General features: G+C 44.3%; 6 protein-coding genes across 10 annotated transcripts; 3 read left to right on the top strand and 3 right to left on the bottom strand.

The window, feature by feature from the left end:
* Positions 1-19,188: 19,188 nt before the first annotated feature.
* LOC116357771 (LWamide neuropeptides-like) lies at positions 19,189-21,471 on the top strand. The gene is made up of 2 exons (XM_031806393.1): positions 19,189-20,649; positions 21,451-21,471. The coding sequence occupies exons 1-2, from the start codon at positions 19,189-19,191 to the stop codon at positions 21,469-21,471; spliced, it is 1,482 nt and encodes a 493-aa protein (XP_031662253.1).
* A 32,189-nt stretch (positions 21,472-53,660) lies between these two features.
* On the bottom strand, positions 53,661-91,114 carry LOC109872011 (ephrin type-A receptor 4). Its single transcript, XM_020463079.2, has 18 exons — positions 90,711-91,114; positions 89,451-89,518; positions 88,348-88,656; positions 87,835-88,189; positions 69,438-69,593; positions 68,537-68,959; positions 64,954-65,078; positions 64,001-64,160; positions 63,769-63,880; positions 63,173-63,231; positions 62,956-63,069; positions 60,634-60,819; positions 60,421-60,482; positions 59,837-60,046; positions 59,477-59,653; positions 55,535-55,725; positions 55,264-55,422; positions 53,661-54,985 (listed from the first exon to the last, which is right to left on the bottom strand). Exons 1-18 carry the CDS (start codon positions 90,835-90,837, stop codon positions 54,856-54,858), a joined length of 3,123 nt encoding a protein of 1,040 aa, XP_020318668.1. The 5' UTR covers positions 90,838-91,114; the 3' UTR covers positions 53,661-54,855.
* A 14,770-nt stretch (positions 91,115-105,884) lies between these two features.
* LOC109872016 (C-C motif chemokine 20) lies at positions 105,885-107,708 on the top strand. The gene is given in 5 exon segments (XM_020463089.2): positions 105,885-106,051; positions 106,280-106,397; positions 106,745-106,822; positions 107,357-107,399; positions 107,401-107,708. Coding segments are annotated over 5 exon segments (339 nt in total). The 5' UTR covers positions 105,885-105,975; the 3' UTR covers positions 107,425-107,708.
* Positions 107,709-107,860: 152 nt separating this feature from the next.
* On the bottom strand, positions 107,861-112,750 carry si:ch211-122l24.6 (calcium-binding protein J). Of its 5 annotated transcripts, none has more exons than XM_020463085.2 (6): positions 112,682-112,750; positions 112,000-112,102; positions 111,796-111,906; positions 108,634-108,775; positions 108,289-108,403; positions 107,861-108,128 (listed from the first exon to the last, which is right to left on the bottom strand). In XM_020463085.2, exons 2-6 carry the CDS (start codon positions 112,067-112,069, stop codon positions 107,988-107,990), a joined length of 579 nt encoding a protein of 192 aa, XP_020318674.1. In that variant the 5' UTR covers positions 112,070-112,102; positions 112,682-112,750; the 3' UTR covers positions 107,861-107,987. The 5 variants fall into 5 exon arrangements, with proteins under 5 accessions (XP_020318674.1, XP_020318673.1, XP_020318672.1 ...); XM_020463084.2 differs by lacking the exon at positions 112,682-112,750 and adding an exon at positions 112,557-112,668; XM_020463083.2 differs by lacking the exon at positions 112,682-112,750 and adding an exon at positions 112,322-112,662.
* A 135-nt stretch (positions 112,751-112,885) lies between these two features.
* LOC109872017 (uncharacterized) lies at positions 112,886-116,618 on the bottom strand. Its single transcript, XM_031806392.1, has 4 exons — positions 116,607-116,618; positions 113,801-113,985; positions 113,575-113,652; positions 112,886-113,331 (listed from the first exon to the last, which is right to left on the bottom strand). Exons 1-4 carry the CDS (start codon positions 116,616-116,618, stop codon positions 113,268-113,270), a joined length of 339 nt encoding a protein of 112 aa, XP_031662252.1. The 3' UTR covers positions 112,886-113,267.
* Positions 116,619-122,893: 6,275 nt separating this feature from the next.
* Positions 122,894-124,684, top strand: LOC109872015 (eotaxin). Its single transcript, XM_020463088.2, has 3 exons — positions 122,894-123,367; positions 123,565-123,679; positions 124,184-124,684. The coding sequence occupies exons 1-3, from the start codon at positions 123,298-123,300 to the stop codon at positions 124,431-124,433; spliced, it is 435 nt and encodes a 144-aa protein (XP_020318677.1). The 5' UTR covers positions 122,894-123,297; the 3' UTR covers positions 124,434-124,684.
* The last annotated feature ends 10,629 nt before the right edge of the window (positions 124,685-135,313 follow it).

The raw sequence follows: 135,313 nt of genomic DNA, 5'->3' as shown, positions 1-135,313 counted from the left end.
GTTTGATTTGGGTATGTCATTTTAGGTCCTGAGCTACAGGCAGTTTGATTTGGGTATGTCATTTTAGGTCCTGAGCTACAGGCAGTTTGATTTGGGTATGTCATTTTAGGTCCTGAGCTACAGGCAGTTTGATTTGGGTATGTCATTTTAGGTCCTGAGCTACAGGCAGTTTGATTTGGGTATGTCATTTTAGGTCCTGAGCTACAGGCAGTTTGATTTGGGTATGTCATTTTAGGTGAAAATGTTTAAAAAGGGGCAGATCCTTATCCTTTGAACTTGTTATGTAAAATAATGGCTGATATTTATTTATTTGCGCAGGGCTGCAAATACTTGAAGAATCTGACCCATAGAGGTACTATATTCAGGGACTCCAGGCATAAGAAACATAAGGGGTGACTTAGTGGTCGCATGGGCCCCCCCCCCCAAAAAAAATCATTATTGTGTTTTGGGGGGAATTCAGGGTCTCGACTTACTGTTGAGAGTTAGAATAGTAGACAAGGAGCAATTTCCACATGTGGTTGTGCATCCACAGTTTTTCTTTCATGTCAGTCACTGACTGTCACTCAATTAGCCATGTTGGCTAACAATTCTTAAGAGCCTATCCAGTTATCTAAACTTAGTAATCATGTCCGAATACCAACCAGGACACGGTTTCCCAAAAGCATCTAAAGGCTAAATTAATCGTTAGACCCTTCGTAGGGAGCATCATTAAAACTCTGAGCTGGTTCCCAAAACCATCATGATTAATGTTTCTCTTGAAAACGCTTGTAATCTAACGCCTGCCTCAGACCACTCGTAGAACAGGCAAGTGTGTCGTTAGTCTGCATAAAAACTAAACAGTAATCGGCCTATTTTAACCATATTGACATACATTTCATGTTCAATCAATTGAGTTCTATTTTGCTGCTTGTAGGCTACTGTCTATAATTTGTCTCAATATATTTCTTGATGTGTGGCCTAACATGTACACTGTGATGTGCCAAATCGGTGATTTAGTGCATTTTAATTGGTTAAGCATTAGAATAAGCCGTCTCAATATTTGCATCCGTATGTGGTAATATCTCTGGAGGTGATCCGTCATCAGTATTGTGAAATCACTCTGATGTTAAGGTAAGATCTGAATGGAGAAAGCTGATCTGAGAGCAGCGCTGCCTTTCGATCCTATCAGTATCAATACATGCTCCAACAACGCACGTAACAAACATTCCTTCTGCATGGTGTTTTGGGAAACATGACATTTTCGGCCATTGTAGGAAAGATGCATCTTTATAACACTTGTAAGGCTAAATTCCAGGGCTATCAGAAAACTGGGCCCGGGTCTGCAGGGCACGTGCCCAGGGGCCCTGACCTCCACGGGTTCCCTGTTGATTTGATTTTGTTCGTCACTCTTATTTAAAAGGCTGTTGCGGTGACCACATTACCGCCACACCTGCAGTTGAGTCATGACCGCATTGAGTCACTGTAATCTCCTTTTATGCGCTCTGGACATGTGTGAATAAAATCCAACCAAACTTTATTTGTCACATGCGCCGAATACAACAAGTGTAGACCTTACCAGGAAATGCTAACTTACAAGCAGCAGTGCAGTAACACAATAAAAGAACAATAAAGAGGTTATATACAGGGGTACCGATTAGTTGAGGTCATTTGTAATGTAGGTAGGTGTGAAGTGACTATGCATAGATAATAAACAGCAAGTAGCAGCAGTGTACAAAAAATAGAAGGGGGGGGGTGTCAATGTAAATAGTCTGGTGGCCATTTGATTAATTGGGTAGAAGCTGTAAAGGAGCCTTTTGGTCCTAGACTTGCCGCACCGGTACCGCCTGCCATGCGGGAGCAGAGAAAGCAGTCTATGACTTGGGTAATGATATCTAACTCGCTATTGATCATCAGGTCGCTAATGGTCTGGTATTCAGGGCTCTATTGTCCCGCTAACCACTCTGACATCAATGCAAATGCAACAGAAAATCACATCAAACACTTACCATCAAAAAGTATGTGCTTTTAAACATCTCACTGTGATTGATCGATATGAAGAAAGAATTTGAACAACAGGTTGAAACTGAGTGGGAAACATGGTCATTGTGGATGTTGTTTCAAAGCCTAACTCAACAAAATGGACAGTGCTTTCTAAGGTGATGACAAAATCAAAACACAAGATATGTATATTAGAGCTTACAGTTACTTCCGCTGGAATCTTTTATAAATAAATAACTTGAACTTACGGCTCTCTTCTGATGTCGGTATCAATTCTATGACGTCCATTGCTCAAGCGGGTAGCTGGCTAGCATCAATCCGGCTGGTAGCTAGCTCCATTAATTGAACTCACGGTAATCCCGAAGGACACATCGGTGGTATGGAACAATCGTCTTCCAGAACTAGCACGTCACCTGCCTCATAGTAGTCTTGGAAAGTCCCTGAACAGAACGGCAAAAGCCATATCTCTAGACTCCGCCACATTCCCCCCTGCAAAACCCTGCCAAGCCCAAGTACCTCTGAACACAGAAAACAACAATTCACATGCTTGACCTTGCAGTGCACATCAACTTAACTTCTACAGGATTCATGTTTCGGTAACACAGGATAAGGATAAGACATGCCCTTCCTAAACCTCACAGGCAATGTACTCCTAGAGCCACCTCTCTGACCATCGGGGACCCCCCGACCCCTCATTTGCTGTGTGCATGCTTTCTTCCTCCTCAGGGGGTGCCTCCTCTTCCCCTGACATCAACTCAGGCTCTTCTATGCCTACTTCCGTTTGCAGCACCCCTGCTGGCACATCCCCATGACCGTCCTGGGGCAGTGCTCTCAACATGTCATGCATCGTACGATTGAACCTTCCACACTGACCATTTCCCTGAGGGTGGTAGGGGCTACTGCGACTTTTACCGATACCATAGAGATTTCAGAGTTCCTTGATCATGTTGGCCTCGAAACACCTCCATTGGTCAGAATGCAATCTTGCTGGACAACCATAGTATTTGATCCAACACTGCAACACAGCATTAGCCGTAGTGTGAGCTGTCTGGTTCTTTGTCAGCACTGCTATGTTGAACTTGTTAAACATGTCTGTTAAGATCAAGACATTCTCAAATCCATCTGTTGTCCTCTCCAACAGCGTGAAGCCCATGGCCACAACCTCTCTTGGTACCTTCATCTTGCTGCAAGTCATGCGTTCCCTTTGCATGGGGAACACATCCCTATCCAAGGCACAGCGTTTACATTGTTTCACCCATATCCAGACAGTCTTCAGCATACCAGGCCAGAAGTAGCTCTTATGCATTGCATCATGCTTCGCTTCATACGCCTGGAACTGCAGTGGTTCTGGCACTACCAACTGCCACATTTCCTCTCCATCTCTAGGATCTAGGAGCCTTCTGAAGAGAACCCCTTGGTGCAAACAAAGCCTTTCTCATTCACCTAGAAGAACCCTGGCAGACTCCTGAACAGCTAATTAAAGGGCTACCCAGACCCCTCTTTTTACGCTGCTGCTACTCTCTGTTTACTATCTATGCATAGTCAATTTAACTCTACCTAAATGTACATATTGACTTTGTACCGGTAGCCCCTGTATATAGCCTCGCTACTGTTATTTTACTGCTGCTCTTTAATTATTTGTTACTTGTTATTTAAATGTTTCACTCTTCTAGGTTTTACTTAACACTTATTTTTTCCCCGTAAAACTGCATTGTTGGTTAAGGGCTTGTAAGTAAGCATTTCACTGTAAGGCTGTTGTATTCTGGGCATGTGACAAATAACATTTGATTTGATTTGATTGGAGTAGCTGACCAAACATGAGTAAAAAATGAACCAGCAGGAAAGTGGCCTCCATTTGCTATTGGATTGTTTTCTCTTGTGTTTTCTCTTGCCTCTGTTCCAGCCCATTTGATAATGGACCATTCTAAATCAAAACACATTTGACATATTAGTAAAGACACGATTAAATTGAGAATAGTCTGATGGGTGGAAATATGATAAATTGATGAGAGAACATCGTATGCAGCCTGAGGCAAGGAACAGAGCGCAGGCTTTTTTTCCCCCTTCAACTTTCTCACATGATCACTAGCCTATAGTCCATCAAGCCCGTATATCGTAAGATTTCTAAGGCGTTCGAAGGTTTGTATCATCCACAGCTAAAGTCGCCAAATAACTTTAAATCTAGCATATAAGACCTGTTTCAAACAATCCGTCTGAATCTGAACATAGTCACTTCAAATGTGCACTCTTGCTCTAGAATGGGAAACATATCCGTTGTATTTTATTCAGGTAAGTTCAATTATATTCTTCTTACTATAAAATCATATCATGTAAAAAAAAGAATGGCACGGGATGGGGAATGGCGTATATCCAGATAACATACAGTAGGCCAACTCATACTCTGTTCTTCTGAAATACCTGTTCATATCGTAATGTTTCTTTAGACCTGCCTAACACAAATCATGGATTTATTGTGATGGTGTATATTCAATTGATTTATTATACTTTTCTAAATGTAGATGTACCAAAGGTCTGCATCAGTAGCTGCTATGCATGGAGGCCTGTAGACGCTAAATGACAGTAACCATCTGACTAACACGACTGGCACAGCCCTACTCTCACTCAGACATAATTAACAGGGCAAAAATGTTCTCTCTGCCCCATGGCAAAATATGTTCCATTGCAGAAAACATGCTTTAAAATGGCAACATTTTCTTTTTTTCACTGACCTGCAGTAGAGCATTTCACGGGGCATACAGGATCTGTGCTAGGGTGGTTTTGCCACTAGGTGGCAAAGTTGTAACGTTTAGGAGAGTTGAATTTATTGACATTACTGTAACTCTATTGCAAAATTCAATTGAACAATTGTTTTTCATTTCCCATACAGTATGATGATTTTTTGCTTGTGTTCTTGAGTGTTTGTGTGTGTTTTCTGATTTGCCCTTTTTCTTGTTCCCTGGAGAGACTTTCCTTTTCCATTCTGAAACCTTGATCTCTCTCACACACACACACACACACACACACACACACACACACACACACACACACACACACACACACACACACACACACACACACACACACACACACACACACACACACACACACACACACACACACACACACACACACACACACAGGAGAGAACACACACCCAGACACACAAAGCACAGTTTGATGGTGTATTTCTTTAGTGCTAAAATAAAATGTCTGCCTTGGGTCGATATGACTCAACCTCACTCAATCTAGAGGCTTGTTTATAATCTCAGGCAGCACACACACATTTCTATTTCTGTTTTATGTTTGCCTACAGTATTCTCCACCTCTACCACAGAAGGGGAAAACAAGAGCAAAAGAGGAAATCCATGAGATATGTGTGTTTGTGTGTGTGTGTGTGTGTGTGTGTTTGTGTGTGTGTGTGTGTGTGTGTGTGTGTGTGTGTGTGTGTGTTTGTGTGTACGTGTGTGTGTGTGTGTGTGTGTGTGTGTGTGTGTGTGTGTGTGTGTGTGTGTGTGTGTGTGTGTGTGTGTGTGTGTGTGTGTTTGCATACATGTACTTGTTTTCCTACATTATCAGGTCCCCAATGTCCTAACATTTCACCCCAATGTCCTGAAAAGGAAAACCAGAACTCTTTTGAAAACTCTGGACTTTTTTCAGGTCCTGAATGCTATTATAAGGGTTAAGTTTAGATTTTTAGGGGGTTAGGGTTAGGTTAAGGTTAGGTTAGGTGTTAGGTTTAAAGTTAGGTTTAGGTTGAAGGTTAGGTCTATGGTTCGGGGTTAGGGAAAATAGGATAGGGCCAGAGAAACATGGCTGATGTTTTTCCATACTCCTTACCAAATGTGTTGTTTTGTAAAAAAATAAATGTTTAACTTATTCTGTACATAATGTTGCTGCTAACGTCTCTTATGACCGAAAACAACTTCTGGACATCAGAACAGCGTTTACTCACTGGCAGAAGTTGTTTTTTCTCCTTTAACGAGTCCGACGAGCCCGTTGTGAAGGACATACTGCTTTCCCGGGAACAGGACCCAGATCACTAGCCATGTAGCATTACTCATCTCATGTGTACAAACTGGACTCCACACTTATTCTACGGTATCTTAGTCACTTTTAAATTGTGTTTTTATATTGCATCACCCATTTCATATGGTGTAGTATTCTATACTACACCATTGACTGCCATCTCCATCACATCAGATGCTGCTGCCTATAGACATAGATTAGGAAATCAGTGGCCACTTAAGAGGAAATGAAACACTAGCCACTTTAATAATGTCTCTGTATCTTGCATTACTCATCTCAGATGTGTAAATTGTACTTTATACTAGTCTACGGTATCTTAGTCACTTTAATTGTTTGTAAATATTGCATCATGTACACTACCGCTCAAAAGTTTGGGGTCACTTAGAAATATCCTTGTTTTTGAAAGAAAAGCAATTTTTTTGCCCATTACAATAACATCAAATTTATCAGAAATACAGTGTAGACATTGTTAATGTTGTAAATGACTATTGGACTTGGAAATGGCAGATTTTTTATGGAATATCTACATAGGCGTACATAGGCTGATAATGATCAGCAACCATCACTCCTGTGTAATCCAAGTTGATCATTTTAAAAGGATAATTGATCATTAGAAAACCCTTTTGCAATTATGTTAGCATAGCTGAAAACTGTTGTTCTGATTAAAGAAGCAATAAAACTGGCCTTCTTTAGACTAGTTGAGTATCATTAAATAGCTTCATTAAATAGTACCTGCAAAACACCAGTTTCAATGTCAACAGTGAAGTGGCAACTCCGGGAGGCTGGCCTCCCATACATACCCCCAACCAGAAGCCACGGATTACAGGCAACATCCGCACAGAGCTAAAGGCTACCGCTTTCAAGGAGCAGGACTCTAACACGGAAGCTTGTAAGAATCCCACAATGCTCTCCGACGAACCATTAAACAGGCAAAGCATCATTACGGGACTAAGATCGAATTGTACTACACCGGCTCTGACAGTTGTCGGATGTGCCAGGGCTTGCAAACCATTACAGACTACAAAGGGAAGCACAGCCGAGAGCTGCCCAGTGACACGAGCCTATCAGACGAGCTGAACTACTTCTATGCTCGCTTCCAGGAAAATAACACTGAAACATGCATGAGAGCACCAGCTGTTCCGGACTCTCCATAGCCGATGTGAGTAAGACCTTTAAACAGGTCAACATTCACAAGGCCGCAGGGGCCATACAGATTACCAGGACGTGTACTGCAAGCATGCGCTGACCAACTGGCAAGTGTGTTCACTGACATTTTCCTCCTCTCCCTGTCCGAGTCTGTAATATCATCATGTTTTAAGCAGACCACCAAAGTCCCTGTACCCAAGAACACTAAGGTAACCTACCTAAATGACTACCGACCCGTAGCACTGAAGTGCTTTGAAGGGCTGGTCGTTGCTCACATCAACACCATTATCCCAGAAACCCTAGACCCACTCCAATTTGCATACGGCCCTAACAGATCCACAGATGATGCCATCTCTATTGCACTCCACACTGCCCTTTCCCACCTGGACAAAAGGAACACATATGTGAGAATGCTATTCATTGACTGAAGCTCAGTGTTCAACACCATAGTGCCCTCAAAGCTCATCAATAAGCTAAGGACTTAACAGTTCCCACTGCAACTGGATCCTGGACTTCCTGACCGGCCGCCCCAGGTGGTAAGGGTAGGTAACAACACATCCGCCACGCTGATCCTCAACACAGGGGCCCCTCAGGGGTACATGCTCAGTCCCCTCCTGTACTCCCTGTTCACTCATGACTACACAGCCAGGTACGACTCCAACACCATCATTAAGTTTGCCGATGACACAACAGTGGTAGTCCTAATCACTACCACTGTGTGTGTGTGTGTGTGTGTGTGTGTGTGTGTGTGTGTGTGTGTGTGTGTGTGTGTGTGGTTTTATTGCAAGCTTGAGTTACCTGGGGTGGCAGAGAGTTCCATTTAGTCGCATAAGTCTATTTAATACTGTTTCCCAGCTTGTGTTCTGGACCTGGTGACTGGGAAAAGACCTCTGGTTGCATGTCTTGTGTGGATTCAACGAGTGTCCAAACTGTGTACCAACTGCTTGAACAGACAGACTCAACACCTCGCACAACGACCAATATTGATGCAGTCAATCTCTGATAAACTTTGAGCAAGGAGAGATTGACATGCATGTCATTGACATTTGCCCTCTGTGTACATCTAAAAGGAATAAGTGCTGCTCTGTTCTGGACCAACTGCAACTTGCCTATGTCCTTCTTTGCCGCACATGATCACACAACTGGACAGTAGTCCAGGTGAAACTACACATGATCACACAACTGGACAGTAGTCCAGGTGAAACTACACATGATCACACAACTGGACAGTAAGTCCAGGTGAAACTACACATGATCACACAACTGGACAGTAGTCCAGGTGAAACTACACATGATCACACAACTGGACAGTAGTCCAGGTGAAACTACACATGATCACACAACTGGACAGTAGTCCAGGTGAAACTACACATGATCACACAACTGGACAGTAGTCCAGGTGAAACTACACATGATCACACAACTGGACAGTAGTCCAGGTGCGACAATACTAGGGCCTGTAGGACCTGTCTGGTTGACTGAGATATCAAGAAAGCAGAGCAATGCCTATCATGGACATACCTCTTCCCATTTCAGTAACCATTTAGTCTATAGGTTAAAGGGTTTACAGTACCTGTTTGACTGGGAGGGTTAATGCCCGGAGGAGAGGTGCTGGGTTCCCTCTAGAGACTTCCACCGGCTTCCACCGCCGACACCCCGGTCAACCAGGTATGCACCCAGGTAGGACACCAGGTGGCGCCCCTAGAGGAGGTGTACTGTCGCACCGTGATCTGGTTCACCTGTCCTTGTGATTGTCTCCACCCCCTCCAGGTGTAGTATATTATCCCCGGTGTATTTATCCCTGTGTTTCCTTTCTCTCTGTGCCAGTCCGTCTTGTTTGCCAAGTCAACCAGCGGTTTTCCAAGCTCCTATTTCTCCGCAGTCTCTGTTTGTTTCTAGTCCTCCTGGTTTTGACCCTTGCCTGTCCTGACTCCAAACCCGCCTGCCTGACCACTCTGCCTGTTCTGACTACCAGCCTGCCTATCCCCTTGTACTGTTTTGGGCTCAGATCTGGTTTCTGACCCCTGCCTGGCCTGACCTCGAGACTGCCTATCGTCTGGTACTGTTTGGACTCTGACCTGGTTTATGAACTCTCGCCTGTCCTGGATCTGCCTTTGCCTACTCCCTTTGTTATAAGAAATATTGGTGCTCTACCGCATGCTTCCTGTGTCTGCATTTGGGTCTCGCCTTGTGCCCTTATACCGTTATGCATGAATAAGAAGGCTCAGCATTTGTTTTTTGCATACATGCCTAAATTCACTAATCTTGTCAACAAAAACCGGGGTTGGCAATATCAAAGGGTTTTGTTATGAATGAGCCGTCAGCCTCAATGAAGGATGGAGCTGAGTTAGCTTTTGTGCCCGGAATTTCATTTCAGGTTCCAGAGCTTTCCTCTACCATTGTTTCTATAATTGATCTTTGTTCCATAGTATAGTGTTTTCTTATTTTTTGTCTAGTTTAGTTACTTGATTTCTCAATTTACTGTATGTTTGCCAGTCTGCTGTGTTGCCTGACGACTTTGCCATTCCCTTTGCCTTCTCCCCTCTCAGCCATACAGTTTTTTTCAGTTCATCATCTATCCATGGGGATTTGGCAGTTTTAACAGTCAGTTTCTTTATGTGCCTGTCAGTAAGCGCAAGAAGCAGTTTCATAAATGCTTCAAGTACGGTGTCAGGATGTTTCTCATTACACATTTCAGACCAACAAATATTTTTCACATTTTCAACAAAGGAATCAATGCAAAACCTCTTGTATGATTGTTTAAACACAATTTTATGTCCAGTCTTTTTCTTCTTCTAGATTTTGCAATTATATTATGATCACTACATCCAATGGGTGTGGATACAGATTTAGAGCAGATTTCTGCAGCATTAGTAAAGATGTGGTCAATACGCGTGGAGGATTTAGCTCCTGTTCTGTTTTTAAATACCCTAGTAGGTCGGTTGACTGATAACCTGAACAAGGTTGCAGGCACTGGTTACAGTTTGAAGTGGACAGCTTGATGAAAGCCCGTCAATATTCAGTCACCCAGAAAATATACATCTCTGTTGATATCGCATACATTATCAAGCATTTCACACATATTACCAAGATACTGACGGTTAGCACTTGGTGGTCTATCGTAGCTTCCCACCAGAATAGGCTTTAGGTGAGGCAGCACTTGACATCAGATCCTCTCTAAACTTTACACGAATATGACTCTGTGTGTGTGTGTGTGTGTCTGTGTGTGTGTGTGTGTGTGTGTGTGTGTGTGTGTGTGTGTGTGTGTGTGTGTGTCTGTGTGTGTGTGTGTGTGAATGTCATTGCGGGTGTTAACTCAGCCCTGTCTGGCCATAATGGAATCTCTGATGGACAGGGATCACAGGCTGCTGGTCCAATCTTCTCCTTTAATGAAAACAAGATTCCTATTTCTCTTCTCTCTTTCTCTCGCTCCCCCTTTCTCTCTTTTCATCTCTTCTCTATCATAGATTCTAACTCATGTTTTGTTGAGAAAGAGACATAAAACATATTGTTGGAAAGCACGGAAGGAATATAATGGATGCCTTCTAAGAAAGACAATAAACCCTGCATGTCGAAATTGCTAATTTTATGGTGCAGTAAGTCAATGAGACTGGGAAGAAAATACACTGAATGCCCACAAGGTTTTGTAGAGGCATGAAAAGTATAAGAGAGACAGAGGAAATACTATGGGCAGAATGCTGGATAGACTACTGGGTTAAAGAAAGGATGGTGTAAAGTGGTTCAGAGAGAGAGGGAAGGTGAAGAATGATTGCAGTGTTTTTGTGGCAGTTATCGGAAGCTGATCAGAGTGCCGTGGGGTTGGTTCGGGAATTTGGGATGAGGTCTGGATAGCATCACATTGGCCCAGGAAACATACGCCGTTTGCCACCATCGAGGTCTCTTCCTGTCCTGTGACGTTGTAACTTCCTTCTGGTGGCGCTCTCCTGACATCCATGGCTGTCCTCACGGCCTGGTTGTCATCACGGCCTGGTTGTCATCACGGCCTGGTTGTCATCACGGCGATTGGTGTTTATTTTCATTTTCAAGGCATGGAGTGTGTGTGCGCGTATGTGTGTATGTCTGTCTGTGCAGCACCACTAGGCTTCCAAACAGTCTATCTTGTCCTAGTATCAGTGACCTTTTTAACCTGTTCTTTATCCTTGCCATGTTGTGCAGTATGCTTCATTCTCTCTGAACTGAAGGTACTTCTCCCCCTATTTCACACACCACCAGTCCTATGAGTATTTCTCCCTTTTCTCATCTCTCTCTATCCCCTTAGATTCCCTTTGTGTGTGTGTGTGTGTGTGTGTGTGTCTCCCCCTCTTCTTCTCTTCCTGTCCCCACAACTACTTTCTCCTGCCAGACGTCCAGACACAAGCACTCTGTCATCACCTAGTCAAAACAGTTTTAAACTCAGACAGACACCATCCAATGGTGATGACTCCATTCTCTTTCTCTTTTCCTCTTTCTCTTCATCAGTTGTGAAGGTTTTAAAGTGTATTGGTTAGGTCAGTGTGTTTTTGCCAGGTTTCGGGTGTTAATGGTGCGTAATAATTACTCACTTCCTGCCAATCATCCCTCATGAGCCTTGGCTCTTTACAGTTTCCATGGGGGCCATAGCAGTTGCAGTGGCCCACAGGAAACCGTGACTTACTGGACTCCAGGGACCTGTTACTGAGAGCGAATAAAAGACCAATGATGTTGTTAGCAGATTCTGGCACAGGGTGATGATACGTGATGCCCCAATGAGACAGGAGCAGGTGGGTGGGCAGGTACTTGTGCATGCTGATGACAAGGCTCAGTGGCAATGAAATGAGGGCTTACTGGCAATGCAGAAATGTGGGTGTATGTGTGCATGCATGCGTGTGTGTCAGTGTGGTCAGGGTCTCCTCCTCTCATAGGGCTTGATTCAGACTTAGGAAACATATCCCTTTCTAATGCATGCCTTTCCTATGCACTTCACAGTAGTTGGTATTTAGACTTACCTTACGAAGGGGCGTAACAGGCTTTGCAGGTTTGATTCCCTTGCACACGCTGAATTTAATGTAATTTAAATGCTGAAAACCCTCCTACTTGCTGTCCAACAGATTTTCTCATGGAGTTGTCATTCAATAGGGTACCATGTCTGCAGCATTGAAGATCCCCAAGAACACAGTGGCCTCCATCATTTCTTAAATGGAAGAAGTTTGGAACCACCAAGACTCTTCCTAGAGCTGGCCGCCTGGCCAAACTGAGCAATCGGGGAGAAGGGTCTTGGTCAGTGAGGTGACCAAGTACACAATGGTCACTCTGAAAGAGTTCCAGAGTTTCTCTGTGGCTATGGGAGAACCTTCCAGAAGGACAACCATCTCTGCAGCACTCCACCAATCAGACCTTTATGGTAGAGTGGCCAGACGGAAGCCACTCCTCAGTAAAAGGCACATGACAGCCTGCTTGGAGTTTGCCAAAAGGCACCTAAAGGACACTCAGACCATGAGAAACAAGATTCTCTGGTCTGATGAAAACAAGATTGAACTCTTTGGCCTGAATGCCAAGCGTCATCTCTGGAGGAAACCTGGCACCATCCCTACAGTGAAGTATGGTGGTGGCATCATCATGCTGTGGGGATGTTTTTCAGTGGCAGGGACTGGAAGACTAGTCAGGATCGAGGGAAAGATTAACAGAGAAAAGTAGAGAGAGATCCTTGATGAAAGCCTGCTCCAGAGCGCTCAGGACCTCAGACTGGGCCGCAGACTGGTTCACCTTCCAACAGGACAATGACCCTAAGCACACAGCCAAGAAAACACAGGAGTCTCTGAATGTCATTGAGTGGCCCAGCCAGAGCCCGGACTTGAACCCAATCTAACATCTCTGGAGAGACCTGGAAGTATCTGTGCAGCGCCGCTCCCCATCCAACCTGACAGAGTTTGAGAGGATCTGCAGAGAAGAATGGGAGAAATTCCCCAAATACAGGTGTTCCCAGCTTGTAGCGTCATACCCAAGAAAACTTGAGGCTGTAATCTCTGCCAAAGGTGCTTCTGAGTAAAGGGTCTGAATACTTATGTAAAATGTCATATTTCAGGTTTTTTGTTTTTAATAAAATTGCAAAAATGTCTAAAAACCTGTTTCTGCTTTGTCATTATGGAGTATTGTGTGTAGATTGATGAGGGAAACACATTATTTCATCCATTTAGTATAAGGCTGTAATGTAACAAAATGTGTAAACAGTCAATGAATACTTTCCGAATGCACTATAAGTGTGTCTTTCTCCGTTTTCTTCCTACCTCGACTGCACCACAGCAGCTGATCTGTCCTTTATCAGACACAGACACAGCACTCAGACCAGCAGAACCAGAACTTTTAGCCAATAAGTTGGCACATTGGCACCACCTTTAAATTTTTCTGTTCTGACTGAGTGACTGACAGACAGTCAGAGCGTGTCTCACTAGCTTTGATGATGTGCACTTGACTTTGGATGTGAATTTGCGCCAACTGAGCCAATCTTAAAATCGGGGCTGGCCATCTTTGTAAAGGGGCCGGCTGTTGACAACTGGTCAGCCAAATGCTCAATATAGATAATTATGACAACAGAGAAATTGCGCAAAAGTCAATTAAAAAAACAATCCCATATTTTTGGAGTCAATTTCAACCAGCCCACCCCAATAAAATCTGGTCCGGCCCTTCTGGCATTTGCCAGAATTCAGAATTGCAAGATGGCCAATCCGCCCATGCGATCCCCTTATCCAATTGGCTTACTTATTTACCTAGCTTTTATCAATAGCTCTCATCAATTTGTAAATTACAGTACATAGAAAATGGTGTTAATCCTATCGGAAAAAATAAAGTAGATGCCGCTCCATTTGGAACTGAGAAGTTGCCCGTTTCATTGCACATGAAGGTGGTGGAGTCAGATTACTCGTAGAGAGAAAAGTGCATACAAAGGGAACTACGTTTCCATTTACGCCAGCCTAACTCGGGTCCGAATTACCCCCCATAGAGATTAGCAGTCCAGTCTCTAACTGAGGCCTGAAATCTCCCTCTCAGCGCTCACCCACTAGGCTACAGCACACACCTACACACAAAAAAACACACAGAAGTACATTGATTTATGATTATGAGAAACAGATGATAACATTTTCAATATATACTGCTCTTTCCATGACATGGACTGACCAGGCGTAATCCAGGTGAAAGCTATGGTCCCTTATTGGTGTTACTTGTTAAATCCACTTCAATCAGTGTAGATTAAAGGGAGGAGACGGGTTAAAAGAAGGATTTTTAAGCATTGAAACAATTGACACATGGATTGTGTATGTGTGCCATTCAGAGAGTGAATGGGCAAGACAAAAGATTGAAGTGCCTTTGAACGGGGTATGGTAGTAGGTGCCAGGAGCAGCAGTTTGTGTCAAACTGCAAAGATGCTCGATTTTTCACGCTCAACAGTTTCATGTGTGTATCGAGAATGGTCCACCACCCAAAAGACATCCAGCCAACTTGACACAACTGTGGGAAAAATTGGAGACATCATGGGCCAGCATCCCTGTGGAATGCTTTCGACACCTTCTGAAGTCCATGTTCCATATTTTTGCTATCCTCTAGTGTATTTTATGTATGGTCGTATGCACACTGCAAAAAGTGAAATTTAAGCAAACTTAAATATTTTATATTGAGTGATAATTCGCTTGTCTTATTTTCTTGTGTTTTCTTACCAAGCTAAATTATCTAACAATATTGTTATCTAACATCATTTGCTTATTTTAACATGAAAAAATTCTATTTTAGGTTAATAACTCAATTAAAGATAAATTACTTGTTTTAAGCCTTTTTTAGGTTAAAATAAGCTAAAATATCTGCAATCGACGTGGTAAGCTTGGTAAGAAAAAACACGAAACAAAAACACATTTGAAGTGAATTATCACTCAACACAAGATATTTAAAATAGGCTTTCTTAGATGTACTTTTTGCGGTGTATGTGAACGTGGATGCATGCGTGTGTGAGGACATGTTTTCTTAATGTGTATTTTTATTCTATACTCTGATAAAGCAAACAGTGGCTTGTGGTGGCACAGGTCCTCCTCATATTCCACTGTGCAGGAGGACTATGTGAAACAGCCCATTCATGGTGATGACATGAGCTGTTCTGTACTTCCCCACCACATCCTATTGGTGTTTCATTCACGCATGACTATACCTGCTTCACATGTTTTCTGCAGATATTTAGCACATGACTATGTGGACATGTAAACAGAGCTCCCACCCCTCCCACCCCTCCCACCCCTCCCTCTCCCTTGCAATCTCTCTCTCTCTCTCTCTCGCTCTCGTTCTCTCTCTCTCTCTCTCTCTCTCTCTCTCTCTCTCTCTCTCTCCCCTCTCTCCCCTCTCTCTCTCGCTCTCTCTCTCTCTCTCCCATCTCTACCGCTCCCCTCTTCATTTCTGTGTAGTCTGCATGTTCTGTATCAGGGGGTAAATGGGGCGTAACAAAGCAAACGTTTCATCTGCAGGGAAAACTCTGTTATTCTTTGAGCCGGAGAACAAAGGAGAGGAGGAAGAAAGCAGCAGAGAAACAACAAACAGAGGGGGGGGGGGGTGAAAGAGAATGACAGAATCAGTTAGAGAGAGAGAGAGAGAGAGAGAGAGAGAGAGAGAGAGAGAGAGAGAGAGAGAGAGAGATGGATGGATGGATGGATGGAGAGAGCAGATCAAAGCAGATGGGAAGTGTTTGAACTCCAGAGGGAGAGAACGAGACGGAGACGAAGAGTTGGTCCTGTGTGGGAGGTGACTCTGTACGTACCTACCCATCATGCATTGCGTCACCCCTATCAGCCCACTCATGGTTTTTGGGCCATCACTGTTCTTATCACGTTACCATGGATATGATAAACCCCCATAAGAAACCAACAAAAGTTTACAGAGTTTTTTGGGATGTGGGAACCAGTGTTAAAGTCATTTTAATCAAAATCTGATATGATGGCATAGCTTGCCCAAAATTGAGATGGTATATTGAGGTAGATACGATTTATTTACACAGCACAGCTAAAGGCCCTACAACCATGGTCTGTTGAAGGTTTTATAGTTTGCACACTTTGCTCCCATGACAGCATGCCAGAATACTGCCAGGATAGGAGTCATTTTAGGAATCACATTGAAATGAAGTTCTATTATAATCAAACTTTATTTGTCACGTGCGCCGAATACAAGTGTAGACATTACTGTGAAATGCGTACAAGCCCTTAACCAACAGTGCAGTTCAAGTAGAGTTAAGAAAATATTTACCAAATTAACAAAGTAAAAAATTATAAAAAAGTAACACAATAAAATAACAGTAACGAGGCTATATACAGGGGGTACCTGTACCGAGTCAATGAGCGGGGTTCAGGTTAGTCGAGGTCATTTGTACATGTAGGTAGGGGTGAAGTGACTATGCATAGATAATAAACAGCGAATAGCAGCAGTGTACAAAACAAATGGAGGAGGGGGGGGGGTCAATGTAAATAGTCCGGTGGCCATTTGATTAATTGTTCAGCAGTCTTATGGCTTGGAGGTAGAAGCTGTTAAGGAGCCTTTTGGTCCTAGACTTGGCACAGGTCTCTGACTTCCTCCTTATAGGCTGTCTCATTGTTGTCGGTGATCAGGCCTACCACTGTTGTGTCGTCAGCAAACGTAATGATGGCGTTGGAGTTGTGTTTGGCCATGTGTTGAATGGTGAGCTGTAGTCAATGAAAAGCATTCTCACATAGGTGTTCCTTTTGTCCAGGTGGGAAAGGGCAGTGTGGAGTGCGATTGAGATCGAGATTGCATCATCTGTGGATCTGTTGGGTCGGTAAGCAAATTGGAGTGGAGGGTATCCAGGAGGATGCTGTTGATGTGAGCCATGACCAGCCTTTCAAAGCACTTCATGGCTACCGACGTGAGTGCTACGGGGCGGTAATCATTTAGGCCGGTTACCTTTGCTTTCTTGGGCACAGGGACTATGGTGGTCTGCTTGAAACATGTAGGTATTACAGACTCAGTCTGGGAGAGGTTGAAAATGTCAGTGAAGTCACTTTTTTTCTGCGCATGCTTTTAGTACATGTCCTGGTAATCCGTCTGGCCCCTTGGCTTTGTGAATGTTGAACTGTTTAAAGGTCTTGCTCACATCGGCTACCAAGAGCATTATCACACAGTCATCCAGAACAGCTGGTGCTCTCGTGCATGCTTCAGTGTTGCTTGCCTCGAAGTGAGCATAAAAGGCATTTAGTTCGTCTGGTAGGTTCACGTCACTGGGCAGCTCACGTCTGGGTTTCCCTTTGTAGTCCGTAATAGTTTTCAAGCCCTGCCAGATCCGACGAGCGTCAGAGTCGGTGTGATGGGATTCATTCTTAATCCTGCATTGCTTGTTTGTTTGTTTGCTTTGCTTGTTTTAATGGTTCATCTGAGGCCATAGCGGGATTACTTATAAGTGTCCTTGAAAGTGGCAGCTCCAGCCTTTAGCTCGATGCGGATGTTGCCTGTAATCCGAGATGTAGCTTTCGGAATAGACACTGGCTGTAATATAATGGGTGGGTGTAATCCTGACTGCAGGTTGGTTAAAACTACATTCCAGCTGGTGTCTATTCCAAAAGTTACTACCGGCTATTTCTTGGATGTAAAATGCCTATTTAGTCTGTTCCATCTGACTGCGCAATCAACTGTCTCATCAGCCCAGCCCGGCAATTTATAAACTTCATCTCCACTATAAAAAGCATCTAGACATTATCTCACATTTCTTTTAGACTAACATTTCGTTTTCACCAGCATAGATTTATATTAACCTTGTTCTCTGTCTCCCCGGCATTTGCAACATTGTTTCAATATTCAAATTCGATCTCAGGATGTCAGGATGTCAGGATGAGACAGACAGGCAGGCAGGCAGCATTTCTCAGCCAGTCAAAATCATGAATCAGCGAGCATCATTATGGATAATATACAAAGAAATGTCAATTGAGAAAGGGTCAAATGAAACAGTGCAGCCAGTTTGCAGTCTTTCCAGCTTCAGTTTGAAGTGATTGTGTTGTTGGCTAGCTCCTCTGAACAACAGTGTCCTGACGAGTGAGCAAATGTTCTATGCCAGGCGAAATCCTGCCTCATTAGCTCATTGTTATGGATGTATTCAAATTAATGTCACCAGCTTAAACAAATGCAAATGCAGCTACTTTGCTGTTATTCTGGCTGCACGTTTTGACGCGACTGTACAGTATGTTAGCCATAGATGGCTAGCAACCAAGGGATAAGGACGTTGCCAGCCAGTATGGCAATGGAACATTTAGAATGAACAACTGGGTCTTGCCCATAGATAAGGAACAAGAAGACTGAACCACTGGGTTGCGACACTAGCAACCAAACTGATCGAATGAACAACCAGCCGGCTTGGGTAGCAACCCTTGATTTGTGTCGGGACTATATCTTTGGGAATTATGAAAGAGTATGAGTAAATTAATCAAAATAACGTTTTTTTTAATGAAAATATGTTATTCAGTATTTGAATATGTTGGTAACCCGTTGTATAAAAGTGTTAATGCCCTCGAAGCCGGTGTTTGGAGAATATATTGGCACGCTTTGCCGGCCATCGACTTCGTCTCGGGCCTAACAATACGTTGTGTCAATATATCCTCCAGACACCGGCTTCTCGGTATTATCACTTAATTATACCATGGCATTGTTGAATACTCCTTTCTGATTGGCTTGAAGGACATTCTAGAGCCTGCATTAGTTCCCTATAAGGCACGCTATAGTTGCACGGTAGAATTCAATGGCTACAGTACATTTTTACATGTTTCTTTTGAGCTGCTTTTGAAAGCACAAGTCAAATTGAAAACAATATGGGTATTGTTGAATTCGATTTTCATAATAGCAAGCTACTGTAGGACTGATGGTTTGGTCAGCTAAACTAACAGGTCTGTTTGTTTGGTTACCAAGGCAACTACTGTTGCTGTCTAGTAAACTTGCAAGCTACTTCAGTGGATGTTGAACACGTCTACTGGAAAATGAACACATTTCCAGGCTTTACTGTATATGTATTTATATTCCTAATGTGATTTGGTGATGGAGTGTGGTTTTGGAGCCTGGAGTGTGGTTTTGGAGCCTGGAGTGTGGTTTTGGAGCCTGGAGTGTGGTTTTGGAGCCTGGAGTGTGGTTTTGGAGCCTGGAGTGTGGTTTTGGAGCCTGGAGTGTGGTTTTGGAGCCTGGAGCCTGGAGTGTGGTTTTGGAGCCTGGAGCCTGGAGTGTGGTTTTGGAGCCTGGAGTGTGGTTTTGGAGCCTGGAGTGTGGTTTTGGAGCCTGGAGTGTGGTTTTGGAGCCTGGAGTGTGGTTTTGGAGCATGGAGTGTGGTTTTGGAGCCTGGAGTGTGGTTTTGGAGCCTGGAGTGTGGTTTTGGAGCCTGGAGTGTGGTTTTGGAGCCTGGAGCCTGGAGTGTGGTTTTGGAGCCTGGAGTGTGGTTTTGGAGCCTGGAGTGTGGTTTTGGAGCCTGGAGTGTGGTTTTGGAGCCTGGAGCCTGGAGTGTGGTTTTGGAGCCTGGAGCCTGGAGTGTGGTTTTGGAGCCTGGAGTGTGGTTTTGGAGCCTGGAGCCTGGAGTGTGGTTTTGGAGCCTGGAGTGTGGTTTTGGAGCCTGGAGTGTGGTTTTGGAGCCTGGAGTGTGGTTTTGGAGCCTGGAGCCTGGAGTGTGGTTTTGGAGCCTGGAGTGTGGTTTTGGAGCCTGGAGTGTGGTTTTGGAGCCTGGAGTGTGGTTTTGGAGCCTGGAGCCTGGAGTGTGGTTTTGGAGCCTGGAGTGTGGTTTTGGAGCCTGGAGCCTGGAGTGTGGTTTTGGAGCCTGGAGTGTGGTTTTGGAACCTGGAGTGTGGTTTTGGAGCCTGGAGTGTGGTTTTGGAGCCTGGAGTGTGGTTTTGGAGCCTGGAGCCTGGAGTGTGGTTTTGGAGCCTGGAGTGTGGTTTTGGAGCCTGGAGTGTGGTTTTGGAGCCTGGAGCCTGGAGTGTGGTTTTGGAGCCTGGAGTGTGGTTTTGGAGCCTGGAGTGTGGTTTTGGAGCCTGGAGCCAGGAGTGTGGTTTTGGAGCCTGGAGTGTGGTTTTGGAGCCTGGAGTGTGGTTTTGGAGCCTGGATTTGGAGCCTGGAGCCTGGAGTGTGGTTTTGGAGCCTGGAGCCTGGAGTATGGTTTTGGAGCCTGGAGTGTGGTTTTGGAGCCTGGAGTGTGGTTTTAGAGCCTGGAGTATGGTTTTGGAACCTGGAGTGTGGTTTTGGAGCCTGGAGTGTGGTTTTGGAGCCTGGAGCCTGGAGTGTGGTTTTGGGGCCTGGAGTATGGTTTTGGAGCCTGGAGTGTGGTTTTGGAGCCTGGAGTGTGGTTTTGGAGCCTGGAGTGTGGTTTTGGAGCCTGGAGTGTGGTTTTGGAGCCTGGAGTATGGTTTTGGAGCCTGGAGTGTGGTTTTGGAGCCTGGAGTGTGGTTTTGGAGCCTGGAGCCTGGAGTGTGGTTTTGGAGCCTGGAGTGTGGTTTTGGAGCCTGGAGTGTGGTTTTGGTATGTTGCAGTGGTATCAACTGCTGTGGTTGGTTTTTGGCACTCCATCGTGATTGGCATTCTGTCCTGGAATTAACATACTGTGGTGATTCTGTTTTTCTTCTATAGAGGGGGAAAGATGGGTTGGGTTAGGGGGTTGAGAGGTTTAGGGAGAAGCTGGTGGTGCGAGAGGTGAGGTAGAGGTAGAGTTCTTTCTCTCTCTCAGTAATGAAGCAGGGGAGATGTGACAGGCAGACTGTCTGTTCTGCTCTGCTCTGACCTCTGTAGATCACTACACTATGATGGGGGGGGGGGGGGGGGGGCAGGAGTATGTAATGGGCTATGTAATGGTTGACCTTGCATGCAGGTTCTGGCATGTGAAGAGTTCATTTATGGACACATACGGTGTTATCCTCAATACTGCAGGACACATGTGGACATGGACATGTTATCAGTAAGAGGGGGTGGGTGGGGGGGATGGGGGTGTTGTGGTGTTCCTTACAGCTGCTAAGGAAGAAAGTTTTATTGCCAGGCTGACTGATCAACCAGCAGCTCTCTTAGAAAATATTTGACATTGTTGAAATGTGTTTTAGCTCCTAAGTATCTCTGAGCAGAGTCTGTGTTTGTCTTTGCCTTGGGCGGAGACAACAAAGTAATTGATTTCAAATAGAAATCCCCTCCTCTATAGTCTGTCCTATCAATATTCAACTCATCCCAACTGAGACAGAGGGGTAGGGAGCCCATAAAGGACGAAACTCTCTCCATCTCGACTCACTTTTCATTTCTTACTCTCAGGCACTCTTCTCTTCTTCTGTTCTGCAGTCAAGCGCCCCAGTACTATAACAAGTTAAATGTGCTCATGTAGTGGAGTGGGTTTGGTGAACATTTAACGAGAAGCCTTACCTTGATCCTGAGGCCTCATGTTATCTACCAGAGCAATTACCTGTAGGCTTTAGCTCAATGGGCTAACACGGTCTTGAGGCCCACAGGTGACCTAGGATTGATACCCAGTCTGTGACATTTCCATGAAGTTTCTCTGCTTTTGGGGTCTTTTCCCATGACCTCACAGCCAATTCTTACTCTGCCGTCATGGCTGCCTGAGCAAGTTCACTGAATCGACTTGACTGCAAATGACTCAATTCTTCTCTTTCTCCATTGATTGGACTCCTGGCTGTGAAAGTGTACCCCTTCCCCTCTCTCATCTCTCCATTCACCGTTGCCCTTTCTCCATCTCTCTCATTCTTTTTCTTCTCCTCTCTTTCTCTTCCTCTCTCTCCAGGGTGTATCATGTTTCAGTCCAAACATCAGTAATTGTCCGGTCTGTGTTTGACTAGCGGGTGGCATGTCCTCAGCTCCGAGTGCCCGATATTCAATGACAATGGCTCTTTTTCTCCAGCCGTAGTGGAATGCTTGAAACGCTGTCTTTGATACACTTGATCTTATGTAAATATTGTTGAAGCTGCAGGATCTTTCCTTGTGTGTCATAGTCAGACTAGCTATTAGAACCGACTCTGATATACCCCAGCATGTATTTGGTCAGCCTTGCTTTATGTAGACATAGTGGTTATTGCTATCAATAAGGGTCTCTGTGGTTATAAATGTTGAGTTGAACTACAGAATCTATGGGAGTCCATTCACCCAATCGCCTGCTATTACCTGAAAATGTTGGTTGTATTTTTCAAACACAGTAATGTCCTCCTTTACTATTTTCTCCTTCACATTTCTTTCTTTACATCTATTCCGTAGCTAAGGAAACCCAATTTGGGGCAATTTCCAAACTCATGTACATACAGTATGTTTCATTCTGTATATTGTTGCGATAGAAATGTTTGACACGGTAGGAGAATATGGTACCGCAACGGGAGAGTCCCAGTCAAACCAAGAGGGTTGTGTTGCGTTCCTCACCTTTGTTTCCAGTATATGGGACGTTACTAGAAGCAACACTGATCACAGGTCTGACACCACGAGCACACTCCCTTCTGTCAACACACTAGCTACTTCCTCTTTCTTCAGACAACTGTGGGTGCACATGCGCACGTGTATCTGCGTGCGTGTGCATTGCATTCCAGGCACTGCATTCATTCTCTAGAGAGCAAACACACATCGGGGAGCAGCATCAGATTGTAACGGAGGCGGAGATAGATAATGATCTATAATAGGAGACATGATGTAATGTAGATTGCTAGTGTAAAAGACGATGTGATACAGATTTGTAGTTGACTTTGTAAGACACACACAAGCATGTGCGCGCATGCACACACACCCATGCACGCACGCACCCAAGCACACACACACACAAACACACGAATGATGCACTATTGATTTCAGTCCCCTCTGGGGATGGACAGACACTCTTTCTCATGACGGCACACAGTACATTGGGCATTGTTGGGTATTAGAGTGTTATGCGTTATATTGCACATTTCTGAGCACCCCTCACAATGAGGAGATGAACAGATGGAGAGATGAGTGTAGAGGCGCTTAACGGAGAGAAGATCCATGACAGATGCTTTCATCAGCAAGAGACAGTATGTGTACCTTCTTCTCTCTCTCTATCACTCTCTCACGCCCTCAAAAACACTCTCCTCTCCATTCTCTCCTTCCCACTCACTCTTTATTTTCTCCCATCCTCCAACAGCAGTGGGGAGTGTACCCCCTGCCAAGGGAAAGCAGACTTGGTGTTTTCAGATGTTCCTATGAAACCATAACAAAAAAAGCCAGGAACGGACGATCTGACTGATGCAACTGAAACATGCTGTTGAATAGCCTCCAGAGCCTGGGGGATTCATGTTACAGACATACACCTATGGTACACACACACACACACACACACACACACACACACACACACACACACACACACACACACACACACACACACACACACACACACAAAGAGGATTCGAGATTTGAGTTAGAATGTGAATTTTAAAAAAGTTCATACAATGGAATTCTCTGAGTTGGGTAGCAGGAACGTTAATGGTATACTCTTGGATAAAAGGGGTTCCAAAAAGGGTTCTTTGGCTGTTCCCATAGGACAACCCTTTTTGGTTACGGATAAAAACCCTTTTTGGTTCCAGGTAGAACCATTTTGAGGTCCACGTAGAACCCTCTGTGGAAAGGGTTCAACTTGTACTAGATAGCACCTTTCTTCTAAGAGTAGTCCTCCTGAAAGGCACAATGTGTAAGTTGATTTGGTTGGCTAGGGAGCTAAGTGATCTGGCTCTGAAGTTGGGGTCATAGTTCATTTGGATGTCTCTCTCTCTCTCTCTCTCTTTCTCTCTCTCTCTTTCTGTCACTCACTCACTCACACACACAAATGAACAGACAGAGAGAGAGATATAGAGACTGTTTCTCATTAGGACAGTAACCCTAGTCTATGTTTGTCTCATGTGATCCAAAACAGGAAGTAAAGGGCCACCTTTCATACATCCCCTAGCAGACTGGACTGCACTTTCATGTCCCTCTGTGCCACAAACACACACACACACCCACACCCACACCCACACACACACGTCTGTTTTAAGCTCTCCTCCCCATACATGTGCCCCATATCATGACCTTCTTGGATTTCACGGCCCACAGTACCCTGCTAATTAATGTCAGAACGTTTTTCTTCTGTCTTTACCCTCTCCTCTCCATATTTCTCTACCCCTCACTCTGTCAAATGTTCTACCTTTCTCTCACTCTTATTCTCTCTCTTAAGGACAAGACAGACCAACACAAACGTTGGCTGTGCACAGCAGGTGGCCGTCCTATCGCCGCTGACCAAAGAAAGTTGGCCGTCAATTTCTGTTAATTCTCCAATGATTCGACATGTTGAATCACCACCGTTCGTCGACACACAGCAGATGATCTACTGCGCATGGCCGATGTTCATGTTGGCCTGTCTTGTTCTTTATCCTATCCATCCCCCTTTGCCATTTCTCTCTCTGTCTAACACACACACACACACACACACGCACACAGGAGAGAAAGGCATGCTGCTGAGGACAGTAATTGCATTAACCCTGCACCCCAATAACCACAACACTTCATTTGTTCACTCAGCGAGATGCCAGATTGATTGACATGCCTTTCGTCTCTGCCTCCTCCTCCCTTCTATCTACCTCTCTCTGACCTCTAACAGAACCCACAGACACAGACCTATTTTAGAGTGACACATACCTACAGTGGAGCGAGGGGAACAGTAGGACAATCAGTCAGTCAATCAACCAATAAATCTACCGATCAAGGACAACCAATCAATCACATAGAGAGATAGGCAGAAGAGGGAATTGGATATTTAGCCGATTTCGATATGTACAATGTAACTGACTGGATGTTAAACCCTGGTTGTCTGTGTGACTCAAACTTGATATACATTTCTACGACTGAATCCCGGCCTACACTGCAACATCAACAAGATGTTGGTTCAACGCACAATTGTAAGGCAACCTGCTACAATAGGATTGTGAGTTTGCAAAAAATTTGGGCCTGGATCTTAAATAACATACATTTTCAAGTTGAATTGAATGTTCACTCAACTTGTTATTTTTGGGTTGAGTGAACTTACAATTTAACTTCTGAATTTATTCTACCTTATTTGCATATTTCGCAGTGTGCCTTGTCTTTCGAGTGAATTGTAAGTTACCACCCATATGTTATTCATCACATGAGTTAAAGATAAATATATATATAGTAACACTAGGCATGAATACAAGGTGAATAACAAATACTAAGTAAAAAATAACATGGCTGAGGTAGAACCACAGGGAGTACCAGTTGATGTGCCGGTGTACGAGGTAATTGAGGTGGCTATGTACATAGTCAGGGGTAAAGTGACTAGGCAACAGGATGATAACAGACAGTTAGTAGCAGCATATGTGGTGAGTGTGAGAGTGTGTGTTTGCATGTGAACATATATTTTGTGTGTGTGTTTATGTATGTATGTATGTATGTATGTATGTATGTGTGTGTGTGTTTGGTGTCAGTGTAAGTATGTGTGAGAATGTGGGTAGAGTCCAGTGTGTGTGTGCGTACAGTCGGAGCAGGAGAGTTAGCGCAAAAAAAGTGAATGTGTGTGTTGTGGTGTGTAAGTGTGTGTTGGGGGTTAGTATAAGTATGTGTGAGTGTGTGGGTAGAGTCCACTGTGTGTGCATAGAGTCAGTGCAAGATAGTTAGCACAAAAAGGGTAAATGCAGGTAGTCGGGGAAGTCATTTGATTAGATATTTAGCAGTCTAGTTTAGCGGTCTTATGGTTTGGAGGAAGAAGCTGTTCAGGGTCCTGTTGGTTCCAGACTTGGTTCACTGGTACTGCTTGCCATCAAGATGCTCTCAATGATGCAGCTCTAGAACTTTTTGAGGATCTGGGGGCCCAGGCCAAATCTTTTCAGCCTCCTGAAGGGTGAAGAGGTCAGGTCGTGCCCTCTTCACAACTATGTGGACCATGTTAATTCCTTAGTGATGTTGACACAGAGAAACTTGAGGCTCTCAACCCGGTCCACTACAGCCCCATCGATATGGATGGGGGTATACTCGCCCCTCCATTTCCTGTAGTCCATGATCAGCTCCTTTGTCTTGCTGACATTGGGGGATGGAGAGATTGTTTTCCTGGCACCACACTGCCAGGTCTCTGACCTCCTCCCTATAGGCTACCTCATCGTTGTCAGTGATCAGTTTACCACCATCCTGTCGTCACCAAACTTGATGAGTTCAGGAGGGGACTAAGCACACACCCCTGAGGGCCCCCCGTGTTAATGGAAGTCCAGAATCCAGTTGCAGAGGGAGGTGTTCAGTCCCAGGGTCCTGAGTTTGGTGATGAGTTTGGAGGGGATGAGTTTTGAATGCTGAGCTGTAGTCCATGAACAGCATAGGTATTCCTTTAGTCCAGTTGTGTGAGGGCAGTGTGGAGTACAATAGTGATGGGGTCATCTGTGGATCTGTTGGGGCGGTGAATGAATTGGAGTGGGTCCAGGATGTCTGGGATGATGGTGTTGATGTGAGCAGTGACCTGCCTTTCAAAGATTTTCATGGCTAATAGATCTGCCTTATACGGGGAGAGAGTCATTTAGGAAGTTTACCTTGGTGTTCTTGGGCATGGGGACTATAGTGGTCTGTTTGAAACAAGTTGGTATCACAGACCTGGTCAGGGATAGGTTAAGCATTTCAGTAAAGACACTTGCCAGATGGTCAGTGCATGCTCTGAGCATGCATCCTGGTGTTCCGTCTGGCCCCTCTGCCTTGCGAATGTTTACCTATTTAAAGGTCTTACTGACATCAGTAGCCGTAGCGGAGAAAGAGATCACACAGTCGTCAGAAACAGCTGTGTTCTCATGCATGGTTCAGTGTTTCTTGCCTCGAAGTGAGCATAGAAGGCATTTTGCTCGTCCAGTAGGCTTGCGTCACTGGGCAGCTCGTGGCTGGGTTTCCTATTGTAATCCGTGATAGTTTGCAAACCCTGCCACATCCATCGAGCAGAGTAGGATTCGATCTCAGTCCTCTATTGACGCTTTGACTGTTTCATGGCTCATCTAAGGTCGTAGCGAAATGTCTTATTACCGTCTGGATTAGTTTCCTACTCCATCAAAGTGGCAATTCTAGCCTTTAGCAGAGTGCAGATGTTGCCTGTTATTCATGGCTTCTGGTTGTGGTATGTACAGTGCATTCAGAAAGTATTCAGACCCCTTGACTTTTTCCACGTTTTGTTACGTTAAAGCTTTATTCCAACATTTTAAATATCCTCACCAATCTACACACAATACCTCATAATGACAAAGCAAAAACACTGCAAATGTATTCCAAATACATCTCTCGATTGCTCAGTGTGACCGGGTGGCCAGCTCTAGGATGAGCCTAGGTGGTTCTTCTTCCATTTAAGAATGGAGGAGGCCACTGTGTTCTTGGGGACCTTTAATGCTGCAGAAATGTTTTGGTACCCTTCCCCAGATCTGTGCCTCAACACAATCCTTTCTCGGAGCTCTACGGACAATTCCTTCGACCTCATTTAATAAATTTTTTTTAACCTTTATTTAACTAGGCAAGTCAGTTAAGAACAAATTCTTATTTTCAATGATGGCCTAGGAACAATGGGTTATCTGCCTGTTCAGGGGCAGAAGGACAGATTTGTACCTTGTCAGCTCGGGGGTTTGAACTTGCAACCTTCCATTTACTAGTCCAACGATCGAACCACTAGGCTACCCTGCCGCCTCATGGCTTGGTGTTTGCTCTGACGTGCACTGTCAACTGTGGAACCTCATGTAGACAGGTGTGCTCCAAATCATGTCCAATCAATCCAATTTACCACAGGTGGACTCCAATCAATTTGTAGAAACATCTCAAGGACGATCAATGGAAACAGGATGCACCTGAGCTCAATTTCGAGTCTCATAGCAAAGGGTCTGAATACTTATGCAAATAAGGAATTTCTTAAAACCTGTTTTCGCTTCGTCATTCTGGGTTATTATTGTGTGTAGATTGCCGAGGGAAAATGTATAATTTAGTAAATTTTATTATAATTCTGTAACGATTCAATTTGTGGGAAAAAGTCAAGTATGGTCACATATTCCAGTCTGTGCTAGTGAAACCGTCCTTTAGCCTAGCGTCCGCTTCAGTGGAACACATCCGTATTGAGCGCATCACAGGTACTTCTTGAGTTTTTGCTTGTAAAGCAGGAAGTAGGAGGATGGCGTTATGGACTGATTTGCCAAGGGGAGGGCGAGGGAGGGCCATGTGTGCATTTCTGTGTGTGGAATTAAAGTGATCTCGAGTTTTGTCACCTTCAGTTGCACAGGTGACCTGCTGGATAAAAAAATGTGGTAAAACGGATTTCAATCCGTTTAAATCACCAGCCACAAAAAAACGGTGCCTCTGGGTGTGTGTTTGTTAACGACAGAGACATGGTTGTTGTTTATGACACAGGTGCTGTTCGTAAATTCCATCTGGAGGAAACTCAGAGCATTGTCAGATTGTCCGTTCATATACTCAGAGCTTTTCGCTCTCAGAGCGTTCAGAAAGCACACTGGACGCTCTGACCGAGGAGTAGGGCTGATTTGAGCATTCTGACCTAACAACAGCATGCAAGCACCCAAGCTAACTGGCTAATGTTGGCTAGCTTGCTAGCTACTTCCAGACACAAATGAGAGGACTGCTCACTCTGACCATTTTACTCACCCTAGCAGAGCTGGTTAGGCTGTTTTTATGTTAACCAGACCATTAGTGACTATAACTGTGCTGCTGGCAATAATTGAATTACGCTATTTTGCCAACGTTTACTGACACCGGCCACGGGTGTTGAGCGTTCATAAATGTGTCAGTTATTCTGCTCTTTGGCACAGAGCTCTGGCACGGATAGATAGCCAGTGCGAATTTAACAGCTACGTCTATTGACAGTTGTTGTATTGACATCATGAACATTCTATTGAAATGGCTACTTAAATAGTGGAGTCTTTTGTTTAGTTGTTTAGCTAGCTAGCTAAACAATGAACCATAATCCCAACTCATAACGCTACTACCCTGCATGAATATGCAGGTAGCTAACCAACCAGGTCCAATGTTAGTCTGCTAACTAACACTGGGCAATAACTAACAATGCAAATGGCTCTGAGATACGTATACTTTTTCTACACAGATCATACAAGTAACATTAGCTAGTGAGCCAGCCAGCTAACATTAGCTAGATAAATAACAGTACGCTTTAACTTGAAATGACGACCACTTTCTGACAAATGTATAAACCTGTAATATCTGAAAGTGTAGCTAGCTAGACTATCTTACGTATACATGGATGGATGCTTCTCCCTCTCTGTCATGGATGCCATGGTTGCCCTTAGTTTGAAGATGTAATTCAGAGACAGGTATTTTATAGAACAGCCTTTTGTGTGTTCTCTTTTCGACATCTCTCTGCGTATTTGCAATCAATTGCCAGAATTTTCTACATCTCCTTAGCTATCATACTCTAATTCCCCTGTTCATTCCACTGATTTCAAAACTCTGTCCTCCAGAAAGTGGAGAACACTTTTTCAGTTCTACTACAATGACATCTTTCAAAAAGGTGTGTTAAAAAGGATTACCTACACATACTGACCAGCTCATATTACAGACAGAAGCGTGCTACATTGCAGACCAATCTGAAGGTATCTCTCGGCATATCCAGCCCATGCATTGTCCCAGCCAATCATAGCTAGTGGGAAGGTTCCTGAACTTTTCCGTGGCTAAACCAACTAGGCTTCACAGATTTTCATTGTAAAGGGTTTAAACACTGTTTCCCATGCTCGTTCAATGAACCATAAACAATTAATGAACATGCACCTGTGGAATGGTCGTTAAGACACTAACAGCTTACAAACGGTAGGCAATTAAGGTCACAGGTATGAAAACTTAGGACACTAAAGAGGCCTTTCTACTGACTCTGAAAAATACCAAAAGAAAGTTGCCCAGGGTCCCTGCTCATCTTGCGTGAACATGCCTTAGGCATGCTGCAAGGAGGCATGTGGACTGCAGATGTGGCCAGGGCAATAAATTGCAATGTCCGTACTGTGAGACACCTAAGACAGCGCTACAGGGAGACAGGATGGACAGATGATCATCCTCGCAGTGGCAGACCACGTGTAACAACACCTGCACAGGATCGCACCTGCGGAACAGGTACAGGATGGCAACAACAACTGTCCAAGTTACACCAGGAACGCACAATCCCTCAACCAGTGCTCAGACTGTCCTCAATAGGCTGAGAGAAACTGGACCGAGGACTTGTAGTCCTGTTGTAAGGCAGGTCTGGCAAAAAGTGCTCGTCACTGATGAGTCGCGGTTTTGACTCACCAGGGGTGATGGTCGGATTTGCGTTTATCGTCGAAGGAATTAGCATTACACCGAGGCCTGTACTCTGGAGCGGGATCGATTTGGAGGTGGATTGTCCGTCATAGTCTGGGGCGGTGTGTCACAGCATCATCGGACTGAGCTTGTTGTCATTGCAGGCAATCTCAACGCTGTTTGTTACTGGGAAGACATCCTCCTCCCTCATGTGGTACCCTTCCTGCAGGTTCATCCTGACATGACCCTCCAGCATGACAATGCCACCAGCCATACTACTCGTTCTGTGTGTGATTTCCTGCAAGACAAGAATGTCAGTGTTCTGCCATGGCCAGTGAAGAACCCGGATCTCAATCCCATTGAGCACATCTGGGACCTGTTGGATCGGAGGGTGAGGGCTAGGGCCATTCCCCCAGAAATGTCTGGGAACTTGCAGGTGCCTTGGTGGAAGAGTGTGGTAACATCTCACAGTAAGAACTGGCATATCTGGTGCAGTCCATGAAGAGGAGATGCACTGCAGTACTTAATGCAGCTGGTGGCCACACCAGATACTGACTGTTACTTTTGATTTTGACCCCCCCCCCCCCTTTGTTCAGGGACACATTATTCAATTTATGTTAGTCACATGTCTGTGGAACTTGTTCAGTTTATGTCTCAGTTGTTGAAAATTGTTATGTTTATACAAATATTCACACATGTTAAGTTTGCTGAAAATAAATGCAGTTGATGCTGAGTTTATGTTTCAGAATGTATTTCTGCCCAAAAATGTATTTTGATTTGAAAAAAAAATAGCAAGGTTCAAATGGCTCTCCTGTGAAGTAGTGACGCTCGCAACATATACCTAGTTTCCCGAAACGAGTTACAAATGAGTGTCTAAGTAAATATGATATCAGTACAATTAAACTCTTCATTACAAAGCATGTAACAGCAAGATGGCACTGGCAGACATGGCAGCTCTGCTTCTAGCTCCTAAGCAACTTGGCAGTATTAGATTTTTTGGTGTGTTATTTCTTGCATTATTAGCCCAGAATGTTTTTTTGTGTTATTAAATACACTTGGAAATAACTTTTGGATTTCAGAGTGGCGGTAACTCAACAGTATTACCAACAGGAATATGACTTTCCCGAATTGGATCCTTGTTCGTAACCCCCAGGGCAAATTTTTTGAAACTCTGTTTATTAAGTTTTACCCACACACACACAGAGAAGACAACACAAAGTATATATAAATAATATACTCAACTAAAAATACAAATACAAATAAAAAAATTGCTTTAAAGATACGACTTTAGACAAGTTAAACACACCAGGCAGAAGGCTACAGAGGTTAAAGGGCAATCTATAGTACAGGGACAGAGCAAACACCTCACCATTGTTCCTATAAACAGTCAAGGGATAAGGGTGGAGAAATGCAACCACTCACAGACAGTCATGGCCACAGACCGACCATCCACTGGACCAAAAATAAAGTTTACAATGCTTTAAAATAAAAAAATAGAATGATTATTCATGTAGGCGTGAACAAAATGTAAAAATAACTGGGAAAAACAAGCTCACACTTCAGTCTCTGCCCGGGCAAGATGAACAAGGCATCCACGGGTCACAATCAATAAGCACATGGACCTTAATGCCCCCCCCCCCCAGCAAAAACACAGAGAGAAGCTCCTCCAACCCTTAGGTCACAGGGGGGTCAAATACAGACTTATTTTAGTTTGAATTGGAATGCATTCAGAGGATGGACTGTTTAAAGTAAGACCGGAATGGAGCCCAAGCCTCATTAAACAGTTTGGGGTTCCCACGTGAATTGAATTGAATTTTTTCTAGTTTCAGAGAGCACAACACATCTCTCACCCAATATTTATAAGATGGGGGTGCTGCCATCTTCCAGTTCTGGAGTGTTAGCCTTCTAGCTAAAAGAGTTAAGCAACAGTGTCCGACTGGATTCTTGATAGGGGGGTACCTATGGGCCGTACTCCAAAAAGGGCTATAAGGGGAGACGGATCTATAACAGTGTCATATATATCAGAGAAACATTTCAATATTAATTCCCAGAAACCCGACAGTTTATGACAGCCCCAAAACATATGCAACAGTGTGGCTGGTTCCACTTTACATCTGACACAGGTAGGATCAAAATCAGAGAATATTCTTCCAAGTTTGGCCCCCGACCAGTGGATACAGTGAACCACCTTGAATTGAATGAGGCTGTGTCTAGTGCTAAAAGAGGATGAGTGCACCCTGTGCAGCACAGATTCCCAGGCGTCTTCCCCAAGTTCCTCCCCCAAATCCTTTTCCCATCGAGTCTTTAAAGGCACCAAAGAAGGGTTCTGTAAGTCATAAATGATTGCATATACATCTGAAATTGCGCCCCTAGGAAGCTTGTTCAACTCCAAGATGCTCTCTATAGCTGTATTCGCAGGCCTATTGGGAAATCCAGGTGTGTTAGCTCTGACAAAGTTTCTAGTCTGGAGATAGCGGAAAAAGTGGGATTGGGGAAGATTGAACTTTTCCTGCAGCTGAAAAAAATAGGGAAATGTATCATCAAAGAATAATTGGGCTAGCGAGGAGAGGCCTAGTGAGTGCCAAATGCCAAAAGCCCCATCATTCAAAGATGGAGGAAATAAAATGTTCTGATTGATTGGGCCTGATAGAGAAAAGCCTCGGAGGCTAAAGGCTAAACGGAACTGATTCCAAATTTTAAGAGACTGCTTTACAATTGGGTTGACACACCTTTTGCCTAGGGACACTGGGAGAGACGAGCACAACACAGAGGAAAGTGCTGCAGGTTTACATGATTCAGACTCCATCTGGACCCAGAGTGGTCTAGGACCAGTAGGATCAGTCTGCAGTCAGTACAGAAGGGCTCTGAAATTTGCAGCCCAGTAGTATGTCTGAAAATTTGGTAGAGCTAAACCCCCCAATGACCTAGGCTTCTGTAAATATTTTCTACCAATCCGTGGTACCTTGCCATCCCAAATAAAATGCATGAATGTCAGGCAGAAGTTTTTTGTCCAAAAATAAGTAATCAATCCGGGAGTATGTTTGATTAACAGGAGAATAAAAGGAATACTGTCTATCTGTAGGATGTAGGAAACGCCAGGCCTCAAACATAGCATATTTCTGAAGAAAAGTTTGAATAAGTAGGGCACATTTAGATGGGCCTGTATTTGTTTGTGAGGACTTGTCAAGAACTGGGGACATTTTACAGTTGAAATCCCCCCCTAAAATCAACAAATGAGAATCTAAATTGGGAATAGCAGACAGAAAGGAAGAAATTAAACTTGTGTCATCCCAATTGGGAGCATAAACACTAGCCAAAACAAGAGGGGTAGAAAACAGTTCACCGGTTACTATGACGTATCGTCCCTTAGGATCAGCAATAACCTCAGAAGCTACAAAGGGAGTAGCTTTATCAACCAGAATAGCAGCACCTCTTGATTTACTATGAAAGTTCTAGTGGAACACTTGACCAACCCAGTCCTTACGCATCCTAAAATGCTCACCAGTCCTCAAGTGAGTCTCTTGTAGAAATCCAATATTTGCATTCAAACCCTTTAAGTGTGTCAACACCCTCTTACGCTTCACCGGGTTATTAACCCCTTTGGTGTTCCATGAAATGTACTTGATCGCATTATTTCGGCCCCTCTGGGCATTCCCGTTATTCAACCCTGTCATTAGCATAGAATGGAAAAGCAATGAGCGCCCAAAACCCCCAGAATAACTTGTCTCAGAGTAATAATGTACGGTGGTAGATGTTTGGAAAAAGTACAGAAAAAAACTAAAAAGACAGAATGACAACATTAGAACTGAACAATTAAACCTGCCCCCCCACCCCCTCCCCCCATCCCAGACAATACCTCCCCAAACGAGGTACAAGCCTAAATAGAACATGTTCTCTTCGCACAGTATGTCTGTGAGAGTGCGGTCTTAAACCTATACCCACAGTCGCGTTTTGTTAGTGGATCAAGCAGCAAAAAGAAAGATTTTTATGTATTTTTTTCAAATAAAAAAAGGCGAATCCCTTGTGCAAACGGAATGACAAAAGCACCACTTGTAGATGTATATAATTGTATTCCCAGTCTTATAACAGGCATTGAGAGAGAAAATAAATAAAATGTATAAAGGCTCTCAGCCAAAAATCTAATTTGAAGTAAGGAAATCGTAGTAAGACAATCAAAAATAATAGTAATTATAATAGTAGTCTAGTTGACGCTGAGACAACTTACAACCAATACCAAAAAACTATGTGTGCGCAACGTTGAACGTTTTCTGGGCATAAAGGACGCTCAAAACTTCTAAAATTGAAGTGATACCCCAAAAACCGTGTAGCCTCGGGAGACATTTACTGTTTACTGGGTCAATGCAAACGGATGCAGTAAACAAATAACCAAAAATATTTTGAGTCACTGAGTCACTGTATAAACAAACTGAGTAGGTGAGCGAGACAGCCTAGAAACACAGGAGTTAACTTCTTGCGTCGAGCCATCCCGGATCCGGGATCGTGAATACAGCCTCAAGCTCATTACCATAACGCAACGTTACCTATTCATGAAAATCGCAAATGAAATGAAATTAATATGCTAGCTCTCAAGATTATTTGTTTAGGAGAAATCGCTCCGTTTGGTGCGTCACGTTTAGCTACGAAAAAAACCTGTATCCAGGAGTGTAATTATCCCCGCAGCTCATTAGCATAACACAACGTTAACTATTCATGAAAATCGCAAATGAAATGAAATGAATATGCTAGCTCTCAAGCTTAGCCTTTTGTTAACAACACTGTCATCTTAGATTCAAAATATGCTTCTCAACCATAGCAAAACAAGCATTTGTGTAGCATTAGCAGGCAACATTTTCACAAAAACCAGAAAATCATTCAAATAAAATCATTACCTTTGAAGAACTTCAGATGTTTTCAATGAGGAGACTCTCAGTTAGATAGAAAATGCTCAGTCTTTCCTGAAAGATTATTTGCTTAGGAGAAATTGCTACGTTTGGCTACCAAAAAACCTGAAAATTCAGTCTTCAAAACTTTTTTCCAAATGAACTCCATAATATCGACTGAAACATGGTAAACGTTGTTTAGAATCAATCCTCAAGGTGTTTTTCACATATCTCTTCATGATATATCGTTCGTTGAAAGCCTCCTCTCTCCTTTCAATCACTGGATGACTGCGTGCAGCTTGTAGATTACGCACCAATTTAGACAAAGGACACCGGGCGGACCCCTGGTAAATGTAGTCTCTTATGGCCAATCTTCCAATGATATGCCTACAAATACGTCACCTTGGAGAAACGATAGAAAGGGCAGGCTCATTCCCGGCGCATTCACAGCCATATAAGGAGACAATGGAAAACAGAGCTTCAAATATTCTGCCCATTTCCTGGTTGAAGTTTCATCTTGGTTTCGCCTGTAGCATGAGTTCTGTGGCACTTCTTTGCAGTTTTGGAAACCTTAGAGTGTTTTCTTTCCAAAGCTGCCAATTATATGCATAGTCGAGCATCTTTTCGTGACAAAATATTGCGCTTAAAACGGGCACGTTTTTTTAATCCATAAATTAAAAGAGCGCCCCCTATATCCAAGAAGTTAAGTAAAACCTTAATACAATTATATTAAAATGACAATGCTTGTAAGGCACGCACACTAGATGATCAAAACATTAGATCACATCAAATAAGCCTGAATGGTTTCGCCAACTATACAAAACTAGCCTGTTATATCTAAATATAATTGTACCACAGGTGGGTTACTTACTATCCACAGTTCGCAAGCAACAGTTGCTGAACTGTGAGCATGTTCAAGACTTCTTGATGTGACGTTGGATGTGAGCCATAGCCTCATCCGGAGATTCAAATGTGTAGTCTTTACCCTCATGAGATAGCCATAAACGGGCCGGGAATCGCAGTCCATACTTCACACTTGGATGGTCCCGAAGTACTCGTTTGGCCTGTCTGAAAGCTGCACGCTGCCTGGAAACAGTGGGGGAGTAGTCCTGGTAGATGGAAAAGCTCTGTCCTTGAAAGCTCAGAGTGGTATTGCGGGCTCGTCGGAGGAGCTCCATCTTCTCAAGAAAAAAGTGCACTCGAAGAATTATGTCACGGGGCCTCTCCCCATCCCGGGGCTTTGGGCGCAGCGACCGGTGGGCTCGGTCAATCGGGATAACTTTTCATCTAATTTCAACTATCTCAGAGCGTAGTAGTTTAATGGCCTCGAGAATGTTCATTTCAGCACCCCTAGGCCAAGCCGCACCCCCGGGTAAAGTGTGCGTCCCTGGGCCCTCAGAATCAGGAGAGGGCGGTGATGAGAGCGGGTCTTGTAGGCCGGGTTTCCTCTTGCTGACATTCGGAAGCAAAGTAGTCTTGGTTTTTACGGAAAGGGATCACCAAATTAATATTTGAAAATAAATACGGTTCTGCTGCTAAATTCACATAAACTTTAAGAATACCACGGGAGCAAACGGAAAACACGTCAGTCGCACATGGCGTCCCTCTTATCCCCCCCTCCTACTCATTGTGTGATTGTGATAACATACAGAAACTCAAGTCCTTTTGTCCTTTTGAATACCTCACAATCAAATGCTGACCGTATTACCTCCCAAGACAATTCTCTTCGGTTATATATATTCCCCCTCAAGTCGATACCCCGGTGGCCCTCATGGAAGTACACTGGACTTCATGCAATCTTGAAACCACATATTCTGAGGTACTCGCGCTGCTAAAACACTCAACCACTGTTACTCCCCTTTCTGGGATGCCTACAAGGCCTTCCCCCGCCCTCCCTTCGGCAAATCAGATCACGACTCCATTTTGCTCCTCCCTTCATATAGGCAGAAAAGGAAGTACCGTGTTAAGGTCTATTCAATGCTGGTCTGACTATTCAGAATCCATGCAGACTGAGATATGTTGTGGGTAGCCTCTGAGAATAACATTGACGTATACACGGCCACGGTGACTGAGTTCATCAGGAAGTGGAAAGGAGATGTTGTTCCCACTGTGACTATTAAAACCTACCCAAACCAGAGACCATGGATAGATGTCAGCATTCGCGCAAAACTGAAAGTGTGAACCACAACATTTAACTAAGGTGACTGGGAATATGGTCGAATACAAACAATGCCGTTATTCCCTCTATAAGGCAGTCAAACAGGCAAAACGGCAGTACAGAGACGTATTGGAGTCGCAATTTAATGGCTAAGACACAAGGAGTATGTGGCAGGGACTACAGACAATCACAGATTACAAAGGGAAAACCAGCCATGTCAAGCTAAACACCATCTTCGTCCGCTTTGAGGATAACACAGTCCCACCAATGCGGCCGACTCCCAAGGACTGTGGGCTCTCGTTCTCTGTGGCCAATGTGAGTAAGACATTTCAGCATGTTAACCCTTGCAAGGCTGCCAGCCCAGATGGCATCCCTAGCCACGTCCTCAGAGCATGCGCAGACAAGCTGGCTGGAGTGTTTAGGGACATTCAATTTCTCTCTATCCCAGTCTGTCCCCACTTGCTTCAATATGTCCACCATTGTTCCTGTACCTAAGAAAGCAAAGGTGCCTGAACAAAATTACTATTGCCCCATAGCACTCACTTCTGTCGTCATCATCCCCTAAGACCATCACAAACTTTTACAGATGCACAATTGAGAGCATCCTGTTGGGCTGTATCACCGCCTGGTACAACAACTGCACCACTCGCAACTGCAGGGCTCTCCACATGGTGGTGCGGTCCACTCAACTCATCACCAGGGGCACACTGCCTGCCCTCCAGGACACCTACAGCAGCCAATGTCACAGGAAGGCCAAAAAGATAATCAAGGATGCCAACCACCCGAGCCACTGCCTGTTCATCCTGCTATCATCCAGAAGGCGAGGTCAGTACAGGTGCATCAAAGCTGGGACTGAGAGACTTAAAAACAGCTTCTATCTCAAGGTCATCAGACTGTCAAATAGCCATCACTAGCTGGCTACCACCCGGCAACTTAGAGGCTGCTGCCCTATGTACATAGACATGGAATCACTGGTCACTTTAATAATGGAACACTAGTCACTTTAACAATATTTACGTACTGCTTTACTCATTTCACATGTATATACTGTATTCTATTCCACTGTATTTTAGTCAATGCCACTCCAACATTGCTCATCCAAATATTTATATATTTCCATTCTTTTACTTTTAGAGGTGTGTGTATTGTTGTGAATTGTTAGATACTACTGTGCTGTTGGAGCTAGGAACGCAAGCAGTTCGCTACACCCGCATTAACATCTGCTAAATATGTGCCAAATGAAATTTGATTTGATACAGTATAAGGCCTAGCATGGTAGGCAGATTGTTCTGGCAAATCTCACATAGAAACTTAATTGGGAGGAAGAATGTTTGACATGCTATTTACATTCGTAGCACAAAACATTCTTTAGAAAATCATGATGAAAATTTACATTTTTTTGGGCCCTTTTTAGACCTATACATGCCTCCTTTAAGACTTTATAATCTGTGAACCGTACATCATACAGACAACATCTTGGTGTCATTATACTCCTTATAGTGGGCTCTAACATATGGAGTAGGTCTTGGTTCTGAAATACACATTATATTAATATGAATATCTCAAAAGTACCCTTCTTGATTTAGTTCATTTTAAGACATTGGTTGTAAAGAATATACTCTACAAGTGCATCACTTTTCCAGAGTGGGCTCTCTGGTAATTCTAAAGTTGTGAAAAATGTTATGAGCACCGGCAACAAAGTGAATGCTAAACGGATTCAAAGGGAATTCCTTCTGCTGATGATTTGCTGAATGTGCAATCCCAAAGGAGGGCTGTGATTGGTTAATGAACTATAATGTCCATTACTATGTATAAAATGGGTCATATCGTTAAAAGTACCAGAGAGCCCACTCTGAAATTTGGACTTGTTTGAAGAGTATATTGTTCCAAACTATACGTCTAAAAATAAACAATATCAAAAAGGGTGCTTTTGAGATATGAATAATAATATATTTTTAATGTTAAATACATTATTGTGAAGCAAGAAAATCTGAATCTAGACCTACTCCATATGTTAGAGCCCACTATAAGGAGTATAATGACACCAAGATGTTGTCTGTATCATGTACGGTTCACAGATCATAGGGTCTTACAGGAGACATGTATAGGTCTAAAAAGGGCCCAAAATGTCCACTTTCATCATGATTTCCTAAAAAATGGTTTGTGAAACAAATGTAAAAACCATCCTCCCAATGAAGTTTCTATGTGAGAATTGCCAGAACCAATCTGATGTATGTTGGCATGGAATCGCAATTCTGAAAAGCAACCTGCAGTAGAGCATAGTGGGAAATATGATAATGATGGGCATGGTTTAGAGTGGTTTTGAGCAAACATTAATTTGTAGTTTTATATTCAGCTCACTATTAAGCTTGTTCAGTAAACAAATTTTAACGCATTACCTCAAATTCTCCTCCTTTTGAAGTCCAGTCAACTCACAGAATAACGCTGATTACTTGGTTTCGTTTTTTTTTAACAGTGTATCACAGAGGACACAGACATTAAAGAATAGAGGACTCACACACAATTAGGACACCACACACACACACACACACACACACACACACACACACACACACACACACACACACACACACACACACACACACACACACACACACACACACACACACACACACACAGGAGGGGTGTATCTGGTGGCAGATGGGGAGCAGTCTGGTACCTTGGCAGCTCAGGAGAGAGAACCCACATTTCTCTACCAGAATCAGTGGACACACTCATGGACAAGGGAAAAGAGAGAAGGAGAGGAGGAACCTGTACTTTGTCATTGTGCCCTGGACCGGACAAACACAATACAGTCAGCAGCATCTCAAACCAAATCAAATGTTATTTGTCACATGCGCCGAGGGGTGAAAGTATAATTCATTTATTCCCGGTACGGGACCTGCTATATGTGCACGCGCTTGTGAGTGTATGAATTTTTTTATGGGCCTAACCATAGAATTACATACGGTGCATCCGGAAAGTATTCAGACCCCTTGACCTTATCCACATTTTGTTACGTCACAGACTTATTCTAAAATGGATTAAATAAATGTTTTACCTCGTCAATCTACACACAATACCTAATAATGACAAAGCAAAAAAATAAGGAAATACCTTATTTACATAAGTATTCAGACCTTGCTTGTGCTATGAGACTCGAAACTGAGCTCAGGTGCATCCTGTTTCCATTGATCATCCTTGAGATGTTTCTACAACTTGGAGTCCACCTGTGGTATATTCAATTGATTAGACATGATTTGGAAAGCCACACACCGGTCTATATAAGATCCCACAGTTGACAGTGTACGTCAGAGCAAAAACCAAGCCATGAGGTCAAAGGAATTGTCCGTAGAGATCTGAGACAGGATTGTGTTGAAGCACAGATCTGGGGAAGGATACCAAAAAATGTCTGCAGCATTGAAGGTCTCCAAGAACACTGTGGGCTCCATCATTCTGAAATGGAAGATGTTTGGAACCACCAAAACTCCTCCTAGAGCTGGCCGCCCGCCCAAACTGAGCAATCGGGAGAGAAGGGCCTTGGTCAGGGAGGTGATGGTTACTCTGACAGAGTATTCCACCAATCAGGCCTTTATGGTAGAGTGGCCGAACGGAAGCCACTCCTCGGTAAAAGGCACATGACAGCCCTCTTGGAGTTTGCCAAAAGGCACCTAAATTACTTGTTTCTCATGGTCTGATGAATCCAAGATTGAACTCTTTGGCCTGAATGCTAAGCGTCACATCTGGAGGAAACCTGGCACATTCCCTATGGTGAAGGATTGTGGTAGAGACTAGTCAGGATCAAGGGAAAGATTAATGGAGCAAAGTACAGAGAGATCCTTGACGAAAACTTGCTCCAGAGCTCTCAGGACCTCAGACTGGGTTGAAGTTTCACCTTCCAACAGGACAACGACCCTAAGCACACAACCAAGACAACGCAGGAGTGGCTTCGGGACAAGTCTCTGAATGTCCTTGAGTGGCCCAGCCAGAGCCCGGACATGAATCCGATCTAACATCTCTGGAGACACCTGAAAATAGCTGTGCAGCGACGCTCCCCATCCAACCTAACAGAGGTTGAGGATCTGCAGAGAAAAATGGGATAAAGTCTCCAAATACAGGTGTGCTAAGCTTGTAGCGTCATACCCAAGAAGACAAGAGGCTGTACTGAGTAAACGGTCTGAATACTTATGTAAATGTAATATTTCAGTTTTATATTTATTTATACATTTAGCAGAAAATTCAAAAACCTGGCTTGGCTATGTCATGATAGGGTATTTTGTGTAGATTGATGAGGAAAAAAGCATTTGACACGTAACAAAATCGACTGGTGGAAAAAGTCAGCCCTGTCTGAATACTTTCCGAATGCACTGTATAGAATCCCTATTAATTGATTCAATGTATTACCATTTATTGTGACATAAACACAACCAGTCCTGATGGGCAAACTATCACTTCAAAGGGCTCCTTTCCTAGGCTACCCGTGGACGTTCATCCACTTGCAACGTATAGTACCTTCAGAAAGTACTCATAACCCTTGACTTATTGCACATCTTGTTGTGTTACAGCCTGCATTCCAAATGGATTATATATTTATTTCTCACCCATCTACACACAATAACCCATAATGACAAAGTGCAAACGTGTTTTTGGACATTTTTGCAACGGTATTCTAAAATAAAATATAGAAATATCACATTTATATAAGTCTTCACACCCCCTGTTGGAATAACTGTGAGTCTTTCTGGATAAGTCTCTAAGGGCTTTGCACACCAGGATTGTACACATTATTTTTGTTTCAATTATTGAGTTTTAGGTTATTATCCTGCTGAAAGGTGCATTTTCCCGTGTTTGGTGGAAATCAGACTGAACCAGGTTTTGCTCTATTCCATTTCTTTTTTATCCTCAAAAACTCACTAGTCCTTGCCAATGACAAGCATATCCATAACATGATGAGGCCACCGCCATTCTGGAAGGCGAAGGTTCACCTTCCAACAGGATAACTACCCTTTGGGGCGGCAGGTAGCCTAGTCGTTAAAGCACTGGGCCAGTAACCGAAAGGTTTCCTGTCATTTAGGTTAGTATTTTGGAGTAACTACAAAGTTGTTGATCCATGCTCAGTTTCCTCTGATCACAGCCATTAAACTCTGTAACTAATTTGGTGAAAGCCCTGAGGAGTTTCCTTCCTCTTAGAGTTAGGAAGGACCGATGTATCTTTGTAGTGACTGGGTGTATTGATACACCATCCAAAGCATTATTAATAACTTCACCATTCTCAATGTCTGCTTTTTTACCCATCTACTGTACCAGTAAGTGCCCTTCTTTGCGAGGCATTGGAAAATTTCCTAGGTCTTTGTGGTTGAATCTGTGTTTGAAATTTACTGTTCGACTGGGGACCTTACAGATAATTGTACACTACATATACACAAGTATGTTGACACCCCTTCAAATTAGTGGATTCGGCTAGTTCAGCCACACCCGACAGATGCATAAAATTGAGCACACAGCCATGCCATCTCCATAAAACATTGGCAGTAGAATGTCCTTACTGCAGAGTTCAGTGACTTTCAATGTGGCACTATCATAGGATGACACCTTTCCAACAAGTCAGTTCATTCAATTTCTGCCCTGCTAGAGCTGCCCCCCCGGTCAACTGCAATTGCTGTGATTGTGAAGTGGAAACGTGTAGGAGCAACAGCGTCTCAGCCATGAAGTGGTAGGACACACAAGCTCAAAGAATGGGACCACAGAGAGCTGAAGTGCGTAGCGTCTAAAAATGGTCTGTCCTCGGTTGCAACACTCACTACCGAGTTCCAAACTGCCCCTGGAAGCAACGTCAGCAGTGATAAATCACACTTCACCATCGGGCAGTCCGACGGATGCATCTGGGCTTGGCGGATGCCAGGAGAACGCTAGCTGCCCCAATGCATAGTACCAACTGTAAAGTTTGGCGGAGGACTCACATACTTTTGGTCATGTTGTATATGTGTGGAGTACAGAGATAAGGTAGTCATTCAAAAAGCATTTTAAACACTATTATTGCGCACAGATTGAGTCCATGCAGATTGAGTCCATGAACTTATTTAGGCTCGCCATTCCAAAAAGGGGTTGAATACTTATTGACTTAAGACATATCATTTAATTTTGTATTCATTTGTAAACATTTCTAAAAACATAATTCCACTTTGACACCATGAGGTATTGAGTGTAGGCTAGTGACACAAACGCTCAATTTACTCCATTTAAAATTCAGGATGTAACACAACAAGATGTGGAAAAAGTCACAGGGTGTGAATACTATCTGGGGGCCCTCCAAACAGTGGTGAATAGAAAGAGACTGTGACACAAAACACCAAAAAGGGTCATGGCATTTGGCGACTTTCATTAGGCCAGAATTAATTAATCCGTTGCTGTCCGCGTGCGTCTAGGAGTTGACCTTGGCAAAATGTTTGTGTTCTCGTAGAACGACATCGCATTTTGGAGCGTAGTCTATACCACTCATGTTTCATGCGTCTGAAATGTGGTAATTATAAAAAGTGGTGTAATAGCCTACAGTTTTCTTGAAATGTTGTTTTAGTTATTTTGATATGCTCATGTTTTACGGATACGGCCTACCCCCACTATATATTTTGTAGGGACGCCGTACCAAACCGTATAAATGTACTTTCACCCCTGTATGTGCCGAATACAACTGGAATGCTTGTTTACGAGCCCGTCCCAACAATGCAGAGAATAAAATAGTAACACAAGAGGAATAAAAGAAAGTACACAAGAATGGAGCTATATACAGGGAGTACCAGATCAATGTGCAGAGGTACTTGAGGTAGATACAGTTGAAGTCCGAAGTTTACATAAACTTAGGCTGGAGTCATTAAAACTTGTTTTTCAACCACTCCACAAATTTCTTGTTAAAACCACTTGGAACTACCCATCCCGGATCCGGGAGAATTGTCATCAACTACACTAATTAGCATAGCGCAACGGTCAAAAAATATTACTAGAAAATATTCATATTCATGAAATCACAAGTGAAATATAGTGAAACACAGCTTAGCCTTTTGTTAATCACCCTGTCGTCTCAGATTTTAAAATGATATTTTACAGCCAAAGCAAGACAAGCGTTTGTGTACGTTTATCGATAGCCTTGCATAGCATTATGTCCAGCTAGCAGCAGGAAGCTTGGTCACGAAAATCAGAAAAGCAATCAAATTAACCGTTTACCTTTGATCTTCGGATGTTTTCACTCACGAGACTCCCAGTTAGACAGCAAATGTTCCTTTTGTTCCATAAAGATTATTTTTATACCCAAAATACCTCCGTTTGTTGGTCACGTTATGTTGAGAAATCCACCGGAAATAGCGGTCCATATCCATATTATCGACAGAAACATGGCAAACGTTTTTTATAACCAATCCTCAGGGTGTTTTTCAAATATCTATTCGATAATATATGAACCGGGACAGTTGGCTTTTCAGTAGGACCGGGAGGAAAAAGCGTTCTTTTATGCAAGAATCACTCTGAGAGCCATCAGCTGGCCACTTATGCAATGTAGTCATTTACGCTCATTCTTCAACATAAAGGCGTTAAACAACGTCAAAATGCTGTAGACACCTTGGGGAATACGTAGAAAAAGGAATCTGGTTGATATCCCTTTCAATGGCCAATAGGGGTGCATAGGAACACAACAGGTTTCAAAATAAGAGGCACTTCCTGATTGGATTTTCCTCAGGGTTTCGCCTGCAATATCAGTTCTGTTATACTCACAGACAATATTTTGACAGTTTTGGAAACTTTAGTGTTTTCTATCCTAAGCTGTCAATTATATGCATATTCTAGCATCTGGTCCTGAGAAATAGGCCATTTACTTTGGGAACGTTATTTTTCCAAAAATAAAAATTGTGCCCCCTAGTTTCAAGAGGTACTATAGTTCTGGCAAGTCGGTTAGGACATCTACTTTGTGCATGACACAAGTCATTTTTCCAACAATTGTTTACAGACAGATTATTTCATTTATAATTTACTGTATCACAATTTCAGTGGGTCAGAAGTTCACATACACGAAGTTGTCTGTGCCTTTAAACAGCTTGGAAAATTCAAGAAAATTATGTCATGGCTTTAGAAGCTTCTGATAGGCTAATTGACATAATTTGAGTCAATTGGAGGTGTACCTGTGGATGTATTTCAAGGCCCACCTTCAAACTCAGTGCCTCTTTGCTTGATATCATGGGAAAATCAAAAGAAATCAGCCAAGACCTCAGAAAAGAAATTGTAGACCTCCACAAGTCTGGTTCATCTTTGGGAGCAATTTCCAAACGCCTGAAGGTACCATATTCAACTGTACAAATAATAGTATGCAAGTATAAACACCATGGGACCACGCAGCCGTCATACCGCTCAGGAAAGAGACGCGTTCTCCTAGAGATGAACGTACTTTGGTGCAAAAAGTATAAATCAATCCCAGAACAACAGCAAAGGACCTTGTGAAGATAATGGAGGAAATAGGTACAAAAGTATCTATATCCACAGTAAAATTTGTCCTATATCAATTTAACCCGAAAGGTCGCTCAGCAAGGAAGAAGCCACTGCTCCAAAACCGCCATAAAAAAGCCAGACTATGGTTTGCAACAGCACATGGGGACAAAGATCGTACTTTTTGGAGAAATGTCCTCTGGTCTGATGAAACAAAAATACTGTTTGGCTATAATCACCATTGTTGGGCTTGGAGGAAAAAGGGGAAGGTTTGCAAGCCGAAGAACACCATCCCAACCGTGAAGCACGGTGGGTGGCAGCATCATGTTGTGGGGGTGCTTTGCTACAGGAGGGACTGGTGCACTTCACAAAATAGATGGCATCATGAGAAATAATAATTATGTGGATATATTGAAGCAACATCTCAAGACATCAGTCAGGAAGTTAAAGCTTGGTCGCAAATGGGTCTTCCAAATGGACAATGACCCCAAGCACACTTCCAAAGTTGTGGCAAAATGGCTTAAGGACAACAAAGTCAAGGTATTGGAGTGGCCATCACAAAGCCCTGACTTCAATCCTATAAAAGATTTGTGGGCAGAACTGAAAAAGCGTGTGCGAGCAAGGAGGCATACAAATCTGACTCAGTTACACCAGCTCTGTCAGAAGGAATGGGCCAAAATTCACCCAACCTATTGTTTGACCCAAGTTAAACAATTTAAAGGCAATGCTACCAAATACTAATTGAGTGTATGTAAACTTCTGACCCACTGAGAATGTAATGAAAGAAATAAAAGCTGAAATAAATCATTCTCTCTACTATTATTCTGACATTTCACATTCTTAAAATAAAGTGGTGATCCTAACTGACCTAAGACAGGGAATTTTACAAGGATTAAATGTCAGGAATTGTGAAAAACTGAGTTTAAATGTATTTGGCTAAGGTGTATGTAAACTTCCCACTTCAACTGTCTACAGTATATGAAGGCAGGGTAAAGTCACGAGGCATCAGGATAGATAATAAAACAATTAAAACAGAGAACAGTGTAGGAGCAGCAAATTCTGAGTGTAAAAGTGTGTGTGTGAGTGTGAATGTGTAATGTGTATGTATGTGTGTTTGTGTTGTGTCGGCATGCGTGTGTGTGCATATGTAGCATATGTGAATGTGTGTGGGTTTTGTGTGGGAGTGTCAATGTAGTGTGTGTGAGTGTGTATACATAGTCTAGTAAGTGTGAGTAGAGTCAGTGCAGATAGTTCAGGTACCATTCATTGACTATTTAGCAATCTGGCTTTTGAGCAGTCTTATGGCTTGGGGTAGAAGCTGTAACGGAGCCCGTTGGTCCGAGAGCCAAATATTCAGTGCCGTTGCTGCACGGTAGCAGATTGAATAGACTATGGCTTGGGTGGCTGGAGTCTTTGTCAATTCTTCAGGCCTTCCCCTGACACCGCCTGATATAGAGGTCCTGGATGGCAGGGAGCTTTGCCCCAGTGATGTTCTAGGCTGTCTGTACCACACTCTGTAGGCGGTGCATTTGCCATACCAAGCGGTGATGCGTCCAGTCAAGATGCTTTCAGTGGTGTAGCTGTAGAAGTTTTTGAGGATCCAAGGACCCATGCCAAAACTTTTCAGCCTCCTGAGGGGGAAGAGGTGCTGCGTTGTCCTCTTCATGATTGTGCAGGTGTGTGTGGACCATTTTAAGTCCTTAGTGATGTGTACGCCAATGAACTTGGAGCTCTTGTCCCACTCCACAAGAGCCCCGTGCTCTCCCCTCTTTCTCCAATAGTCCACTATCAGCTCCTTGGTCTTGCTGAAGTTGAAGGAGAGGTTGTTGTCCTGGCACCAAACTGCTAAGTCTCTAACCTGCTCCCTGTAAGCTTATTCATCACGTCGGTGATCAGGCCTACCACCGTTGTGTCGTCAGCAAACTTGATGATGGTGTTGGAGTCATGCTTGGCCATTCAGTAGTGGTTGAACAGGAGGGGACTAAGCACACACCCCTGAGGGGCTCCCGTGTTGGGTCAACGTGGCTGAGGTGTTGTTGCCTACCCTCACCACCTGGGGCCGGCCTGTTAGGAGGTCCAGGATCCAGCTGCAAAGGGAGGGGTTCAGTCTGAAAGTCCCTAGCTTGGTGCTAAGCTTGAGGGCACTATGGTGTTGAACGCTGATCTGTAGTCGATGAACAGCATTCTCATATAGTTATTTCCCCTCCTGTCCAAATGGGAGAGGGCAGTGTGAAGTGCAATTAAGATTGCGTTATCTGTGGATCTCTTGGGGTGGTATGTGAATTGGAGTGGGTCTACAATGTCTGGGATGATGGTGTTGATGTGTCTCATGTCCAGCCTTTCAAACCACTTCACAATTACAAATGAGCTTGGAGCTTTCATGTCTCGTCAGAGGTCGTAGGGGGCTTTCTTGTATGTGTCCATGTCCGTGTCCCGTTCATTGTAAGCAGTAGCTCTAGCCTTTAGCCCATTGTGGACATTACCTATAATCCATGTTTTTTTATTTGGATCTATTCTTATAGTCACGGTGGGGATGACATTGTCTATGCACATATTGGTGAAGCCTGTGACTGTTGTGGTAAACTCTATTGGATGAATCCCGGAACACATCGCAATCTGTACTAGTCAAACAGTCTTGTAGCCGCGCGTCTTCTATATTCAACCACTTCCGTATTGAGGGCATCACTGGTACTTCCCGTTTGAGCTTTTGTTTCTAACACGGAAGCAGGAGAATGGAGTCATGGTCAGATTTGCCAAAAAGAGGACGAGGGAGGGCCTTATATGCATTTCTGTGGGTAGAATAAAGTGGCGCATGGAACGTGGTGGTAGAAGTAAGAGGACGGTTTTAAGTCTTCCTGGGTTAAATTCTCCGCCCACTAGAAACACTGCCTCTGGGTGAGCGGTTTCTTTAACTTCACTAGGGTAGGGGGCAGCATTCGGAATTTTGGATGAAAAGCGTGCCCAAATTAAACTGCCTGCTACTCAGGCCCAGAAGATAGGATATGCATATAATTATTAGATTTGAATAGAAAGCACTCTAAAGTTTCCAAAACTGTTAAGATAATGTCTGTGAGTATAACAGAACTGATATGGCAGGTGAAAACCAGAGGAAAATCCAACCAGGAAGTACTATTATTTTGAAAGGCTGTTTTTCCATTGAAAGCCTATCCACCATACAAAGACTTAGGACCCAGTTCACGGTCTCTATGGCTTCCTCTACACGTGGCCAGTCTTTAGGCATTGTTTCAGGCTTTTACTCTGAAAAATAAGGGAGATACAGCACTTTCAATCAGTGGCCAGTGGAAATTTCCATTCATCAGCCATGCAACTGATAGGGAACGCGCCTTTCTTGTTTCTCCTTTCCTATTGACAAAGCTTTTGTCCGGTTGAAATATCATTGATTATTTATAACAAAAACAACCCGGAGGGTTGATTTTAAACATCGTTTGGCATGTTTCTACTAACTTTTATTATACTTTCGTTTGACTTTTCGTCTGGACATAGCCTTAAGCATTTGGATTTACTGGACAAAACGTGCAAACAAAAAGGAGGTATTTGGTCATAAAGAAGGACATTATCGAACAAAACAAACATTTATTGTCTAACAAGGAGACCTGGGAGTGCCACCAGATAAAGATCATCAAAGGTAAGTGATTAATTTGAATGCAATTTCTGACTTTTGTGACACTCTCCTTGGCTGGAAAATGGCTGTATGGGTTTCTGTGGTTAGGTGCACACCTGACATAATCGCAAAGTGTGCTTTCTCCGTAAAGCCTTTTTGAAATCTGACACAGCGGTTCCATTAAGGAGAAGTTTATCTTTATTCGTATGTTTAACACTTGTATCGTTTATCAATGTTTATAATGAGTATTTCTGTAATTTGAGGTGGCTCTCTGCACTTTCATCGGATGTTTGTTTGAGACAATGCATTTCTGACCATAACGCACCAATGTTAACTGAGATTTTTGGATATAAATATGAACTTTATCGAACAAAACATACATGTATTGTGTAACATGAAGTCCTATGAGTGCCATCTGATGAAGATCATCAAAGGTTAGTGATTCATTTTCTCTATTTCTGCTTTTTGTGACTCCTCTCTTTGGCTGGAAAAATGGCTGTATGGTTTTCTGTGACTAGGTGCTGACTTAACATAATCGCATGGTGTGCATTCGCAGTAAAGCCTTTTTGAAATCAGACACTGTGGTTGGATTTACAAGAAGTTTATCTTTAAAATGGTGGATAATACTTATTTTAATATTATTTTTATTTTAATTAGGGATTTCTGTTGTTTTGAATTTAATGTCTATGGCCCCAGTTTACAGTTTGCTGAGTGCCAGAGTGGTGTTGGCTTATGGAGGGATGTAGACAACTGTGATAATTACAGATAAGGACTCTGTTGGTAGTCCTTATTTCATTCACACTTGAAGCAGCACGGCAGTTGTTATTTGACGAAAAACCACACTCCACCTCCTTTTCATTTCCCAGAGGCTGCCTTCTGATCCTGCCGCTGCATGGACAATCCACGAGTACTACGTGCGTAGCATCATCATCCAGCCACGTTTCAGTATGACATATAATATAGCAGCTTTTCAAGTCTCTCTGATAGGAGACTCTCGAACGAAGCTCATCCATCTTATTCTCCAGTGACTGGACATTTGCCAGTAGAACATAGGGGAGCGGCGTTCTGTTTTCTCATCGCAACCAATTTCCCCACCTCGTCTCCCGAGTCTACACCGGCTGCGTTTTGGTAGCCACTGGAACAATGAATAAGGTTCGGTATGAACAGTGGAACAGCTGAGTCGCATTTGAAGTTGAAATCGAGGTTTGTAACTTTTGATCTGATGTCCAGAAGTGCTTGGTGGTCATGTGTGATAATAGTACACACTTTCTTTTAAGATAAACACGATTAAAGTCAATATATAGCCAAGTTGAGGTCGAACTCGTAAGATGTCGCCCTTTTTTTGTCGGTGCCACCTTCATGAGGTGTTGCTGTAACTCTCAGCTCTCTCTCTCTCCCTCTCTCTCTTTCACTATGTGCGTGCATAGATGCGTGCATCTTAAAGATCATATTTTTGGGGTTGGGGACTGGGGCTTGTAGTCTGCAAATGTGATTGGCAATTGGTGGTCCTAGTGTAATGTTGTAACGGCGGGAGGAGGCTTCGTAGAGAGGAGCAAGATTAGCGTTAATCACACTGGTATTCCCCAAGGAGATTCTGAATAGACAATGACAGAGACATTGTAGGTCTGCAGACCACACCCTTCCTCCCCTGACCCGGACAACTACGCCCTCAGCGACCCCTCTATGACCTTTAAACCAGGACTCCTCAACTCGGGGTCCATCTAGGATCAGGTCCCCTCTGTCAATGTATTCATTAGGATCAGCATTTCCACTCTGAGACTCTGTTTGTTGGTTTTCATTACAGCCACTTACTTTCATTGACAAGACTCCATTAAATGGCTGTGGCTATTTGAAGTATTCCTGATAACTATTCCGCAGAAAAGTCATAGAGCTATTACCCAACTGTCTGAACAGTTTTTAGGGTGAAAGGTGCTGTGGTAAGATGCCACATCAGACTCATTAATTGGCTGCTAATGTCTGTCTCAGACTCATTAGTCAGCTTTTAATGTCTGTCAGATGTTATCTGTCCACTGGCAGCGGGAGAGGTGGATCACATGACTCGAGTCAGTGGCTTCAGTAATAAAGGGAGCACAGGTTGCCAAATTGGGCAGGTGGCTACACCAGGATGGCGTGAGAGAGGGAGATAAAAAGAGGGACTAGGCGTTTCTGTATACACTGAGTGTACAAAACATTAGGAACACCCTCCTAATATTGAGTTCCACCCCTTTTTGCCCTCAGAACGGCCTCAATTCGTCGGGGCGTGGACTCTACAGGGTGTCAGGTGTTCCACAGGGATGCTTCCCACAGTTGTGTCAAGTTGGCTGGTAGCAATTCTTGACACAAACCGGTGCTCCTCGCACCTACTCGTACCTGTTCAAAGGCACTAAAATACACAATCCATGTCTCACTTGTCTCAATGCTTCAAAATCCTTCTTTAATCTGTCTCCTCCCCTTCATCTACACTGATTCGAAGTGGATTTAACAAGTGACATCAATAAGGGATCATAGCTTTCACCTGGATTCACCTGGCCTGTCGATGTCACGGAAAGAGCATGTGTTCTTAATGTTTTGTATAGTCAGTGTATGCTATTTTACACTGGGGGGACTGCCTGTCACCTCTCTACCAGTACCAGTGGGCATGCAAACTTGCTTGCACGTACACACACAAAACACGCACACCAGGGTTACCGTGGGAATGCCTCTGGCATTGCGTTGGTCAATGAGGTGATGCATTTAAATGGAAATCCTGAAAGAAATGTAAACCCTGGCTGTGTGTGTGTGTGTGTGTGTATGTGCGTGCATGCGACTGTGTGTGCGTGTGTGTGTGTGTCTAAACCCTGTCTCTCTCCTCCCAGTCACACACACATTAGGGTACGGTTGGCTGGCTATTAAAGACACCCCACGGTCACTCCCCCTGTGTAAGACCAGCCGAGATTAGCCTGTTCTATTACCACACTAATCTAGTGACCAAAAGACCACAATGACACCCTAGAGAGAGCGGGAGAGAGAGAGGGAGAGCGCGCGAGAGACAGAGGGGAGAATTTCTTAATTGAAGCATTCATCCGAACAGAGATTCTGTTCTCTTAACATGTTTTTTTCAGTGGCAGCCTCCGATTAAGAACGGGTGTCTATCTTCGTGCTCCGGTCTCCCTCAAACTCTATTAGAGTGGGAGAGTGGGAGCACATGAATCTATAAGGACAGAGTGGGTTTTGTCCTAGATGGGTTTCGTCTGTGGGAGAGAGGAGTGTGTCTAACACCATTAACGGGATCAACTCTTCAAAAAGACTGTCCCAGCATATCTGCCCCACACCCCTAACCCACAGGCCGGCTTTGTGTTGGTGCGAGTGTGTGTGTCTCTCTCAGATCATATGCAAAACCCCGGTGTAGAATGTCTGAGTATCCAAGGTGATTTGCCTGTTGTCTCCAGCTGGCAAGGATTTTATTTAATCCAAAAAAGCAAATATCCCTGATTTGAATGTGAAATTGAGGTTTGCTTTTGTGCAAGTACATGTCGTTACTAAAGTGACATATCTGTGTTGTACTGCTACCGATGTCCTTCACCTATGCTGTCCATGTGTGTGTGCCCGAAGTTCTCTCCTGCTGCGTGTGTGTCACAGTGTGTGTGTGTGTGTGTTTAGCAGATGGCTCTCTCCACACCACTGAACGTTTTAACAGAATGCCTCCCAGCACCCTTCACTTTAATCCACCTGGCTTTGTTGCCGGTCAGACCACACCAGTGCACACACTTCCCTTAGTTACACACACACACACCGAACACACACACACACACACCGAACACACACTTCCCAGTCGCACGCACACACACACACACACAACGAACACACACTTCCCTTAGTTACACACACTTCCCAGTCGCACACACACACACACACACACCGAACACACACTTCCCTTAGTTACACACACACACCGAACACACACTTCCCAGTCGCACGCACACACACACACACACACACACACACACACACACTTCCCAGTCGCACACACTCTTCCGCTTCTGCTTCAAAAAGAAGTTCAGACAAAAATGACCCATTTCAGTCATTTACATTATTCCTATTTCACAATGTACAACCTCGATAATAAGAAGACGATAAATAGAATGAAATCCTTTATGCACCTGATTGTATTTCCAAACAGTAACATTTTACAAAGACATGTAATACCTAGAGTATATGTTAATCGTTGACGAGATAAAACTAGCTAATACCGTTGTTAATGTGCTCATCCTAAATAAAAAGCCAGCAAGAGATTGGCACACATACATTCTATCACAAAACGCTCCCCTGCCCATATTTCTGTCTTTGAATATCCCAAACTAGTCCTCAATGGCAAGCACACACACCAGGATTGAGGTCAATTCCATTTCAATTCCAGTCTATTCAGAAAGTAAACCCAATTCTAATTGAACATTTTACTGATTGAAAAGCATTGGAAGAGAATTGGAGTTGGAATGTCATTGTATTTTCTGAATTGACTGGAATTTAAATGGATTTGACCCCAACCCTGACACACACATACACACACACACACACACACACACACAGTGATGCTTCAGAACGACACTATCAGCTCGTCCATTAAGTTTCTCGACTTCCAGACGACATTCAATTTGTCCTGTTTTTATTTGTCGAACTATGCTTCACTATTAACTTACAAGTCTTTGTTGGTGAATATTTGTAGCACTCATTAGTCCTTGTCTACAAAGCTCAATGGATGGATTACTTCTTCGTGGGAATGGGAGCTGGAGTCCTTCTGGTATAAAGAAAAATGGGTAGTCTAGTCCTGAGATGCATATGAGGCAAACTGGAGGTGTCTGGAAATGTGTACAGGAGAGAAAACAGTTTCTAAACTGAAAACAATGGCACCACTCTGAATGAGCTACAGACACGTTTCGCGTATGACAAGTCGGGACGACACAAAATCAACAAAAACAACAAAAATGTTTAAAAAAAGAAAAATCAGGAGCAGATGAAATGTTATTTACACGGACACGTATGTACAAAAAGTAAACAAAAAAAGGGACAAAATGTCTCGTTGTTTCCTCAGTGTTGCAGTGAAACCATCTTCAGCAGCTTCTTCAGCCTCAGGTCAAACCTCAGGTCATAGTTCAAAGGTCAAAGTTTATAGGGTTTATAAAAGTGCTGCTTTTCTCTCTTCCGTTCATATTTTCTGTTGTAGTTTTTTGTATGTTGATGTAATTCCTTGTGAAAATCTCATTCTAAAGTGCATGGATGAGGTAAATAAAATTCATTAAAAACAAATTGTTTTAGTTTTGTATCCATTCACTGGCTCAGACGGGAACCATACTGTCTGGCATCTGTTCCTGTATTTGTTGCATGTGGGACAGCAATACCTGCTGCACACTGGCAAGGATCTGGTCCTGGTGTGATGGTGTGATAATTCCTATACTGGTCATATCCCTGTAAACATGGAATAATTAAATTAGACATGTTCAGAGTTAAGAAGACTGAGTACCCACCCAGAAAGAAAGAGAGAGAGAAAGAGAGAGCGGGGGAGAATAGAGGGAGAGAAATAGAGAGCCATAGTGATATATAGAGAGGGGGGTTAGAGAGAGAGAGAGAGAGAGAGAGATACAGAGATACAGAGAGAGAGAGACTCACTGATGTGTGAGGGTTAGCAGAGAAATAGAGAGCCATAGTGATGTATAGAGAGGGGGGGGGATTAGAGAGAGACTCACTGATGTGTGAGGGTTAGCAGGCTGTCAGGGCTGGTGTATCCAGCAGTAGTGAGCGTGTCTCTATACATGCCCATCCCTATAGCCTGAAGACAGTCTTCTGCTGACCACACTGACACAAACTCTGGACCTCCTACAGGCTCCAACAGACTGGGAACAGGTCTGCACAGAGAGATAAAGACAGAGGTTGAGGTAGTTATGGGGAGTGAATGTTATGCTGGAAAAACACATTGAAAGAGCTTGCAATGAAAGACATTGTGTCCCCCGTGTGTACCTGTCTCCTCCTGTCCTCCTCAGAGTGGTGGTCGGGTTGCGGATGAGTTTATCCAGCATGTTGAGGATCTGTGTGAAGCTGGGTCTGTGTGTTCTCTCTGTCTGCCAGCAGTCTAACATCAGCTGGTGTAGACACACAGGACAGTCCATTGGCGGGGGCAGACGGTAGCCCTCATCTATTGCTTTTATCACCTGGAGAGAGAGGGAGGGAGAGAGAGAGAGAGAGAGGGAGGGAGGAAGGGAGAGGGAGGGAGAGAGACATTTGTCATTTCTTTCTTCTTTTGCAACTTTTGTGAGTGTAACGTTTACTGTTCATTTTTATTGATTATCTCACTTTTGTTTACTAAGGGAAAATGGCGCTGGAAGAAATGGCAGCAGTTTTACGGGCGCCCAACCAATTGTGCTATTATGTGGGTTTTTTTTCGTGTTATTTGTAACTTATTTTGTACATAATGTTTCTGCCACCGTATCTTACGGCAAAAAAAGAGCTTCTGGATATCAGGACAGCGATCACTCACCTCGGATTAGACAAAGATTTTTTCTACAACAAGGACGACGCACAAGATACTCTCCAAACACCCCACAGGGCCGACATCCCCGTTATTTGAAAGAGGAAGCGACGCAGGTACAGAGGACAAAGAGCTGGATGCCTGGTCAGGACCCGTAGAAAGTGACTGGGAAAGCTGCCGTTACCGTCAATACTACTTGCCAACGTGCAATCATTGGACAACCAATTAGACGAGGTACGATCACGAATATCCTACCAACGGGACATCAAAAACTGTAATATTCTATGTTTCACGGAATCGTGGCTGAATGACGACATAGATATTCAGCTAGCGGGACATACGCTGCACCGGCAAGATAGAACAGCACACTGTAAGACGAGGGGGGCCGGTCTGTGCATATTTGTAAACAACAGCTGGTGCATGAAATCTAAGGAAGTCTCTAGATTTTGCTCGCCTGAAGTAGAGTATATTGTGATAAATTGCAGGCCACACTACTTGCCTAGAGAATTCTCAGCTATACTTTTCGTGGCTGTTTATTTACCACCACAGACAGATGCATGCACTAAGACCGCACTCAGTCAGCTGTATAAGGAAATAAGCAAACAGGAAACCACTCACCCAGAAGCGGCGCTCCTAGTGGCTGGAGACTTTAATGCAGGGAAACTTAAATCAGTTCTACCAAATTTCTATCAACATGTTAAATGTAAAACCAGAGGGAAAACAATTCTAGATCACCCGTACTCCAAACACAGAGATGCATACAAAGCTCTCCCTCGCCCTCCATTTGGTAAATCAGACCACAACTCTATCCTTCTGATTCCTGCTTACAAGCTAAAATTAAAGCAGGAAGCACCAGTGACTCTGTCTATAAAAAAGTGGTCAGATGAAGCAGATGCTAAACTACAGGACTGTTTTGATATCACAGACTGGAACATGTTCCGGGATTCTTCCGATGGCATTGAGGAGTACACCACATCAGTCACTGGATTTATCAATAAGTGCATCGAGGACATCGTCCCCACAGTGACTGTACGTACATACCCCAACCAGAAGCCATGGATTACAGGAAACATTCGCACTGAGCTAAAGGGTAGGGCTGCCGCTTTCAAGGTGCATGACTCTAACCCGGAAGCTTACAATTAATCCTGCTATGCCCTGCGATGAACCATCAAACAGGCAAAGCATCAATACAGGACTAAGATTGAATCATACTACACCGGCTCTGACGCTCATCTTATGTGGCGGGGATTGCAAACTATTACAGACTACAAAGGGAAGCACAGCCATGAGCTGCCCAGTGACACGAGTCTACCAGAGAGCTAAATCACTTCTATGCTCGCTTCAAGGCAAACAACACTGAGGCATGAATGAGAGCATCAGCTGTTCCGGACGACTGTGTGATCACGCTCTCCGTAGCCGACGTGAGTAAGACCTTTAAACAGGTCAACATTCACAAAGCTGCAGGGCCAGACGGATTACCAGGACGTGTGCTCCAGGCATGTCCAGGCATGACCAACTGCCAGGTGCCTTCACTGACATTTTCAACATGTCCCTGATTGAGTCTGTAATACCAACATGTTGTTTCAAGCAGACCACCATAGTCCCTGTGCCCAAGAATATAAAGGCAACCTGCATCACTCCCGTCCGTAGCCATGAAGTGCTTTGAAAAGTTGGCAATGGCTCACATCAACACCATTATCCCAGAAACCCTAGACCCACTCCAATTTGCATACCACCCAAACAGATTATGCAATCTCTATTGCACTCTACACTGCCCTTTCCCACCTGGACAAAAGGAACACCTACGTATGTGAGAATGCTATTCATTGACTACAGCTCAGCGTTCAACCATAGTACCCTCAAAGCTCATCACTAAGCTAAGGATCCTGGGACTAAACACCTCCCTCTGCAACTGGATCCTGGACTTCCTGACCGGCTGCCCCCAGGTGGTGAGGGTAGGTAGCAACACATCTGCCACGCTGATCCTCAACACTGGAGCTCCCCAGAGGTGCGTGCTCAGTCCCCTCCAGTACTCCCTGTTCACCCACGACTGCATGGCCAGGCACGACTCCAACACCATCATTGCAGATGACACAACAGTGGTAGTCCTGATCACCGACAACGATGAGACAGCCTATAGGGAGGTGGTCAGAGAACTGGCCGGGTGGTGCCAGGACAACAACCTATCCCTCAACGTAACCAAGACTAAGGAGATGTGGACTACAGGAAAAGGAGGACTGAGCACGCATCCATTCTCATCAACGGGGCTGTAGTGGAGCAGGTTGAGAGCTTTAAGTTCCTTGGTGTTCACATCAACAACAAACTAGAATGGTCCAAACACACCAAGACAGTCGTGAAGAGTAAGCGTATTCCCCCTCAGGAAACTAAAAAGATTTGGCATGGGTCCTGAGATCCTCAAAAGGTTCTACAGCTGCAAGAGCATCCTGGTTGCATCACTGCCTGGTTGAAAGTCCGTGTTGCCCAGCAACAACCCCAAAACATCACTGCTCTAGAGGAGATCTGCATGGAGGAATGGGCCAAAATACCAGCAACAGTGTGTGAAAACCTTGTGAAGACTTACAGAAAACGTTTGACCTCTGTTATTGCCAACAAAGGGTATATAACAAAGTATTGAGATAAACTTTTGTCATTGACCAAATACTTATTTTCCACCATAATTTGCAAATAAATTCATAAAAAATCCTACAATGTGATTTTCAGGATTTTTTTTCTTATTATGTCTGTCATAGTTGAAGTGTACCTATGATGAAAATTACAGGCCTCTATCATCTTTTTAAGTGGGAGAACTTGCACAAATAGTGCCTGACTAAATACTTTTTTGCCCCACTGTACATGTTCATACTACCTCAATCAGCCTGACTAACCGGTGTCTGTATGTAGCCTCGCTACTTTTATAGCCTCGCTACTGTCTATAGCCTGTCTTTTTACTGTTGTTGAATTTCTTTACTTAACTATTGTTTACCTAATACCCTTTTTGCACTATTGGTTAGAGCCTGTAAGTAAGCATTTCACTGTAAGGTCTACACCTGTTGTACTCGGCGCACGTGACAAATAAACTTTGATTTGATCTAGTTCACTTGCTTTGGCAATGTTAACATATGTTTCCCATGCCAATAAAGCCTTTAAATTGAATTGAGAGAGAACAGGGTATAGAGAAAGATGTTTAACTAACTTTGTCTACAGTGAATACATTTGCACACATTTCTAAAAACCTGTTTTCACTTTACCATTATGGGGCATTGTGTGTAGACTGATTTAACAAATTTTAGAATAAGGCTGTAGCGTAACAAAATGTGGGAAAAGTGGGCTCTGAATACTTTCCAAATGCACTGTAACCATCTAACTTTGCTTCAGTCCACACAAAAAAGATTCCACGTTCAGGGGAAAATCCGTTACATAGAAAACGCACTTACATCCTGGTTACTCATGTCCCAATATGGTCTCTCTCCATAGGACATCACCTCCCACATGACCACGCCATAGCTCCAGGTGTCAGAGGATGGGGTGAACTTCCTGTAGGCGATGGCCTCTGGAGAGGTCCATCTAATGGGGATCTTCCCCCCTGGAGAGTGGTACGTCCCAGTCACCTCCTGTAACACATGGGAAGAGAATTGTGGGAAGAGAATTGTATTTGAATCCACAGTCTAGCACAAAGGACCCATAGTTCAAAGGTGAGTGATCTTACAGTCAATGAAACATGAACCTATCTCACATACGAAATCATTACCCCAGATAGACATGTCAGTGTTCTATGTTCACCCCTGTGTTCTTACCCGTGTGGTGTAGGCATTCTCAGGGTCCTCTTGGAGTACTCGGGACAGGCCGAAGTCAGACACCTTGCACACCAGGTTGCTGTTGACCAGGATGTTGCGGGCGGCCAGGTCTCGGTGAACGTAGCTCATGTCAGACAGGTACTTCATGCCCGACGCGATGCCACGCAGCATGCCCACCAACTGGATCACTGTGAAATGACCATCGTGTTTCTAACGGAGAGAGAGAGAGAGACTTTAGGACAGGTGTCAAACTCACTCCACGGAGGGCTGAATTCAGGTCACTGACTAGTAAGGAACGTCTGGTTGTCTAGGTCTTAATTGAAACCCCCGCTGTTTTAGAATATAACACACAGTACAAAGACATAGAGATAGAACTTAATTCTAATCTTTGTTTAACTTGGCAAGTCAGTTAAGAGCAAATTCTTATTTACAATGACAGCCTACCGGGGAACAGTGAGTTAACTGCCTTGTTCAGAGCTACACCTTGTCAGCTCGGGGATTCGATCCAGCAACCTTTTGGTTACTGGTCCAACGCTCTAACCACTAGGCTACCTGACGCTCCAAGAAACACTAGGACCTCTTACCCTGAGGAAGGCGTCAAGAGATCCATTCTCCATGTACTCTGTGATGATCATCACTGGTTTACCTGCACAGGAGACAAACAAGCAGCGATTAAGACAGGGGGGTGTTCCACAAGGATCAGTTTCGGGGTCCTCTGCATTTTTATATCTTTATAAATGTAGATGGAACCTGTCAATCTCTGCTTGGATTGGTCAAAGTAGCTGTCAATCACTCACATCGCGTGACCACGCCCTCCAGTCTGATGATGTTTGGGTGGTCGAACTGTCCCATGATGCTGGCTTCAGAGAGGAAATCTTGCCTCTGTTTGTTAGAGTATGCTGCCTTCAGACTCTTTATGGCCACGTAGATCTCCCTCTTTCCCTGGAGACGCAGACGGCCACTACACACCTCCCCAAACTCACCTACAACACACACACAGCATAAATAACTACACACTTCCCCAAACTCACCTACAACACACACACACACAGCATAAATAACTACACACTTCCCCAAACTCACCTACAACACACACACACACACAGTATAAATAACTACACACTTCCACAAACTCATCTACAACACACACACACAGTATAAATAACTACACATCTCCCCAAACTCACCTACAACACACACATACACAGTATAAATAACTACACACTTCCCCAAACTCACCTACAACATTACACAGTATAAATAACTACACACCTCCCCAAACTCACCTACAACACACACAGTATAAATAACTACACACTCCCCCACACTCACCTACAACACACACAGTATAAATAACTACACACTTCCCCACACTCACCTACAACACACACAGTATAAATAACTACACACTCCCCCACACTCACCTACAACACACACAGTATAAATAACTACACACCTCCCCAAACTCACCTACAACACACAGTATAAATAACTACACACTCCCCCACACTCACCTACAACACACACACACACACAGTATAAATAACTACACACTTCCACAAACTCATCTACAACACACACACACAGTATAAATAACTACACATCTCCCCAAACTCACCTACAACACACAGTATAAATAACTACACACTTCCACAAACTCATCTACAACACACACACACAGTATAAATAACTACACATCTCCCCAAACTCACCTACAACACACAGTATAAATAACTACACACTTCCCCAAACTCACCTACAACACACACATACACAGTATAAATAACTACACACTTCCCCAAACTCACCTACAACATTACACAGTATAAATAACTACACACCTCCCCAAACTCACCTACAACACACACATACACAGTATAAATAACTACACACTTCCCCAAACTCACCTACAACATTACACAGTATAAATAACTACACACCTCCCCAAACTCACCTACAACACACACATACACAGTATAAATAACTACACACTTCCCCAAACTCACCTACAACATTACACAGTATAAATAACTACACACTCCCCCACACTCACCTACAACACACACATACACAGTATAAATAACTACACACCTCCCCAAACTCACCTACAACACACACATACACAGTATAAATAACTACACACCTCCCCAAACTCACCTACAACATTACACAGTATAAATAACTACACACCTCCCCAAACTCACCTACAACATTACACAGTATAAATAACTACACACCTCCCCAAACTCACCTACAACATTACACAGTATAAATAACTACACACCTCCCCAAACTCACCTACAACACACACAGTATAAATAACTACACATCTCCCCAAACTCACCTACAACACACACATACACAGTATAAATAACTACACACTTCCCCAAACTCACCTACAACACACAGTATAAATAACTACACACCTCCCCAAACTCACCTACAACACACAGTATAAATAACTACACACTTCCCCAAACTCACCTACAACACACAGTATAAACAACTACACACTCCCCCACACTCACCTACAACACACACAGTATAAATAACTACACACATCCCCACACTCACCTACAACACACACAGTATAAATAACTACACACTCCCCCACACTCACCTACACACACACACACAGTATAAATAACTACACACTCCCCCACACTCACCTACACACACACAGTATAAATAACTACACACCTCCCCAAACTCACCTACAACACACACACAGTATAAATAACTACACACTTCCCCAAACTCACCTACAACACACAGTATAAACAACTACACACTCCCCCACACTCACCTACAACACACACACAGTATAAATAACTACACACTCCCCCACACTCACCTACAACACACACAGTATAAATAACTACACACTCCCCCACACTCACCTACAACACACACACAGTATAAATAACTACACACTCCCCCACACTCACCTACAACACACACACAGTATAAATAACTACACACTCCCCCACACTCACCTACAACACACACAGTATAAATAACTACACACATCCCCACACTCACCTACAACACAGCATTAGCATCACACACCTTCAAAACCTTGACGATTTACTGTGAGCGTGTGTGTCAGGCTCCCTTACCAATGCCAATGACCTTCTCTATGTGTATGTAGGTGGCGTCAATTTCTTTGGCAAACTCATGAACTGCCTGGTCTGGGTCCTCATAGGTGAACGGGTCCACGTATATCCTCACACCTACAGATGGAGAAAGGGGAGGAGATGGGTTGGGGAAAGGAGTTCGACATGTTTGTGGAATAGGATGAGGTGTGTGTGTGCGTGCGTGCGTGTGCGGTCTTACCTGGGTTTAGGTGTTTCTCCTCCTCGGAGTCTTGCTTGGCTTGGCTGTATTTGCCCCTCCTGAAAGAAGAAAGGCAGAGGAAGAAGTGGTGAGTGGCACGGAACACACACACAATGTCTGTGATTGACAGCTACTTTGACCAATCCAAGCAGAGACGGGTTATTCAAGGCGAGTAGAGGGAAAGAAGGAGAAGGGGGATGGAGGGTGGGAAGGAGAGAGAATAGTGCCTCGGGTAATATAGGAGGAAAGGTGTGTTATCTTACAGAACCTGTCTGTAACACTACCCTTTGTGTCTTTAAGCGGTGTGGTGTGTCATACCTTGAGAGCCACTGTCAGTAAAAAGAGGCCTCAAGGGAGAGGTTGTGTGTGAGTGTTCGGAGGCCAGGGGGAAGCTGATACAGTGGCTGTGTTGTTGTGGAGACACTAATGATAAGTCAGGGACAAGGGGATTACCAGGTGAACAATCAGACCTTTAGAAGGACATACTGTCTCCTCTTTAATCCCCCTCCAAAGCCCCAGGTGATCTCTGTGTGTGTGTGTGTGTGTGTGTTTGTTTTAGCGGTTGCTTGTTCTTCTGAGGCCATATGTGTTTGTACCTGCGGCTGATAATGAAGACTGCGGTGGAGGTGAGCAGTAGAATCACACCTCCGCTGATTGACAGCAGGAGCAGGGTGGAGCTGGCGGCATCACCAATCAGAGGCAAGGGATCTGTCAGTGGGAGGAGACATAAGGTTACAAACCAGGATGTTTTCTGTAAAAACAGGTCGCCCCCAAAAAATGCAATATCTCTTGCTCTTGCCGAATAGAATACATTAGAATGTCTTCTACCTGAGTTGGTGGAAAACTCCAAGGGGCCGCTGAACTCTCCGTATCCGGCGGCGGTGCGAGCGCGCACCTGATACAAGTACACAGTGAGCGGACTCAGCCCAGTGATGTCAGCACTGCGAGACGCCGTCTTCATGATGCGGTAGGAGCTCTCCTTCTGATCCTGATTGGACGAGAGACAGGAAGAGAGAAAGAGGGGAGGGATCTGTTAATGAGCAGAAATCTGCGGCCATATACATGAATCTTTCCAAGATACAGCATAACTTAAATGCTCCCCATTTTAACTGGGAAGTGTAAAGATAAGGGGTAACGGATGAGGTCATGATCCTAAAATGTAACTTGAAGTCGCAGAACAATGTGTGGTTCTGGAGCGAAATACCTCTCCCTGTGGACCCTAGGCCTATAATCACAAAACCAGACAAGCAAGGACAAACTGTAGCCACACAATTCCAAATCAACTACAAATCACTCCCGCCCATCTTGCTCTCTCCACAACAAAAAAATGCATCTCGTAGTCTCTCCCTTCATGTCTCCCTCCCTCTTTTTCCATGTCAAACACAAGGAATGCTTTGAAGATTGTTTATTGGTTGTTTTATAGGTCTATTGATACCAGTTTAAGCAGATAGCATGTGAACACTCACAAACATGCATGGATGCACATAACACACACACCAGTTATAGGTTTCCAAAAAAATTAAGTGGTATCAAAAATAGTGGTATCTAGAACCTAAAACGGTTCTTTGGCTGTCCCCATAGGAAAACCATTTGAAGAACCCCTTTTGGTTCTGGATAGAATCCTTTTGGGTTCCTTGTAGAACCCTTTCCACAGAGGGTTCTACCTGGAACACAAACGAGTTCTCCTATGGGGACAGCCGAAGAACTCTTTTGGAACCCTTTTTTCTAAGAGTGTAATTATTATTATTTTTTAAAACCGCGGTTCGCACGAGGCATCTCACCTTCTCGTAGTACTTGACCTCATACTCCAGGATCACCCCATTGGGACGATCGGGCTGTTGCCATGCCAACGACACACCATGCCTGGTGACATCACCAGCCTGGATGGATGTAACTGGGGAGGGAGCTGAGTGAGTGAGAGAGGTAAACAAGTTGAAGAACTAGGACAGCCCAAGATATATCATGGCTTTTATGTTTGTGTATTGAATCTCTTGAATAGTTTACCAGATAAGAATGTATAAGACACAATGGCATAACATCCGCAAATAACATTATTCAAGCTACAGGATTGACAGGTTTTCATCCAAATCCACATTTGGAGTTATAAAAAAAACATTTCCCCGAATGTTTGATGGCAGTCACAATGACCCAATTCACCACAGCTGAGTCCTGGATGACACCTTTTTCTCTTTGGAACAGGCCATGACCTTTCTCGCCTCTTTTCCTTTCTATCCCTTTATCATTGTCTTTCCCACTTCCTTTCTATCCCTTTATCATTGTCTTTCCCACTTCCTTTCTATCCCTTTATCATTGTCTTTCCCACTTCCTTTCTATCCCTCCATTAATGTATGTCCCTTCCCTTTCTATCCCTTTATCATTGTCTTTCCCACTTCCTTTCTATCCCTTTATCATTGTCTTTCCCACATCCTTTCTATCCCTTTATCATTGTCTTTCCCACTTCCTTTCTATCCCTTTATCATTGTCTTTCCCACATCCTTTCTATACCTTTATCATTGTCTTTCCCACTTCCTTTCTATCTCTTTATCATTGTCTTTCCCACTTCCTTTCTATCCCTCCATTAATGTCTGTCCCTTCCCTTTCTATCCCTTTATCATTGTCTTTCCCACATCCTTTCTATCCCTTTATCATTGTCTTTCCCACATCCTTTCTATCCCTTTATCATTGTCTTTCCCACATCCTTTCTATCCCTTTATCATTGTCTTTCCCACATCCTTTCTATCCCTTTATCATTGTCTTTCCCACATCCTTTCAATCCCTTTATCATTGTCTTTCCCACATCCTTTCAATCCCTTTATCATTGTCTTTCCCATATCCTTTCTATCCCTTTATCATGGTCTTTCCCACATCCTTTCAATCCCTTTATCATTGTCTTTCCCACTTCCTTTCTATCCCTCCATTAATGTCTGTCCCTTCCCTTTCTATCCCTCTAATATAGTCTTCCCCATATGTCCCTGTATTATTGTGATAGTCCCTCTGACATAGAGAATGACACAGTGACTCACTAAAGACAGAAAATAGTTATTTCAGAGTGAATGAGTATTGAATGACAACACTGTTTCTGCCTTTGAATAATAGTTCCCAGCCTTCTCATTTAGCACCCAGTAGGTTACGCTACGCTACACAGGGAGACAACACACTTCCCACGGGTAGTCAGAGCAGGTGTGTCTGCCACTATCTGGGACTCAGAGGCCGCGTTTACCTAGACATCTGATCTTTTTTCCCCTTCCACTCATTGATATTTTGACCAATCAGATCAGCTCTGAAAAAGATCTGATGTCAAAAGATCTGATGTGATTGGTCAAAAGGTCAATTCCCGAAAGAAAAACAAAATCAGAATTGGGCTTCCTGTGTAAATGCAGCCAAAGACATTGTAAAGATAGAGTCGTGGGCAGTGTTCCAGTTCACGCACAGTAAACCACACGGTTTACTGCATAGGCACACACTCCATAGGCACACACTCCATCTGACTCACACTCCCTGTAGAAGCTCAAATGAAACAACTTTACAGACCTCCTAAATGTAGAGGTGATCAAACCAACACACTTTCTCCCCGCACGCGACACACACACACACACGTACACACCGTGGCATAAGCCAATAAGACCGTGGCATTCTGTTTATGTCACCGAGACAAGTCACTCCTTGAGAGTTTGACAAACACACTCAGACACATAACTCCCATGTATTGTTCCAGAATGTATTCACACCCCTTAACTTATTCCACATTTTGTTGTGTTACTGCCCGAATTCAAAATGGATTACATGCAAATGTATTGAAAATGAAATACAGAATTATCTAATTTTAAACATCTAATTTTACATAATTATTCACACGCCTGAATCAATACTTTGTAGAAGCACCTTTGGCGGCTATTACAGCTTTAAGTCGTCTTGGGTATGTCTGTATCAGCTTTGCACATCTGGATTTGTTCCTTGCAGATTTTCTCAAGCTTTACTATGTTAGATGGGGATCGGCGCTGAATAGCAATCTTCAAGTCTTTCCACAGATTTTCCATGGGATTCAAGTCTGGGCTTTGGCTGGGCCACTCAAGGACTTTCACATTCTTGTTCTGAAGCCATTCCAACCTTGCTTTGGCTGTATACTAGGGGTCATTGTACATTCATTGTCCCCTGTATCCTTACCCTTCTCCCAGTCCATGCCACTGAAAAGCATCCACATAGCATGATGCTGCCACCACCATGCTTCACGGTAGGGATGGTGTTAGACGGGTGATGAGCTGAGCCTGGTTATATCCAGACATAGCACTTTGTATTCAGGCCAAAGTGTTTTATCTCATCAAACCACAGAATCTTTTGCCTTATACTTTGAGTCTTTCACGTGCATTTTTGCAAACGCAAGGTGTGCTGTCATGTGACTTTCTCAGGAGTGGCTTCTGTCTGGCCACTCTAGCAAAAGGCCCAGATTAGTAAAGTGCTGTAGAGACTGCTGTACTTCTGGCAGGTTCTCCCATCTCAGCCAAGGAACTCTGCCGTTCTGTCAGAGTGGTCATTGGGTTCTTTGGTCACCTCCCTGACCAAGGACCTTCTTTCCCGGTTGCTCGGTTTAGTCGGGCCGGCAAGATCTAGGCAGAGTCTGAGTAGTTCCATATTTTTTCAATTTCCCAATGATGGAGACTGTGCTCTTGGAAACTTTCAACACTCTAGAAATTGTTTTATACCCTTCTCATCACAATTCTATCTCGGAGATCTACTGACTTCACGGTGTAGTTTCTGCTCTGACAACTGTGGGATCTTATATAGACAGGTGTATTTCTTTCTAAATCACGTCCAAACAATTGAATTGGCCACACGTGGACTTCAATCAAGTTGGAGTGACATCTAAAGGATGATAAAAGGAAATTGGATGCACCTGAGCTCAATTTGGAGTGTCATAGCAAAGGGGTGTGGTGTGAATAATTTTGTAAATGTGATAGTTCTGTATTTCATTACCAATAAAACATTTATTTTCTAAAAACACATTTCACCTTTGCCTTTATGGGGTATTGTGTGTAAGAAGATTGAAAAAATATATTTAATCAATGTTGAATTCAGGCTGTAACACAACAAGATGTGGAATAATTTAAAGGGTATGATTACTTTCTGAAGGCCCTATATACAGACACACACCAGCAGGCACATACACTTCTTCCAATTCACATTCCCCAATTAAAGGCTACCTGCTTCACAGACATTCTCACACACACTCCCCTCATCCCCCACACTCCATGCAATGCACAGCCTGTACTTGGCCACACACACACACACACACACACACACACACACACACACACACACACACACACACACCCCTCCTTACTTACATACTCCTTCACACAAACTCACCGGCCTGGTTGGTGGTGAGAGTGACAGACACACTCTGTCCTGCCCCTGCACTGTGGCCCTGGGAGACCCCGTTGCGGGCGAGAATGGTGAAGGTGTAGCGTGTGTGTGCCTGTAGCTCGCTCACACACACCCTGGTGGCCCTTAGGCCACTCTGCTGGGGAGAGAACAGGACGTCTTGACTGCAGGGCAGGCAGAGCTGGGCCCCAAGAGGACCCTTAAGAGCTGCAAGGCTACCAGCTTCTCCAAGTTGACTCCCAATCTGAGTTCGATTCCCGGTTTGACTCTCAGGTCCGTGGCAGAGCAGGCAGTCCACACTGTAGCTGATGTCACTTCTCCCTCCGAGCCTGAGGGGGGCGCTCCACTCCAGAACCACTGACGTCTCGTTGACCTCGGAGATCAGCTGCTGCGGAGCAGATGGGGGTTCTGGGATACATAAGACAGGGAGGTTGAGTTAGAAAATATATTGTGGTTGTGGTTACATATACTTTCCTCTGTGTTCCAGTTTTTCGTTATGTTTTTGTGTGAGAGAGTGTTGTCTGTGTTCTCAGGCTGACTGGCTGAACCCTGTGCTGTATATAGGCATAATTAAGTTTATGACAAACAGACCAAGGTCTCAGTCAGAGAGAGAGAGAGAGAGAGAGAATGAAAGAGAGAGAAAGAGAGAGCGAGAAGGAGAGAGAGGGACTGAAAGTGACATGTAACTGAGCCTGAGGACTATTCATTCGATCGCAATGCCTTATCTCCCGTCCAGGACATGGTGGATTAGTCAGAAGTCATTAGATCAGTACAGAGGGACGACAGAGGAAAGAGAGAGAAGAGGAACCGAGAGGAGAAAGAGTACAGATGTATAGATTGATCGATTAATCGACCCCCTGGTGGGAAATGTTGTGTGTGTTCTTACGTGTGCAGGGCATAGATGCAGGGTCGCTCTCAGAGCGGTAGTATCCCGGGTTGCAGTCACAGACAGCAGCCCCCTCCTTCTCTGAGTGACTGTGCGGAGGACACTTGGAACATGCTCTGTCTGTAGACACAGCTCTGTTGAAACCGACCGTGCAGGCTACAGAGAGAGGATGAGATTCCATTAATTTTCATTCCAGTACAAACAAAACACATGCATTGACATGACAATACTCAGTTTGACTTATTCAGAATGCCCAACCCCCATGGCTGTCAACACATTCATGAAATCATTCACTTTTTCACAACTCTTCTAGAAGTAATTACGTTACTATCTCTATTCTCCCCCTATTTCATTTCCAGGGGGTGACCAAGTCATCGCAGTGGGAGTGGTTCGGAATGTGGGAGTGACAGAGTTTGTGTTTGAAAATGGGGGTGACAGTGTGTGTGTGACAGAGTGTTTTATGACACTCATCAGTAGAGGAAGTCTTCCCATAGGAATGTCCCGTCTCTGTAATCAACGCTGTCCTAACCATCCCTCTCTTCTGGGAGGCTCTACCTCTCTCACACACTTTCTTTCTCACGCTCTCTCTATCTATCTCTCTGTATTCCTCTCTCCCTCTCTGTATTCCTCTCTCTCCCTCCCTCTCTGTATTCCTCTCTCCCGCTCTGTATTCCTCTCTCTCCGTATTCCTCTCTCCCTCTCTGTATTCCTCTCTCTCTCCCTCCCTCTCTGTATTCCTCTCTCCCTCTCTGTATTCCTCTCTCCCTCTCTGTATTCCTCTCTCCCTCACTCTGTATTCCTCCCTCCCTCCCTCCCTCTGTATTCTTCCCTCCCTCTCTGTATTCCTCTCTCCCTCTCTGTATTCCTCTCTCCCTCTCTGTATTCCTCCCTCCCTCCCTCTCTGTATTCCTCTCTCCCTCCCTCTCTGTATTCCTCTCTCCCTCCCTCTCTGTATTCCTCTCTCCCTCCCTCTCTGTATTCCTCTCTCCCTCCCTCTCTGTATTCCTCTCTCCCTCCCTCTCTGTATTCCTCTCTCTCCCTCCCTCTCTGTATTCCTCTCTCCCTCCCTCTCTGTATTCCTCTCTGCCTCCCTCTCTGTATTCCTCTCTCCCTCCCTCTCTGTATTCCTATCTCCCTCCCTCTCTGTATTCCTCTCTCTCTCCCTCCCTCTCTGTATTCCGCTCTCCCTCTCTGTATTCCTCTCTGCCTCCCTCTCTGTATTCCTCTCTGCCTCCCTCTCTGTATTCCTCTCTCTGCCTCCCTCTCTGTATTCCTCTCTCTGCCTCCCTCTCTGTATTCCTCTCTCCCTCTCTGTATTCCCCTCTCCCTCTCTGTATTCCTCTCTCTCCCTCCCTCTCTGTATTCCTCTCTCCCTCTCTGTATTCCTCTCTCTCCGTATTCCTCTCTCCCTCTCTGTATTCCTCTCTCTCTCCCTCCCTCTCTGTATTCCTCTCTCTCCCTCCCTCTCTGTATTCCTCTCTCCCTCTCTGTATTCCTCTCTCCCTCTCTGTATTCCTCTCTCCCTCTCTGTATTCCTCTCTCCCTCACTCTGTATTCCTCCCTCCCTGTATTCCTCTCTTCCTCTCTGTATTCCTCCCTCCCTCTCTGTATTCCTCTCTCCCTCTCTGTATTCCTCTCTCCCTCTCTGTATTCCTCTCTCTCCCTCCCTCTCTGTATTCCTCTCTCTGCCTCCCTCTCTGTATTCCTCTCTCTGCCTCCCTCTCTGTATTCCTCTCTCTGCCTCTCTGTATTCCTCTCTCTGCCTCTCTGTATTCCTCTCTCCGCCTCTGTATTCCTCCCTCCCTCTCTGTATTCCTCCCTCCCTCTCTGTATTCCTCTCTCCCTCTCTGTATTCCTCTCTCTCCCTCCCTCTCTGTATTCCTCTCTCCCTCACTCTGTATTCCTCTCTCCCTCCCTCTCTGTATTCCTCTCTCTGCCTCCCTCTCTGTATTCCTCTCCCTCTCTGTATTCCTCCCTCCCTCCATCTGTATTCCTCCCTCCCTCTCTGTATTCCTCTCTCCCTCTCTGTATTCCTCCCTCCCTCTCTGTATTCCTCCCTCCCTCTCTGTATTCCTCTCTCCCTCTCTGTATTCCTCTCTCTGCCTCCCTCTGTATTCCTCTCTCCCTCTCTGTATTCCTCTCTCCCTCTGTATTCCTCTCTCCTCTGTATTCCTCTCTCCCTCTCTGTATTCCTCTCTCCCTCACTCTGTATTCCTCTCTCTGCCTCCCTCTCTGTATTCCTCTCCCTCTCTGTATTCCTCCCCTCCCTCCATCTGTATTCCTCCCTCCCTCTCTGTATTCCTCTCTCCCTCTCTGTATTCCTCCCTCCCTCTCTGTATTCCTCCCTCCCTCTCTGTATTCCTCTCTCCCTCTCTGTATTCCTCTCTCTCCCTCCCTCTCTGTATTCCTCTCTCCCTCACTCTGTATTCCTCTCTCCCTCCCTCTCTGTATTCCTCTCTCTGCCTCCCTCTCTGTATTCCTCTCCCTCTCTGTATTCCTCCCTCCCTCCATCTGTATTCCTCCCTCCCTCTCTGTATTCCTCTCTCCCTCTCTGTATTCCTCCCTCCCTCTCTGTATTCCTCCCTCCCTCTCTGTATTCCTCTCTCCCTCTCTGTATTCCTCTCTCTGCCTCCCTCTGTATTCCTCTCTCCCTCTCTGTATTCCTCTCTCCCTCTGTATTCCTCTCTCCCTCTGTATTCCTCTCTCCCTCTCTGTATTCCTCTCTCTCCCTCCCTCTCTGTATTCCTCTCTCTCCCTCCCTCTCTGTATTCCTCTCTCTCCCTCCCTCTCTGTATTCCTCTTTACCTCCCTCTCTGTATTCCTCTCTCTCTCCCTCCCTCTGTATTCCTCCTCCCTCCCCTCCGTATTCCTCCCTCCCTCCCTCTGTATTCCTCTCTCCCTCACTCTGTATTCCTCCCTCCCTCCCTCTCTGTATTCCTCTTTACCCTCCCTCTCTGTATTCCTCTTTACCTCCCTCTCTGTATTCCTCTCTCCCTCTGTATTCCTCTCTCCCTCTGTATTCCTCTCTCCCTCCCTCTCTGTATTCCTCCCTCCCTCCCTCTGTATTCCTCCCTCCCTCCCTCTGTATTCCTCTCTCCCTCTCTCCCTCCCTCTCTCCCTCTCTGTATTCCTCTCTCCCTCCCTCTGTATTCCTCTCTCCCTCTCTCTGTATTCCTCTCTCTGTATTCCTCTCTCTCCCTCTCTCTGTATTCCTCTCTCTCCCTCTCTCTGTATTCCTCTTTACCTCCCTCTCTGTATTCCTCTCCCTCCCTCTGTATTCCTCCCTCCCTCCCTCTGTATTCCTCTCTCCCTCTCTCCCTCCCTCTCTGTATTCCTCTTTACCTCCCTCTCTCCCTCCCTCTCTGTATTCCTCCCTCCCTCCCTCTCTGTATTCCTCTCTCCCTCCCTCTCTGTATTCCTCTCTCCCTCTCTCTCTGTATTCCTCTCTCCCCCCCTCTCTGTATTCCTCTTTACCCTCCCTCTCTGTATTCCTCTCTCCCTCCCTCTCTGTATTCCTCTTTACCTCCCTCTCTGTATTCCTCTCTCCCTCCCTCTGTATTCCTCCCTCCCTCCCTCCCTCTGTATACCTCTCTCCCTCACTCTGTATTCCTCCCTCCCACCCTCTCTGTATTCCTCTCTCCCTCACTCTGTATTCCTCCCTCCCTCCCTCTGTATTCCTCCCTCCCTCTCTCCCTCCCTCTGTATTCCTCCCTCCCTCTCTCCCTCACTCTCTCCCTCACTCTGTATTCCTCCCTCCCTCCCTCTGTATTCCTCCCTCCCTCCCTCTGTATTCCTCTCTCCCTCCCTCCCTCCCTCTCTGTATTCCTCTCTCCCTCTCCCTCTGTATTCCTCTCTCCCTCTCTCTCTGTATTCCTCTCTCTCCCTCTCTCTGTATTCCTCTCTCTCCCTCTCTCTGTATTCCTCTCTCTCCCTCTCTCTGTATTCCTCTTTACCTCCCTCTCTGTATTCCTCTCTCTCTCCCTCTCTGTATTCCTCTCTCCCTCCCTCTGTATTCCTCCCTCCCTCCCTCTGTATTCCTCTCTCCCTCCCTCTCTCCCTCCCTCTCTGTATTCCTCTTTACCTCCCTCTCTCCCTCCCTCTCTGTATTCCTCCCTCCCTCCCTCTGTATTCCTCTCTCCCTCCCTCTCTCTATTCCTCTCTCCCTCCCTCTCTGTATTCCTCTCTCCCTCTCTCCCTCCCTCTCTGTATTCCTCTCTCCCTCCCTCTCTGTATTCCTCTCTCCCTCCCTCTCTGTATTCCTCCCTCCCACTGTATTCCTCCCTCCCTCCGTCCCTCTGTATTCCTCCCTCCCTCCCTCTCTGTATTCCTCCTCCCTCCCTCTCTGTATTCCTTTCTCCCTCCCTCTCTGTATTCCTCTCTCCCTCACTCTGTATTCCTCCCTCCCTCCCTCTCTGTATTCCTCTCTGCCTCCCTCTCTGTATTCCTCTCTCCCTCTCTGTATTCCTCTCTCCCTCTCTGTATTCCTCTCTCCCTCTCTGTATTCCTCTCTCCCTCTCTGTATTCCTCTCTCTCCCTCCCGCTCTGTATTCCTCTCCCTCCCTCCCTCCCTCTCTCCCTCTCTGTATTCCTCTCTCTCCCTCTCTCTGTATTCCTCTTTACCTCCCTCTCTGTATTCCTCTCTCCCTCCCTCTGTATTCCTCCCTCCCCCCTCTCTCCCTCTCTCTCCCTCCCTCCCTCTCTCTCTGTATTCCTCTCTCTCCCTCCCTCCCTCTCTCTCTCTCTCCCTCCCTCCCTCCCTCCCTCTCTGTATTCCTCTCTCCCTCCCTCTGTATTCCTCTCTCCCTCTCTCTCTGTATTCCTCTCTCCCTCCCTCTCTGTATTCCTCTCTCCCTCCCTCTCTGTATTCCTCTCTCCCTCCCTCCCTCTCTGTATTCCTCCCTCCCTCCGTCCCTTTGTATTCCTCCCTCCCCTCTCTGTATTCCTCTCTCTCCCTCCCTCTCTGTATTCCTCTCTCCCTCACTCTGTATTCCTCTCTCTCCCTCTCCCTCTGTATTCCTCTCTCTGCCTCCCTCTGTATTCCTCCCTCCCTCCCTCCGTCCCTCTGTATTCTTCCCTCCCTCTCTGTATTCCTCTCTCTCTCCCTCTCTCTCTGTATTCCTCTCTCTCCCTCCCTCTCTGTATTCCTCTCTCCCTCCCTCTCTGTATTCCTCTCTCCCTCCCGTCTCTGTATTCCTCTCTCCCTCCCTCTCTGTATTCCTCTCTCCCTCCCTCCTCTGTATTCCTCTCTCCCCTCTCTGTATTCCTCTCTCCCTCTCTGTATTCCTCTCTCTCCTCCCTCTGTATTCCTCTCTCCCTCTCTGTATTCCTCGCTCTCCTCCCTCTGTATTCTCTCTCTCTCCCTCTCTGTATTCCTCTCTCTCCCTCCTCCTCTGTATTCCTCTCTCTCCCTCCCTCTCTGTATTCCTCTCTCTCCCTCCCTCTCTGTATTCCTCTCTCCCTCCCTCTCTGTATTCCTCTCTCCCTCCCTCTCTGTATTCCTCTCTCCCCTCCCTCTCTGTATTCCCTCTCTCCCTCCCTCTCTGTATTCCTCTCTCCCTCCCTCTCTCCCTCCTCTGTATTCCTCTCTCCCTCCTCTCTGTATTCCTCTCTCCCTCTCTGTATTCCTCTCTCCCTCCCTCTGTATTCCTCTCTCTCCCCTCTCTGTATTCCTCTCTCCCTCCCTCTCTGTATTCCTCTCCGCCCTCCCTCTCTGTATTCCTCTCTCCCTCCCTCTCTCCCTCCCTCTGTATTCCTCTCTCCCTCCCTCTCTGTATTCCTCTCTCCCTCTCTGTATTCCTCTCTCCCTCCCTCTGTATTCCTCTCTCTCCCCCTCTCTGTATTCCTCTCTCCCTCCCTCTATGTATTCCTCTCCTCTCTCCCTCCGTGTATTCCTCTCTCCTCCCTCTCTGTATTCCTCTCTCCCTCTCTGTATTCCTCTCTCTCCCTCCCTCTCTGTATTCCTCTCTCCCTCTCTGTATTCCTCTCTCTCCCCTCCCTCTCTGTATTCCTCTCTCCCTCTCTGTATTCCTCTCTCTCCCTCCCTCTCTGATTCTCTCTCTCTCTCCCTCCCTCTCTGTATTCCTCTCTCTCCCTCCCTCTCTGTATTCCTCTCTCTCCCTCCCTCTCTGTATTCCTCTCTCTCCCTCCCTCTCTTCTCCCTCCCTCTCTGTATTCCTCTCTCCCTCCCTCTCTCTGTATTCCTCCTCTCTCCCTCCTCTCTGTATTCCTCTCTTCCCTCCCTCTCTGTATTCCTCTCTCCCTCCCTCTCTGTATTCCTCTCTCCCTCTCTCCCTCCCTCTCTCCCTCCCTCTCTGTATTCCTCTTACCTCCCATCTCTCCCTCCCTCTCTGTATTCCTCCCTCCCTCCCTCTCTCCCTCCCTCTCTGTATTCCTCTCTCTCCCTCCCTCTCTGTATTCCTCTCTCCCTCCCTCTGTATTCCCTCTCCTCCCTCCGTCTCTGTATTCCTCCTCTCTCCCTCCCTCTCTGTATTCCTCTCTCTCCCTCACTCTCTGTATTCCTCTCTCTCCCTCACTCTCTGTATTCCTCTCTCTCCCTCACTCTCTGTATTCCTCTCTCTCCCTCACACTCTGTATTCCTCTCTCTCTCCCTCTCTGTATTCCTCTCTCCCTCACTCTGTATTCCTCTCTCCCTCACTCTGTATTCCTCTCTCCCTCACTCTGTATTCCTCTCTCCCTCACTCTGTATTCCTCTCTCCCTCACTCTGTATTCCTCTCTCACTCACTCTGTATTCCTCCCTCCCTCACTCTGTATTCCTCTCTCCCCTCACTCTGTATTCCTCCTCTCCTCACTCTGTATTCCTCTCTCCCTCACTCTGTATTCCTCTCTCCCTCACTCTGTATTCCTCTCTCCCTCACTCTGTATTCCTCTCTCCTCCTCACTCTGTATTCCTCTCTCCCTCACTCTGTATTCCTCCCTCCCTCACTCTGTATTCCTCCCTTCCTCCGTATTCTTACTCTCTCTCTGTATTCCTCTCTCCTCCTCTCTGTATTCCTCTCTCTGCCTCCCTCTGTATTCCTCTCTCCTCTCCTGTATTCTTCTCTGCCTCTCTGTATTCTCTCTCCCTCTCTGTATTCCTCTCTGCCCTCTCTGTATTCTTTCTCTGCCTCTCTGTATTCCTCTCTCCCTCTCTGTATTCCTCTCTGCCTCTCTGTATTCCTCTCTCCCTCTCTGCTATTCCTCTCTCCCTCTCTGTATTCTTCTCTCTCTCCCTCCCTCCCTCCCTCTCTGTTTCTCTCATCCCTCCCACCCTCGTCTGTTTCTCTCTCCCCCTCTCTGTATTCCTCTCTCCCTCTCTGTATTCCTCTCTCCCCCTCGCTGTATTCCTCTCCCTCCCTCTGTATTCCTCTCCCTCCCTCTGTATTCCTCTCTACCTCTCTGTATTCCTCTCTCCCTCCCTCTGTATTCCTCTCTCTCTCCCTCTCTGTATTCCTCTCTCTCCCTCCCTCTGTATCCTCTCTCCCTCCCTCTCTGTATTCCTCTCTCCCTCTCTGTATTCCTCTCTCCCTCCCTCTGTATTCCTCTCTCTCCCCCTCTCTGTATTCCTCTCTCCCTCCCTCTGTATTCCTCTCTCCCTCCCTCTCTGTATTCCTCTCTCTCCCTCCCTCTCTGTATTCCTCTCTCCTCCCTCCCTCTCTGTATTCCTCTCTCTCCCTCCCTCTCTGTATTCCTCTCTCTCCCTCCCTCTCTGTATTCCTCTCTCTCCCTCCCTCTCTGTATTCCTCTCTCCCTCTCTGTATTCCTCTCCTCTCTCCCTCCTCTGTATTCCTCTCTCCCTCACTCTGTATTCCTCTCTCCCTCCTCTCTCCCTCACTCTGTATTCCTCTCTCCCTCACCTGTATTCCTCTCTCCCTCACTCTGTATTCCCTCTCTCCCTCACTCTGTATTCCTCTCTCCCTCACTCTGTATTCCTTCTCTCCTCCACTCTCGGTATTCCTCTCTCCCTCACTCTGTATTCCTCTCTCCCTCACTCTGTATTCCTCTCTCCCTCACTCTGTATTCCTCTCTCCCTCACTCTGTATTCCTCTCCTCCCTCACTCTGTATCTCCTCCCTTCACTCTGTATTCCTCCCTTCCTCCGTATTCTTACCTCTCTCTCTGTATTCCTCTCTCCCTCCCTCTCTGTATTCCTCTCTCTGCCTCCCTCTGTATCCTCTCTCCCTCTCTGTAATTCCTCTCTCCCTCTCTGTATATCCTCCTCTCCCTCTCTGTATTCCTCTCTCCCTCTCTGTATTCCTCTCTCTCTCTCTCCCTCCCTCCCTCCCTCTCTGTTTCTCTCTCCCTCCCTCCCTCTCTGGTTTTCTCTCCCTCCCTCCCTCCTCTGTTTCTCTCTCCCTCCCTCCCTGGAATGCTTTGAAGATTGGTTATTGTTTTTTTTTATAGCTCAATCTGTTTCTCTCTCCCTCCCACCCTCTCTGTTTCTTCTCTCCCTCCCACCCTCTCTGTTTCTCTCTCCCTCCCTCCCTCCCTCTTTCTCTCTCTCCTCCCTCCCTCTTTCTCTCTCCCTCCCTCCCTCTGTATTCCTCTCTTCCCTCTCTCCCTCCCTCCCCTCCCTCTCTGTATTCCTCTCTCCCTCACTCTGTATTCCTCTCTCCCTCACTTCTGTATTCCTCTCTCCCTCACTCTGTATTCCTCTCTCCCTCACTCTGTATTCCTCCCTCCCTCACTCTGTATTCCTCCCTTCCTCCGTATTCTTACCTCTCTCTCTGTATTCCTCTCTCCTCCCTCTCTGTATTCCTCTCTCTGCCTCCCTCTGTATTCCTCTCTCCGCCTCCCTCTGTATTCTCCTCTCTGTATTCCTCTCTCCCTCTCTGTATTCCTCTCTCCCTCTCTGTATTCCTCTCTCCCTCTCTGTATTCCTCTCTCTCTCCCTCCCTCCCTCCCTCCCTCTCTGTTTCTCTCTCCCTCCCTCCCTCTCTGTTTCTCTCTCCCTCCCTCCCTCTCTGTTTCTCTCTCCCTCCCTCCCTGGAATGCTTTGAAGATTGTTATTGTTTTTTTTTATAGCTCAATCTGTTTCTCTCTCCCTCCCACCCTCTCTGTTTCTCTCTCCCTCCCACCCTCTCTGTTTCTCTCTCCCTCCCTCCCTCTCTGTTTCTCTCTCCCTCCCTCCCTCTGTTTCTCTCTCCCTCCCTCCCTCTCTGTTTCTCTCTCCCTCCCTCCCTCTCTGTTTCTCTCTCCCTCCCTCCCTCTCTGTTTCTCTCTCCCTCCCTCCCTCTCTGTTTCTCTCTCCCTCCCTCCCTCTCTGTTTCTCTCTCCCTCCCTCCCTCTCTCTCTCTCCCTCCCTCCCTCTCTCTCTCTCCCTCCCTCCCTCTCTGTTTCTCTCTCCCTCCCTCCCTCTCTGTTTCTCTCTCCCTCCCTCCCTGGAATGCTTTGAAGATTGTTATTGTTTTTTTTTATAGCTCAATCGATACCAGTTAAGCGCTGACTGCATAAGAACATGCACACACACGCGCACTAACACACACAGATAGGAGCCATTCACATCCGTGAACCCTGCTTGTATGGCTCTATGTCAATCACTTTACAGCTGTAGGCCTTGATGTCGACATTTTACATTTGAGTCATTTATCTAGCCGACGTGCTTATCCAGAGTGATGTACAGTTAGTTAGTGCATTCTTCAATCATAAGATGAACCACGTATCACAGTCGTAGTAAATGCATTTTTCCTCAATACAGAAGTTATCAGAAAGTCAGTGCTAGTTGCAAAAGGCAAGTGCAGGTTTGTTTTTGACTGAGCACCCGCTATCAATGAGTGAGTGAAGTTCCGGGTATTATAATACTATCAGTAGAGACATTGGTGTGTGTGTGACACCATAAGGTCGTAAACTGTTGAGGGTGGTGGTCTTTGTGAGGGTGCGACAGAGGGGAAAGAGGAGGAGAGAGAGAGCGAGCGAGCGAGAGAGAGAGAGAGAGAGACAGGGAGAGAGAGAGACAGGAGAGAGACAGAGAGAGGAGAGAGAGACAGAGAGAGGAGAGAGAGACAGAGGAGAGAGAGACAGAGGAGAGAGAGACAGAGGAGAGAGAGAGAGGAGAGAGAGACAGAGGAGAGAGAGAGAGGAGAGAGAGAGAGAGAGAGAGAGGAGAGAGAGACAGAGAGAGAGAGAGAGCGCAGCAGTCCACTGTAGCCCTCTCTTATAATAACACCTTTATGAGCTGTCATTCCAGGTCAACGCTCACTCCATCTTTGCAGCACAAACACAAATCATGACACACACACACACACAAGCCTTTCCCTTCAGAGAGAGGAATGATGAAAAATTGAGAATATCAGAGACTGTGGGGAAAGAGAAGAGAGAGGGACAGAAACATAGAAGACAGGGAATGAGCGAGAGAAAGAAACAGTGACGTGAAAAGACGAAGGAGTGTTTATGGGTTGGTGGCCACACTCCCTCCCTTTCTTATTCTCTCCCTCTCTCTTTCACCTTCCCTCTGTTCATTGTGGAAAAAAAGGGAGAAAGGCAGGATGGGACGGAGACAAAGCCAGCTCACAACCTTGAGTCCTGCCCTCCTGCTACAATGCAATAGCTCACGGTGTGCCAACAATGTGTGCCAGTATGCCTGTATGTGTGCCGGTGTGTTTGTGCATGTGTGGGAGAGAGAAAGAGTGTGTGTGTGTGTGTGTGTGTGTGTGTGTTCATGTCAACGGCAGGTCAGGTATCTCGTGTCTCTATGATGGACAGCCCCTGGGTCGTCCATCAGACTCAGAGACAGGAGTCCCGCCCAGCAGAACGCACACAGTAGGAGTGTGTGTGTGTGTGTGTGAGGGGGGGGGGGGGCAGTTGACAGAGGAGGAAGGACAGTAGGACACACACACAAACACAAACACACGCACTGTAAACAGTCAGATCCTTGGCTCTTGTCTCCAGTCTCCTGATGAGAGCAGCTGAAGCTGCTAGCCAAACCCAGCAGGTAAGGGGTAGACAACTCACATTACTCTCTATTATCCCTAAACTCTCTCTCTGTGTGTGCAAGAGAGATCCCTCTCCACTCCTGTAGTTTCTCCTTCCCCTTTGCTCTTCATTTGACAGAAAATGCTGAGTTGGGTAGAGTGAGGAAATGAGTGTTGGCTACTTCATTTTTACTACAAACTCCATAAACTGTGTGAGTGAGTGAATGAGAAGCACATCTTTGACTATGTACAGACTCAGTGAGCATAGCCTTGCTATTGAGAAAGGATGCCGAAGGCAGACCTGGCTCTCAAGAGCAGACAGGCTATGTGCACACTGCCCACAAAATGAGGTGGAAACTGAGCTGCACTTCCTAACCTCCTGCCAAACGTATGACCATAGAGACATATATTTCCCTCAGATTACACAGACCCAAAGAATTCGAAAAACTAATCCAATTTTGATAAACTCCCATATCTACTGGGTGAAATACCACAGTATGCAATCACAACAGCAAGATTTGCTGTCACTTGCTTTGGCAATGTAAACACATGTTTCCTATGCAGAGAGAGCGAGAGAGCGCGAGAGGAGAGAATTGTTGCCGGGGGCTACTGACATGCTAATATTCTCACTGTCAGTTCCAACCGCCCCTCCCCCAGCCTGGGCACACACACTAAACACTGTGTGAATGTGAAACTAAATCCACCTAGACCAGTGTGTAACTAGCAGGTCTGGGTGACTGATGGAGGAAAGAGGAGCGACAAACTCTGTAAATATCCTCCAAGACAACGAGTGTCAACACCTTTCCAATGACAAATGCATTCCACATACAAACACACAGGGCTGTGCTTGTATATCTGTGCGTGGGGTGGTGAGGTAGGAGCTAATCCTGGTTTACCCTACGGGAAAGGCAGGCTGACAGTCAGACAGACAGACATCTCACTCACTCAGGGGAGCCATATATAACATCTAACCAGGCTCTCATACAGATGTTCTGTTGTGTGTCACTGCAGAGGTGACACATCTGCATTGAGGATCATAGTTCTTCTGGTTAGGAACTCTGATTTTGTTCACAAGCCACAAGAGGAAGTACCGGAACACAAGAGGGATTACGTAATCAGACTAGATTGCAACATTTAAGTAGCTATATTCTGCTATAATGTTGAAGAGCCCCTTGATCACAGAGGAGTGAATGGGAAAGGCCTTGGGATCACTAATCTACAGTGGTTAACTCTGGAAAAACTAATCTCGTTTTCCCCAGGTCTACCAGGCACCCATAACTCCCTCTGATGTCCATCCGTCCCTCTCATTTATCACTCCATCCATCCATCCATCACTCCGTCCCTCCCTCTATCCATCACCTAGACAGCCGACACACTGGAGTGGTCAGGGCCACTTCCGACTCACAGAGAGAGAGAGAGGACGACAGGACAGGGTTATAGAGAAACTCACACACACACACACACACACACAGGCAGGCACACACACACTGTATGTAATGAGATAGATTTGCATTTTATCTGGATTTGCATTTGCGCAAAAAAAATGAATATGTAAATGACCTAGATGATAGCAATAAAAGGGCACCTTTACTGTGAATGTTTCCCTTTCACTCGCTCCTCATGTTCTCCCACTCCCTACACCTATCTCATCTCTCTATCGGTCTCCCTCGTCTCTCTCACTCTCTCGCTCGCTCTCCTCTTCTCTTCTCTTTCAGTAGACAGGTGATGATCATGTATTCAGTATTCTCCCACAGAGAGAAGCAGACAGGATATGAATATTCAGACTGTCAATACCTTTTGTTTTACAGACACAGAAGGAGAAGCAACACACAGCACTGTGATATCCATATTCAATGGGTGTTGAGTGTTCGTAAATATGTCAGTTATTCTGCACTCTGGCACAGTCAGACGAGAGTGCTCTGAAATCGGAGAAGATCGCCAGAGCGAATTTACCAGCTACGTCTATCAACAGTTGTCGCAGTGACATTCTATTGAAATGGTTACTTGCATAGTGGAGTATTTTGTTAACCTCTTGAAGCTACTATTTTTATTTTTGGAAAAATAACATTCCCAAAGTAAACTGCCTATTTCTCAGGACCAGATGCTAGAATATGCATATAATTGACCGTTTAGGAGAGAAAACACTCTAAAGTTCCCAAAACTGTAAAAATATTGTCTGTGAGTATAACAGAACTGATATTGCAGGCGAACTCCTGAGAAAAATCCAATCAGGAAGTGACTCTTATTTTGAAACCCCTGTCTTTCGGGGTGATTAACAAAAGGCTAAGCTGTGTTTCACTATATTTCACTTGTGATTTCATGAACATGAATATTTTCTAGTAAGATTATTTGACCGTTGCGCTATGCTATTTAGCGTAGTTGATGACAATTATCCCGGATCCGGGGGGGGGTCCAAGAGGTTAAGCCATGTAGCTAGCTAGCTAGGTAAACAATAAACCATAATCCCAACTCATGACGTTACTACCCTGCATGAATCTGCAGGTAGCTAACCAACCAGGTTCAATGTTGGCTAGCTAACACTAGGCTACAACTAGCAAAGCAAATGGCTCTGAGATATGTATAATAAGATCATACATGTAACGTCAGCTAGCAAGCCAGCCAGCTAACGTTAGCTAGCTAACAGTACACTTGAACTTGAAATGAAAATTACTTTGTCAAAATTAGAAACGTGTAATATCTGAAAATATGGCTAGCTAGACTATCTTACCCATATACATCATGGATGGGCGCTTCTCCCTATCAAGGATGCCATGGCTGCCCTTAGTATGAAGATGTAATCCGGAGATAAGTGTTTTCTCCATCTCCTTAGCGATCGTACTCTACTGATTTCAAAACTCGGTCATCCAGAAAGTGGAGAGCAACACTTACGCAGTTCTACTACGTGATACATTTAAAAAAAAAAATGCATTAGACAGGATTACCTACACATACTAACCAGCTCCAATAGACAGCAGCGTGCTATATGGCAGACCAATCCGAACTCATCTCTCGGCATGTCCAGCCCACTCATTATCTCAGCCAATCATGGCTAGCGGGAAGGTTGCTTCCGTTTTCTGTTGCTAAACCAACTAGGCTCGTAATTTAAATGTTTTAATCTTATTTACAGATGGCATACAAGTCTGTTATTAAGGAACATGAAAGTTCACATGTTACAGAAGCTATTTATAGCAAAAAAAACGCATTTAGATTATAAACAAAAAGTTTACATTCAAATGGCGCTCCTGTGAAATAGTGACCCGTGACATACGCCTAGTTTCCTGAAACGAGACACATTTACGTCTTGCACAGAATAGGTTAACTTTTGTACTATGAAAGATAGTTATGACATAGGCTAGTTATTTTGCCATTTGTTAGGCCTACTCATCATACTGGCTGATGAAAAGTAAATGTGGAGAGTTCTTCCAATATCTTCAATATGTACCTTGGAATTGGATAAGGACACGCACATTTGTGTCCCCAATGTGTCTGTCTTCACTTGTAGCCTGTGATAAAAACCTGATCACTTGAGGGAGAGCCATGTGAGTGAGAGGTGCTTCAGAACATGCAGCACTCCAGGCCAAGGGCACAATGGCCACTGGCCGCAAAAGGCATGGACATTTTTAGGGTGCATTACGGCCAAACAAAGGGGATGCCGCAGGGAAATTCGAGCCGTTATCAAGTGCTTGTCAAATTGTGAATGAGAGACTGATGAAGTGTGTACAGCCTGAGCAAAAAAAACTAAGCAGAGCTCATGCCTTTGAAGCCACTTTTTTCAAATCATCAATAGACTCGCATCATGCAGCCTTACAATGTATTAAACATCAAAACATATCGGCCAACGTTTGTAGAACAACTAAAGATACATTTCTTTGTTAACTGCTCAACACAGAATAGCCAAATATGTGCACTCCTTCAAATCGTTTGGAGGAAATATCCTTTCTATTTAATTCAGCTTAGTTCAAGTGTATTCTTCATACTATAATATAAAATAATGCCACAGAATTCTAAGCTAATCTTGTCTGCTAAATGAACTAGTGTAGCCCACAGCCATTTGGCATAGCCAGATCAGGGCCTAACATAAGGACAACTCGACTTCTGTTCTTCTGAAATAGACTACATTTTCTTCATATCATGTTTCTTTACACCTGTCTAAAAAATATATTGATTTTATTGTGAAGGTGTAGGCTATATTACATCAGTTATTTGCTTGACAATCACCGGTTGACAAAATGTTGTGACAGGATACACATGAGTATCCTTGATGAAATGTGGCCATTGAGGAGGGGAGGACACTTCTGTTCACCTACTAACGAATCGACATCTCCCCAACCACTCAATCACTTATCGGTTTCCGTGTCAAGAGAGAGGACGGAGGAGAGAGGGTGGAAGACAGACTTTTGCTCAAATGAGAAAATGCTTATGTCACCTGAGTGAGCGAAACAGCGCCCCACTGTCTTACTATCTGTAGCCCATGTATCTGATGCCGTCTGGCCAAAAAAAGAGTATGACATGTCATGCACAAGGGCTACACAGACTGAGGCAGATGGGTGCTGTTTCGCTCGGGTGCTTTATCTGGTATTGTTGCGTCTATGTCGACGTGCGTCTCAGTCAAATAAATGATCAATATTTAAATATTTTATTTGGATGGGCAAGGAGGTACAGTAGGGCGGGCCAGGCCCCATAAGGCCCACCCATAACACTGGCCCTGTCTCTCTCTACACACACACACACACATAACCAAATCCTCTGTTGGTTGAGTTACTGAAGGTGCACCGCAGTGAATTGCAGTTATAACGTCTCTCTGACGTCGATCACACTTGGACAACCACCACCATGCATCTTATAAAATGTCATTTCAGGTCTCTCTCTATCCCTCTCTTACTCGCTTTATTTCACCTCTCCCTCCACACAGTTTCTTCGGAAAGTATCCAGACCCCTTGACTTGTTCCACATTTTGTTACGTTACAGCCTTGTTCTAATATGGATGAAATGTGTTTTTCTCAGCAATCTACACACAGTACTCCATAATGACAAAGCAAAGAAGAAAAACAGAAATACCTTATTTGCATAAGTATTCAGACCCTTTGCTATGAGACTCGAAATTGACTCAGACCATGAGAAACAAGAATCTCTGGTCCGATGAAACCAAGATTGAACTCTTTGGCCTGAATGGCAAGCGTCACGTCTGGCACCATCCCTATGGTGAAGCATGGTGGTGGTAGCACCATGCTGTGGGGATGTTTTTCAGCGGCAGGGACTGGGAGACTAGTCAGGGTCGAGGGAAAGATGAAGGGAGCAAAGTACAGAGAGATCCTTGATGAAGACTGGGGCGAATGTTCCCCTTCCGACAGGACAACGACCCTAAGCACACAGCCAAGACAACGCAGGAGTGGCTTCGGGACAAGTTTCTGAATGTCCTTGAGCGGCCCAGCCAGAGTCCGGACTTGAACCCGATCTAACATCTCTGGAGACACCTGAAAATAGCTGTGCAGCCACACTCCCCATCCAACCTGACAGAGCTTGAGAGGATCTGCAGTGAGGAATGGGAAAAACTCCCCAAATACAGGTGTGCCAAGCCCAAAAGACTTGAGGCTGTAATCGCTGCCAAAGGTACTTCAACAAAGTACTGAGTAAAGGGTCTGAATACTTATGCAAATGTGATATTTTATTTATTTATAAAAATAAAAATAAACAGTTTTTGCTTTGTCATGATAGGGTATTGTGTGTAGATGTATGATGGGGAAAAACGATGAAATACATTTTAGAACAAGGCTGTAATGTAACAAAATGGTGAAAAAGTCAAGGGGTCTGAATACTTTCCCGAAGGCACTGTATATCGCACACAAACACATATACACACTGCAGAAATTAGAAACACACTCACACACACACAGATAACGCCCACATAGGACACCCAGTAATAGCAGCAGATGAGCAACCACAGCTGAACAAAGTCCCTCTAAAAAGGTGCCGTCAAAACTCTAACAAAACTCTTAACAAAACGCAGAGATCCTTTTTCATTCCGGAGTCTGGCTGTCCCATTCACATTTAAACCACCTCTGTTGTCTCTCCTCCCCTTCTCTGTCCCCTTCCTTGCTTCCTCTCCTCCCAGCCCGAATCACAGCTGTCAGAGTTTTGACGTCTTTATCAACCTCGGTCATGACCCTGCCCTTCACAACTTAACAGAGTGTATTTGTGTGTGTGTCTGTCAAAGTTTTTGACGGCTTCATCAAGCCTGGTCATGACCCAGCTCTTAAAGGTGTGTGTGTGTATGTGCGTGTGTGGGGGTAAGGGGGGTAAGTTTGGGGGTAAGGGACATTGGGGGATATAGTTGAGGGGGGCGGGGGGGGGGGTAACCTCTCTTATGTTTGTGTTCTTGCCCCTGTGTGAGCCCACTGCACCACCTCTAACACCCCGACATAGTAACAATTGGGGGGGGGGGGGGCTATCATTGATGCCTTATGCCTTAAATGGCCTCCTTATAGAACCCCCTCTCTATTCACAAACTAATTCCTCCTTCCTCCCCCCCCCCTCTCTCCAATCCTCCACCCCTACTCCACCTCTATCCACCGGTATCTCTCTGCAATGCTCTATTTCTCTCTCTGTCTCTTTATAGCACTCTGTAGCGCTAAACAGTCTTCTACTCATTCCCTGCCTCGCTTTGTCGTTTCTCTCTCCCTATTTCTCTCTCCCTCTCTCCCTATACCCGTCCATTGTTTGCAGTCCACTAATTGATATGACGGAGAGACTTAATCTAGGTTCCAATCGGTCGTCAAGCCTGACAGTGTATTGGCAAATCACTAGAGCACTCCAGTCCTGAGTGGGCTGTTTCTACTTAGAGTGGGGAAAATGAAATACTTAAAAAGAGCTAGTCCTTCACTTCAGTTCAAAGGTGATCAGAGTCAAGGGTCTAGTTAAATCTTGTTAAAGAAAACAGCCTTTAGACGTCATTAACTCTGCTACGGATAAAGAGAGGGAGGTCTGGAAGGAGAGAACCTGGTGTCTGTCACATACAGAAACGTTTGATAGCTGTCCCTTTCTCTACTATCACAGACACACACCTTCTGCTCGGGTCCGCAGGCCTTTAAAAGTTGAAGCTGTTTGTTATATAATTAGCCTGCTGGGATGGCCATAATAAATAGGGTTGAGAGAATAGACCCACAGCTGTATATCATACCCTACTGAAGCACTGACGCTCAACTGGTGTGTGTATGTGTATGTGTGTGTGTGTGTGTGTGTATGTGTGTGTGTATGTGTGTGTGTGTGTTGAACAGAGACTCTCTATTCAGAGAGAGTAATGGCGTGCTATAAAACTGTCTTCAGAACGTCTGTTCCCTCCAGTCTCGCCTATTTCCCTCACTCTCTCTTCCAGAGGTCCAAGAGCTGATGACTTAACTTTAGCTCAGTCGCCTAAGTGCATACGCCCGGGGGTTCGATACAATTTAGCAGAAAATGTGGTCATTAAATTAAAAGTAAATCAAATGCCTTACCCTGACAGACTCCGCTTCTCTCCTCGTATCCCAAGTTACAGACACACCCTCCAATGGGGACCAGCCATTCCCCGTCTGCGCCACAATACATCTTGGGCTCCTCCCTCTCTTCTGATTGGTTCACGCACGACCCCCTGACCTCCACTAATGAGGAAGTGTCAGCTCCGGTGTTGGTATCTGGGAAGGTTGCTAAGTTGCGGACAGTGAGGGGGCAGGTTTTGTAGAAGACACGTACGGAAACCAGAGCGATGCAGGCGCCAACATCCTGGAAGGCCAGGTAGAAACCCTTCCGGGTTGTGACCTTTACGTCACGCACCTCAGTGTTCAGCTTCATGATGCGGTCCCCAATGTCCACCTGATCATTGTAATAATAACATAATTACTGATAATAAATAGCCATAAGAACACAACAATGTTCCTTCATTGTCATTTTCACATTGAAAAAACATAATCAACACACCATCAGATCTTAAAATTGAACAAAGAGATTAAAAACAAACCAAGGCTCCTAACCTGAGTGAAGCTCTCGTCGGCTGCCACGGTGTCGATCTTGAGAAAGTTGCTCTCTCTGATGTAGTGCTCTCTGTCGTTGTTAGACTCATAGTAGTAGAGGTTGAAGGTCTCCTTACAGGTGCCGGTGACTCCAGGCAGGCTGTTACAGTCCCGGAGGGTGAACTTGATCTCGACGTAGATGCGCTGCGCTCCGGACCGAGGGATCCAGTCGGTTCTAAGCCAGTTGCTCTGGCTGGGTTCCATCACGTTACACACCTGGTACGTTCTGATAGGGACGTTCTTCTCATCCATGATGCTTACCTCCTCCCACTGGGAACACACACATTCTGATCATTAGACCAAAGTCATTTCTAGTCATTAATCAGCTTCAGTGACCACAAAACCTTCCATGCGTTTATCTTGGATAGTTTATCAATGACGTTTTATGGAGTTGCATGGTGACCTTGCCTAACTATGGCATCTTATTACTATGGGATAATAATGTGGCCTCCCACTCCCTGCTGGTGAGAGCTTTAGACGTACCGAGCCAGAGACTGTGTGTGTGTAGAAGTGTTCTATAGGACCTGTCATAGAGTATGACTCCAAGTTTTATTCCCTCCTTTGGAGTCTTTGTTGAAGGACAGAAATCACAGCTGTCACAGTCGTAAAGCTGGACACGGGCCCCGACTGTGATGTGGAGAGGGGTTTGTGTGTGTGCGTGTGTGCATGTGTGTGTGTGTGTGTGTGCGTACGTGCGCGCGTAAGCAATGGGTGGGTGGGGATACGCTGGCAATCAAAGGGCTCAGTGTGTGGGGACCAGGACCTTGTCAATCAAGCAGTTCAGTAAAAGAAAGTGAGCACAGGGAGACTGAAGAGGAGTCAAGTTCACCAATAACTCTTAAACTAACAAAGGGGCTGGTGAGAGTGAAAGTGAGCGCGAGAGAGGGTGTGCCTGCAATGAAGACAGAGGGAGATGGAGACTGCAGTAGAATGCCGTCTAGCTTGGATTATAGGGTATTTCAAAAAAATATATACTCACCCATAGTCTACCTGTGTACAACTATGCATTATAAAACACACATTCTCACTGAAATAGGTTATTTTGTCTCGGCAGGACCACATACCCCTCCTTCTGTTGGACTTGCCGCCCATTTCAGCTCGCCAGGAACTGTCCTTGTGTCCAGTAACGTCTCTGAAACACACAGTTACAAACAGGTACGGAAGGTGATTTCCACTTTCCATTGGCAGTACACTCCTAGGCTCAAGAAGAACCCATACATAATGTATTCATACAGATGCAGATATGGAAAGAAAATTATAAGATTGATAAAATATCACAAACAGACAGACTATCTCAAATATACTGGAACGAATGTATAGATTTTGGGCTAAACTTTACACATATAGCTCGCCCATGACAGTGTGTTGGGATTAACTAGTGCCCCTGTAAAAAAAAATTATTTAACCTTTATTTAACTAGGTAGGTCAGTTAATTAAGAACAAATAGTTTTTTTTTTTACAATGACAGCCTACACCGGCAAAACACAGACGACGCTGGGCCAATTGTCCGCCGCCCTATGGGACTCCAAGTCAATGACGGTTGTGTTACATCCTGGATTCAAACCAGGGTGTCTGTAGTGACACCTGAAGCAATGAGATGCAGTGCCTCAGACCACTGCGCCACTCGGGAGCTCCAACATTGTACCCGTATGCCCTATATATAGCATTGCTATTGTTATTTTACTGATACTCTTTAATTATTTGTTACTATATATATATATATATATATTTTGTTTACTTAAACCTGCATTGTTAGTTAAGGGCTTGTAAGTAAGATTTTCACTGTAAGGTCTGTATTCGGTGCATGTGACAAATACAATTTAATTTGATTTGGGATAAAAACCCGTAGCGCAAAGGCCATAGGTCACTGCTGAACCCGAAAATGTTTTGACGTTTTACTTGTTAGAAATGTGACATTTGTCAGAATCTGGAGGTTTCATTTGTGCCCCACTTCAAACTGCTTTCGGCTGAGCAGGCTACTGACTGCATAGCATTGAAATTCCGCTAAAATGATAAAGAAAGATAGTTTGGGAGGCAACCACATACATTTTTTGGATTGCAGTGATTGCGATTATTATTCATCATTCTAAGCTTGTGAAACAAATTGTTGGATAAAAGTCAAATGAAAGAGGAACAACTGTATGTACATACTTGAACTCCAAGTATGTAACATGCGAAATAAGAAACAGCAGTTTCCAATAGTGCCCGAATATGAAGGGAAAATCGGACCCTCAATTAAGACACGTTAAGTAGCCTAACCAAATATTTCGGAGAACCGTACCCTCCCTTGAGCCTAAACAATTCCAAAACACTGATTTCCTTACCTTCGTTAGGTGGATACACTCGAGCGGTGGAAATAACTGTAAACATCCATATGAACGCACAAGTTGCTTTGCAAAAACTCGCAGCCATTTGTGCTGTATGGAGGTGTCTCCGTTTAGCTCCGCGCATCCCTGTCGGAAAACTGTGTGTGTGTGTGGGAATGATATACTTTTGGAACGCTGTGGGCAAAAGGAGGTCCTCTCTCGCTCCCTCTGACGCAGTTGAAGGTATCTTCTCTTCTCTGGTCAGTGGTATCTCGCTGGCATAGGGTGTACGTGTTTGTCAACGTGTGAGTTGTTATATGTCATATGTGTAGATTATGTTGTAATGTCTGCGTGTTTTTACTGTTTTACCTGTGCTCCTGGCAATTAAGTCACTGACAGTCGTGTGACAACATCACACTAAGCCCGCGTCATTGATTCGTCATGATGAGCCAATATAACGTGATCGTTTCGATAAATCAACAGACAAGCTTTTAACGAAACATATGTAGTATGTGACAAATAATAACCTTTTTGTTTGTTTGGGATTGAATAGGACTAATTTAAGATAGAAAACTGTTTATAGATTGAAACAAAAGTGATAGATAAAATAGTGTGCTGTTGGCTATATATTGTCGCTTTGGAACTGGGAACACATCAAATATGAAGGTCACTTCCCACTGGGCAAAAACTGGTTGAACCAACATTGTTTCCACGTTATTTCAAGCCAAACAAATATATGTGATGACATTTAGTCAACGTGAGAAACTGTTTCGATTAGTTTAAAGTAACCAATTGAAGGGCATTTCGTCTTTTTTTCACCCAACTGTTAACCTAAATCCAATAAATCCAATGACCTTTTTTTTGTTGATTTCACATTGAATTCATGTTAGTTGAAATGTAAATCAAAACTAGACGTTGAACTGACATTCTTCCCAGTCAGTAGGTTGTTTGTTGCTTGCTGCATTTACAATGCCTCACTGACAAGGATGCAGGAAAAACAAGAGGGAGATAGCGCCCCCTGTCTTTAGCTCATTTCTCTCTCTCCACCTGACGCTCTTCCATTGGGAGTGAGATCTGGGGTGATGCTGATGAATCTCAATAGACCAAGGCCAGGGTTGGGTAGGTTCCTTTCTAAATGTAATCAGTTACTGTTACTAGTTATCTGTCCAAAAATTGTGATAAAAAATGTAACTTTTGGATTACCCAAATTCAGCAATGTAATCTAATTACGTCAGGTTGTGGTTCGATCGATGGGCCAGTAACCAAAAGATTGCTGAATCAAATCCCCGAGCTGACAAGGTAAAAATCTGTTGTTCTGCCCCTGAACACGACAGTTAACCCAGTGTTTCCTCGTATGCTGCCATTGTAAATAATATTTTTTTCCTAACTGACTTGCCTGGTTAAATAAAGGTAGAGTAACATTTAGTCACTTTGAGATGACTTTCCCCTTAAGAGGCAAGAAGACAAAAATGTATGTTACCAATGGAACGACATCTAAATGTAATTTTATGGGTTGGTTATGTAGGCTTCTTCTAACCCTTTTCTTTCTAATACATATAGTAATGATATTACATTATGTCTTCACTTTAATGTATATAATTTATAAATCCCAAAATGGATGTAGCAACTACAGATTGCCCCTTTAAGGCTATCAAAAGTGTATGAGTTTGAACATGTGTCCATTAGGCCTATGGAATTAGATTGAGCAATAAAAGCCCTGCTTTTAGTCCGTAGGCTTGGATCTGCAATATGCAGCTGTTGCAAGAGCACATTTTTCACACTGGCTGTCCACTAGTTTCAAAAACAATGATTGATAGGCAGCTTAAACGTCCTGAATTCAACCATTATTGGGTTCAAATGCACATTTAAATTTGTGAACAGCCATCCACAACAACCCACAATCCGTAAGGCGCAAATAGCTAAATGAGAGAGCAGCAGTGTGATTCACATCAATGCACTATGTAGATATCAATAATAAGTGATATCCTTATTGCCGTGGACAACACCACTGCTGTCATCCTGACCTCCAAGCGTTTATTCACGTTGGATAATCTTAGGATGCCGACAGCAGTCGCACCATTGGAAGACATAGCTTGGACAGTAGCCTACAAAAGCCTTTTCCTGCTATTGTTACACGATCCGTCAAACCCATTAGTTGTGTCGTCATAGTGATCTCTGACTTGTGGTCAGACTCGTTCAGCTGGAACAAACTTACACTTTCTCCTTTTTTTCAATGCTGATTTGAATGTCATTGAGAAAACAGAGAAGTGGCAAAGATTTTGTTTCGCAAACCTCCTTTCTGAATTTAAAAGTAATCCTCAAAGAAATCATCTAGTTTTTCAAAAGTATCTGTAATCCGGCTACAGTGTTTTTACGGGTAACGTAACGGATTACAGTTACATATTTGTTGTAATCCCTTACATGTAACAGATTACATGTAATCCATTACTCCCCAACCCTGCCTAAGGCTATGGACCACTACACAATAAGAACAGTGACACTGTCAACATAAAAAGGGTCTGAATACCAGAAACGTAAACGTTGCCGTAACGTTCCATAACGATCCTGACCTCTTGGCAAAGGTCATACAATGCTTACATCGACCGTATACAGGTAGTCCACCGAGGCAGGCACGCACCGCAGCCATTATTACACACTCTGTTCGGAAAAAAAGTCTGACTCCATCCTGTGCAGGCTGTAAAAGCGTCGAGGAAGAACAAAGAGAGGGGTCTGCGTCCTCCCACACCTTCTCTCTCTCAATGGAGCGGCTGCACAAAGCAACACAGTGGATGTCTCTTAAGAGAAGAGACACAGGTCTTTTACTATAGCCTGTTACAGCTGTTTATCCCAACCCCGACTTGGTAGTCCACGATCTTTAATTCCGTCCTGTCCACGTCTAATATTGCTTTCGACCGGGTCACGCGAGTTGCATGTGTTTTGTTAAGAGCTCTACCTAGGGAGTTTGCGATGTCGACTAGAGGCCTTTGATCATATTGAAACGTGTTCAACCTCGAGTGAGAGTGTGTAACTTTTGTGCTGACCTCAATTTAGAGACAGAGGGAGAATTTATTGTGTGTGAGACCTGTATGTGAATTGTATGTGTGTTCGCCATACACTTTCCATCTCGTTGCATGGGGCTATTCTCAGGTCCGGGCGGGGCCCTTAGTACAAGGGTGCTGTGTGTTTGTGTTTCTCCAGGGTCCTATTCTGAACGCCTTTGTGTCATATCGGTTGCTCAGGCGAAACCATCCTGTCCCCCATAATGCACCATAATGGAACCAGGAAGAGCATCTGGTGCTTTGAGACCGAAACCCATCGCCTCACATCGACCCGTCACTCACCGCCGCAGACCATAATGCCGTTTTCACCACCTCATTTTCCTCCAAACCCACGACAGACTGCGCATTCACAAAGACCCAATTAGCCGAGAGCGGGTGGCAGCTTCGCTGTGGAGTCGGTGTCCAATCACATCGAGCCGTGGAGGGCAGGGTCCTATCGAACGCGGGTGCCAGTGGGCAGACCCTCGCCACGGGTCGGAGGTGACACGGTGACATTATGGAGTTGCAGGCCGTTGTTCAGGCTCGTTTGTGTCAGTGTAGTTTTGATTGATGACCGTCGTGATGGTGTTCCCATTCTCCTGTGGGATTCCCAGATCTGAAGAGTGAACTCCCACTGCGGCCCCGAGCCTTCGGCCCCCACACACATGTTTTGTTCCTATAGGGCCCCAGATGGCTCCTACTGCCCACACATCTATATTGTGTGTGTGTGTGTGTGTGAGAGAGAGAGAGTGTGTGTGTGTGTGTGTGTGTGTGTGTGTGTGAGCACCCCTTAACCCCTAGGGATACTTTACCTTCCCCTAATTACTAGAAAGCCTAAACCCACCAAACCCACTAACCCCCAGAAGAGCTCCTGAAGCCACAGTGAAGTCATCTTGGCCCTCTCCAAACCCCCTCCTCAAATCATCAACTAACTCCTCATGCCTCCCACAGACACCATCGGGTACTCGTCATAGAAGTAGTGATAAAAGGAGTCATGGGGAGAAGTTCACAGAAGGGCCCTTTAATAGTGTGACAAATATATGTCTAACTGCTTTGTAGACACATCGCTGAGAAGGATAGGGGGATGCTTGTGTATGGAGAGATGTTGGTCATGTGTTGTGTGTGTAAGGAGCTCGGGCAACAAGATATTTTCAAATAGCATGTCTCACTCTCGCTTGCCCTCTCTCTCTCTCTCTCTCTGTGTTAGAAACACGACGGTCAGTTCACAGTGATCCAGTTGGTGGGCATGCTGCGTGGCATCGCGTCGGGCATGAAGTACCTGTCTGACATGAGCTACGTTCACCGAGACCTGGCCGCCCGCAACATCCTGGTCAACAGCAACCTGGTCTCTCTCTCTCTCTCTGTATGTCTCTCTCTCTCTGTGTGTGTGTGTGTGTGTATATGTATTGTATGTATGTATGTATGTATGTATGTATGTATGTATGTATGTATGTATGTATGTATGTATGTATGTATGTATGTATGTATGTATGTATGTATGTGTGTGTGTGTGTGTGTGTGTGTGTGTGTGTGTGTGTGGTGTGTGTGTGTGTGTGTGTGTGTGTGTGTGTGTGTGTGTGTGTGTGTGTGTGTATGTATTGTGTGTATGTATTGTGTGTATGTATGTATGTATGAGCTGCAGCTCTGGTAAAGGCTCCAGGGATGTAAAAGATATGTGGGTGGTTAAGACAGAAGAACAAAGGAGGAGAAGAAGAGGACAGAAGTGTTGCTAGTGGAGCTTCTGTATGGGGCCTTTCAAAAACCTCCTCATATATCACGTGCACTCCACGAACAAGAGTACGGGTTAACAGACAGCTCAATCTGTGCTATTATATTGGGGCTCAAACATAGAAAGAGGGTAGCAGATATTTGTGTGTGTGTGTGTATGTTCACGCGTGTGACCAGAGCCCACAGTTAACGGAGCATCATTAACATGCCTGAGGCGTAGTGGCGAGACCTAGGGATCGCTAGCATCTGTGACACCACTCTGAGGGAGCACAGACACACACACACGCATGAGTGTACACACAGCTGACGTGATTCCACTGAGCCACCGGCTGCTCTGAGGGAGGGCTGGGGGAGAGTTGGCGGAATAAGACTCCAGGTGCATCAAGTCTAGCATGATGGTCCTCTCCTCTCTTTTCCTTCATATGCTCTGATGAAAGGACCAAAGAGGTCAAATCCCCTTGCAATCCTCTGCCATAATGTATCTGCTGGCATTTATCTGTTAAGCATTTGTGTGTGTGTGTGTGTGTGTGTGAAAAGGTTTAAGTTGCCAACAGAGGAAGAAGGCAGCAGCAGAAGATGTCGTCAGTAAACCCAGGAGTGTGTGTGTGTGTGTGTGTGTGTGTGTGTGTGTGTGTGAGTGTGTGTGTGTGTGTGTGTGTAAGAAAAGGTTTAAGTTGCCAACAGAGGAAGAAGAGGGCAGCAGAAGATGTCGTCAGTAAACCCAGGAGTGTGTGTGTGTGTGTGTGAAAAGGTTTAAGTTGCCAACAGAGGAAGAAGGTGGAAGCAGAAGATGTCGTCAGTAAACCCAGGAGTGTGTGTGTGTGTGTGTGTGTGTGTGTGTGTGTGTGTGTGTGTGTGTGAAAAGGTTTAAGTTGCCAACAGAGGAAAAAGGTGGAAGCAGAAGATGTCGTCAGTAAACCCAGGAGTGTGTGTGTGTGTGTGTGTGTGTGTGTGTGTGTGTGAAAAGGTTTAAGTTGCCAACAGAGGAAGAAGGTGGAAGCAGAAGATGTCGTCAGTAAACCCAGGAGTGTGTGTGTGTGTGTGTGTGTGTGTGTGTGTGTGTGTGTGTGTGTGTGGGAAAAGGTTTAAGTTGCCAACAGAGGAAGAAGGTGGAAGCAGAAGATGTCGTCAGTAAACCCAGGAGTGTGTGTGTGTGTGTGTGTGTGTGTGTGAAAAGGTTTAAGTTGCCAATAGAGGAAGAAGGTGGAAGCAGAAGATGTCGTCAGTAAACCCAGGAGTGTGTGTGTGTGTGTGTGTGTGTGTGTGTGTGTGTGTGTGTGTAAGAAAAGGTTTAAGTTGCCAACAGAGGAAGAAGGTGGAAGCAGAAGATGTCGTCAGTAAACCCAGGAGTGTGTGTGTGTGTGTGTGTGAAAAGGTTTAAGTTGCCAACAGAGGAAGAAGGTGGAAGCAGAAGATGTCGTCAGTAAACCCAGGAGTGTGTGTGTGTGAAAAGGTTTAAGTTGCCAACAGAGGAAGAAGGTGGAAGCAGAAGATGTCGTCAGTAAACCCAGGAGTGTGTGTGTGTGTGTGAAAAGGTTTAAGTTGCCAACAGAGGAAGAAGGTGGAAGCAGAAGATGTCGTCAGTAAACCCAGGAGTGTGTGTGTGTGTGTGTGAAAAGGTTTAAGTTGCCAACAGAGGAAGAAGGTGGAAGCAGAAGATGTCGTCAGTAAACCCAGGAGTGTGTGTGTGTGTGTGTGTGTGTGTGAAAAGGTTTAAGTTGCCAACAGAGGAAGAAGGTGGAAGCAGAAGATGTCGTCAGTAAACCCAGGAGTGTGTGTGTGTGTGTGTGTGAAAAGGTTTAAGTTGCCAACAGAGGAAGAAGGTGGAAGCAGAAGATGTCGTCAGTAAACCCAGGAGTGTGTGTGTGTGTGTGTGTGTGTGTGTGTGTGTGTGAAAAGGTTTAAGTTGCCAACAGAGGAAGAAGGTGGAAGCAGAAGATGTCGTCAGTAAACCCAGGAGTGTGTGTCCTTTTATTTGTTTGCTTACTTTGTCACTAAAAGAACACAGCCAGGGAACCTCTCCCCTCTTTAATTCTCCTCCTCTCCCCCCTCCCTCTCATTCTATTGCTGTCTTTCCTTGTTAGCATGTGGTAGAAAGATAACTTTTTACGCGTTCATCTATGTGTGGGTATCTGTGAGTGCGTGAGTCAGTGTGTGTGGTTATGTAAAGTGAAGTGATATGATGCAGAACACGTTTGTTCTCTCCATCCATCCATCTGTTGTGCTGGCGTCTTGTTGGTGGCTCGCTCCTCAGGAACAGGGGAAGACTTTCTCCCTCTCCAACTGGTACACTAAGGCAGAATGAACAGATCACTGCAGTCCCAAGGGAAAGAGAGAGACGGGTAGAGTAAGAGAGAGAGAGAGAGGCAGTGAGTGACTGAGAAGGAAAGATAGGAAAAAGAGAGAGAGCTGTGGGGTGGTGGTAGATTCCGTGGTGGCCTTGGTTGTGTCTGTCTGTCAGCACAGTCTGCGACGCACACTCTCAGGTCACCTGGTGACCCCGCAGGCTCCATCCTGCCTCTCACCCCACACATGTGTGTGTGTGTGCGTGTTTGTATGTGTGTGTGTACGTTTGACCAAACCACACGAAAACCGACAATACACCTCTCAACATCTTCCTCTCTCGCACACCCTGAGGTCTCTGACACGACTCACATGGTTATATATAACCAACCACTAATAGTTCCAAAGTGTGTGTGTCTTGGGTGTGCGTTTGTGTGAGCGTGTCCTTACTTCCAGAGGGAATGTACTATGATTCTCATCCGTCTTGGTAGTTTGTGTCTCTCTGTTGATGGATGATATTCATCAAGGAAAAAGGCTTAGGGCTAACCACTATTCCACAGCCATTAATTATGTCAGTCAAGAGGATGCTCCGCTGTATGTGTGCGTGTGACATTCCGGAATGAGACTCATTGTAATCTAGTATCTAAATCGTTGCTGGTAATTCACACTTAATGACACAGTACTTGTTCAATTGGAGAGGACTCGAGGAACACGAGCTTCCACTGAAAGTTTTAAGGCAACGCCTTTGCAGCTTCTGTTGCCCCACAGCCCATGCAGGAGAGAGGTGACCAGAGGACACCGTGTGTGGGTGGGCAACTCAAAGGGACTCCCTCCCGCCTTTTCCACCATTTTGGGAGGGTGAGTGGGAGAGAGGCCCAAGGCAAGACAATATGTGGACAGGGAAGACTTTCTTTCTTGCTCTCTCTCTCTCTCTCTCTCACACACACACACACACACACACACACACACACACACACACGTGTTTGCTTATGCAAACATTTCGCTCTTTCGTGTTGGACAACATTCACGCTGAACTCAAACACAGATCACCACTCACATGCCACTGTATAGGAGCACCACTACATAAACACAGACTCACTTACCACTGTTACTGAAAACAAACACATGATTACAGGGCACAAGAGCCACAATAAATCAAAGTGGCAGAGGATGTGGGGAAAGAGGAGGGGAGAAAGAGAGAGAGAGAGGAAGAGTGAGTGAGCAAAAGAGATTAAAGGTGTCTTCTCAGAGAAGGATCCCTCTGTAGATGTCTCTTTGAGTGAGCACGGGGAAGGAAACAAAGTGAACTGTGTTATGAAGGAGATTTACTTGGGGATTAGATGTAAACAGATGATTGCACATGTCAGGCCCTTGTTACACTGATGAGACAGGACAGACACACACACACACACACACACACACACACACACACACACACACACACACACACACACACACACACACACACACACACACACACACACACACACACACACACACACACACACACACACACACACACACACACACACACTACAAAGCAGCTCTACACCAGCCCTCTGTTAACAAAGCATTAACTTGGGTATTACATAGCAAAGCTTTGAGAGCAGAAAGGAGAGAAGAGGAGACCGAAAATAAGGAAGAGAACAGTGGACTCTCCTAACAGGAAGTTGGTTTTGAGATCCGTCACTCGTCACCTTTGACTTCCTGTCTCTGTCTGTTGACAGCCCCCTCCGCCATGTTTGTTCTTTCACACCAACTAACAACACTCACACACATGCAGGAGGAGGGTGAAGGAGGGAAGTGTCAAATAACCAATCATCACTTCTTTCTTTGCCTTCTTTATCTCTCAGTTCTTCAAGGATGAGAGGACAACAAGGCCCTGTGTTTTGCATGGCAAAGAGAGAGAGAGAGAGACAGGGAGAGACAAACACCAAGATAGACCAACTCACGGAGAGTTCCTCTGAACCTGCTTGATCCATTTGACTTTCTATAGGTGTTATTCACCATCTTCTACTGGCTGATTCTAACCCAAACCTGGGAGCTCCAGGTTCAAGGTTACGTCTATTGGTTTGTGCTACACTTAGACCTCCCCACCATGTTTTCATTCCTTCTCTCTCTGCCTAAACTGAGGATGATCAAAGCATGGGTCTGTCTGACACATCTCCAGGACTGGGCTCATCAAAGTCAATGATAGTCTACAGATCAACTGGAAGGCTTGCTCTGATTCCACTGCATTCTGGAGATGGAGTTTATCAGTCCGTACCAAAGGACTGAGACTTCGGGGGTCACCAGGGTCAGAGATAGCTGACTGGAGTATACCAAAAGACTCCAAGGTGCGGGGGATGCACAAGGTCAAAGACTGCCGGACAATAAACACTAGAGCCAGTCGGTGCAGATATGACACAGACAGACATGAGAGGGTCAGACAGAGACCAAGAGCTTGCATATGTGCCTATCAATGATTTATACATACACTACATGACTGCCACCGCACCTCCATTTTACTACTCCCCCACCATTGTAAAAAAAGATTTTGGAAGCTATAGAAATGCATTTATTGATGTCTACATTCATTTTTACCATGTTTATTCTCTTACAGACAACGTAATGCACACTTTTAAATGACATTGTGTGAGTTAAACATACAAATAAAAAGAGAGAGTACTTATGTTACTGTCCCCACAACAACCAAATAATACTTAAATACATGTTATTGCGTCCTTGAAACATTTCATTGAAATACTGTACATTCCTATGGAGGACTGCTTCTTCTGAGGAGTACCAATATGGCCGATGGGAGGCTTCAAAGCTTCTCATTGGCCAATACATAGCAAATTGCAATCTAGTGTTTATATACATCATTGATGTCTACTGACAAATCTAACAATACAGAATGGAATGAGATTATATTAAATCTATTCATGCAGATTACATTTATTTTAATTTTAATTACTGTACCATATCCCCCTCCACTGGTTATGATTAAAACTACAACATTGACAAAAAGGCTGTGGAGTGTGGGTGTGGGTGTGGGTGGTGGGTGAGTGAAAACCTTGAGATGAGTGTGTCAACATCCTACCTAAGGGCACAGTGAGCCATGCATTCAGACGTCGCTGAGAAATTCTGATCTTGTTTAAAACAGGAGCATGCACCCCTTCCTCCACATCAGCACTCTGTGGTGACAGTTTATGGATGGCAATGCACCATTTCAGATTACACAAATTCAACTGCTGATATAGATATTTCAGCAAAAAATATGATCTTATGTGAGAGACTGTTAGACAATCTCTAACTTTTCCTTTGAACTTTTCAATATCAGAAGAGGCATTTGTAGAAGGTCAACACAATATAATAGCCATATCTAGGAAAAACCAAGTTCCAAACTCTGGTAATAAGAGGTCGTACAATTCGTTTTGTAGTGAATCATATGTTGATGATTTAAATAATATTTGCTGGTCTGTGGTGTGTAATGAGGAGCAACAAGACGCTGCACTTGGCACATTTATGAAATTGCTTATTCCAGTTACTAACAAGAACGCACCAGTTAAAAAATTACTGTAAAAATTGTTAAATCCCCTTGGATTGATGAGGAATTGAAAAAGTGTATGGTTGAGAGGGATGAGGCAAAAGGTATGGCAAATAAGTCTGGCAGCCCAACTGATTGGCAAACATACTGCAAATTAAGAAATCCTGTGACTAAACAAAAATGAACTATACTATGAAACAAAGGTACATGATATAAAGAATGATAGTAAAAACCTTTGGGGCACCTTGAATTACATTTTGGGGAAAAAAGCCAACTCGGCTCCATCATTCATTGAACCATCAGATGGCTCATTCATCACAAAGCCTGCTGATATTGCCAACTACTTTAATGACTTTTTCATTGGCAAGATAAGCAAACTTAGGGATGACATGCCAGCAACAAACGCTGACACTACACATCCACTTATATTGGACCAAATTATGAAAGACAATAATTGTAGTTTTGAATTCCATAAAGTCAGTGTGGAAGAGGTGAAAACTGTTTTGTTGTCTATCAACAATGACAAGCCACCGGGGTCTGACGATCTGAATGGATAATTACTGAGGATAATAGCAGACGATATTGCCACTCTTATTTGCCACATCTTCAATTTAAGCCTACGAGAAAGTGTGTGCCCTCAGGCCTGGAGGGAGGCTAAAGTAATTCCGCTACCCAAGAATAGTAAAGCCCCCTTTACTGGCTCAATTAGCTGACCAATCAGCCTGCTATCAATCCTGGAAAAAATGGTGTTTGACCAGATACAATGCTATTTTACAGTAAAGCACACTCACAGCCTCGCCTCGTTGGGGCAGGAAGTCCAAATAAGGCTTGGGTGTGGAGCCAGGGGGCTGCAAGATATCTCCCCTCAATAACCACTCCCCTCACCTCTCCCTGCCATCTGCCACAGCATTCTTTAACTTAGGGCTAGGCCCCTTTTTCTCTCCACTTCCTGCCTGAATGACGTGCCCAAAGTAAACTGCCTGTAGCTCAGGCCCTGAAGCCAGGATATGCATGTAATTGGTACCATTGGAAAGAAAACACTTTGAAGTTTGTAGAAATGCAAAAATAACGTAGGAGAATATAACATAATAGATATGGTAGGAGAAAATCCAAAGAAAAACCAACTAGATTTAAAAATAAATAATAATGTTTAGAGACCATCCTCTTAGAAAGGCAAGAGAAAGGTCATATTCAAAATTAGCTCCCTGGATGCAATTTCTATGGCTTCCACAATGTGTCAGTTGTCTATGTTCAAGGTTTCAGGCTTGTAACTTCCAAAAAAAAAAGAAATGTCAGTTTTAGTAGAAGGACACAGTCTTGGAAATTCTTGATTGCATGCGCCATGAAGACACTATAGGCATGCTAAAATCGGTTTCCCATTGAACATACTTCTTTCCGAAATAAATATTACAGTTTGATTACATTTTAGGGTATCTGAGGAGTAAATAGAAATGTATTTTGACTTGTTGAAACAAAGTTTAAGGGTAGATTTTTGGATTCCTTTCTCTGCAAGTTGAACGAGTGGATTACTCAAATCGATGGCGCCAACTAAACAGACTTTTTGGGATATAAAGAAGGATTTTATCTAACAAAAAGGCACTACATGTTATAGCTGGGACACTTTGGATGACAAATCAAAGGAATATTCTCAAAAAGTAAGTGAATATTTAGTTGTTATATGTGAATGTATGAAACCTGTACCTGTGGAAAAATATTTTGATGTCGAGTGCCGTCCTCAAACAATCGCATGCCATGCTTTCGCTGTATTAGCTACTATAAATCGGACAACGCAGTTAGATTAGCAAGTATTTAAGCATTCAGCCGATATATGACACTTAAATGTACATAAATGTTTAAAATCCATAATTATTTGAATTGCGCGCCCTCCAGTTTCACTGGAAGTTGTCCCGTTAGCGGGACACCAATCCTTAAGAAGTTTAAATGGAAGCCTCTCAAACATAATCCAGGTAGAATCCGGAATTCCCCAGGGTAGCTGTTTAGGCCCTTTGCTTTTTCAATCTTTACTAACGACATGCCACTAACTTTGAGTAATGTATGCTGATGACTTAACACTATACACGTCAGCTTAAAAACTAACTGAAATGACTAACATTTAACAAAGAGTTGCAGTTAGTTTCAGAGTGGGTGGCAAGGAATAAGTTAGCCCTAAACATTTCTAAAACTTAAAGCATTGTATTTGGGACAAATCATTCACTAAACCCTAAACCTCAACTAAATCTTGTAATAAATAATGTGGAAATTGAGCAAGTTGAGATGACTAAACTGCTTGGATTGTAAACTGTCATGGTCAAAGCATATCGATACAACAGTAGCTAAGATGGGGAGAAGTATGTGCACAATAAAGCACTGCTCTGTCTTCTTAACAACACTATCAAGAAGGCGGGTCCTACAGACCCTAGTTTTGTTGCACCTTGAAAAAAAAGGACTTACAGTAGATTGGCAATTGGCTTAGAAGAGGGCAGCACGGCTGGTCCTTGGATGTACACAGAGAGCTAATATTAACGTCAGTCTCTCCTGACTCACAGTGGAGAAGAGATTAACTTCATCACTACTTGTATTTATGTATTGACATGTTGAATGCATGTTGAATGCATGTTGAGCTGTCCATTTGAACTACTGGCACACAGCTCGGACACCCATGAATACCCCACAAGACAAACCACAAGAGGTCTCTTCCCAGTCCCCAAGTCCAGAAGAGACTATGGGAGGCACACAGTACTACATAGAGCTGTGACTATATGGCACTTTTTTCCACATCAAGGAACTGATGCAAGCAGTAAAATTAGATTTAATAAACAGATTAAAAAACACCTTATGGAACAGCGGGGACTGTGAAGCAACACATATAGGCACAGACACATGCATAAACACACACGCACGCACGCACACAAACACACACGATAACATACGCGCTATACATGCACATGGATTTTGTACTGTAGATATGTGGTAGTGGTGGAGTAGGGGCCTGAGGGCACACCGTGTGTTGTGAAATCTGTGAATGTGTTATAATGTTTTAAAAATTGTATAAATTGGCTTAATTTTGCTGGACCCCAGGAAGAGCTGCCAAGGCAGCAGCTAATGGGTATATAATGGGTATCCATAATATATACATTGTCCCAAACTCACACCCACACTGTCACTCCCCCGCTGATATGTTGTTCGATTGGAGTATTACTAAAATACTTTATGTGAAAAACACTTAATGTAGCTGACCCAAAATCAATAGGCTACTTCTCAGAAATCTGTATGTGGATGGCTTTACAATAGCAGCTGCATATATATTGGAAAGTTTAAAGTTTAAAGTGGCTTAAATTAATGACAAAAAAGCATTTGAAAATTGTCATAGTTGCCACAGAAGTAGCAAATGCTGAGTTCTATTAAACTATTATTGATTTGAGCTTTTATCAATTGATTTGAAGCTATTAAGCCATATTCAACTGTTCAAAAATGTACTTGAAACATGCACTTTTTATTGATCTTCGGTAGTTAGGCCACATATATTTTCTTTCATAGTGCGGCACCAGATTCTGGGCTCAATCGAACCCACATAGTTGTATTTACCCACTAGCAATTTTTCTCATGGCATTTGTTATTGAGACTAATGTTCAGTGCTGCATGACAACACAATAATAGCATTTATTTTATCTAGGTCAGGTGATCTGGGTTTGCTCTTGTCAGCTTTCTGCAGGAACCACTAAATAGGTCACGGTACAGACGAGGGGTTTTTGACAACCTGCTATTGTTTCATAACTTCACCACAAACACTCTCATACAGGGGAGGCTGCCTCATAATAATGGCTGGAACAGAACGGCATCAAACCGGAAACCATGTGTTTGATACCATTCCACCTACTCCGCTCCAGCCATCACCACAAGCCTGTTCTCTCCAATGTTTTTATTTTATTGACCCTTTATCTAACAGGGCATGTCAGTTAAGAACAAATTCTGATTTACAACGATGGCCTACTGGGGAGCAGTGGGTTAACTGCCTGGTTCAGAACAACAGATGTTTTACCTTGTCACCTCAGGGATTTGATTCAGCAAACTTTTGGTTACTGGCCCAACACTCCAACCACTAGGCTACCTGCCACACTAAGGTGTCACCAACCTCCTGTGCTCTCATAATATTATTGCTGACTCTTCTGAGCTTGTAAAAGATGCTTGACTCATGAATATTAGAGTTGGAATATCAGACATGACAGCCAAACACTGTTTTTTATGCCCATGTGGGGTGATGTTGCTCTGTTTGGGAAAAGTCGAGGGGAGCCTGAGTTGGCCTTGAGCCTGCATCAGTCCCTAGATTTGTAAGGTCACTACTGTATGCATATCAGTCAAAACACACACCATTCAAGCACCATTAGGTGTGGACCTATGACATGACCGTAACCAGGTTATACGACTGAGAACAAATTAGCATACAGCGACAACCAGTGCAACAACTGATATAGGCCCGAACTAAACGGGTCATGGGAACAGGCAATGTTTGCATCTCTGTCAGCCATCATGCAGAGATGGGCTTCCTGTCCTCAATTTAGAAACCACAGGTTAGGAGTGAAGGACATGATTGACATGTATCAGAATCGTCAACAAACACACACTCACATGCACACACCTGTTTGTAGGGGTATATAGGATCAGTCCGTAGGCGTGTTTGGTGTATCTTCTCTAGTCTAGCATCACCATGGCTCCCACATACCTGAAGACAATCCTGCTTCTCTGCTGTGTTGGGACCATGTTCAGTTCAACCTCAGCTGCATGTAAGTTTACCTGGTAACCAATTTACCCGTTTAAGAGTTTTGCCCATGTAAATGTACCACTTATTTGTTTTACCATGGTCTGATAAGGTCTAGCTATGAGACCTGCCAACTCTGTTTTGGGGTCATGTTGGTTAGGTTAGATCAGATTAGAAGACTAGCATTGTAGTTCACAGAATAGATTACAGTGTGTGTGGCATGTGGCTGACTGATGTTTGTGCATGTGTTCAGACGGTCCTAGGAGACTTTACTGTTGTGTGGAGTACCAGGAGAAGCCTATACCCGACCAGCAGATAAAAGGCTACAAACTACAGAGGTCCAAGGAGGTGTGCAACATCGACGCTATCATGTAAGCCCTGAACAGAGTATACACACACACACCTTTACCATAATCTTAGAATGTATGCTCATATTTTGTCATCTCTATGAGGTCAAGGGTATAAAGCTACAGTCCTTCATTGAAACAATAACAAAGCGAGAACCCGCCTCTGTTTTGGTAAACAGCTGAGGGATGGGCCTGCAGAAATATAACCACTCTCAAATTCATAGACAGAGCTATGGACGCAAGGACTGACCATCCACGACATATATATATATAAAAAAGGTGGTTTTAACCATGTTGAGGCTATATCATTTTACATTGTTTACAAACATTGGCGTCAAACACGCTTATGTATGGTGTGTTTTCTGTCGTAGCTTCTACACCTTGAAGAACAAAAAGGTGTGCGCCACAGTTAAGGACGAATGGGTGAGGAAGGCTCTGGCTCGTCTCAGGTACGCAAACACACTTCTCTTAATAAGACCACACATGCTGCCTTTCAACTGGAACACCAGTGTTACACTAGTGTGTACTTCTTGATGTTACACTAAGGATATTGTGTTTCCATAGCTAGTGTTGGCAGTGAGGACTTGTGAAGAACAGAATCAACAACCTCTGCACAATCACAACAGTTGCTTTGTGAGGTGTTAAAGTTCACAGTTAGCCCGTGGTATGTAAATGTCAGCTGAAAAGTACCAGTGTCCTGGCTTTGGCCCCTGAGTGAGAGCAGGACAGCAGGAGCCATGGCCCAGTGAGACAAATGGTGCCGGCCCTCGTAGATGGAAACAGAAAAGTCTGAGTCTTTTGGGTAAAACACCGTGGTTTCAGAACTACAAAATACACCAAAACCACAAGACTGGATGTCAATCGATCTTTCCGTACAGGTTTTACCCAGTGTCTTCATGTACAAACGACTGCCTTCTAAAGAAAGAAATTCATGCGAGTCTGCTTCAAAATGTCCTGAGTTTCATATTCTGTGTCATATGCAGCTCCGAACTGAAGAAGATGTCTAGCAGCAAGACTGTGACGGGAAACGCCCCCCACCACCCCGATCTGAAAGAAACATCCAGCCACAGCAACATTCTCCTACATCACCAGTAATCCCAACATTCAGTAATGTGGTGAAATGATGCAGATATTATGTGAAATATAATGCATTAGCTCTGATGTTTGCTGTTGTTGATGACTGTAGTACTCTATTGCTTAAGCTTACAGGGGTCCTCTGAATCCACAATATAAGCTAGTAAAGTCAACGGCTTCAATTAATCATATTTTTTCTACATTTAAATGTAGAACGTTTGTTTCTTTTAAGGTCGGCAGAAATAAAATTATTTGAGATAATGCCAGCCTTGATTATTTATTTGTCACATTACTGTAGAACTAGAGCTGACAACGGCATGGGCATTAGTTGTGAATGTGACCTAGTTCAAACAGTACAGTGCAAAACCAGAACCCATCACGACTTCAAATGATCACCTGAGACAAACCAAGAGGTTGGGGAAAAATAACTGTATATTTAATCATTTTGAATTATATAAAGCCAATTTATACAATGTCATTTCCTCAATCCCAGTTAAGGCACAACAAATCCAACATGTCATCAGGAGTGTGTATTTGTGTTTAGAAGACCCCGTAGCACATCTGCTGGAAGGTGTCCATGCGGGCCACTTCACAGATGATGTCACCGGTGGCCGTGTCCTTGTCGTCCTCGCTCTCGAGGGGCTTGGGGACCGGCGTGCCCTGCTTGAGGTCATACATCAGCTGGAGGGGACACAACACAGACCGGTATAATCACAATATAGGCCGAGACACAAAAGAAAACGGGGACACACTCATCCTCTGTTTTGCAAGACGAGCCAACAAGGTTCGAGTTGGAAGTAGATGCAGAGACTTCCCATCAGCGCCATTACATGTGCTCTACCTGGAGGTACTCCTCGAAGTTGATGGACTTGTAGTTGTCCTTGTCCGCTCTACTAAACATTTCTTTCCTGGCCTCCATAGTTGATGCATCGTTGACCATGTTCAGAGAAGCGCAACTGTCAGGGGGGTAGAGGGAGGTAAGTCTGTGCTCGCAGTAGCCCCTTTATTCAAGTGTGATGGTTTAAAACCATGACTCACAATAAGACTACTAGTAGACCTACCTCGTTATTGTAGATGGCATTTGTGTGCGTGTGCTGCCACCTACAGCCCCCTAGGCTTGAGCTAAATACCACCGAGTAGCCACATGACATCAAAAGTCACATCGGCGTGTACTACGTTCACTCACAACTCGCTGAAGTCCAGCAGGCGGTCTTTGTTGGTGTCAAAAATCTCAAACTGCCGTCTCAGGTTGAGCAGGTCATCAGCTGTCCAGTGGGGGAACTCGTCCTTCAGAGCCAACACACTGGTGTTCCAGTCGTAGCTGTACTCTACACGCAGGCAGACAACCACGGGTTACATTTATAAAAACCCAGCAGGCCAAATCACCCCCACAAGTAGTAAATACTTTCTGAACACACTGTACAGATGCTTTTTGACTTCAGATTGGTGATGTTAGTAGAAAGGCAACATGACGACACAATATCAATTGCTTAAAACTGATCAATATCTTTGGTTTTGTACTGCTGATTTTGCCGGGGGGGGGGGGGGGGGGGGGTCGCAGGACTTAGAACGCAGCTATTATTTGATTTCTCAAATGGCACGGGTAATTCGGGGACGGTCTCTCTATAAAAGTCGCTGGCCACACACCAATACACGGATTTGACATTCAAACTCTCTCTTCAACAGCAACCAACCATTGTCACTGTTGATATCCTATGGCGGGTTGTGATTGGTTGAAGTTAACCATCAGAGAAGGTGATTTGTTCCCTCTTACGTGATGGCAGCCTCCCGAAATCAACATCCGGCCCATTCCAAAATATAGATAGAAGCCTTCTACAAATTCTCGTCAAACCAACCACGTATAGGTCATTCCAAGTTTCCGTACAGCCTTGATATAACGTACGTTTAAACCAGCACATACTACCCAAACGCTTGGTCCGTTCTATTGGTTTCAATGTGTAGTGATTAGTGATTAACAATGTCACATTACACTTGCCACGTTGGTGACTCACGTGAATCAAAAAGCAAACCAGTTCAAAATGTAGCTGGTCTTCCACGTGTTGTCCTCTACCAGGGAAATACAAATGATTCTTGAGTTGTGCTAGTGAACAGAATGTGCAACATATCCCCTCTCGCTCTATTGAAATCAACTTGATATCGATATGAGTAATTGATAAAACAGTGTTGTGTTTCTCTTTGTTTTGGCAACCCCCTTATCAAAAATTCAACACTGAAATGTAGCTGTCCCATCTTCTGCAGGTTGTCCTCTAATCCATGATGTCAAAAAAGATATCCAGTTTCCATGTTTTTTGTTGTTAGTTTCAACAGCACGTACAACCTGATTTCCCCCCTGATCAATAGGAGTAATATATTGTCACTTGTCAAAACAAACAGGGTTTTTGGTGCGTGTGCAGTTTACAAGGTGCTTGTTAAAAAAATGATCTAAGTAATATGATTACTATTGTTGCACATGTATGTGTAGATAATACATTTGAATGTTTAGGTTTTCAATATATCAAACTGTTTCTACATTGTGGTTATTGATTTGGAACGTCAAAACTGTTGCGACATTGGGCTATTTATTAAATTGTCTTGTCAACAAGATCAGCAACAGCATAATTTTCAACTAAGGTTTTAGGAATATAAATGGAATTTTAAAAATTTATGAAATCCCAAAACATGCTGTGATTGACTTATTTGATGATATACCAGAATTCACCAACATGGGTTTGCCCTGCCTATGTTAAGATGGAGCATTTGGCTGTTAAGGCTGTATTTCTTCATTCTTTTATAGTCCTTAAAATTTCTCTCATCAAATTCTATATTTTTTTCATGATTATTGTATTTATTATATTTGTATTTAACATTTTCTGTGTGTCCCTGATATCACTTTCCACCCTGTTACTTTGTAGTAATTCTCATTTAAGAAAACAGCCCCTTCCCACAATGACATCAAGTTCAGGAAGTGCCATAATTTTTTTGGGGTGGGACATTGCTGTGGGGACTTGCTTCCATTCAGCCACATGAGCATTAGTGAGGTCGGGCATTGATGTTGGGCGATTAGGCCTGGCTCACAGTCGGCGTTCCAATTCATTCCAAAGGTGTTTGATAGGGTTGAGGTCAGGGCTCTGTGCAGGCCAGTCAAGTTCTTCCACACCAATCTCTCGACAAACCATTTTGTATGGACCTCGCTTTGTGTGCGGGGGAATTGTCATGCTGAAACCGCAAAGGGCCAAAATGTTGCCATGAAGTTGGTGATGGTGAAGCGTGATTCATCATTCCAGAGGCCAATGGCGGCGAGCTTTACAACACTCCAGCTGATGCTTGGCGTTGCGCATGGTAATCTTAGGCTTGTGTGCGGCTGCTCGGCCAAGGAAACCCATTTCATGAAGCTCCAGACGAACAGTTTTTGTGCTGACATTACTTAGAGGCAGTTTGGAACTCGGTAGTGAGTGTTTTTTTTACATGCTTCAGCATATAGTGGTCCCGTTCTGTGAGCTTGTGTGGCCTTCCCACTTCGTGGCTGAGCTGTTGTTGCTCCTAGATGTTTCCACTTCACAATAACAGCACTTACAGGTGACCGGGGCAGCTCTAGCGAGGCAGAAATTCGACAAACTGACTTGTTGGAAAGGTGTCATCCTATGACAGTGCCACGTTTAAAGTCACGAAGCTCTTCAGTAAGGCCATTCTACTGCCAAAATTTGTCAATGGAGATTGCATGGCTGTGTGCTTGATTTTATACACCTGTCAGCAACGGGTACTGAAATAGGGAAATCCACTAATTTGAAGGGGTGTCCACATACTTTTGTATATATAGTGTATATACAGTCAGTTTGATCTATTTTCCCATGTTTGATGATGGTCTGTTTGTCTAATCCATACAGTTCCACCCTGTTGTTAGGCTAAATTATAGAGAAAAGTAATCCAATTTATCCAGTTAGCATTATGCAATGACTGTATGGGGTTCATTTTTTGCACCTAACAGGGATTTAAGATTATTCAATGACTGTATGGGATTAGTTTTATGCAGCTAACAGGAATTTGTGCCCGAGTTGGACCAATATGTTTTTCTTGAAAGTCAAACATAATTTTTTTTGTATTTTACTAGGCAAGTAAGTTAAGAAAAAATTCTTATTTACAATGACCTCCTACCCCGGCCTCCCAACCGATTGAGCGCTGCCCTACGGGACTCCCAATCACAGCCAGATGTGAAACAGCCCAGGATCGAACCAGGGTCTGCAGTAACACCTCTAGCACGGAGATGCAGTGCCAAAGACCACCGCGCCACTTGGAAACCGAGTAATTCTGATAGGATATTTACAACAAATATTACGAGGTCCAAACTCACTGTCAAATTTGGCGGACTCCTTGATAGAGCGGATCCTCTGTTGGATCATGTCGTATGTGTAGCTCAGGTTAATCTCATGCATTTCCATAGCGAAATTCATCTCGTCGGAGTCTGGTGAGGCGTTGGGAAACAAGAATGGTACACCAACCATGCACAGGTTATTCATTCAGCATTTGAGCTACTAACGGTTGTTGACGCCATTACCTTCGTTTAGATCAGGATCCACATAACTTTCTGGCTCTTTCACCAGTGGATATGACAACGACATCCCCATCTTGCACACTATGTTACCGTGGCTAGTTTGCACCTGTCAAGAATACAAAAGTACAGTACATTTAGGATAGCAGTTGATTCGCTGCTGGCCAACAGTTCGGCGAGTAACGTTAGCTAGCTAGGTAACGTTACGTTAGCGGTTCCAACTCGTGATTATTTTGCATAATCATTCGAATAATTTCGCTCGACTTGTTTACCGAATGACACGAACATCAAACGTAGCTAACTAACGTCATACAATGTCTCATCAAACCTCCGTGTCACCTCATTTGATAAGACAGGCTCCAGGTGAAACGTTAATAATGCCGTTAGCTGGGAAGCAAATTACTAGAAAAGGTCCGTTTGGAGCTTCGGATTTTTTTTGAAAGGAAACGTCCGAATGTCGCGTGTCAAGGAGCCAGTGTAGTGCGAGATCGTGCACACATCTAGGAACTTTCTATCCCCCCCTTCCATCTACACCGGTGCAGCAGGTCACAACATATTTCCACCTGGTTTTCATTTCCGTTTAGGCGTCCAAGGTAATTGCATCAACTGTAACGCAAACCCTAGGAGCTGATGAAGCTTCGAAGTCAAGTGTGAAATGAAAGAGATGAAATAAGGAAAGGTCCATTACATGTTGAATGTATGTAGCTGCAATGCTACATTGAATCCGCCCGGTGGCGGCAAGAATCTATAAGTAGAGGCGATTCAGACAAAATCTGGTTCAGAATGAAGAAATTAATGGGAGTGTGAAGCCAATTAACCCATGCAAATGGAGAATGTACAATACGCAGGACTCATGTTTCTAACGAAATGACCACGGGGATTGATTATAAGATGGGATAGCAAAGGATTCAGTTGTTTTATTTGGTATAAATACTTGACATAAATTCTTACATCTCCAGTTTATTTCAACTTGGAAATAGGCTGTTGACCTTTGACTTTAAAATGCACATCATATGAATTAACTAAATGTTAATAGCATATAGCAAACTGCAATTCATACAAAGCCATTCAATCTACATATAAAACACCCAATAAATACTTCAACTGGCAATAAATAATAAATACACCAGTTTCTCTCATATTATCTCGATGGCTTTACATGTACCTTCTTTAGCATAAATAATGTAATAGTTTATCCTTTCAATTACAGGTTTAAACAACGCTATCCCTCAAGTTCAGCGAGTGACGATGATGATGATGGTGAAGAGCGTCCTCTATGGGGATGTGGTGGGGGAGTTGGCGGTGGGGACCTGTGTGTCCAGTGACTTTCTGGCCATCCTAGAAGAAACCAGCAAAAGTAAGCATTTCAACTTTCCACCAACCATTTATTTATTTTACATCCGGTCTTTTCTACTAATGGCGCTTGTACAGGTCTTTATGCAAGTCACCTACTCTAGCCAGCCATGAAAGTATGTAACCGGTGAGTATTACAGGATTAGCCTACAGGGAGTACTACACTATGTATATGAATGAATAGGACTGACTATTGATCACTCATTGGTTATATTGTTGAGGACTCACTCCAGTTGGAAGAATGCTTTTCGAACCCAGGACTCTTTCCAATGGCTGCAGATGGTCTCTCCGTTGTCGGTCTCGAAGCTGTGCGGGAACACAAGATGACAACATTGAGACAGCTGTCCTACTCTTTTGTCCTAACTCATTCGTCTGTCTGGAGGTTGTAGAAGTGGGCCTTAATACATTATGATTTGTGAAGTTCTGTGTTCTGTTGGGATGGAGAGGTTCTTACATGACAGCGTTGACGCAGGGGAGGGCCTTTTTCTGCAGTCTGGCGCCGATGATGGGAACGGTGATCTTCTGCTTGGAGACCTTTGTGCAACAGTTGTGAACCTTGTTGGCGTCTGAAGAGTTAAAGAAGCATATGTGGTTTAGTACAACATGTTTTAACCCACCACCACCCCGCTCTAATTTCCTCTAGTACAGCAAATTTGTAATAACTGATTTTATTCCAGAAAATATTTTGTTTTTTATTTTTTCAGAGCGAGGATGGGGTTGGCTGGGGTCACGGGGGATGGGGGGACACTCATGGGTGCTTCTGCTTAGTCAGACATTTCCTGCAAAGATTGTGTAATTAGGACCATAGTTTGCCTATTGAATGAAACTCTGAAAATATGATGGTCAGGCCACTGACCAGATGGATTCAGGCCTATGGATTTCTCTACTGTTGGAAAATGTAGAATTTATGTTGGATTTAGGTTAGGGGTTGGTTCTTTCATGAGTCTTATAGGGACATGAATTTGCACCGGCCTAGTCCATTGAAATGAAACAAACCCAGGGCTAGGGGTGACTAGATTGTGATTTCCACTGTGCAGCGGTAGGTACTTGGGGTGTGTGTGTGTGTATGCACTACTCAAAATGTGTAGAATAGCAGGGAATTAGCAATTTAACAACTGCACATTTTTCTATACTGCCATACGACACTGTGTGTATTTGTATGTGTATGTGTGGCATGGTGGGGTGGGGTGACGGGGGCCACAAGTGAGGATGTCAACAGATATGTTTGGGCATGCTGTGAGGTCATGAGATCATGTGCTTGTGACTGCACACATTTCACAGCCCTCCTTCCTCCTCTCCCGCCCTCCCTCCCTCCACCCATCCTTCCTCCCTCCATCCAGATCGGTCCTTTGCGGTCAGAGCAGGAAACTGAAAAGAGGAAGAAAGAGGAAGAGTTTTCCGTTCCCTGAAACCAAGTGCACCAGCCCCAGTCCACACCAATTCGTTGGCCTAGGGCAGGGAAGGGCAACTTTGATAGGGGTAGGGGACACAAAAAATCAGGGCCAGTCGCTCGCGGGTCTGTGTACCCCCCCCCCCCCCCCCCCCCCCACTACGAGCAAAACATTTTAGTGTCCCTCCTCTTGACAGCTGAGATAAAAAAAAATATATATATATATATATATATACATACAGTGGGGCAAAAAAGTATTTAGTCAGCCACCAATTGTGCATGTTCTCCCACTTAAAAAGATGGGAGAGGCCTGTAATTTTCATCATAGGTACACTTCTACTATGACAGACAAAATGAGAAAAGAAATCCAGGAAAAATCATATTGTAGGATTTTTAATGAATTTATTTGCAAATTATGGTGGAAAATAAGTATTTAGTCACCTGTAAACAAGCAAGATTTCTGGCTCTCACAGACCTGTAACTTCTTCTTTAAGAGGCTCATCTGTCCTCCACTCGTTACCTGTATTAATGGCACCTGTTTGAACTTGTTATCAGTATAAAAGAGACCTGTCCACAACCTCAAACAGTCACACTCCAAACTCCACTATGGCCAAGACCAAAGAGCTGTCAAAGGACACCAGAAACAAAATTGTAGACCTGCACCAGGCTGGGAAGACTGAATCTGCAATAGGTAAGCAGCTTGGTTTGAAGAAATCAACTGTGGGAGCAATTATTAGGAAATGGAAGACATACAAGACCACTGATAATCTCCCTCGATCTGGGGCTCCACGCAAGATCTCACCCCGTGGGGTCAAAATTATCACAAGAATGGTGAGCAAAAATCCCAGAACCACACGGGGGGACCTAGTGAATGACCTGCAGAGAGCTGGGACCAAAGTAACAAAGCCTACCATCACCAAAGGCATTGAAGATGAAACGTGGCTGAGTCTTTCAGCATGACAATGATCCCAAACACACCGCCCGGGCAACGAAGGAGTGAAGAAGCATTTCAAGGTCCCGGAGTGGCCTAGCCAGTCTCCAGATCTCAACCCCATAGAAAATCTTTGGAGGGAGTTGAAAGTCCGTGTTGCCCAGCAACGGCCCCAAAACATCACTTCTCTAGAGGAGATCTGCATGGAGGAATGGGCCAAAATACCAACAACAGTGTGTGAAAACCTTGTGAAGACTTACAGAAAACATTTGGCCTCTGTCATTGCCAACAAAGGGTATATAACAAAGTATTGAGATAAACTTTTGTTATTGACCAAATACTTATTTTCCACCATAATTTGCAAATGAATTCATTTAAAATCCTACAATGTGATTTTCTGGATTTTTTTCCCTCATTTTGTCTGTCATAGTTGAAGTGTACCTATGATGAAAATTACAGGGCTCTCTCATCTTTTTAAGTGGGAGAACTTGCACAATTGGTGGCTGACTAAATACTTTTTGCCCCACTGTATATATAATTTTGCGTTCATTTGCAGTTTTAAAACAAAGTTTGCTGCAATTCTACACATCTTGACATGGGGCAGAGAGGAAAATGAGCTGGAGAGAAATGTTTGCAGTTTTTAATTTCATATCTAAGTGAGACTGACTAACAAAATATTTGTTTTCTAAGCCAGGTCAGTAATTCGACCATAATAACAAGTTTAGATAGACTGCCAGTGACTGACATAACAAGATAAAAACAGCTGATACACTAACCATATTAAGGAATTGCAACTTGTGTATTCTACTATTCTAACTCTCAACAGTAAGACAGCAAACTTAACATGTGTAAAAAATAAACAATTCCAATGATCCGAGGGCTTTCAAATGGTCGGCGGGCGGCTAGTTGCTCATCCCTGGACTAGGGGAAGCTTCTTACCACCACCAGCATCTTATCAGGCAGAAAGGTTAACCACAACAGGGAATATCGATGATGACTTTTTGCAGTGTGCAGACTGCACTCTCCTGTACTTCAGATTGCACTTTTGGCAAAAAATAGGAATTGAGTGAAAATATGCTTTGTGGATAAAAAGGCAACTCATAGTATATGCAGAAACGTATCGCCTAAAGCTATTGAGATGCATCCGTCCCATTGATTTCCTTAGAGACAGCTCTGTGTCTGTGTTACATATGAGTTTGGTGTGACAGGAAACAGGTAGATGGTGTGGGTATTGAGTCATGTTTGGACCCATGGGTTGGGTAGTCATGCCTTTCAGGGCACGGCCTGTCTTCAGCCTGCATTGGGCAAGGTGTTTTTTTGGTGTTGTTGTGGTCGTTGAATAGTAGAAACGTTCAGATAAAGTGCACCCTGAAATGGTGAAAGACAAATGACCAAATGTCTTGAAATCATGTTTGAAAACGCCATTTATTCTCTAGTTCTGCATTGTGATTCCCCCTTCATGAAAAGCAGAAGTAGGCCTAGACTTTACCAGCAGTTTGGTCATTCAGATCCGTTTATCTGAATGAAGATGTAATTTAAGCTATTGCGAAAGTCTTACATTTATGAATTAGAACGGAAAGAGAGAGTGTAACAACAGAAGTTCTCCTTTTCCCCCATTCATAACCAGAGTTTGGTCGTTGCCAAGTTGTAAGAGCTTGACCTATCCCTTACCTGGGAATGTCATGCTGGGTTTAGTTTACATCTAGGTTTATTTGAACATCTTTGTAAATTCAGCGTACGCTAAAAAAGACAGACTGTAATATGTGATGTCGGATGCTGTCTCGCAAAGCCTGTGTCAATGACTGATCTTGTCTAATGTTTCTTTGGCTGTGTGAACCTCTCATCTACTTCAGTTTAGGTAACTCTCTATTAATATATAAACTCAGCAAAAAAATAAACGTCCTCTCACTGTCAACTGCGTTTTATTTTCAGCAAACCTAACATGTGTAAATATTTATATGAACATAGAAAGATTCAACAACTGAGACATCAACTGAACAAGTTCCACAGACATGTGACTAACAGAAATGTAATAATGTGTCCCTGAACAAAGGGGGGGTCAAAATCAAAAGTAACAGTCAGTATCTGGTGTGGCCACCAGCTGCATTAAGTACTGCAGTGCATCTCCTCCTCATAGACTGCACCAGATATGCCAGTTCTTGCTGTGAGATGTTACCACACTCTTCCACCAAGGCACCTGCAAGTTCCCAGACATTTCTGGGGGGAATGGCCCTAGCCCTCACCCTCCGTTCCAACAGGTCCCAGACGTGCTCAATGGGATTGAGATCCGGGCTCTTCGCTGGCCATGGCAGAACACTGACATTGCTTTCTTGCAGGAAATCACTCACAGAAATAGCAGTATGGCTGGTGGCATTGTTATGCTGGAGGGTCGTGTCAGGATGAGCCTACAAGAAGGGTACCACATGAGGGAGGAGGATGTCATCCCTGTAACACACAGCGTTGAGATTGCCTGCAATGACAATAAGCTCAGTCCGATGATGTTGTGACACACCGCCCCAGACCATGACGAACCCTCCACCTCCAAATCGATCCCGCTCCAGAGTACAGGCCTCGGTGTAACGCAAATTTCTTTGACGATAAACGTGAATCCAACCATCACCCCTGGTGAGACAAAACCGCGACTCTTCAGTGAAGATAACTTTTTGCCAGTCCTGTCTGGTCCAGCGACGGTGGGTTTGTGTCCATAGGCGATGTCTGGTGAGGACCTTCAAGCCCTCAGTCCAGTCTCTCTCAGCCTATTGCGGACAGTCTGAACACTGGTTGAGGGATTTTGCGTTCCTGTTGTAACTCAGTTAGTTGTTGTTACCATCCTGTATCTGTCCTGCAGGTGTGATGTTCGGATGTACTAATCCTGTGTAGGCGTTGTTACACTGGGTCTGCCACTGCGAGGACAATCAGCTGTCCGTCCTGTCTCCCTTTAGCACTGTCTTAGGCGTTCCACAGTACGGACATTGCAATTTATTGCCCTGGCCACATCTGAAGTCCTCATGCCTCCTTGCAGCATGCCTAAGGCACATTCACACAGATTAGCATCTGGGCATCTTTCTTTTGGTGTTTTTCAGAGTCAGCAGAAAGGCATCTTTAGTGTCCTAAGTTTTCATATCCGTGACCTTAATTGCCTACTGTCTGTAAGCCGTTAGTGTCTTAACGACCGTTCCACAGGTGCATGTTCATTAATTGTTTATGGTTCATTGAACGAGCATGGGAAACGGTGTTTAAACCTTTTACAATGACAATCTGTGAAGTTATTTGGATTTTAACTAATTGTCTTTGATAGACAGAGTTTATGAACCTGAGCTACCCATACGAGTTTATGAACCATACGAGTTTATGAACATCTGCTAAATTGTATATATTATAATGTTATGATGATGATGATTATATTATTATTTAATTGATGTCTGTCTAGTTGGGTCCAGTGTCTGTCTAGTTGGGGTCAATTCTAATTCCATTTAAAATTCCACCTAGTATAAAACAAATATAAGTCATGTTTACATGGATTTATATATTGCCAGTATAGCTAACAGTGACATGATCAGCCTGATTGGCTGAAGGAATTGGAATTTGTGGAATTGTTGGGGAATTGAATTGGGAATTGAATTCTTGGAATGCACCTAACATTGTAATTGGGAGGAATTTAATCATCACTGAATTCAGAGACTGACCAGGAATTTGAATTGAATTAAATGGAATTTACAATGAGGGGGAATTGAACTATAATTGCATTTGTGGAATTAACCCCAAACCTGGTTGTGTTATTTACTTCTCTGCCCTTTTCTGACTATCATGTGCAACCTTTCATCAAACCTTTATTACATTCAGTTATCTGTAGATAGGCCTATCTCAGCCCAGAACATGGCTTAAAGAGAACTAGTTTGGAAATGACTATCTCCATGCTTACCCATTCATTTGCACACAAAAATGTGATGGAGGGAAGGACGACAGAGAGAGAGGGGAAGTGATGGTCAGAGTGTCCCAATGCCTCTCCCACCATAGGAATCACTATACAAACGGAACAGTATATTAAATATGACTTAGCTAATATATCCTGGAGGCACATTAACATAGACTAGCCCTGAGGCTATACTCTCTTTGTCTCTCAACCGGAGAGCAACCCTCTGGCTTGGAACAGAAGTCTGTGTGTGTGTGTGTGTGTGTGTGTGGGCAACGTGCAGTGTGTACTTTTGAACACATGGGCTGTGATAACGGACTACAGTGTTCCAGTCTCTCCTACACACTTATCTCACCTACAGTACATGTTTGTGGTTAGACGACACCTCTGCTCTTTCTCTTTCTCTCTCACTCTCTGTCTTACTTTCTTTCTCTCTTTCTCTCTCTCAATTCAATTCAAGGGCTTTATTGGCATGGGAAACATGTGTTAACATTGCCAAAGCAAGTGAGGTAGATAATATAGCAAGTGAGGTAGCAAGTGAGGTAGATAATATATAAAGTTAAATAAACAATAAAAATTAACAGTAAACATTACACATACAGAAGTTTCAAAACAATAAAGACATTACAAATGTCATATTATATATATATTTATATATACAGTGTTTTAACAATGTACAAATGGTTAAAGGACACAAGATAAAATAAATAAGCATAAATTGGGTTGTATTTACAATGGTGTTTGTTCTTCACTGGTTGCCCTTTTCTCGTGGCAACAGGTCACAAATATTGCTGCTGTGATAGCACACTGTGGAATTTCACCCAGTAGATATGGGAGTTTATCAAAATTGGATTTGTTTTCGAATTCTTTGTGGATCTGTGTAATCTGAGGGAAATATGTCTCTCTGATATGGTCATACAATGGGCAGGAGGTTAGGAAGTGCAGCTCAGTTTCCACCTCATTTTGTGGGCAGTGAGTCTTCTCTTGAGAGCCATGTCTGCCTACGGTGGCCTTTCTCAATAGCAAGGCTATGCTCACTGAGTCTGTACATAGTCAAAGCTTTCCTTCATTTTAATTTTGGGTCAGTCACAGATCTGTCTCTCTCTTTCTCTCTCTCTCTTTCTCTCTTCCTCTTTGTCTTTTGCATACATGCATACATGCTCGGCCACTCATATTTCAACTGTCTACATTGTATTATTATTACTTATAATTATTATTATTATTATTGATGGTGTCTGCCTTATTTGCATGAACCATACGAATTGGACACACAATAAATCTCTGTCCGCAGCTACTTTAAATTCTTCTTACTGTACAGTGGTTGTGTTGCGACTTATTTCATGCAAACACTGATGGAATGACTGAGTAGACCACCAACACCACCCCTACTTCCTGTCTTGTAAGCCCTTGTCTTTTCTTCACCTCTCTCACTCTCTTCCTGTCCCTCCCTCAGCCCCCATCACCTTTCTGTTCTTACCATGTCACACCTAGGCCCTGTGTTAAGAACACTTCATAACACATCATAAACCAGTGGAAAGAGCGCGTGTGTGTGTGTAAATTATCCGAGAATAGTAGCTCCACTCATCAGATAAAACCCTGACTCAGAACCCACAGCAACAGAAAAGGCATCTCTAATAATAACCAATGATTAATCTGGGCAGTGATAACAATTACTTTCAGATATGACCCCTGCAAACAATAATGAGTTCGTTAGGACGACCCCGTGATGTCACGTAATAGTCGGCCTAAAGTCGTCAGGACGTTGTGTCCTGGTCCCTGGGTGGTTTTGTCTAGTTCTCGGTTGGTCCCGGGAATGTCCCCGAGGACGTTTTTAGGACGTTCTTGGGACGTTGTGTCATGGTCCCCTGGAGGGCGCCTGAACGTTCTTGGGATGTTGTTTCATGGTTCCCTGGAGGTTTTTGTCTAGTACCCGGTTCGTCCCGGGGACATCACCTGATGGTCGCAAAGAGACGTTCTACCAACAAACAAACAAACATTTTACCCAGGGCACACGCACCCTAGTTTCATGACACATCTTCCTTGTTTACTGTTGCCAAGCCCATTAAGGCCCTGATTGGTGAACCACTGATGAATGTGTAGGGGAACTTCTGAAATTTGACAGATTTTGGTGGCCCAGCAGGAAGTCCACCCCAAGTCCAGAGGTTGTAAATTCAAACCCATGTGGGGTCATATTGAAAAGTCAGTGTGAAGTGATAATGCCAAATGCACTCATATAGTCACTGATTGAAGATTTTACACTATTTTAGCTGAACATTATAACAGTTACCTTATAACCCCCATACCATTTAATTACTTTACTTATAATCGTTTGGGGCACCTGGGACCATCACGTGTCAAACACCTCCAGGGGGCCATGACACAATGTCCCAAGAACGTTAAGGGGACTTTCAGGAGTCTAAAGAACACGTGGCCACAGAAATACCATAACCAGTGGAACAGTGTGTGTGCGTGTGTGTGTGTGTGTGTGTGTGTGTGTGTGTGTGTGTGTGTGTGTTATTTAGAGAGGTCTAAACCATCTGTGGTCGGAGAGATGAGTAGCTCCACTCATCAGGTTCAACTTTACCTCAGAACCCGCAGCAACAGAAAACACATCTCGACTACGCAGGATTCATCTGGTCAGTGATGAGCATTACTCTCAGATAATATGACTAGTGGTTTTCCGGGTCAGTTTACCTTCAAAGTGATGGTCACCATGGTGCATAACATCATTATAGGAGTTGGACAATCACCACGGTATTTGTATGGCCTAGCAGAATATTTGGAGGAAATATCATTGCCATACGACAGATCAGTCTTGGATTGTTCAAACTGGACCTAAACAGTGACAAACACTAACATATTAACATTTTTTTGTGTATTTTTTTCGTAATGCATTTATTACCTAGTAAACTGTTTCTAAATCAGTTTAAGATAAATACATTATAACAGTAATGTGTTCGGCTTGATATTAATTGATTCTACAGGTGTGTTTACTGCTACAAAGCCTTTGACATAAAAATAAAAGGTCATTGACAACTTCTCATTTGACCCTTGTGGTAACTAACTCACTCTCACACAGTGACAGGTTGAAGTCTCCATTTGAACAGTGTCTGCCACACTACTGACACTACTGTGTGAATAGTACAGTATGCACAGTCAGTCAGGGTTAGCGTAGGAATTGTTTGGCGTCCCACTTAAGCCACATCTTCCATTTGGATGTGACGCCTCTGAAAATGTCCTCCCTTGCATTCTCAACCTATCTTGTGGTTAGCCTCAAATGCTACATGGGCCTCTTGTTAAACTGTCTCACTAACACTAATACTGAGAGACCAGTCAGTCGGGCATGTTATCATGCCATTTCTTAACCAAAACACAGCGCTTCCCTCTGTGTCCACATAGACATGCATTAAACCAGCCTCTCAGTACTACAGTCAGAACTAGAAATCTATGGCTAGAGTAGTGTCACTCACCACCGCTATGGAAACCCGCTAAGTCACCAGTGATGAGAAAGTGATAGCGGGGGAGTCAGTCCTCATGGTTAGGGGGTTCTTGTGGGAGGAAACCCGTCTGTGATGCTCTCTGAGTGTAGGAAAAGTATTTGCATACATATGGGTATGTTGTGTCTCTGCGTATGAGGTTGGTGGGCTTAATAAGAGCTACAGTTCTGGTGAGCGTGACACATCTGACTGCAGACTCCGAGTCAGTGATACAGGCAGAATGAAGGCCCTCCTCGCTCTCCCGCTTCTCTTCACCACCGCTCTACTGATGTCCACCACTTCGGCTCAAGGTGTGTGTGTGTTCTGTGATCATGCATTTGGTTAGATAGTGTTAGATTCCACTCAAGATGTTTGTTCTTAGCATAGGAAGCAAATTGATGACGATGGAAATTCAAGGGGAAGAAAATGACGTCATGCTTTATAAGTACAGTGGACATGGATGATGGTGATGATGAACATGATAATACAACTCTTCTCTCTCTTGTAGCCGGTGGATCAGTAATCTCCTGCTGTTTGAAGATTAAAGGCACTATGGTGCGCCGCAACCTGATCGATTCCTACTACCTACAGGACACAGCCATGTGTAACATAAAGGCAGTGATGTAAGTGCTCATAACATCATTGGCATTGTTGAATTCGATATTAAGAATAGCAAGCTAGGACTGATGGTGTGGTTAGCTAAACTAGCAAGTCTGTTTGTTTGACGACCAAGGCAACTACAGTAGCTATCGAGTAAACTTGCTACGTCAGTGGATGTTGAACACATTTTTACCTGCAAATGAACACATCTCTAGCGGCAAATGTGTTAAATTATAGCCATGGTATAAAAGGCATAATCAACTCGGGGCTCTATGCGTTCTCTCTGGAAAATAATGCAACTGTGGAAGGTTAGTTTCACTCCGCTAGCGGGTCGTGGAACACACTTTTCACATTGTTCATTTTCCATTGATTATCCCTTACTTATTTCAGCTGTTGTGAATGCAGTATATGAATGCATTCATAATGCATTATACCCAGATAGACAGTTGGTTCATAGAAAGCATGACTGTTTTGAGCGCGTATTGTGACTGGTCTAATAGTTTTAAAAAAAACTGTTCTTTCCCCAGGTTTGTCACAGTGAAAGGCCTACGAATCTGCTCTGACACTTCCAACCCCTGGGCACAGAGAACCATGCAGTACCTGAACGAGAAGAACAAGTCTCACACACTGCAAAAACAGCACATCACCTCAACTACTACTTCTACTACAACCACCACTATCGCACAACCAGCCAACAACAACCCTCACAAAACAACATTTTCAGCTCGCCACCCCAAAATTGCTTCTCAATGGTCAACAACTCACCACAAGACGTAGAAGGACATAGAATCTTCCAGTTCCTAGTACAGCCGACTATTGACTTTGAATGTTTGAATATTTTCAATATGTAGCTATTATAACATTTATGTCACTTTAATGAATATCTTTATATATTTATGAATGATTCAATCGAATTTACTTCCACGGTGAATTTGATGATTGTGATTGTGTGTTACCTTGCTGGCTATTTGCCAGTATGCCGAAACAATGTATAATGTTTCTTAATAAAATACTAGTTTTAAATGGCCGATTTGTTGTCCTCTGTCATCCAATGTGATAGCCAACATGTGGGGAGGGTTCTGGTGCAAAATGGCTGCCATGCATCCCCCTGGTGCGCGCTAGACATTAGCAATGGATAAGCAGCACTTTACAATACTATAAGTGAAAAAAGTTACATAAAAGCAACGCATTCCAATGATTAAGAGGGGTAAGTTAAGAAAAGCAGGTATTGATGTTAAAGGTGACGTTTTCTGCTGACCTCTAGCTGTGGTTATTAGTCACTTTGTTCCACAACTAATGACCTATATGACCCATAAGTTCCATGATCGTCACATCAGGCCATGCTAGAAAGGACAGATGGATAGACACAAATGTTACACAAATGCTATTAACCCCAAACCTGAACTATAACCTTACCCTGAATTTGACCTCTTACCCTATTTGATAAAGAACAAGCTCTACCTAGTACCTACTCATCAAATCTGACCATATTGACACTATTATCCAGTTTATGTAATTTTCGTCGTCTTCCTCTGATGAGGAGTAAGAGAGATCGGACCAATTTGCAGCGTGTTATGTGTCCATATTTATTCAAATGAACACGGAAACAACAAAAATACCAAAGAGAAACAACCGAAAACAGTTCTGGCTGGTGCAGACACACAACAGAAAACAATCACCCACGAAACACAATAGAAAACAGGCTCCTTAAATATGGTTCTCAATCAGGGACAACGATTGACAGCTGCCTCTGATTGAGAACCATACCAGGCCAAACACAGAAATAGCAAATCATAGAAAAACGAACATAGACCACCCACCCAACTCACGCCCTGACCATACTAAAACAAAGACAGAACGTGACAGTTTAGCATGGCCATCTAGTGACCTCTGTCTTTCAACCGTGGAGTCAGAACCAGACGCTGAGAATGAGACTCATTCTAGAATTATCACTTTCAATGTGTGGAGTTGTTTCAACTGTATCGGTGTACACCGTAAAACATGTCTGGAGCTCCGGTGGAGCAACCGGTTAGCGCGTGGTGTACACTAACAGTGGCGGTTGATGTTAGATAGGTTACTACATGTGGGAAGAGAGAAAGCTAACGCTGTCTCTCTGTTAACCGAAGGGGTTTTGGGGGCTGCTGTGGAGTAGGTATGAGTGTTTGAGGTGTAGCGAATGCTCTAGTATGCCACAGCGGATTTTCCCCTTCCGTCTGTACAGCCACTTACAACACCTCCATTTCTGTTTCCACCTCTGTAAAGTCACATCGTTCTGTGCACTATGAATACTATTTAGTGTGTATAATTGTGTGTACAGTACCCTCCTTGGGTGTCTTGAAAGACAGTTAAAGCAAACTGTACCTTCATTTTGACTCGGATTATTCATGAAAAACATTGACATAAAAGCACTCACTTCTGGAGGGAGATTAGAAAACAATCACTTGTTGCTACTACATTGTTGGTAGCGATGATTAGGACTGCCTTTAATGCATTTCTTAAGTGATGTCTTTATTTTACAATTAGCCCATAAGAGTTTGTTTGAGACTGGGAATGTCTTGTTCTCCAAAGGAATGAGAGGCAGTCTTGATTCGGAGTCAGAGTCATCGGTTTCTACTGTACCTGTGTTTGTAGTTTTGCTTTGTTGTCATCATCAGTGACATCATTATCCTGTCTCGTTACCAGTGCAGTGAAAAGGTTCCAGTATTCTGTGTTTGTGTAGTGTATGTAATGTATGTATGTATGTATGTGTGTGTGTGTGTGTGTGTGTGTGTGTGTGTGTGTGTATTGTATGTATGTATGTGTGTGTGTGTGTGTGTGTGTGTGTATGTATTGTATGTGTGTGTGTGTGTGTGTGTGTGTGTGTGTGTGTGTGTGTGTGTGTGTGTGTGTGTATTGTATGTATGTATGTATGTATGTGTGTGTGTGTGTGTGTGTGTGTGTGTGTGTGTGTGTGTGTGTGTGTGTGTGTGTGTGTGTGTGTGTGTGTGTGTATTGTATATGTGTGTGTGTGTGTGTGTATTGTGTGTGTGTGTGTGTGTGTGTGTGTGTGTGTGTGTGTGTGTGTGTGTGTGTGTGTGTGTGTGGTCTCTGTGGTTCAGTAAGAAGTGATGGAGAGGCTCTCTGTGGTCTGTCAGTCAGAAGGGGAAAAGTTAGGACTCCTACTGTTGTTCCTTTCTTCGCCAGTGTCAGCAGTAGAGGTTCCCACTAGCTGTGTTATCCACCATTAGGGAGGCTACATGTGTTAGCCCGACACAACCCACAGTGGAGGAAACCCTTCTACATTAAAACTCTGCTCCTATCTTTTCCATGGAGACCAGAGAAAGGTTAGCAGGAGACGGAGGCAGCGATAATGAAAAGCAACTCAGTGGTTTAAAGGAAGAAGACAGTGTGAGAACAGGAGCAAACGTTTTCTGTGTGGCACTTTATTATCAGCTAGGCTGTATCACTGTCCACAGTAGAGCTCTGTGGCTGAAACAACAGCTGTACACATTCTCTCGCGGGCCCTGTCATCGATTACTGGATTTACTTTGACCAGTTAGGCCGAGGTAATCTATCATGAAAAATGCTTTCTGAAAGAAAAGGTTTTAATCTGTCAGTCTGTCTTCATCACGAACATCCTGTATGTCACCATCTTTTTATTTTTTATGTATTTGTTTTGTTTTTCTGAGAACAAACTATCAGATATGTAACCTGTGGTTGAAACCAGGCCTGTATAAAGACATGCATATACGCACTATACTCACACTATTCTACACACTCGATTCTAGAGTACAGGAAGTGGTGTTTTTGGTTATACGATGCTATGATTCAGTTCCAGTGAAAAGCTAGACACGCCACAATTATTTAGAAGATCATGGCCTCAGACTCAGATTAACACACTATTACTTTATTCATTTACCTTTAGCTACCCAGTGGTGATTAAGTAGTTTTGGGGGGTATCTGTACATTACTTTACTCTTTATATTTTTAACAACTTTTACTTTTACTGCACTACATTCATAAATAAAATATTGTACTTTTTACTCCTTACATTTTCCCTGACAACCAAAAGTAACTTGTTACATTTTGAATGCTTAGCAGGACAGGACAATTGTCAAATTGACGCACTTATCAAGAGAACACGTGGTCATCCCTGCTGCCTCTGGCCTGGCGGATTCACTAAATACAAATGCATATTTTGTAAATAATTTCTGAGTGTTGGTGTGACCCTGGCTAACCATACATTTTTAAAACAAGAACATTTTAATTGACTTTTACTCAAGTCGTTTTTTACTGGCTGATTCTACTTGAGTAACTTTCTATTAAGGTATAAAATAAAATAAAATGTTATTGGTCACATACAATTTTGGGGGGGGGGCAGATTTTATTGCTGGTGTAGCGAAATGCTTGTGTTTCTAGCTTCAACAGTGCAGTAGAATCTAACAATTCACAACAATACACACAAATCTAAAAGTAATAATGTAATTAAGAAATATATAAATATTGATTGATCTTCAAGATGTTCAAACATTCATAGATGACCAGCAGGGTTAAATAATAATCACAGTGGTTTTAGAGGGTGCAACAGGTCAGCACATCAGGAGTAAATGTCAGTTGGCTTTTCATAGCCGAGCATTCAGAGGTCAAGACAGCAGGTGTGGTAGAGAGAGAAAGAGAGAGTTGAAAACAGCAGGTCCTGGACAAGGTAGCACATCTGCTGAACAGGTCAGGGTTCCCTAGCCGCAGGCAGAACAGTTGAAACTGGATCAGCAGCACAACCAGGTGGACTGGGGACAGCCAGGAGTCATCAGGCCAGGTAGTCCTTAGGCATGATCCTAGGGCTCAGGTCCTCTGGTAGGGGAGGGAGGGAGACAGGGAGAACGAGAGAAGTAGAGGGAGCATACTTAAATTCACACAGGACACCAGATATAACAGACTGACCCTAGCACCCCGGCACATAGACTATTGCAGCATACTGGATACTGAGACATGGGTGGATCGGGGGACACTGTGGCCCCGTTCGACGAAAACCCCGGACAAGGCCAACCAGGCAGGATATAACCCCACCCACTTTTCTAAAGCATAGCTCACACACCACTATCGGGACATCAACACACCAATAACTTACTACACTGGCACAACACTGAGTATTGCCCACGAAGATCTCCTCCACCACATGAACAAGAGGGGGCGCAAAACCAGACAGAAAGATCACGTCTATGACTCAAACAACGCACACCTCCTAGGGACGGCATGGAAGAGCACTAGTAAGCCAGTGATTCAGCACCCTTAATAGGGTCAGAGGCAGAGTATCCCAGTGTAAAGACGGGAGCCGACCAGGCAGAGACAGCAAGGGCAGTTCATCGCTCCAGTGCCTTGCCGTTCACCTTCGCCTTCCTGTGACATTGGGTGCTGTAGGTGTCCTGGAGGGCAGGCAGTGTGCCCCCGGTGATGCATTGGGCAGACCGCACCACCCTTGGTTGTGGGCGGTGCAGTTGCCATACCAGGCGGTGATACAACCCGACAGGATGATCTCAATTGTGCATCTGTAAAGGTTTATGAGGGTTTTAGGGGCCAAACCAAATTTCTTCAGCCTCCTGAGGTTGAAGAGGCACTGTTGCGCCATCTTCACTATACTGTCTGTGTGGGTGGACCGTTTCAGATTGATGGTGGGTGGACCGTCAGTGATGTGTACACCAAGGAACTTGAAGCTTTCCACCTTTTCTGCTGCGGGTCCTGTCGATGTAGATAGGGGCATGCTCCCTCTGCTGTTTCCTGAAGTCCATGATCAGCTCCTTTGTTTTGTTGACGTTGATGGAGAGGTTATTTTCCTGGCACCCCTCCGCCAGGGCCCTCACCTCCTCCCTGTATACTGTCTCATCGCTGTTGGTAATCAAGCCTACTACTGTTGTGTCGTCTGCAAACTTGATGATTGAGTTGGAGGCGTGCTTGGCCACGCAGTCAAAATCAAATCAAATCAAATTTATTTGTCACATACACATGGTTAGCAGATGTTAATGCGAGTGTAGCGAAATGCTTGTGCTTCTAGTTCCGACAATGCAGTAATAACGAACAAGTAATCTAACTAACAATTCCCAAAAAAACTACTGTCTTATACACAGTGTAAGGGGATAAAGAATATGTACATAAGGATATATGAATGAGTGATGGTACAGAGCAGCATAGGCAAGATACAGTAGATGATATCGAGTACAGTATATACATATGAGATGAGTATGTAAACCAAGTGGCATAGTTAAAGTGGCTAGTGATACATGTATTACATAAGGATGCAGTCGATGATATAGAGTACAGTATCTACGTATGCATATGAGATGAATAATGTAGGGTAAGTAACATTATATAAGGTAGCATTGTTTAAAGTGGCTAGTGATATATTTACATCATTTCCCATCAATTCCCATGATTAAAGTGGCTGGAGTAGAGTCAGTGTCATTGACAGTGTGTTGGCAGTAGCCACTCAATGTTAGTGGTGGCTGTTTAACAGTCTGATGGCCTTGAGATAGAAGCTGTTTTTCAGTCTCTCGGTCCCAGCTTTGATGCACCTGTACTGACCTCGCCTTCTGGATGACAGCGGGGTGAACAGGCAGTGGCTCGGGTGGTTGATGTCCTTGATGATCTTTATGGCCTTCCTGTAGCATCGGGTGGTGTAGGTGTCCTGGAGGGCAGGTAGTTTGCCCCCGGTGATGCGTTGTGCAGACCTCACTACCCTCTGGAGAGCCTTACGGTTGAGGGCGGTGCAGTTGCCATACCAGGCGGTGATACAGCCCGCCAGGATGCTCTCGATTGTGCATCTGTAGAAGTTTGTGAGTGCTTTTGGTGACAAGCCGAATTTCTTCAGCCTCCTGAGGTTGAAGAGGCGCTGCTGCGCCTTCCTCACGATGCTGTCTGTGTGAGTGGACCAATTCAGTTTGTCTGTGATGTGTATGCCGAGGAACTTAAAACTTGCTACCCTCTCCACTACTGTTCCATCGATGTGGATGGGGGGGTGTTCCCTCTGCTGTTTCCTGAAGTCCACAATCATCTCCTTAGTTTTGTTGACGTTGAGTGTGAGGTTATTTTCCTGACACCACACTCCGAGGGCCCTCACCTCCTCCCTGTAGGCCGTCTCGTCGTTGTTGGTAATCAAGCCTACCACTGTTGTGTCGTCCGCAAACTTGATGATTGAGTTGGAGGCGTGCATGGCCACGCAGTCGTGGGTGAACAGGGAGTACAGGAGAGGGCTCAGAACGCACCCTTGTGGGGCCCCAGTGTTGAGGATCAGCGGGGAGGAGATGTTGTTGCCTACCCTCACCACCTGGGGGCAGCCCGTCAGGAAGTCCAGTACCCAGTTGCACAGGGCGGGGTCGAGACCCAGGGTCTCGAGCTTGATGACGAGCTTGGAGGGTACTATGGTGTTGAATGCCGAGCTGTAGTCGATGAACAGCATTCTCACATAGGTATTCCTCTTGTCCAGATGGGTTAGGGCAGTGTGCAGTGTGGTTGAGATTGCATCGTCTGTGGACCTATTTGGGCGGTAAGCAAATTGGAGTGGGTCAAGGGTGTCAGGTAGGGTGGAGGTGATATGGTCCTTGACTAGTCTCTCAAAGCACTTCATGATGACGGATGTGAGTGCTACGGGGCGGTAGTCGTTTAGCTCAGTTACCTTAGCTTTCTTGGGAACAGGAACAATGGTGGCCCTCTTGAAGCATGTGGGAACAGCAGACTGGTATAGGGATTGGTTGAATATGTCCGTAAACACACCGGCCAGCTGGTCTGCGCATGCTCTGAGGGCGCGGCTGGGGATGCCGTCTGGGCCTGCAGCCTTGCGAGGGTTAACACGTTTAAATGTCTTACTCACTTCGGCTGCAGTGAAGGAGAGACCGCATGTTTTCGTTGCAGGCCGTGTCAGTGGCACTGTATTGTCCTCAAAGCGGGCAAAAAAGTTGTTTAGTCTGCCTGGGAGCAAGACATCCTGGTCCGTGACTGGGCTGGGTTTCTTCCTGTAGTCCGTGATTGACTGTAGACCCTGCCACATGCCTCTTGTGTCTGAGCCGTTGAATTGAGATTCTACTTTGTCTCTGTACTGGCGCTTAGCTTGTTTGATAGCCTTGCGGAGGGAATAGCTGCACTGTTTGTATTCAGTCATGTTACCAGACACCTTGCCCTGATTAAAAGCAGTGGTTCGCGCCTTCAGTTCCACACGAATGCTGCCATCAATCCACGGTTTCTGGTTGGGGAATGTTTTAATCGTTGCTATGGGAACGACATCTTCAACGCACGTTCTAATGAACTCGCACACCGAATCAGCGTATTCGTCAATGTTGTTGGCTGACGCAATACGAAACATCTCCCGGTCCGCGTGATGGAAGCAGTCTTGGAGTGTGGAGTCAGCTTGGTCGGACCAGTCATGGGTGAACAGGGAGTACAGGAGGGGGCTGAGCACGTACCCTTGTGGATCAGCGAAGAGGGGGTGTTGTTTCCTACCTTCACCACCTGGGGGTGGCCCGCCAGGAAGTCCAGGACCCAGTTGCACAGGGCGTGGTTCAGACCCAGGGCCCTGAGCTTAATGATGAGCTTGGAGCGGTATTGTGGTGTTTTTAGGCAGATCTATAGTCAATAAACATAATTCTTAGTTAGGTATTTCTCTTGTCCAGATGGGATAGGGCAGTGTGCAGTGCGATAGCGATTTCATCGTCTGTGGATTTATTGGGGCAGTAAGAAAATTGAAGTGGTCTAGTGTTTTCAGGTAAGGTAGAGGTGGTCTGATCCTTAACCAGCCTCTCAAAGCACTTTATGATGACAGAAGTGAATATTACGGGGTGATAATCATTTAGTTCAGTTACCTTTGCTTTCTTGGTTACAGGAACAATGGTGGACATTTTGAAGCAGGCGAAAAGCGGGCGAAGAAGATGTTTAGCTTGTCCGGGAGCAAGATGTCAGTGTCCGCTACATGGCTGGTTTTCCCTTTGTAATCCGGGATTGTCTGTAGACCCTGCCACATAGTCTCGTGTCTGAGCCGTTGAATTGCGACTCCACTTTGTCTCTGTACTGACGTTTTGCCTGTTTGATTGCCTTATGGAGGGCATAACTACATTGTTTGTATTCAACCATATTCCCAGTCACCTTGCCATGGTTAAATGCAGTGGTTCGGCGCTTTCAGTTTTCCGCGAATGCTGCCATCTATCCACGGTTTCTGGTTTGGGTAGGTTTTAATAGTCACAGTGGAAACAACATCTCCTATAACAACATCTCCTACATCTCCTATAACAACATCTTCAACATCTCCTACAACATCTCCTATACGCTTCCTGATGAACTCAGTCACAGTGTCAATGTATCTGTCAATGTTATTCTCAGAGGCTACCCACAACATATCTCAGTCTGCATGGTCTCTGATTGGTCAGCATTGAAAAGACCTTAGCACGGGTACTTCCTGTTCGAGTTTGACTATAGGAAAGGAGGAGCAAAATGGAGTCGTGATCTGATTTGCCGAAGCGAGGGCGGGGTATCTATACTTTTACTCAAGTATGACAATTGGGTAGTTTTTCCACCACTGTAGCTGTCTTACCTGGTATGAGGTTTGAGAAGTCCACTCAAAACCGCAAGAGAATGCTTGCTAAAATATGGGCCAGGTTCTATAGAAGCTCTTAATTAAGCACTTACTGCACAGTACAGAAATAAGCGCATATCAACATCAGAAGAAAACCTTTTTTCAGGAACACATATAGCAATTAAGGGCTGTAATCAGTCACCTTTCGGCAAAAATTTGCCATTTTCAATCCAAATAGGTGACCTACGTGATTCGTGTAGATCAGATGAGAAAAGGGGGGGGCTTTGGATGACTACTGGCTATATGCGAACGAGTGATGTGCGTTTGGAGCAATACTGGCTGTATCCCAGGCTCAGCCAATCGTTCACATAACCACAGCATGTAGCACGCGACTGAAGAGAGAAAAGACAACCAATTTGCTAGTTACAGCATCAGTGCTCGCCCTGGAAAGAGAGCGGAAAGGCAGTTTGCCAGTTAACTTACAGCAGCTCTTCCCCTGAACGATATCGAAGAGGTAAGGGACCACGAAGATGGGGGTGAGAAGGTGATGAAGCGTACTTCATGAGCTCTAACCGAAAAACAACTGGCATTTGGAAAGTTTGAGGTGAGGGAGAAAGTGTGTTGGAACAGGTATTGTTAGCATTGTTAAGTATCTTGCTAGTCGGATCGAATTATCCGTTAGCTAGCCAGAGAAATGTTGAGCAACATTAGCCAACTTAACTGATCAAATAATTGAGTTTATGATGTGAAAATTAGCTGGCAAATAAAGTCAGACAATTTTACAACATCAAATGAGCTAACGTTAGTAACCTAACCAATTCGCTATAGTATTAACTGGTAACGCTATACGACTCCTTGCCGTTCCTCAAGTTATAATGCAGCGTTAGTTGCTTACTGGACCCTGGCAATCTGTGTGAAATGTTAACTAGTTAACTAGCCAACGAACTAACTATTATATGTGAACTAATGTTTTGCCTCTACAGTATATGGTTAATTTTCAGAATGAGAGAATTAGGTGAAAATGAGGCGTTGCTTGTTAAACAGTTAAGTGTAGCTGGAGCCGGGCCTGGCTTAAGCTGGATCCTACTATAGAGGTGCAAGGAACACCACACTCACTTCTTTTTTCTCACTTTGTCAATACAGTGGATAAAAAGGGGTATGCCAGGTATTACTCTCTGTCTGAAGGAGATCAATTATGCCAACAAAAGGGTATCATGCTCTGCTGGCACATTGTAGAACAGATATCCCCAGGCAGAAAGTGTACAATGTCATAATGTGCAGTGTAGCCCAAAGATATTGCTTTTGTGGTGTTAAACTTGACAGTAACACTTGGTGTGAGCGAGGGGGGATTATTAAACGTTTTACTCAGTGAATGTTATTTTTGCACACATGTAGCCTTGTGCACTTGATCTATGTCTACTCTGATTCAGAGGGGTTGGGTTAAATGAGGAAGACACATTTCAGTTGAATGCATTCAACTGACCAGGTATCCCCCTTTCCCTTTCCCAACTATAGTGGCCACGATAATAGAGCAAAAGTTGAATGCCTGTTTGTTTCATTCTATTTCTACTTAAGATAGCTCCCGAGTGGCACAGTGGTCTGGGGCACTGCATCTCAGTGCTAGAAGCATCACTACAGACACCCTGGTTCAAATCCAGGCTATATCACAAACGGCTGTGATTGGGAGTCCCATAGGGTGGCACACAATTGACCCAGCATCGTCCGGGTTTGGCCGGCGTAGGCTGTCATTGTAAATAAGAATTTGTTCTTAACTCACTTGCCTGATTTAAAATTAAAATAAATCCCAAGTGCTATATTTGGATGTGTGTGGTCACAAGCGTTCTATTGTGAAGGCTGTCATGGCTAACTGCAATGTTAGTGTATAGTTTTTTTCTCAAGACTCAAGTGTCATTTGCTGTAAAGTCTAGGCAACAAATAACATTGGATTGCTTTTCTTACATTTTGCTGTGAGTTAGGTTCACATGAACCACTTTTTATTTTACACAAAGAGACTGATCATGTACAGTAGATCATGTTATTTGTTGTTTAATTAGTTTAAACCTGCATTTCCCCCTGCAACATGTTTCAGTGCAAAAACAAAAGAGGCACCTTTTTGGGCCCTCAC

Source organism: Oncorhynchus kisutch, linkage group LG27 (genome assembly GCF_002021735.2).
Source record: "Oncorhynchus kisutch isolate 150728-3 linkage group LG27, Okis_V2, whole genome shotgun sequence".
Lineage (NCBI taxonomy): Eukaryota > Metazoa > Chordata > Actinopteri > Salmoniformes > Salmonidae > Oncorhynchus > Oncorhynchus kisutch.
Note: the sequence above shows the minus strand (reverse complement) of the source record. Positions and strands in the feature narration are given on the sequence as shown.

Coding starts and splice junctions, on each gene's coding strand:
- LOC116357771 (XM_031806393.1), top strand. CDS start 19,189: ATGGAGTGTGGTTTTGGAGCCTGGAGTGTGGTTTTGGAGCCTGGAGTG. Junction 20,650..21,450: donor GAGCCTGGAGTGTGGTTTTG/GTATGTTGCAGT, acceptor TCTGTTCTGCAG/TCAAGCGCCCCAGTACTATA.
- LOC109872011 (XM_020463079.2), bottom strand. CDS start 90,837: ATGCGCGGAGCTAAACGGAGACACCTCCATACAGCACAAATGGCTGCG. Junction 89,519..90,710: donor AGTGTATCCACCTAACGAAG/GTAAGGAAATCA, acceptor TGTGTGTTTCAG/AGACGTTACTGGACACAAGG. Junction 63,881..64,000: donor GGAGTTTTCCACCAACTCAG/GTAGAAGACATT, acceptor TCCCACTGACAG/ATCCCTTGCCTCTGATTGGT.
- si:ch211-122l24.6 (XM_020463085.2), bottom strand. CDS start 112,069: ATGGGGATGTCGTTGTCATATCCACTGGTGAAAGAGCCAGAAAGTTAT. Junction 111,907..111,999: donor GGATCCTGATCTAAACGAAG/GTAATGGCGTCA, acceptor ACGCCTCACCAG/ACTCCGACGAGATGAATTTC. Junction 108,129..108,288: donor ACTTCGAGGAGTACCTCCAG/GTAGAGCACATG, acceptor TGTCCCCTCCAG/CTGATGTATGACCTCAAGCA.
- LOC109872017 (XM_031806392.1), bottom strand. Junction 113,653..113,800: donor CCCTGCGTCAACGCTGTCAT/GTAAGAACCTCT, acceptor GTTCCCGCACAG/CTTCGAGACCGACAACGGAG. Junction 113,332..113,574: donor AAAGCATTCTTCCAACTGGA/GTGAGTCCTCAA, acceptor GGTTTCTTCTAG/GATGGCCAGAAAGTCACTGG.
- LOC109872015 (XM_020463088.2), top strand. CDS start 123,298: ATGAAGGCCCTCCTCGCTCTCCCGCTTCTCTTCACCACCGCTCTACTG. Junction 123,368..123,564: donor GTCCACCACTTCGGCTCAAG/GTGTGTGTGTGT, acceptor TCTCTCTTGTAG/CCGGTGGATCAGTAATCTCC. Junction 123,680..124,183: donor TGTAACATAAAGGCAGTGAT/GTAAGTGCTCAT, acceptor TTCTTTCCCCAG/GTTTGTCACAGTGAAAGGCC.